Raw genomic sequence first — 144,179 nt, 5'->3', positions numbered from 1 at the left:
TTGCTCTGAGTCACGGCTGACCTGACTAATCAAAAGAGACATGAAAGTGTTGCTCCTTTTGAACCAGAGTCATTAGCAGCACCAACCTCAGGGACTCAGTGCCATTGCAAACAGTGCACTGTCTAATCAATGGGATAACGGCTGCATTTAACCAGAAGTCACACAAGGCTGACAGTTGTGTAAAGTTTTACAGTCAAGTTTCGATGCAGAGCTCTGTGGCTTATTGTTATCTCCAGTTGGATGTCTACCTCATATGTTGTTTCATATTGTAGAAGACGGAGAGTCTCTTTCAGTGGAAATTCCAACTTTCTACACCTCTATCTACACTGTAGAAGACCACTATTTAGCCTGCTGGTCTAGTATTAGCAAGAAAATTCAATCTAAAGTGGCGTACATACAGCTGATGTTAAATTAATCAAATGCCAGATTAAAATAATAATAAATAAAAGTCTAACAACAAAAAACGTAGTTCATAGTGGGCTTCAAGCAACATCATTCTGAATGAGCTGCAGCTAGGAGGTTTTTGTAGAAAGCCCGATGTCATAACTAGCTAAGCTAGCTGGCATGAACATGCAGATTTGATCTCTTAAACATGTATTCAGATTCCTCCTCACCTAAGTGTGTTGTTGAATCCCACTCATCTCCCATCTGGACCTTCCACAGCTTCCTCTAAAACAGGCTTCAATGCAGTCTGTTTTCAACCTCAACACATTTTTCAAATTTCATTCATCAAGCACACCATATTCACTGGAAGCTCACATGAGTTTCTTACTAACTGGGTGCTTACTTTATGGCTACTTTAATAACAATGAAAAATTGAGGTTATTTGCGTTATTTGACAGTGCAGAGAGAGACAAGGAAAATGAGGAGAAAGAGGGGTGTGACATGCAATATACATCCGCCACATGACAGTTGAACTGTGGACGCTGCAGTTACGCATGTGGGATGCGGCTTAAGTGGCCATCTATGACACCCTTTATTATAATTAGTCACATGCCCTTCATTTCCCAAAGATCACTTTTTTTCATCGACCATAAATTAGTGCAGACGTTTATTTTAGCGCAAATTCTATCCAATTAGTTACAGAGGGTCTGTATAATTCACCATTATTCCTCTTGCCTTCCACCTGTCATTGGTCTTTCAGATGGAAATCATTTCCTGACAATGTGATGACACACCATTTTCACCAGGTCAGATGTGTTACTGTAATTATGTAAATCATGGTTGTGTGAATTGGGACTTCAAGCTGGTCAGTAGGTTGGAGAGAGGGATCATGGATACAGCTGCAGTTCAAGGTACTGTCAATGCCAACATTTTGAGTATGCATGAATTATTATAAAAATCATATGCACATTTTGTCCCCAATACAGTTCTTTGCCACAGAAAACTTTTGTCAAATTAAACTGCAACTTTTTTTTCCAATGAAAAATGTCTGGCTTTTCTCTATGTACTGGCGCCCGTAACTCTGCCTGCAAGCGTTGACCCAATGATGCAAAATGGCGCATTTTTTATCATCAGGTCAACGCACTTTCGCAAGCGGGTGAGCAGGGAGGTACAACCACCGGTAACCAGTTTTGCTAACTTTGCGACTTTCTCACGAGATTTTGCACATTTTCCAAATCTTCCAATCCTCCGAGCAACTTCATTTCTCAGAGATATATCTGGGCCCTATTCTTTGTAGCTGGCTTACTGAGTTAGCGGGCTAATTTTCAGGATAAGATGACGTAGGTCAGGCTTTTCGGTTCCTCGATAGATTAGATTTTGCCATGAATATGGTATTGACTTCCTCATATGCGTTCATGATCATCTCCTGCTAATCAGTAGAGAAATACAAAGAGGTTCCTCTGAGTTTATTTGCCATTGCATTGTTAGAACATCGTGGTGTCAGTCCTCGATTGTTATCCCTTCTGAAGAGGAAAGGGCACGCGCATTTATCCAGATGACTGACGTCTGGTTAGAATTAACGAGACCATTTCAGCACAGATCTTCCGTGGAGAAACCAAGTTAACCTGACGTCAATGATTTCGCTAATTTAAGCTGTATAATAGGACATTTGCTCGACTTTGTTGAGCCAGGTATGAAGAATAGGGCCCATGTGACTTATTCAGACGGGGGGAATATAAATAAATATATTTATGAATATATTATTATGTAATTCAATCCTATTCATGATCCGAGTAATCGAAGCGCCGCTTGTCGCAGAAGTTCAGGTGCAGTGAGTTTATTTCATTACATTCTTGTAAATAGATTCATGGATGAATAGATAAATACATAGTTTCACTTAGATAATACATAATTGACTCTCAACATGCAAAATATAACTTCACATTTTCTCTTTCTCTTCTCTGATATGTAAGTTAATTTGAGCTTCTCTCTCACTCGTTCTCTCTTGACTTCTGGGTGCGGTTGTGGTTATAGCTTGTGAATATGGAAATAGTTAGTAGATTTTTTTTTACTTCAAATATACACTGTCCCTGCAATGAGTTTCATGCAGGTGAACATGCAATTTGTCTAAAAATGACAAAGTTGTTGACAATAATCTAAAAAGCTATATTGGACATTTTGTACACACTTTTATGATGGCCCCTACATCATTGTCACATTTATTAGCAAGCTGCTGGAGGTGGCAGGCTTCACTGCTGGATTGCTAGTTGAAAATAACCCCAGAGCTTCAGTCAAGCTTCATCCATACCTGCACTGCACAATAGTTCTGATGAAAAATAGGTTGAAATCCCATTTGTTAGTGTCAATCGGATGATGCTGATTGCATCATTCCAGAGTGCATTATCTGTTCATACCCAAATAATGAGTTCATATTCAGTTTCATCCCCACTGTATAAAACAAGAGTGCATATTCTCGATGGAAATTACCTGGAGCAATCAGAGAAACCTTCTAGCCTTCCTGAATATCTAGTGTGTATCCTTTTAGGGGGATTAATTGTCAGAAATGGAATATAATATTCATAGCTAGGTTTTCATTTGCAGAGAATGACCCGAAAATAAGAATTGTTGTTTATGTTAGCTTGGATAGAGCCATTTACATCTTGATGGAATCTGCCATGTTACACTGCCATTTTTCTACAGCTGCGTATAACGGAGCCTTTTGCTTTTTGTTACCTGCAAATAGGGATTGGTACATAAACCCGTAATTAAACAGGCCCAGTTGCACATTCTCTGTTTTGGGGCTGAGCTTCTCCAACACACACACACACACACACACACACACACACACACACACACACACACACACACACACACACACACACACACACACACACACACACACACACAGGCAGTGAATCAGCAGAGGGACAAGGACAGAGAACAGGAGGAATGATTGATACAGATTGATGTCTGTGGTCTTCATTATTTATAAACTTCACTCAGGAACGTTGTTCATTTCATTCTCATTTAAAACGTTTTTTCTGTGAAAATATAATGACTTTATATAGTCCCTTTGCTGTTGTAAACATTATTCTAAGTTCTGAATATAGGCTTGTGTTTGTCAGTGTTTATGCATACTTATGGAGGCATCACATTTTTGGGTTGTTTGTCAAGTTTTTGACATGAGGATTAACATTTGGTGATCAAAGGTCAAGGTCACTGTGACCTTATGCATTTACCCCCAAGGTAGTAACTACCCACAATTGTAACACTGAATCTGAAATCGAAATTTCTTTCAATTCAATTTCAATTTCAACATCCACTTTCATTCAAAAAAGATCTAATTACATGGTATATTTGGTGGACATAACTCAAGATGTTATATGCTTATTAAGATAATACCACACCCCGAAAATGGGATAAAAGTATGAAGTCATGACACTTGAGACAGCAGTTTGCAGAGGCAGACAACTCGCAGACAACTCGAGACGGCTATTATATTCTTCTCACTGTATTGCCCCAAACATCTCAAACCAATCAAAGGTACTAAATACAGTAAATAATACAGTTGTTAGTTAATTAGTAGTTGCACAACTTGGTCTGGATCAGCATTGATGGGTTATCAGACTGAAAATTGGCTTTACTGTAAGCACAGCTGCTCTGGTTTAAGTGAACGGCAGCCTCAATGAAGAGTAGAATACCACAAATCTGAGTGGTTTAGGATTTGTTCACCTTTGGACCAACCTGGAATAACGCTAAAAGGTTCCCTGTCTAAATGTCATAGAATATATGGGATCATATTTGATGGTTGTTGGACTTTGCACAGGATTGTCTGTTAAAGGATTTTTTTAACATGCAATTTTACATGCAGTCTCCCAGTCAGTGTTTAAAGTAACAATTCCATTTAGTTTAGTTAGTTTGATATTTTGCTTCACTTTCAGTCACCATGAAGTCTACATGGGAGCTTTGCAGCAAAACCCTTTCATTACACTTTCCTTTACCATACCGAGGACATTATAATACTTTTCTACACACATGCACATATTGTTCACATGAAAATACATGTACAATACATAGTCATTTTCCTTCCTCATTTCAACCTGAGACAGGTGAGATAATACAAACTGTTCATGATTGATTATTATAATTATTATCATCAAGAGCTGCTATGTAAATTACAGTATATAAAAAAATGATGTTTCTCACATTAGATAAGTGGTGAACTCCATGGATTTTATGAAAATTTTCAGATTTTTGAGGTGGCAGCTGGTTTATGTCCAATGGAGAAAGAAAAAGAAGAGAGGTGGGACAAAGGAAGCAGACTGAGGTGATGGAGGGGAGGAAATAATGTCCGCAGGGCATGAACAGAAAAGAGAAGAAAGGGAAGGAAGGGGAAAAAAGAAGATAGAGAGGAAGGGGGAGATACAGATGCAGGGAATAGATGAGTTGCGGGAGCAAGAAAACGAGGGACAGAATGAAAGGAGGGATGATGGATGGAAGGACAGAAATAGAGAGGGAGGGTAGTGTCCAATTGATGTTGGTAAGGATTTTTCCGTGTTAACAGAATACCTTGTCATGTCTTGCTTGAGGGCTGAAACCTATCAGATCTATAATCCTTCATCAGCTGCAGAAATGACAATCAATACGGCCTCAGCTGACGGCTGTGGCAGTAGTGAAACAGTTTGTGTGCCTGAAAGATGCCTTTTTTATTATATTTACAGGAGAAAATCTTCCACAGATCCAATAGTCATTATGAGAAAGGAGCTCAATATCTTATAGAAAACGAGATTCTTTCACACAGCTCTTCAAGACATTATTGAAACAGTACATCTGTTCCTAAAGGCCGCTGTTCACTGACAAAATCACAAAGGTTACCAGAAATTTGACATGTCAGCAAAAACTGATCACTAAAAAGCTATATAGAAGGTATTGCAGGCATTGCATTGCAGCGTGGTATGTGCAGGAATTACGGAAATATGACTTTAGTCAACACATCATGATTTATATCCATTGCCAACATGTACTGCCATTGCAGGAAGCAGTGTGCCCTTTATGCTTCATTATAAACCACAAACACAATATTTCCCTTGCCATAACTTACTTCCAATCTTTCCTATACCGTACCCTAGTTGCCGTGCACAGATATTGTATAAAGACAGATTTTAAATAATCTCATTCATCGCAATACAATGTTTTATACAAGGGTAATACAGGTTGTGTGTTGAACTGCCTTACATTGTAGAGAAGTACAGAATAGTATTCTGGTAACTCTTTTTGCTAAACCTGGAAATGAAGACCACTACCTAAACATACTCTTTGGTTTCATTTTCTTAAATCATGCCTTTCTTTTTAACAGTGTAATGTATGTCACATCCATTCACATTCCCTTTAATCAATTAATTGACATGACCCAGCTTCTACTGTGAGCAAAGGTGTGAGAGGCAGAGGTGTCTCTGTCCAGAGCGATATAGCAAACTTCTAAAAGCAGCTAATTAGATCCAAGATGAATGCCCAACAGGGAATGAGCCAAGGTTGGGCCACATCTGGCCCTGTTTCACACAGATAACGAATGCAATGGGCCTTCAGTCTCAACTAAAGATAGCGATGACCTATGCACGTGCCCCTATGATCAAGGCATTTTTTCCCATGACACACTATACAATTGATATATTTGGTGACGGTAGTTGTGTTTTGCTTAAATGCTGTGCAGGGGGCTTTGTTACAAGGTCATTTAAGGTCAGTGTGGCTCTTGTCTAGGATAACTGGCTTGCTCCTATATGCTCAAAGGAGCAACATACATTATAACAGTTTCAAGAATGAGTTCATGACTCTGTAAAAAGGTTGCATGTTTTTTATTATGGAACATAAAGAGACATATATAGACAACCAATACACATGTTAATATTCTAGACTGAGGACTTTACGCAATGTACTATATTGTTCTTGCATTTAAATTCCTCGTTCACAACAAAGAGCCTTGAGTATTACAGAGATTTAAGAAAGAGAAGACGCCTTTCATCGGAAATTACAGTAGATGCTCTATAAATACTGCCAGACTGGCCATTTGACTGGCAGCTGGAATAAAGGAGCACACAGAATCACTGAGACAGCATCCAAGTGACCGTGACAAATACGCAATCTGTAAAACAAGAACAGCGGAGGTTTTTATGGTGGGTGTTTGAACAGGGTGGGTGAAAACACATTTGTGTTTCTGCCAGCAGAGACTTGAGTTCTCATGCAGCCAGATGGCTGGTGCGGGCTTGATTTGTCTATCCCGGGCAGCTAAAATAGATAATTACACACCTTGGTGCCAGAAACTGGCTGCTACACATCAGTTGAAGTGGCGGAGTATTATATCAGTGGAGAACTAAATGACATATCTCGCTGAGTGTTTTCAAATAATGTCTTGCCTATTGCCAAATAACCATGACTACAATTGGGTTCATCATTATTTATAAGAAATATACAAATTATTCCAAATGTCAAGCGTTGATAAAAGCGCATAATAGTTAAAAAAAATTGTAAGATTGAAACAAGTTATTGTCAACATTTGAGGTGACGAATATTTCAAAGATGAAATCCACAATCTCTCAGCAACCAAATGTACACACTATTTTGTGTTATCTTTCAATATGCAGAGCAGCAGCAAAAACAACCTACTATACCTTCAATAGAATCACAGAGGCAAACATTGTGCAGTGCATTGCCTCAGGCAGAAGTACAAAATATTGAGCAGTCAGAGAGCACATTTTAAACCACTGCAGGGATAATCTTCAAATAAAAGTATTCATAAAAAGTCTACTAGAGAGAAAACACTGGTCCCACCTGTGTTTTTCTTCCTTTGACAACAGAATTATTTTCATATTTATCATTGTTACTTGAGCTCCAGTTTTTTACAACTGCAAACTGTTGGTGATTGTTATGCATGGACTGTAAAGTGAAATTAGGCTGCAGGTCAGAAAGGTGTTTCTCCAATGCTAATAATAAATGGTTGTCGAGATATGTGAACCGTCTTGTTTTGCCTCTAAGATTCCCAGGCTCTTTTTCAGAGCGGATCCCATCGAGCCAAAATGAGCTGCAGGTCAGGAGGTGTTTGGCGTACTTTCCCAGTGGGAGACTGAACAGAGCTTAATGAATGACTTGTTCGCCAGAGGAGGAATCTTATGAAAAGGAAAGGAGCGATGAAAAGCCCTAGAGTTCACCACAGTAATGTGTAAAGATCAGGAGGTCTCAGGAGATCTGTGGCTATCTCTCTCTTACTGTGGACAGCGAATAAATCAGCAACTACTGGGGAAAAAAAGAGAAATAGATCAGAGAACATCATATCATATCGGCCCACTGTATTTTACAGAAACAACAGGAAAATGAAACAAAGCTACACATGCAAAAAAACAATAGCACAGCATGGCAAGCCAAAAAGAGGACACATCAGTCATCAGGGCCTTATTCCTCATACTTGGCTCACTGAGTTAGCCAGGTAATTGTCAGGATAAGATGACGCAGGTCAGGCTTTTCGGGTCCATGAAGCAAGTTTGAAAAAATCACCATAGCAACACATCCAAATCCCTTAACCTGCTCCAGCGCAGGCTAACTGAAATTCACTGGATAGGTTGGCCACTCCCACCAGACAAAAATGCCAGCTCCCTTCCTCAGAGATGAAGGAGCGATATTAGTTATATTAGCTTTATAGGGAGAAAGTTCTTCGAGATCGCCAAGATCCGTTCGCACATCATGATGACTTCCTGTACGAGCGCTATCGATTCTGCTGACAAGAAATCATTTATTTACGAGACCTTCTCGAGCCATTGAACACCACACGGCGCAGCAGAGCATCGACCGTCTCACATACAGTATGCATAGCCTGGATCACAGCCTTGTGCTTTTTTGCGAGTGGTACATGTTTGTACAGTCGGCGATGCAGAGAACATCGGGAAAGCCGCTGCATGGCGTGCTGTTGGTAACGTTTATTTAGCGCTTAAGAAACTTATGGATGTGTCGAAAGCACTCATAATTATAATTATATACCATACATATCATTATTGTAGAAAATGATTAAGGTGGACTCATGATAAGAATACAGAGAATCATACACAATTTCTTTTCACTGCTTCAATTGAATGAATTTCTGAGTATGAATTATACATACACACTGGTCCACCCATACACATATTCAAACTCCTAGTTATATGGTAATCTACACATATATGTATATACACATATATAGTACATGATACATATGCACATACAGTACATATATTCTCATAAGTAAATATTAATTTGTATCAATTAGATACTCTTTGGGCTCGTTTTGATCTACATATTCTAAAAAAGCCTACTGCCAGCAATCACATTTAAATAAATATAAATCTGATTGATTGGGGTGATGACGCACTTAAAATTAGTCGATACATTTTCCCAACACTTACGCATGAACTTGTCTGATATTTTGCCATATTTTGCCCTCACACAGGTGGTGTTAAGCTGCGTTCACACTAAAAGCGTTGCAAAAGCGTTGTGAATATTCACAAAGCTTTTGGTGTGAACACAGCTTTAGACTTTGCCATGATTATGCTCTTGACTTCCTCATATGCATTCATGATCATCTCCTGCTCGTCAGCGGAGACGATTGTAGTGTTAGAAGATCATGGATTTAGTGCTCGACTATTTCCCCTTTTGAAGAGGAACGGGCGCGCGCAATTATCCAGATGACTGACGTCTGGTTCGAATTAACAAGACTGATTGAGAGCAGATTAGCCTTTGAGAAACTGAGTTAGCCTGACGTCAATCATCGGGGTAATTTAAGATGGATAATAGGACATTTGATCGACTAATGCCGTGTTCACACCAAAACAGTTGCGAATTTTCGCAACGCCACTTCGCCTATATCGTGCCGCAGGTGAAAAATTCGCTCTATGTGGTTAATCCGTTTTTTCGCAACCATCGCAACCATCGCTGGGGAAAGGGGGCGGGGCTAATCTCTGTGTCTTGAAAACATTTTCTATTTCCTTCATCCACCAGGTAAATAACCACTAGTTCTGCTTTATACTTGTTGAGGAAGTCCCACACACGTCGGAACATCAACCGCCCCGTGTCTGGGTTCATAATATCCGTAGTCATACACAGCTCCGACTCCTCCAGGACGAGTGTCTGAATGAAGCCGCTTCCAGCACTCCTTCAGCGGACCAGCAGTTTGATTCAGTAACGGCGGTGATGCCGGGCGGAGCTTCTCAACGTTGATTGGCTTTCGCAACTCCGCGTCATGCGAATTATTCGCTGGAGTTGAAATATTTGAACGGCGGCGAAAAAGCGGAGTTACGAATATTTGCAACGCCATTTCACCTCTATCACGACGCCTGGCGAAAAATCCGCTTTTTCGCAACCTAACGCGGCTGTGCATTGACTTAACATGTAATCTGGACGCGCGAATATTTCGCAACTGTTTTGGTGTGAACACGGCATTAGTTGAACCACGTACAAGGAATGGGGCCCTGCTCGACAGCCCAACAGGGCCTTGTTTCTCGTACCTGGCTAAACAAAGTCAAGCAATCCACCGGTTTCCGGCAGAGCACCATGGCCTCAGATTTGAAGGCGGTAACTCTCATCCCTGCCGCTTCACACTCGGCTGCAAAACACCCCAGTGAATGCTGGAGGTCACAGTCCGAGGAGGCAAAAGGAGCTTCAGGAGACCCCTGGACCAGCCAGGCCCGAAAGGCCTCCTTCTTCAGTTTGACGGCTTCCCTCACCCCCCGTGTCCACCACCGGGTTCTCGGGTTGCTGCCACGACAGGCACCGATGACCCATTCAAAAAGAATATATAACATAGCAACTTATAGCGTCCTATGAATTTTATGTGGTCTAATCACAAACTATAATGAAAATAAAAACCAAACAGTATATATATATATTCAAATGGTTACATAGAAAAAGAAAATGATTATACGATTATGATAGTTAGACCTTTTTACTTTCATCTTCTTCCTCGGACGCTCAACAATGCTTTCAACACATCCATAAGTTTCTGAAGCGCTAAATAAACTTAAGAACAGGGGCATGCAGCGGCTGATAGTCTGTGTCTGAGACGGGCGATCAGCTGCGCCTGTAGTGATCAATGTCCGCGGCTCGAGAAGCTCTCGTAAATAAATTATTCCTTGTCGGCAAAATCTATATCGCCGCGTACAGGAAGTCATGAGGATGTAAAGGATGGATCCTGACGATCTGAAAGAAGTCTCTCCCTATAAAACTAATATAACTAATATCGCTCCTTCATCAATGAGGAAGTGAGCTGCCTTTTTTGTCCGTGGGAGTGGCCAGTTTATCCAGTGAAGTTCAGTAAGCCTGCCCGGGAGCAGGTTTATATTTTTGGATGTGTTGCTATGGTGATTTATCTAAGCTTGCTTCGAGAAACCGAGAAAGCCTGACATACGTAATCTTATCCTGACAATTAGCCCGCTAACTCAGTAAGCCAGGTACGAGAAATAGGGCCCAGGTTGAAGTGTAGTTTCTCGCCCCCCTCTCAGTAAGGCAGCATCTGACATACCCCCATTGCTCCCTCTCAGCAGAAGAGGATGAAAGGCTTCCAGCCCTCTCTGGGTCATGTCTAGCCAGGTGTGGCTCATAATGCCTATTTATTTCATGCCTCAGAGGAAAAAACTCAGCTAATTCATAAGGCCTTGAAGTTCAAACACTTCTCAATGGGCAGTAAAGATGCATTTGAACCCATTAGAAATGTTGGATAATCCTGCTAACATGCTGTTAATTAAAGCCTGAGTCAGTGAATGTAAGGATGGTAAATTTGCGCATATGCCTGACCACAGGCATGTCTGACCATAGGCATATGCACAAATATGCACGTTAGAGTTTACATTTTTTATTAAAAATCTTCCAAAAACCCCAAATTATTATTATTATTGGAGTTCTGTATGAGCACTCACTGTGATTTAAGATACGACAGTACTGTAGATACAGTATACAGTATAATCCAGAATATGATAATATTGTTTAATATAGCCAGTGCTCTGTTACCCATCACTTCTTTATTCCAGGTTGATTCATACATTTGTAAGTACATTCAAACAATGCAATCATTTTCTCAACATTATTCAAGCAATGTTTTTTATTTTACGTTGAACTTATTTGTAAAAATAAAATAAAAAATCTGAATTTAAAGTCCACTCACTTATTTTTTTGCAGAGCTTTTAGCTGTACACTAACACAATTTTCAATATGATATACTTATTGTGGTGCTAAAAATATTAGTTAATTAATCTATTAGTTGATGTACAGATAAGAAATGTTCAACAATTTTGATAATTGATTAATCCCTTCAAATTACAAGGGTATGAAGGGTAATACAGGAATGCTCTATTTGTGTGACATCAGTTTATATTGATATTGTATTTTATTTATTTATTTTTGTATTGGCTGTTGATAGATGGTTATCCAGTTGTTCCCGTTACGGCTGACGGGAATCCACAGCCTGCTATAATGTGATATTATCACCCTCGAGGTAAAATTTGTTTTGTGGTGGAATGAATTTAGAGCCATGCTGCAGACTTGCTCTCCTTAGCCCAAACGTATTGGTGACATTTCTAATTCATGTACTTCGCCGAAGTCTCCCTGAGGACGTCTCACTTTCTCTCTTTTATTGATATTTATGGTGTGACGCTGTCTGAGTCCGGGGACTGTGACAGCTCACTCTCTAAAGCAGCACTTGGATTGTTTGCTGCTGTTTGCAAAGCAATAATGCATTTGTCACCCGCTGCCAAACGCCATACACTCCACCATTCATCTTTTTGTGTTCCATTTTCTGTATAACACAGCAAAAATATGTCTACTTTCTGATGGCAGGTACGGGAATATATAGGGGGTGGTATAAAATCAGATTTTTCGGGAAAAACTGCAAGCCATTATTACAGAAACAATTGGCTCAGTATGCTCCTGACCGAACAAGAACGGGACAGAGGGCTACGCACTACCGGGCGCGCAAAAGGATGCATAACACATAACAGCACCTGGGTTTTCTACTCCGATATAAACCAGCCACAGGAGAAAACAAATAATTTAAATTCTAGCAGCTAATATCAGGGATCTGTTTCTCTTACTGACTGACTGACTGAGTGGACTTTGAGAGGCGACCGATACTTTACACATTTTGTACTTTGTTACATTTACACTGTAACATAGACTCTATCCTTCCCCCTCTTCATGCATGGGCGTTGGTGTGAGCGTGCATATGCATGCAATATGTATGAGTGAGATGAATGTTGGTGCACAGTGAGCCAGCCTATACCTTTTGGTGACACAATTTATGTATTGTATGCTACACTAGGGGCTTATAATGATTTTGTGACTTGTATTTGATGCCGCAACAGTCGTAATTGCTTGGGGGAGTGGCGAAAGGTCTTGAAAAAGTCAGATCCCCAGGGCTCATGGTGCTTTAATGTGTAACTCCACCCCAAGGTCTGATGCTAAGTGCACCTAATGCATCATTTTGAAGAATGCTGGAGAAAAAGTAAAAGTGGGCAAATGGGGCTGAGAGATGAAACCACGGGCACTTCTGTACAACAACTGTAGCTAATTACCATAATTCTTATTGCTCGTCTTATACCTAATCTTCAAGCAGGTAAAAGCTAAATGTGACTGATGAGTGGACCGTGCTTCCCCAAACTCTGTTATCAGATAAATGTCTGAGCAACCCAAGGGAGCGCAATGTCGAGTGTTGTTTGGATGAGTGACTCTCGAGAAAACTGCATGCAGCAATAACAGAGGCCAAGACATCTGCATGTTAATATCAGTCACTGCAGTAGTCTGAAATAAATCTATTAAATCTTGGATAGATTAAGGAGAATGTTATTTATAGAGAGCTGTATAAAGGGGCTATTCTCTCTGTGACATGGTGCATTAGTCTCTAACAATAGTTGAAAGCAGTGGATTTGCTGGAGCAGAAAGATTGGAACTTCCTCCGTGATGACTTAAAATGGAGTCAGAGCCGAGACAATGATGTCACGGCAGCGACCCAGGCGTTCAGTTGGAGATCATAGGGTTGTGCCTTGTTAGAATATTTCTCCTGTAAAAATGACGCCCTGTCAACAGAAGTGCCTGGCTCATCTGCTTCCTCTTTAGGGTACAGACCTAATCACTGAATATATTAAATGTGATTGGCTGGATTTTGTGCAGATGCATCTAACCTCTATTACATCTCATTCCTGTAATGACTGAACCAATTTAATTGGATGGATGAAAGCGAGATCTCTGCCACAGTCAACTAAGCTATTATGTCCTATTTGTCACCCAGTAGCAGCATGAACGCATCACACATTGGAGGGGCCTGGGGTTGCTTAAAGGCTTCCTTTTTTCTGCTAGCTTCCTCTGTGAAATCACTAAATGGAATGAACATAATTGGTGAATCTGAGGGCTGAACTGTGTGCAACCGTGGAGGTCCAGACTTATCTATATTCAAATTGAAACACAATGCCATTTTAAATGTCTAAAGAACTGAGATTCAGTTTTGGTCCGAAATTACCAAAAAGATAGAAAACAACAAAAGCAGTTTGTCTGTTTATTTCATTTCTGTCAAACTGTTTAAAACATGAACAACTTAGACAGTTTGGATTTTTTAAATAACAAATCTGAAAGCACTCTTCTTTCCAACCAAATTAAACATGTTCCACTTTCAGTTCCAGGGATTCTGAGCGTGGGTCTTTTATGAAATATTTTACAGTCAGAAAATTGCATGGATTGCATGGAAAATGCTTTTTCACTGTTCTGCTATTTCATTCTTTCTTGGTAAAGGGATTTGACTGCCATCTCCAAGTAATCCTGTCGCGGCTCTCTGTCCTTGATTTCCTGTCCATATCAGAAAACACAGAGGATTTAACATTTGCAAATATGTCTTAGTGCTTGTTTTAACTGAAATGCAGAAGTATACACATTGCAGATTGGTGAAGGTTTTGATTGTCCAGCGTGATGAATGACACAAATCAAATACTACAGCATGTGCAAGCTAAGACAACAGGACATTTTCCCATATTATGCTAATCATATGTGCCAGGATAAAATAACAGTACAGAATACAAAAGGCTTCCTTTTAAAATATATACAAGCATTTCCTTTGTCATTACAGCTAGTCTGATACTTCCTCTAACTTCATTATAAAGTCGCTGCAAGGATGTCTATTACATTCAAAGAAGCTCAAGCGTAAGTTCAGTCAGGAATTCATTCATAAACTCAGTCTCTAAGTCTCACAGTGATTACTCCATCAGCTGATTGGGGGCGTGTGTGTTGAATGAACCAACCAGTCAAGTCGGTGCAGTTTCCGTAAGCCAATCAAAGCGTTGTTGTCAAACTTTTAAATACGTTCTCCTCTCTGCTGCTGTGAGTTCTCATTTCAGTTCAAACCGATGCAACCCTCCTCCACTCCAGGCACCTTCAGGATGGAGTCCAATTGCCAAAGACTTTACACTATTCAAATATATGCAATTGTAATACATTATTGTTAAACTCTGAAACAAGACTCTCCTGATTGAACTGTGGTAATATTAATTCCAATGACATAGAAATCAGAACTGAATGAAAGGCAATGCCCATTTTTATTCTGTTAGTGCCTCTGTGGAGATGAAACCAATTTACAGCTTGCAGACGGGATTCAGTAATGTATTGATAGATGGATGGTAGGACTGCATTACGGACAATAACGTAATATCCTTGGTATTCCCTTTTTCAAAATAAGTTTTGGCTTTGCATTTTTAAGTTTCACATAAAAGCCATTTTTAAGACAACTATATTTGTTTTAGATTCAGAACCATTCCAATTGACTGTGGCCAAGATACATACCTTGAGTCTCTAACGACCCTGTACTTATATAATGCAGATTAAGTCTTATCTTAAACACATATTGCTTGTAAACTTTTCAAAACATCTTATTAACAATAGCAAATACAATTCACAATTAGAAATAGCAAACAAAAGTGAATCATTACATCACTATTTATTAATACAGGCGCCTCTCAACATCTCTGAGACTACTTATGAAAAAAAATACTTATTGTAAATCTGGAAACTACTAAACACTGACCTGATTAAATGATCAGGTACCTTTGAACTATTTCATTGCTAATTGGTTTTCAGGGTTTTGCCTACCTTATTGTGACCTCAAAAGAAACAGGTTGCAATCTGCCATACAACGGAAAGGAGATTAAGCAACTATGCATGGATCAAGTAAGATGTACCATGGCATTTCCACCATAAATGGATGCAAATTCACCTGAATTTGTTTTATGCTCAAAATGCCTTGGGGGAAGACCCTTAAACCCCATACTCGATTTGTTGAAAGAAAGCCCTCAACCCTTACACTTTGCTTTGCTTTGCAGCTATAAAGTATAGCTTTTGAATGCAATATAGTAAAACAAGTTACTTGATGTGTGTTCACAATGGAAGAGCCAATACAGCATCATGATCTTACCTATTTCACTAGCAATACCATGGTTCCCTCTGGTCCTTAAATATCTTAATGCTTGGATTTAAGTCTTAGAAAAAGGTGACCTCATGCTGTGAGAGTAGATTTTGGATTTCACACTACTGTATTACAGGTTAGGGAACCTGTTTGACTAATGAGCTCTACGCATGAAGAAGTAACTCATTTGTCTGCTTGCACTTGTCTGCCCTGAGCTGCTGACCCTGCTTTGATGCTTGGGGATTTGAGCGTCTCTTAATCTCAACAGCACTCACCTTGCCAACCTAACACAGGTCCCTTTTGCTCTTTGCAGATCTACATTCAGCTGTCAGGCTTCATACATGATAATAACTGGGCTTCTATGTTGGCAGGCTCAAGTGTTCGCCACTATTAAAATAACAAGTGGCCTCCTTGGCAGCGGTTAACAGGTATCCACAAAAAGAAAAGGTTGTTTCCAGAATTGACTCGTCAGGCTCTCTCGACTACTTCTTTGTCGCTGTAACATGTTGGCTTTCAGGCTTCACACTTTGAGATAATTGTCTGGCCTTACATTTTATGTTGCTGTCACTGTGCCCAGGAGAAGAAAATAGTCCATATAGTTTTTAGGCTTTTAGTAATTTTTGTCAAAAAATGGGAGCTGTACAATGAGTAAGTAATGGATCAGGAAATACAAATAATGATTTTGGCAATTGCTGAAGGCAATTAGTGTCTTTACAGAACTGGAACTTTTGAAAAAAGCAGACATGGAAATGTGTAAACGCCAGATGCACATACTGTATGCATTGCTAGCAACATGGCATACCTACAGCAAGGCTGGCAATGCCATTTGGTCTGTCAGATGGTATGTCCGAAACCCTGGTGCCGGAGCAGTTGTCTTGACAACATGGACTTTGGTCTCAACAGATTGCTCTCAGAAAATGATTTCCCAAGATTTGGTGACCATCTGACCTTTAATTTAGCATGCCCATCTAATTCAATGTGCAGTTTGCTGTTAAATTAATGAGCATATCCATGTCCCATGGTACAAATTCAATTCTTTCAACACTTTACTATTTTGGGGAGGAATGGCCTCTCTATAGTTGAAGCTGTGTAAAATATTTTTTTCTTTACCGTTACAGTTGTTACTTTTTGTCTCACCAGTCAATCAAATATACAGTTTTCTTCCCCTTGTCATCAACTTTTTTCCCCAGCCTCTGTTTTCTATATCTCTTCTCTGAAAGTTATTGATTTGCCCATCAGTAGCCTGTACACTACAGGACTGCTCTCTTTATATTAGTGTCTATTGTTGTTGTTTTTCCACTGGCATTCTGAGTCTCTCAAAGATTGGTTCTTTTGGTGTATCTTCAGAAACAATGTCAACAACAATATCACAAGTGTGTAAACTAGAACAAGAATGATCTCCCAGTAGTTGGAAAATTATTAAATGTTGCACTTGACTTTATAAAGTTTAAATGATTTAAATCTCAAAAAAGTCTGTATGTTCATTTCCAAAATTGCCTTTTCAGCCCTCACAGGTGAATTGACTTGGACCTTTATTGTTCTGCATACATGAATGACCTCCCAACAGCTGACTAAGTGTCCAATCGATATGTTTGCAGATAGCACAGTTCCTTACACGTATTAGTTAGTATTACGTATTACTAAGAGAAGACTATACTTTAGTGTGATGCTGTATTTGATTTCCAGCCTGCCATGCATAGTACAGTTAATCACAGTGCTTGTATTAATGACCATCCCCTATTAATCCAGCAGAGTGTAACAGAAATAGTCACAGCCTTGTAGTGTAGCTAACACAGCCTGGTCACGACATGTACAACTAACACTAAATGTATTATATAATAATGCACATACACAGTAATGGCTTCACACACAGAAACACTAGTTTTCGCTCTTGCTGACTTAAGAGATATAATGATTTTGCATCAAGTTGATGAAGCATGTTAGATCGCATTCCCACTGGGCACTTTAATTAACACGTTAAATATTACAATGTGGTGTGCAACATTAATGCCCCCCACCTCCTTGATGGTCTATGCATAAAGGCTGACTATGTTTGTGTATTTATGCATTTATTGTATATAATATGTTTGTGTTTTGTAGACAAACTGCTTTTAAAGATGTATTTTATTGTTCAGATTAATGGGGTTGAAGTTACAGCTAACTGCCAAAAGCACAGCAGAAATGGTGGCTGGTTTTAGTTTTTTAATTAGTTTTGGCACTTGTGAATTTGGCATTCTGTCTTGGGCTGGTATAATAGAACACATTCTGTGGACTAACAAAGTGGTCCAATATCCAAGGCCTTCAAAGAACACTAATGACACGTTGTCCCGATTGAGCCGTCATGAGCTGATTGGCTTCGTTGATCCAGTATCAGCAGCGAAGATACCCAAGCTGTTGACAGTAGAGGCAGCCAAATATTGTGAGTCAACATATCTAAAAATACACCAGGTCAACAATGAGATAAAAATAGTGAGGTGGTAGGAAGATGAAGAACGAAGCACAGAGAGATTCATCAAGCACCCAAAGAAAACCTCCATCTATTTTCTCATCAATCGGCACATTCCATTTAGACAATGAGACCATCACTGCAGATACATTTAACATTTTCACATCTCACCCTATAATTAACACGTCAGTCTGAACAACAGCAGACTAATGGACTGGGGTTGCGACTCTTCAAACTGGAAATGGCCTTCCCTTCATTTGCAACAACACACTGTATAAACAGGCATAAAATGATCCTGATTACTTGAAAATCAGTTATGGGAAATGTTAGAATTTTACATTCACAGGTAAAGCATTTAAATTAATGCAAATGACCATCCACATCATAACATACAATGCCAGTGTTACTCTCATTACAGAATTAATGTTTTAAATTATGACTTTTAGACATTTTTATTTAAACATGTTATTAAAAGTTGCACATTATCATACATTTGACTGATACATTATGCAGTCTAGAGAGGCCGGCTGGAGCTCATAAGAATGAGTGGTCGTCCTGCAACCACAGGGTGGCTGGCTCAATCCCCCCCATAGTTCACATGTTGAAGTGTCCCTGAGCAAGACACTGAACCCTAAATTCCTCCCCGGGTGCTTCACTAGGGCTGCCCACTGCTCCTTAAAATACTAAGGATGGGTCAAATGCAGGGAGTACATTGTATGTATGTAAAAGTAGGTACTATGACAAATACAGTTTCTAAAAGAGTGTACCACTGAAATAATTACAGACCTTTTTAATGTTCAGTTGTATTCAGTCAATACATTGGTTAATTAAATGTTAATTTAAACAATGCATTAAAAAGAAAAGAAAAGAAAAACTTTAAAAAAGAATGTTGTATTTATTTTAGATTGATAAATTACTATAGCGTTATGGAATTTCTTTATTTAACATACATGCCTATCATACTTTATATAATTTATTTGCCTCTTTTAACATTCGCAGTAATTCAACAGTAAGCAATGTGTCGACTAAAAGTGCAATTTGCAACCTACAAGAATAGCAACAGGAGCGCGACAGTATTTGGCAAACTGTCATACATTGCTGTTATCTGTCTATTCTGTTCACTTCTGTTTCTTCTTTCTTTCCCCATGTGTTTCTCTGAGATATGTCCTTGTAGGATACAAGTGGTAGTGAGGGAGGACACACCCAATTTCAAAAAAATTTCTGAAATTATCACGGTCTTCAGCTACAGACTTACACAAGAGCATGTTACAGTCCGTAGTTAATCAGAGCTTAAAAAATCACTCATGAATATGTACTAAAGAAATTAATTCACATGTCAATCAATAAAAATGTCCCTAATGTTGGGGAATGTGGAATACCAGAGCTAATGAAACGGACAATAATAAACCTAAATCTTGTAGTGGACATAAAAGACATATTAAAGGCTCCCTGTGGAGTTTTCTTGTAAACAAACGCTGTATCATTTGCATTCGCTGTTTCGAACCAAAACGCATTGCAGCAGCATAAACATTGAATGCTTAACCTGATTCATTTAATATTTGGAAACCTGCTTTGTTTACATCCATGTTCTTCTTCCCTGCCTTTCGATGGTGCAGAGCAACTGCCATCGACTAAGAACAGTATGGAACCGACGGCAGCAATGGATTCACCATCGCCAGTTAGCTTGTGCGTTTATGTATAATTTTGTGCGTGTTAATAAAACAAGATATGCAATTAAAACAGGGAGTCCCTTGCCAGTGGTCAAGTCCAAAGTCTAACAGATATCACAATAGGCCGTCCCGTTGTATAGTTAAATATAATGTCAAAGGGATTTTAAAGTGAATTTTTAAAATAAATAAAATTGGTCTTTTGGGACATTTCTTGGCCTCTGGAGGGGCATGTTAATGTCCTTGTTTGATTGGCAGTGGAGCTGGCAGGCTGAGAAAGAAGAAAGCAAACTCTAGTTTACAAGCAATGGGAGTACAGTGTTTTTGTTAGTATTGGCACATCAGCATTTAACCTGACTGGAATAACAAGGTAATATTCTGCAGTTTATTAGCTATCTAGCATGCAGGCGTTATCAGTACACTTCCCTCTGGTGTTTAGACAGAAAGCCAAGGAGCAACTCAAAACATGTCTTTAAAAAAAATCTGAGATAAGAAAGAGGCTGGCCGTTGTTCATATTCAAAGTCTCTGGCTTTTATTTTATGTCTCAGACTCAGTGGCGGGCCGTGGATTTTCTACCTGCCCACCACTGCTCAGACTGTCAATACAAGTTACATGGACATTTTTGGAATTAATAACTAAATCCTTGGGATCACAATAGAAAATGTGATCTCATCTGAATATTTGTATTTAAAAATCAAACCTTTATACTAAACTTATAGTATAACTGTTTCTTTTTCATTTTTATTTCTGCTGCTTTTTAATCCAAGGCCACATGGAGCACCTATGCTCTTGTTATGCAAGAGAAGCACTTCAAAATTCAGACTAGACTATATTTGATAAAAAATCTGCAATTTGATTATGGTTACATTGTCTATGTTTAGTTCAGCATGTTTTTCTAAGAATAATTTGATTCTACATTTCAAAGTAATGTAGCTCAGCAGCTCTCAAACATCAAATCCTGTGTGATATAGCCCTTTGCTGATAGGACTTCTGCACTGTATATTAAAAAGCTTGCTGTATCTATTATGTGACTTTCACTGCACAGCAGGACCTCAACTAATGTTTGGCTCGGTTCAGTTCACAGAGAAAAAGAGAGAACGCAATAAATGTCCTTTTGCTAATCTTGTCAATGGGATAGTGTCTCCAGGACACAGCTAATGCAGGATCAGCCTATTGTGCACAAAGGCTTGTACCATTGTTCGCTCCACAATGGCTGGCAGCGTGCATCATTCAGCTGTGTTGTTGAGAAAATCATCCCGACGAGTGGCAACAATGGCGATACACACGGCTGATCTGATTGCAGTGCAGGAGCGCTCGCTTTCATCTGTAATGCTGGAAAACAGATCATGTTGCTGGAGTGCTTATCTCGGAGATGGATGCTGACAGCTAACGCAGGCTCTGTGCGCGTCCTGCTTTTTTTCATCTCTTATTTTCTCCTCAATCCCATTGCTGATGTTCTTCTGCTCCTTTCCTTCTTTACTCCTCCACCTGTCTCTACACCTGCATCGAGTTGTCTTTATGCTGCTTCTCTGCCTACAACGTGCCTTTTCTTATCCTCAATATGAGCGACTTATTTTTATTTCTTCCCTTTTCCTTTTCTCACTTTAATCTGTATTACATCCATCTGCCCGGCTTACTTTCCGTCAATCGTGTCCATCCTAACCTCTCCCTCCCTCTGCCCATTACCTCTGCCTCAGTTCCCTCCCTTTTCTCACCTTTAATCCTTATTTGATACATTTTCCTCTTTCAACACTCTTTTCTCACCTTTCCCTTACACCTCCATCCACACCCCACATCCATTAATTTCTTGTTTTATCAGTCTCTTCATTGCTGGCTCAGGACAGCTCTAAGAGCCACATGTAGCCCCATCATCTGATCTTGAGAAGCTAGCTGATCCCACTGATGCTATTTTAAGCCTGTCATACATACTCTCCCTCTTTGCTGCCACGGAGAGCTGGCAGCTACAAAGAGGACTTTAAACATGCATTCTTCCCTCACAACCAGACTTTCTCTTCCTGATTGTGACTTTGAAATCAGTATAATTAACTGTATTGTCAGGGGACGAGCCAGTCGGACAGAAATAGCTGATTTCTCTCCATCTGCTAATGCCAAAATTATAATTGAATTGTCTTGAAGTTTTGTCAAAGGACTTAGAGGCAAGTTTGTTATACTTAATGTGGACATTTTCAAAGTGTGTCTTCATTCCTGCTTATTTTGTTATCTTCGATTTCTAATTAGTCTCTGGTTCTAGTGGCCACCATGAGAACTGTACCCGTAAAGACTTCAGACATCATCTGCATGATCAGTGAAGGTGCTTTAAGTGGAAAAAGTTGCTTGTGACGATTGGGAGAACTTTAGGGAAATAATTATCTTCGGAAGAGGCCTGTCTCTGAATAGAACATAGCATGACTCACATTTTCTAAATGTAGTTATTATATATAAATTAATATTTAACATTCATCCTTCATTTCATAAAGGACCACATACACGTCTGTTACACACATTATCCTCTTGTACCTTGTTCTTGTCTGCTCTTTACATATTTTTTTTATGATTTCTGATTTCCCCTCTTATTGGATGCTGGGAATTTCTGCAGCTTTGTAGACTTACAGAACAAAGGGCTCACATTTGTCCCTATCCCATATTACAGGACACATTTTTACTTTTTTTCCCTCTTCTGGCTGATGTCTTGCTTATTTTCCTATACGTAGAAATAATAGCACTATTATTTATTGTATACTCATTCATAACACTTTGCTGTGTTGATGCAATGAGCGCTTTGCAATATGTGAATATAACGCGAGGCTGTAAGAAGCAGCTTGTGTTTGTGTGTACTGTATTCACATGTCATGCCCAACCCTGCATTTCGCAGTTACAGTAACTTTAGATCAATTTATCCAATCACTTGCCTGCACAGCTGTCTCTCATTTACTTATTAGCCTCTCAGTATAGTGCAGTTTTCACTTGTTGTTTGTCAGATTTTATAACCAGCCTCAGCACTTTAGCTGCTGATTTCTATCTCATTCTTCGCACTGTTGGTTTCTCGCTGACCGTAAGCTTGACCAGACCTTTGGGGCTCTTAACTGTCCCTGTTTCATCTCAACCGTCTGCTTGTGGACCCAAGTTCTGTCATACCGAGTGACAAAAATAAGCCCGCCAAGATCAATCAATGACATACATGTTATGTATAAAGAATACATAATAATGGGCTGTAAATATGGCTCCACTGCAGTGTCCAAAAACACTTTCTTGTTTACTAAACAAGTACTCTCAATAGTAAACATTCAGTAGTTTACATAGTGAACATTAAATTGAGATTGCAGGCACTTTAAATACAAATAAATAGTGAGCAAAATCTAGTGTTCATGCCATATATTCATGTCATATTCTCTATATATGCTGTAGGAATTTTCAGAATTTGGACACATATTGAGAGTAAATATAGTGCTATATAGTAAAGCATACAAATATAGCACTATACTAAATAAATAAAACATACTCTAATGATATATACATGTTCTTCTCTCATTTCAAGTAAAATAAGTGATTTCAACCAAAAAAGCAATGATATTATGTTCCTATCTTCTAAAATTAGAAATATGTGTGCATGGATTTTACATGGTTATTAAAACCACTTATTTCAGCTCTATTCTCCTCTCTGTTAACATCATTATTGGGTATTGAATTAATAGGATTATGATCATATTGGGCTCATAGATAATCTGGAGAATGCCATGTGAAATAACTTTTCTGACTCATGGACTTTTCCAACTACTCTGCCTCTCTCCCATCTCTCCCCTGTGTCTGAATATCTCACTAAAGCCGCCATGCTTATCAGAAAACACATATTTGATTGGCTGAGTAGCATCATGTGTTATGATTTATTTATTTGTGTTTCCTGGACCGCTGAACGAGTGCCGTAAAGGCTAAAAAGCTGCGCCAGTAACAATAGAAGCACTCTTTAAAAATGTAATAATTCTCAATTATCTATTGGTTGTAGGTCCACGTCCTGAAACAACAGGCCCGCCTATTAGTGACCCCTAGAGTTGAATCTAACCCAAAAGGCTGATGTTCTACAGACAGTGTCAAATAATATGACTATAAACATTAATTTTGAGACAATAGACAGTGTTTCAATGCAGTGGTTTGGTTTGAGCGTCACTTTGTTCTGCAACTGCAGTTGGAGCTGATTAGCTCATCTTCACTTCTGTGAAATACTTAATATAATATTAATAAATAAAAAAAAGATTGATTCACTATCTTTCTTGATAATGTGTGGACCCCACAGGATTATTGACCACCACAGCAAAGGCAGATGAGAATTGGAAATAAAGGCAAGTCGTAGGTCGTTGTACAGAATGTCTTGTTTATTGTTGTCGTCATACATTTTCAAAATTACTATATGCTTTGTAGCTAAAGACTCTGAGATAATCTGAACTCTAAAGGTAGACGTAGTAACACCTGGAATACAGGGTAAATCTCACCACAGATTTTTGGCTGTTAACGGAAAACAGTAATTTAGTTTCTGGACATTAATCTATGTGTAATTTGATAGGCATGTTTTCACAATTTCATAATTACCAAAATACTATGTCATATTGTCTGAAGGATTCATTGTGAAATGAGTATATCCATGAACTATTTCCATATGCCCAGGGTGAGAATAACTCTGTTTTGCAGGAGCTCAGTCACACTGCAGACTTTTTATTTAATAATCGTATACACCTGTGGAGGAACAGCAGACACTATCAACACATTTGTGCTTATCTTTTTTTTTTTTTTTTTTTTTTGGCAAGTTTTCTTTTTTTCTGTTAAATATCAGTTTTTGACATAATCTTTTTCACAAGAACAGACTAAGTTAAATCTGTTATATGTTTTGTATACCAACATGCTCACAATGTATCTGAACCATTTTTTCTTTTCCTTTTCAGTGTAAGAATAACATACATAAAAACAGACGCCCTTTTGTTTCAAACAGTATGTGCCAGGTGGTATCAGAAAAGATGATTTTGTTTGTAGATCACAGGCTTATCAAAGACAAGAGGAAAATAACAGGGCCTGCAGTCATGTACATCGGCTTCACTTGCAGGGCATGACCATAACTTCAGGAAAGAAAATATGTAGAAGGGCACTCCAAGAAAACATTAATTCACATACTTAACATCACTTCAGTCTCTCGTTTTCATACATAACATTTGACTTCAAACCAAATTGAAGTCATTATTTTTCAATACGTTTTACATCATCTTTTTTTTTTTTTTTTTTTTTCAGGCCCAAAGAACTGAATATCATCACATGTGCTCTGAAGGTGAAAACTGGGCAGCTTTCTCTCTCATGACAGACACAGGATTTGTGACTGTGTTGTGCATGTACGGTGATTATTGATCTATCTCTTTTTCAAATACTTGTTTGTGTTTCTGTATAACTTCATACATTGTGCAAAAACAGCTGTATTCTACTCTAGAAGGCCACCGGGTGTCTTGGTATGCATTTTCACTTTGTGTCTGTTCAACAGCATTTCTCATGTCTGAAGACAATTCTGTGTTTCAAAATGCTCTCAGATAGATTTCCGTGACCGACCGACCTTGATGTTGAATCATCTCAAAGTAAACAAACCCAATAACATTTTTAAAATGGCAGGCAGAGTCAAGCAAACACGGTCCCTAATATCACTTTGCTTAAGGTGGACAGAATAAAAGCAGCACAAGACTAACTACTCCAGATGTCCAAAATAATTTTATAAACAAAAATATGCAGAAAGTAATGCAACAATTCTCCCCTGACGTTCAGAGATGTTCATCTTTCATATGAATCATGTTTATTCAAACTGTTTACTTTGTTGGATCATTTGGCCAGATAATAGTTGTACCAGCAGCTGAAAACACATATTTTATAAGTAAACGAGGAAAAATCTTTATACAGTATCTTAAGTCAGCATGCTATTCTCAGAAAGCTTAAAGCAATAATCAACCAAAGGCAAACTATTGTCTGGCCTAATGCTCAAATCCAGCTATTTCCTCCTGTATTTACAAGCTGTTTGAAGACCAGAATACACTTTTGACTTTTAATCATAAGCCCTCATTGTTTGTAACTGGCCAGTGTGAACTTACTGTGCTGTATGCAAGTCAGCAACAAAAAACTTGTGCAAAAAGGGAAAATGTTTCCTTTGGTTCAGACCAGGAACCGAGAATACAACACCACTATATCGTGGTTGTATATAGTGCAGTTCATTGTGTTGTGGGTTGGCCCATAACTCCAGCTCATGAGATTATTTTGTTTAAGTTCTGATTCTCAGCTTTAACTAATTGGAAAATGTAGAAATGTTGCCGCCAAATTAAATTGTCTTATTCAATATGTGACTACTTTGCAATCAATGTCGCCCACTGTGCCAGGCCTATACTGCTGCTGGCTTTAGGATGGGTTAAATGCAGAGAATAATTTCCCCAAGGGGATTAATAAAGGATACTTTCTTTCTTTCTTCTTTCTTTTACTTTCTGCTGGTTTAGGGGCTTTGGCCTTCAGTCTGGTATTTAGCAGTAAAACAGATGATCAGTTGGATTGAGGTCAGGTGACTGATCTGGTCAGTGTTTGGTCAGAAAGACTCCTTGCTTGCCTTGACTGCATGTTTGGAAGTGTTGTCCTGTTTTATTGTCCTACAAATTGGGGGAAAAGTGCTGTGAATCTGACACTATTTAGTTTTTACCCAATGGGAAAGTAAACACCCCCAAACAGTTAGAAGCTGAACGTCAGCACTTTAACTTCATAGTTGTGGTTTCATTTCAAATCCAATGTCCTGGAGTACAGAGCCAAGACAACAACAAACAAACACAACACTTTCTGACTGCACTATAGACTAACAAACGCTTCAGGGATAGATTGTTTGTTTAAGGCATGAACATACATCTTCAGATTTATTGATTTCAATTCAGCATTGCTGAAATGTCTCAGTCACCAGTGACTGCTTCTGATGCGCTGTCAGACAAATGTGCTGACAAGCAGTTTATGACAATATTGTCTCGGAGAGCAAGTTGCTTATTATTTGTTATAGTGGTAAATATAGGCTATAAGATGTTATAGATGTGTATTATATTTCCCCCATTCCTGATGGGCCAATACTCTAAATGATGAAACAAGAATGGCTGTATTACATTAGCGTCAGTCTACTGCATCACTAAAAACAGTGCAGGAGCCACACCTCATGGATTTGTATGTTATATACAGATAGTATAATACATTATTCTGGTTAGGTATGATTTATGGTGTTTATTTACATATCTTGTGTCGTGAGCTTTAATATATCTCAGCTTCAGCTCATAAGATAAATGACTTCAAAATGAAAATGTAATATCCCAGTATTGTAGAAAAATATGTCATATTCATTGTATGGACATGAGGAAAATGGTTGGTTTGTATCTAGCACCTATTGCAACCATATTACTGTATACTATAATAAACCACACCAGACATATGGGCACCACTGAATATATACGGTATATATATATATATATATATATATATATATATATATATATATATATATATATATATATATATATATATATATATATATATACATATATTGTATATATAACTACAAATATCTGACTACCCATGAACCACTTCTCTCACAGGAAATACATTGTATGGGCAAAATAAGGGCATTGGATAATCTATTAATTGAAAGGCCTTTAGATAGAAAAATAAGTATAATAGAACATTTTTGATTTGGGGTGTTTTTAAATTAACTGATCTTTCAATAGCATATGCATATTTTATCTATGCATTAGTGTGTGTGTGTGTGTGTGTGTGTGTGTGTGTGTGTTTAATTTAACTTTAAACGTTGTGCTGTGCAAAAGCTATGATTGTTTGTAAAGCCCATTCCTCTACACTTTCATAAGATGCAATAACAACAAATATTAAGAACTTTAATTATGTTTATCCATGAAAGTGCTTTTCACTGTGTCCTCTTTTTTTTATTGTCCTACTACTACGACCAAGACGGCCTATCTGAACTTTCATCTGTACAAGTCAATTCATCAATATGTATAACTTTCTAATCCAAACTACATCTTTCATCATAGCTGTCTATCACACCATTCATAAATAACATGATGCTGGGACCAACAACAATGTAATTGAATGCAGTTGTTTACTAATCTTATCAGCTACTTCCTCCTATGGAAACTTAAATATCTGATCAAATTTCTCTCACACATTAGACATAGTGAGGTTATTGAAGCCTCCTTCCACAGTACTTTGGACATCATGCTATTTGTTTCCTTAGTACAATCTGTTGTACAATATACGTCTGATTATTTTTCTATATGTTCTCTCTTTTACATGCGTCTCTCCTAAAACAGAGATTGTAATGTCACTAACACTACCTGTTGAAATAAACAATTAACTATTTTGACAAGGATTGTTTTAAATGTGCTTTTGCCCTTTGCAATGGTCAACAACCTAAAAAATCAACCTACTGGGGAAATGTGTTCTTGAATTGTACTCTTTTAAAGATGTCTGCCATCTTTGTTGTTTTGTTTCTGTAATCACATCACAATACATCACACTAACTGAACCAGGAGAACATCAATGCATACATGAATAATGGCTAATTTTCACTAAATACATGAACAGCTTTTAAGTTACCCAAGAGCTTCTGTAATTACTGTAAACAAGAACCACATTTGTCAGCTCTTTCGAAATGAAAAAGTGTGCGTGTATAGTTGTGTTGAACTCTTGGTTTCTCCACTGTTTAAACCGTCAAATAATCCTTCATTCTTTCACACAGTTAACCTAGGAATTGCTCGACATCAGGGTAGTTTGAGTCACTTGGGGTACGTTTGCAAAACTGATATCAGAAGAAGAAAATGAATTGTGCTGCTGATGAAATTGTACCTCCCTCTGCCTCAAAAGTCCCCAAATGTTGCCTAAAAGTTAGGTAATTGACCCAGCTGTTTACGCTAGCCTGGCAGCGGAGCGCTCTAGCAGTATTTATAGTGAGAGCACTGTTGGGACATCATGAATTATTAATGGTTCCTGATGCAGATTTATGCATGACCTCTAGGCCACCTGGGTGCGAACACACACACACACACACACACACACACACACACACACACACACACAAAATCAGTCTGTCTTTGTGGACTAAAACTGTGGCTCCGGTGATGGTTTTCCATGGAAATTAAGACAGATGACAGTGTGTGTAGTCCAGTGACCCTCAGTAACCCCCATTGTAGCCATTAGCAAGCCTTGAGTTGGTTGATCAGTTCGTAGAGGTTGTCTTTCACCCACATGGATTGGTCCTCAGGGATAAAATAGTCAAGGCTCTGAAGCATTCAGCAAGTACAGCACATACTTACAGTACATACAGTAGGCCTAAACTACATACACACACATACGTACAATGCCAATCAAAGATCTGTTTTTTATGCTTTTTACTAGCTTCTGTGTAGACTTTCAACCTACTGGCATGAAGGTGACGTTTCCCTCCAGTAACTGCGTTCTAATGAGTTAAGTGTTATCTCCCTTTGTTGCAAAAGTCATGATCAAAAAACATGTAAACTGATCCTTGGCCTCATGTGTCTGCACCCTCTGTCCAATTTCCTGGCTCAGACGCGATGCTTTCTCAGTAAGTCGGCCTGCCACATGTACTTCCTCTCGGGGAACCTCTCTGGGATCTTGATCTTCTGGAAGTCTTGAATGCACTTTTCCAACTCCTCCTCGACCGTCGGCTTCTCTTTTGCCTGCCTTTTCTTGCACGTGCTGGTGTCGCGGGAGCTCGCAGTAAGTGTGCGCAACAAGTCACTCTTCCGTCGCTGTTCGGAGTGCTGGAGCATGGCGATGGGGCCCTTTTTCTGCGGCCTGTCCAGGGTTTGGACGTTGGCGCGGGGGTGGGACTGGCGGCTGACCGGGCCGCAGATGACCGTTCCCTGGGGAGAACTGGCTTCTGACTGGCTCTCAGAGCTGGAGGTGGAGAGCTCGTTAAATGAGGTGCCGCTCTCGCCCTCGCCGTCACCCTTGTGGTTCTTGCAGCAGCAGTCACATCCAGGGGAGGACCAACGTGATTGACCACCTGGAAAGACAGAGAACCAGATAGGAAGCTTACTTTAGAGTCCATGCAGAACAATGTATTTCTTTTATTTCTTTCTTTCTTTCTTTCTAGGCCAATCATCATGAAGAGAGAAACGAGACGGTCATACAAAGAGAGCTACAAATTAGTCAGACAGGAGAAGAAAGACAAAGTAAGAAGCACTGAAGACCTGACAAAAGGGAAGGTCAGCACCTGGAACAAAGTGATGTGCCATCAGAGACACCTGGCTTGCTTCCAGTCTAAACATGGAAATGAGCTGGTTGTCCTTGTGACAAGACTCATAGATCCATGCTGTCACATGAAACAAGTGAAAGAGCTGAAACCAATTGCAAACGCACCACGAATGTCCAGATGTGCATGCTATGAATGTATTTACAGTAAAACTCGAATGGCCATGGAATTTCAACTGAAAAAAAATATTTTGTATTAACTTTGCAAAGCTTACCTCTTAGCGTTCCTGTAAAATTCGCCTAAAACGCCTATCCAGGTATACCCAAGGTATATTGCAAGCTGTACTTGAACCATTTGGAGTAAATGCATGGTCTTTTTTGAAAGGTAACACTCTGAGGATTTTCCCCCTCAATAGTCAGAATCACTTTAAGTGCGGCTGACACTGAGTCATATAAGTTTGAACACACTAAAGTATAAGGTTTGTATTTCCGCCTGAACATTTCTTTGCAAATAGATGCCTGCAGATGACTATAAATGGGACTTATGAACTGGAAAACACAGTGGGACCATAGCATGAAGCCCTATCTAGTCTAAGTAAAAAGCAAATACCAATCCCACCGAAAATTTATATTTTACACATGCTTTTCTAATGTACGGAAGCGCATTGCATTCACTGGATAAAAAAAAATAGACCCCTTTTCTCGTAATTACGACATCGTAATTGAACAATCCTAACGCCTTGAGATGCCTGTGCAGTGTTGACATACTCAATTTAATACCATCCTCATTTTTTAGAAACATCAGTATTTCTCAGTGTCTCAAACCGAGAAGGTAATAATAGCAGATTAACTGCGATAGCCCCATCATTGCCACTGAGAGAGAATTTACAGACGTTTCCTTTTTCTTTTTCTTTTCTCGTAATTACGAGATCCTGATCTTGTAATTACGAGAAAAGATCTCGTAATTACAAGATCAGGATGTCGTAATTACGAGAAAAGGGGTCTATTATTTTTTATCCAGTGAATGCAATGTGCTTCCGTACTAACGAAATGTCTAGGCGTTTTGCCATTTTGAGACTGCAAAGGACCCAGAGTATGCATGATATACTGCATGATGATGATGACTGGTAGTACATATGAATAGTACCTCTATAAATGTGCAAGACTATAAGCCTTTTTAATAGTATATATATATATATATATATATATATATATATATATATATATATATATATATATATATATATATATATATGTATATATATATAGTATATATATATGTATATATATATACATACATATATATATGTATGTATATATATATATACTATTAAAAAGGCTTATAGTCTTGCACATTTATATATATATATATATATATATATATATATATATATATATATATGCAGTATATATACTATACTATACTATATAGTATATATACTATTAAAAAGGCTTATAGTCTTGCACTTGCTTATAGTCTTGCACATTTATAGAGGTACTATTCATATGTACTACCAGTATTGCTGACACAGAGTAAATGAAGTATACATGCATTTTTGTGCTTATTCACTGACAAACTGCTGGATCTGCAGCAGCAATTTGTTCATCATGAAGTCTGTCCCTGTTCTGCCTATACCCACACCCTCATATTAGGATCGTTTGTTAGAGCTGCGCCTCGCCTGGAATTCTGACGAGAGCAGGCGTCTGCTGCAGGAGGCGTTGTCAATACACTGCGATCAAGTCAGACAGTTTTCAGCTGCCCTCAAAGTACACACAGGAAGTCACAGAAAAAATGACTTCCTGTTAGTTCCGAACTTTTGTCTACTTGTAGTTTACAGATCACGTTTGGATTTATTCATGTGTTTGTAAACATAATTATGGAGAAATGTGTGTGTAGCTGCATCCTTTGTTCTGCCTGTGAAATACATTACGACTGCTTTTGATGTGTGTTATATAAATACGATTTTGTATTAACAACCACACAAGATGTGTTTTAAGATTAAACACGAGAAGAATAGTCAACAATCCAGTGTTAAGTATTACAACTACACATAAAATAAGGATTTTCTCCAACATGTGGTGTTTGCTGTCAGATCTAAGAGCCAATCAGCTCTCTGATGTGGCGACAGCCAGGCGTTTCCCATCATGCACTGGGCCAGGCAGTTGGGGGAGAGCTACTGTGGCACCTGGCTCTGAAATCGACGGCCGGATTGCTCTCGTGGGTTTATCGTTGACCACGTGTGCATGACGTCAGAGCAAGTCGGGACCAAGTCGGACACAAATCTAACCGGCATGCCTTGCGTGCCGGCGATCGATTCTGCGCAGAACTGGCTCATCTCGAACGAGCCTACTGTGTCATATCTGGCAGCTGATATGAAATGATGCAACACCAGTTCGCGGATATTTATGGATGTAATCACGTGTTTTGGACTAAATCTTTCATGGTTTTTTTTTTATTTAACCTTTTTACGACGTAACAACATCATTGTTGTTGGAGTGTTATCATGGATCAATATGAGGCGTCATCGGTGAGCAATTTTGATATTGCTTGTTTGTTTGATGTTGACTGACATTAACATTAACTGTAGCTGCTGTGGTGGTCCGATCTTGAAATGGTTTTGATGGTTAGCATTGGTTAGAACTGTAGCATTCTAACACACTGCCACACTCATATCGAACTATAAATAAAGATTGTCTCAAGTGTCGCTGTACAATGCACGTGCAGTGTACGTGCACGAACCACGAGCGGGCCAGCGGAATACTAAGTTAACTGCACATGAATATATTGTAGCAATAATGGCAGAGACAACGTAGAATATAATAATAATAGAGATATTGTATATGCAAACACTAATTACTTTCCAATCCACATGACTGTAATAATTTAATTAGACCAATAATAGATGTTGAATTGAACACAAACTCAAATAAAAAAACTGTGAGATTTGATGTAATATTTTTGTTAAGAGATGTTGAGGTGACAGTTTCAGAAGCATTCCAATTATATGTTTCCAATGTATTAAAGGTCGTAACTACATGCTGTAGTTTAAGTACCGTTGAAACGTTTAACTCATGGATGGCCTTGCAACCATTTCTTTGTAAGAATCTCCTGGCGTATTCCTTCACCCTCTTATTATTTTTATTTTTAAAATGTTGTGCAAAGCTTGGAATTGAAGTGGTACAGGTCAGAGGAGAGTTTATATTAGTCTGATTAGCTCTCAAACATACCATCATTACACTTGAGTACCACCACTGTTTTCACCTGACCTGGAACTTTCAGTTAGTCAAACAAGTCTAGATGTATCTCCCTGTTGCTGAGTTTGAGGCAGATGCCTGGAAGTTGTGGTCTTGACCAATACCCATACAAATGCAGTGATCCACGATGAAATAAATCTATTGCCCAGCCCATCCTCTGTGTGAGTGTGCAGTGAAAGGCCGAACGACTTACTGGAACCAGAGCAGCAACCTGCCTCTCACTGCAGGAAGGAGACATTTATGTTTCATGCTAACCTCCTGAATAATTGAAGGGTATCTGCTGCTGATGGACTGCACTCTGTTTAGAGAGGAGAGAGATCAAAACCCCGAGGCAAACACACACACATGCAACACCCCTCCATTCTGATTTTGAGCCCCGCCCCTCACACATAAGTGCAGGCTTCCGCTTTTGATGCATCCTGCACTCATCAAGTGCAATAGCACTGTTGTTTCTTTTCATGTGCTGCTGAGCATTTCACGTCTAACGAGATAGAACAAGACTATAAATAATGCTGCTTAAAATAAATGTCCCCCTGCTTTTACTTTCTGTCCTCAGGAACATATTTGGCTTGTTTATAGCGAGGCAGCGGAACAGAAATCAATTCATCCAACCAATATTTGTTCCTCCGAGTACCTCTCATAAAACAGTTACCACATATTGTAACTATTTATGGGAGTATAAATAGAATACATATTTATTGGACAACTTTGACTTACACCAACTGAACTGCAGGATGACACACATTCAGTACAGAAATATATATATATATAATGCTACTAGCCAAATCATAAACCTGAAATCAAGTCTTCACCCTAAAATGTAATGATTTATGTCATTTTTTTCCCATAAGGAAAGTAGATTTATGTCCCCATAAGATGGGGAAAACACACACACACACACATAGGCACACACTGCTGCCTGCTGTGAAATATGAAATAAACATCACCCACCCAAGCCAGTGACAGAAATGCAACGCTACACCCTTTGTCAGCCATAGCACTAAACTATAGTAGTGTGATTTAACGGTATAAATGAGTAATGTATCAGCCTCAGAAAAAAGATGTGTTCGTTATATAGTTGCAGTATAGAGTACGTAACCCCCATTATTGGTGCAATTACGTCTCCCCCCAAACCTTTGTTTAGGGGCACGTGAGTTCATTTATGTCACTCTGAGTGAATAGCTAGCTCTCTGATCGATGAGATACAAACTCGTAATTGGTGTTTTGAAAAATGGCCCCAGACTCTGGTGAATTGTTAAGTCTGCCAGTAGCCAGTCTGCCCATCCAAATTACATTAACACGATGAGACGGCTAAAGCGGCTGTAACAAATGTCCTAAAGAGCCTTCTGTGTGTGTGTGTGTGTGTGTGTGTGTGTGTGTGTGTGTGTGTGTGTGTGTGTGTGTGTGTGTGTGTGTGTGTGGCCTTGCATCTGTACATTATATTAGATTTGGATTAAAGCTCTGCGTTGCTCTTGACACAGTTAGTCTTAATAGCGACACGCTGCTTTAATTTACAGGCATTGTGTACAGCTACTGTATTAGCCTCGCTAACACTAAAGACTACCAGGGAGGGGTCTGATTGATCACTTTAGACTTTCTGTCAAACCTTAAGCTCCGTGACAAATTGTCCAACAAATAATTAAATTGAGAACACCACATACAGGAACTTTAGAATCTCATCCCTGATAACTGAGATTTGTAAAAAAGAAAAAAGAAAAAAAAGTCATTGAGTGGTGTTGTCTCTCAGCTACACAGTGATACTTTAATTAGGTTCCCAAGAGGATTTATCAGTGTACAGTGTTGATGCGTTGTAGCACACTGAGTCATGTTAGTGGTAAAACCAATTTCCCCTGCTAATTGAAATTAAAAGTGTCAATGTGAAGACCTGCATTTTCTCACTGGTATTTACACTGCCTGGTTATAATATCTTGCTAATTAAGGTGAAAATTTAACCACTTTATGTTATGTTTATTCAGGTTTTTTCTCTCATTTTCTGCATAGTTGAACTCATTTCTATTTTTCTTTATTGCTTCTTCCAGTCGAATCACTGAAGTTAGGTGCAATTCACTGCATCACACAGTAACACGGTAATTTTAAGAATCCACAAAGGAAACTAGCTAGTTAAATAGCTTGATCCCGATCCAATGCAAGGGTCCTAAAGTTCAGGGTACTTAGTCTAACTGTAAATGAATGATGCATTTTGACAGTGTGCTCTGGAGATTCAAAATTTACACTGATGGAGGTGCCATAATTAAAGGTCAAGGTTTCAGAGTCTGAAGGCAATAGCTGCCACACAAACTGATGAATTTAAATTATACTGGCAAGGAACGATGCATCTTGTTACTTGTGACTGGCCCAAAGGAACATTTGTAATTGAAAGTTAGCTTCTTCTTCAGCTCTTTTTGTACATCTTGTGAAAAAAAGCATCCATGATTTTTAGAAAATAACCAATTTCCTGTCTAGTCATTGTCAAAGAAGAGGAATTGCAGCACTCAAAATGTCAGGATTTTGGCAGTTTCTCACGATGACAGGTTTGCGACCTTACTGAATGATCCACTCACTCAAAAAATAACCTACGGTTCATATCAGTCAGGAGATATCTCGGGAAGAGCGCCTTCCCACTTCCTGTCAATCACACCCACGTGCATGTCAGCACTTTTTGGAAAGATGCAGAATCAATTACAGGAGTCGAGGAGGAGGCGCAGCTACTGTAGCAAGAATGTGTCTGAATTCTGACTGCATATTAATGTTTAATTTTGTAACTCATGGCGCCTTGTGCATTTCTCTAGATAGAATGTATTTATTGTCAAATTAGTTTTATTTCATGTTTTGTTTTTAAAAGTGTGTAATTTACAAAAGGATTTCGCAAAATAGAAAAGAAAACAATGTAGGTCCACTCACAGCACAGGAAAACATATTCACACCAAATCAGAAGAAGATCATTTATTTCTCAAATACTCCAAATTGTCTTACACGTCTTACTATGTGACTCATATCAATGTTCACTCTCACTCTTGTTTGTTAATTACTGTTACTATACATTATTCAGAGTGTTAATATAGAAGCACAAAGGTTATGATATTGCAACCGTACTTGCCCTCTACCAGTGGCTGAATGTGTGATCAGACGAACTCCAACAAGGGTCAAAGATGTTGACCGTTAGTGGAGCTGAGACCGGCCCAGGTGACACCCTGTTTTGCACTGTAAGCACTGTTAGCTGTGAGCTGCCGGCTCAGCCATCACCATGCTGAGAGCTGTGTGGAGGCACCAGATATGGGCTGAATTTCATAATGAGCATTTTCAAAGCAGAGTTTTTATGTCACAAAAGAGTTGTTTGTCACAACTGTTTCTCAACCATGAAATGGCCCATCTGCCTAACCAATATGACTTAAAATAATAATATATTGTTTAATCCACCAAATAAAAAAACATGTGTGCTGGTTAAATGACTGGTTACACGATTATAAAAAATTTAATTTTCCCCCAACCATCGCAAGATCCGCAGGTCTTGTGATGACATCATGCAACCTCAGATAATAGCCATCTATTCAAACTTGCCTGTACATACTGTAGCTACATTCTGTCCAATAGATCTCTTGCGTTGCTAAATGTAAAAACAGAAAAACAACGCAAAAGTAAGATAAGTGAACTCATGGCTGGAAGGCAGCCAGCTCGAACCTGGATCCTCAGGCTAAAACTGGGCAAGAAAGTTCACCAGGAGCACTCGCCTTGGGTCTTGAGCATGGCACCTAATCCCCAAACCGCGACGGGTACCAACAGAAAATACTTTTCGTTTGTACTGACTGAGCTGCTCCTGTTTTACTGTTCACATTTATGCCAGGGCATCTTTGCTCAACAAATCTAGTGATTTTGTGTCACAAAAGGTCACATATGTAGAATGCATTAATAATGTGCTTATGACATGAACACTATTGAAATAAGTTGATTTGTGTGGTTCTGAACATACTTCTGCGTGTGTGTGTGTGTGTGTGTGTGTGTGTGTGTGTGTGTGTGTGTGTGTGTGTGTGTGTGTATGTGTATGTAAATGTTATTCACAGTATGTGAAGGCCTAATGTAGTACATGTGACATGCTGTGCTCTCATGTGAGAGTAAGGTCACACTTTCCTTCAGGGTTGAGTGCATGACGTTGTGGGTGTGTGTGTGTAAATGCACATAGGAATCCATATGTGTACGGTGACTGTCACAGTACAGGCACATATATATATATATATATATATATATATATATATATATATATATGTGTGTAACATGTGACATATGATGCACCATAGGCAAGAGCCCTGTGTATGTTTGTTTGAGTCTTTCACTGGCGCCTCTCTTCCTCTATATAAGCTACATCATACATATTGTAGTACGGCAAGAAGTGTGTGTGTGTGTGTGTGTGTGTGTGTGTGTGTGTGTGTGTGTGTGTGTAAAGTCAGCACGCCTGTGGTCAACCCTCAGTGTGTAAGTGACATTGGCCTTGGAACTATTATCTCTATGCCGTTGGGCAGTGAAAGGGAGGCTGATGTCAGGCAGGGTTCCCATTCGTGTCATCAGAGGTGTCAGACTGTCGGCCGTGCCTCTGGCCAGCTTCACTCAACGCACACACTCTGTGTGTGTCTGTGCCTTGTGTTGTACTGTATAAGCAGCCGTTCATTCACATGCTCTCATGTTCTATCTTTTCCAGGAGGTCTGACTGAAATCTCAGGACTGTCACAAGCTATGACAAACACACACACACGCACGCACACACACACACACACGCACGCACACACGCACGCACACACACACACACGCACGCACACACACACACACACACACACACACACACACACACACATGCGCACACACTTACAAACACACAGAATGCTTCCTGACAGGTGCTCCGGGCTCTGATGTATTGATCTCAGCAGGGACCTTCACAACTTGTGTTAGCTTTGGCTAGTAAAAAGACCTGGCTGACTCACACTGTGCTCTCAATTGAATATAATGAACATATGCTCACACAATGCACACTAAGCATATCTCACACACTCAAACACACTCGCTACAAACCTACTTTTCTATCCACATATATCATTCATCATCTGTCATTTCTTTGAAATTTCCTTGAAATTAATATATTTCATGTTATTTTGTCAACGTATTCAACCGCTGACCTAGATATCGCCACACTATCTATTAACCTGAACATTATACATACAGCTATTTGACTTGTGATGCTTGTCAACATCAGTACACACTCTATAATATATGAAGTATAAATGGCTTTTCACTAACACTTGAATGGGCATACACACATGCATACCATGCAAGTAGGTCGTCTCTTCTCTTTTTTCTATTTTAATTAATTTTCTACTTTTTGTCTGCACTCTTCAGCTTCCTCTCTTCCTCTCCCCATGTGTCTCTCCCGTACCCTTCCCCTCATAATGTCTGTTTCGATGGGTTGGGGCATCACGGGAAGTGTTTGGGAGATTGCCCTCTGATTGATTTCTGTCATACAGCCTCTCAGCACTGGGAGGCTGTTCACCTGAGATAAATTATGTTGACACAACAAAAGCAAATAAACCTCTTCTATTCATCACTTCCTCTCCGTCAGTTTCTTTTTTCTGCTTCCCACCTCAACTCTGCCGTCTTTGCCTCTCTCTCTCTGTGCGCCTTCTCTTCCTGTCTCTCCCTCAGTCCCTCCCAGTTCGTTTTGCCTTTTTCACTCAGATTGAGGTTTTCACCTTTTTCTTATCCATCAGTCACTTTCCATCTTCCTCTCTGGTCAAGGATTTTTTTTATTTTGTATTCTCTCTTGCTAACTAAGGCCCAACACCAATAACTGTGTATGCACAACTTTTGCAACTCCTTGCCTTTAAAAATAAAAAAATACAAAATAATGATTTAATTTATTTTCTGCATAAATATGATCAAAAGAGTCTGAGCAAAAAATGACTCCTCGATTGCTCCCGAGTTTTTTAATTGTATTGTTCGGTGCCTTTCCATCATCCCCCAGAGTAATACTGCACATCTTTAGAAAGATTAAGACCTAAAGCATCTAAATCAGCAATGCACAATGAACACAAGCATTGAAGTGTTATGAAGCATATACTGTCCAAAAAACGTCTTTTTCGGTTCAGAAATTGAAAAATTACCTACTTTGACCTGAATCTTGCTTGCACCATGACACACTTGGTATGTAACTGACCGTCTCTTTCCGCATGTGTCATCTGACGTGCTCAGATCAGTCTGAGGACCAATGAGATCGCAGGACCTCGAAACGACCCCCCACCATCCCCCCAAAAAAACTGTCCAGTTTGCAGTTCCGATGCTGATTGGACCTAGTTTGGTTGAATGATATCAATAATCTCTTTGTAAAGATAATGTTCAATGAGAATAGATATTTCTATGGTGCTATAACGACATATAAAGCACAAGCGTTTCTGTATAAGCCTCAAATCATACATTCTACCAGTGGTGGGCCGTCAGGCCTAAACATTTTATAATTACAGGTTATATCTATTTTATAATTTAATTGTTTTTCACACGCGCCCAGCTGTTAAACAGTTGATCCACTGAATGCGCTTGTAGAAAATCCACGGCCCGTCACTGCATTCTACTGTATTTTAGTGATTATTAATGAACTCAACTCTCGTATGGTTTTACTACAATCCCAAGGAAAGTTGTGATTATATGAGAGTGCTTAGTCCACCCGAACGACAGCAGTGAAAGAACAGAGAGAAAGAGTTTGTTCATCCCTTGAGCATCAGACCGATGTGTAGCGCCATAGAGAAATCAATCAGTAAAGAAGAAAAATCAGGCGCTGGCTGTACCCTGTGTGGTTTTTCTGAGAATGATAATCTAATTTCTGGTTGAGAGCAAATATCACTGCTATGAAATGGATAATATGTTGGTTCAAAAGCTCAAACAAATGCTCTTTGGGTCCACATAAGTTCGTCTCATTGTATTGTTAACAGAACAGCGCCCGGCGCTAAAGTAAAACCTGATGCCATCACAGGTTAAATGTAGTAAAAATGTGATAATGTGTTTATCCCTACAAGGAGATTAAATTGTACTTAACTAAATCTACAGGGCAAAGAGAGGTCATTATAACAGCAACTAAAGTTGGCAGTAATTCAGAGTCTTGCCCAAGGACACTTCTGCATGACAGATGCTGGTCAAGTCTGAACCTGTAGGAGGGAGGCTGCTTTACATCTCAGCTGTCTGGCTTTTAGCTTTAGGGAGAAGCTCAGTTGGTCAGATATTGATTGAACTGTCCCTGCGAATGAGTGCTGGACAAAGACATCTGCTGCCAAATTAAAATTCTGCATATATTCAGAATGCAAAAGGCGTGTGTTTCTAAGCAGATTGTTTGTTCGAGCTATATTTGCAATGAGAATAAAGCATTTCTCATCACTCCCTCTTCCCTCTCTCTTCTTATCCTCTTGATGCAGCATAATTAGTCCCTTGCAAAACAGCGTGAAATGATGCGTTTGACTGTTCAGCTTCTTAGACCAGCCACTTCTTTTATGTCGACATGTTTTCACCTCTGTATTTAAGGGTCGTATGCCACGGAGAGTGCGCCTCTGCACTCACATTGTTTTGTTTTGTGTGTCTGCTGAGTAAAAATTCCTCGCTTCTGTACAAGCAGGTGTTACATTTCACTTCTAAAGAGTGACACTGCTTGGTGGCAGGAGTTTCTATTTCTAGCAGCACATTTATTTCCCTCTTGCTCTCCCTCATTCTTTCTATCTATTGATTTCCTCCAGCCCTGGGGTCTTTACTATAAATAAAATATAGCCACAGTAATCGTCTAAAAATATATGTAGCACATGCCTCTGCATGTATAATTCACCACATGTTTCAGAAGCACAGTGGCAGGTTCAATGTGTGGAAGGAAATATTAGTAGTAGCGGGGGTTGGGAAAAGAACGATGAAAAGAAGCCGCACAATGGTTTGAAGTTCCAGTTGGTTTGAACATTACCCATTAATGTCTAACATAGACCAGCAGTGCCCTAATTGTAACTTGGGTGGTTCAAAACACTTCTGAGCAGCAGGCACAGAGACATTTTCATCGTAAAGTACAATCCTACTGATTACTAATCAAGCCTCCTCTCCAAATGTTAGAGGGTTTTTTGACAGGCACCAGCTTCCGTTAACATTCATTAATAATACTTGCAAATTATCCCTTTCAGCCCACCGTATCAGGCTGCTCTCTTAAACATTCATCGTGACGCAAATTAATGATCCTTCTCTGATCTGGTCCGTCTCTCATAGCTCACACTGTATATGGTATTTACAACTTTTTTTTAATTAGAGGAGAAATTAGAAATGTTCAAAGTAAAAAAAAAAGATGGAGCATTTCTTCCATAAGTTTTAGAGATGAAACATTATCTTCATGCGTTTCCATGTTTTGGTCATTCAGAATACATAAAGATCACACAGAGTGATATCACAGCCATTGGACAGTTATTATTGCATGAAAATACAATGCATTAACCAGCCATATATAATACATATATTGAATTTCCCGCCTGTAATATTATCTCCAGGTCTACTTACAGCCATCAATCAATCCACATTCAATCCTCCGTCTACTATTTCTCCATTATTTCTTTACCTTAGATCCATTTATTAATTATCCATCCCTTGTATGTCTATGAACTAAAACAGCATAAATCAATGTTACTTAAAACGTAAATGATAAAATATCAACACAACATCTATGCAAAGGGTAAAAGTGGCCCTCAGAATAACAACATGCTGGTAGAATAAAAAATGAGATTGAGAAAAATTAATAGCATAATCTCCACCTACAGTTTACCAGTCTAGTTCCTTAGTGATGATTTCAAACATTCACATGTGAACGTGACTATGTCCCCAGTGGGCAAACATTGTTGATTAATGGGAGACTACAACCAGGTGATTCTTTACAGTGAGAAACATTGAGTGTTTTTTAATCTAAAAGCAACCGAGCGAGCAGCCTGAAGAAGCAGGAAATGTTGGCACTGTGCAGCCATCAGAAATTCAGACCGCACATAGAGTGCTGCAATATTAATAAATAGTACAGCTAAACAATAATTTGACCAAAACCCCCTGAAGAAAAACGTTGATTTCTGTGGCTAGGTGTTTCGGAGCATACACACTGTGAACATGTGAAAAATCGGTGAAGACGTGGTATTAAAAGTGCACACTGCCAAAGCATTAGTGCTTGTCAGGAGCTACATACGCAGTGATTAATTATCTATGATCAACTAATTGTAATCAAAGACTGTAATCGCCAAACAATCGCACACGTATTATCACTGCCCAGCAGAGCTCTCACCACTATCTCTGTCACACACGTTCACTCATTATCTGTTACACACACACACACACACACACACACACACACACACACACACACACACACACACACACACACACACACACACACACACACATGCACACACAAGGTTGGGAAGGTTACTTTCTTTCACAAATGTAATTGCTTACAGATTACTGCATGTGTCCTCATGACTGTAGTAATCCTGACACTGTGCTGACTCTGTGGTGTTTCAGTCATATCGTGGATGGCTTTGCTTGCGATCTCTGGAATCTGAGGTTAAATGGCGGTTCATTTCATTTTAATGACACCATTATCGACATCTGAAAAATGTTGATAAATGTTTCATCTTTTATAAAAAAAAAATGTTTTGCCATCATAAGCAACATGATGCTGGGCCTTATTGTCTGTCATTTTCTCCTTTTCTCTCCAGTGACTGACTATCAGTCATTTTTGTTCAGTTTCCATCCACTTGTTTCATAAATTCTCAGTCAATCTCCTCCCTTTGTCTCCCCAATCTGTCATCTGACCCCTCTTACCCCTTTCTGCCAACATAATGGAGTGCCATTGCATACTTTTCTCTCTCTCTTTCTCTTCTATAGTCTGCAGTCTCACTTTTTAGTGATGTTTCCAGTCATTTGCTCTAAGTCTACAGATTGTAGCGCCATCCTTGATGGGAACTGACGATTGCGCTTCGTTATTGCTCTTTCTGTAGTCTCCTATGGCCCGACTTCTCTCCACAGTGTTATGTGAGTCATCAGTTTTGGTCAGCACTTAGCCCAGGATGCAGTCACGGTGCCCTTGCAAAGTAAATAGCGCACAGTGAATTGGGAGGAGAATGCAGGCTTGAATAGCTGGCCAATGGCATGCTTGCACTCTATGCATCCAGCCGTTTTGGGTGTCCCTAATAGTGAGTGTTAGCCTTGACCTGCCCCTTAGATCCATGAACCAGTACCCAACGTAGTCTGTAAATGATGCTAGACTAACCCACCCGATTGGTCCCTCTTTTTCTTGCAGACACTCTCGAATTGTTTGAGGTTTGGATTCAACAGAGTGCTGGACATTTTCAAAAAGAATCAACACTTCCCCTTCTCACGTGTATCATCCTTTGTATGTTTCCATCACAAGACCGCCACTGACTGTGTTTTGGTTTATTGTCAATCTTGGGAGGCGAAAGACGCTGTAGCGCAGGAAAATCTTGCATGCTTGCTGTTTCAGAGCGGTAATGACAATTCCATATTCCGTTAATTAAGTCACATATCTTGACCGTAGTAATGTAGCTGGAGTGCTTAACGCTGTCTGTATTAGTGACTGCATGACTAAGCTGTTCGTATGTACATGGAGGTGGAAATTAAGCGGCCGCTTGGAGTATTAACTCACTGAAATTATGAAATACATTTATCCCTCAAAGCATTTTGTATACAACTATGACTTGCATACTAGAAAAGTGTGCATTAACTAATTGAAATAATGGATAGTGATTAAGGACTATATGGTTTATCTATGTTTCGATTCATCTCAGAAGGGAAGCTTCCCTGCCAGTCATTCCTTGTCCTGCTCATTTACAGATAGAGATATCATATTTTGCATCATTATTTCATGTCAGAACACATGTTTGACCTGTTAGATGGCCAAGATGAATTGAAGCATCGGTAAACCATGCTCCTTAATCAGGATCCACAAATGAGAAAATTATGGGGAAAAAGAGGCTGCTAAATATGTTGTAGAGAGATGCAAAACGTAAGCAGCATGTATAGATTTACAGTAGGGTAAGTTAAAATATATCACTTACCCTCAAGGAACATCCTATCCCTTTTGGTTAACCCTCTAATTTATCACCAGGCCTTGGCATGTAGCTGACATTATCAGTTAAGGGATTGGACATTCCTTTACCCCAGATGGGGTTTTTCCGTATTTATTAGACCTTAGTCTGTGCTGCCAGTGGCATCTTTGTCACATTCATACACGTCATATAAAGGCATACAATACACAGACAAATGTATTTTTGCTATGCTTTCTTTTGGTGGATACAGCTCTGCAGGAGTTCATGAACAGTCAACACACAGCCCCATGTGACCACTTGCATTTAACAATTCATAGGACTGGCACTGATTTCCCCCGAGGAGTCTGCAGCGAGACATCTCAAGTGCCTGGGAAGTAAACGCGTTGTCCATTTTGTGGCCTGGAATGTGACATGTGTATGACTGAGGTGACTGCGAGAAGTGGTGGACTGTCAGAACCAATCCGGGCAGAATGAAATATAACAGATACAGAAAATAATGAGTTCAGAAAACAAACTGCAAAGAGATTTGTACTACACCAACAAAAAGCACACATTTCAAAGACCAAATAAGAGTTAAAACCAACATCAGCAATTCTGGATTCAAAGAGAATCAGTGTGGATGTTCGGTATGGATGGTTGGAGTGCTGAAAAAATTGGCTGAAAAGTAAATGAATCAAAAGATTAAGAAAGGCTGTTGTTGATTTTGAAAGGTATAGAGGCTGAAAGCCGTCTGATCAATACAACCTTATCGTGGTGTTAAATTCTCTCACGTCCTGGCAGGACTCTCTGTACTTGGCCTCCTTATCTCTGATACCATCATGCTTTTCTTTTTTTTCACTCGATCTGTTTTACTCTTTAAGCGGGCGGCCACATGCTCCAGAATTGCTTTTCTTTATTGTGTGTGTGTGTGTGAGAGATAGAGAGAGAGAGAGAGAGAGAGAGAGAGAGAGAGAGAGAGAGAGAGAGAGAGAGAGAGAGAGAGAGAGAGAGAGAGAAAACAGATGCGATGAGCTCTGGAGAGATTTGCTCTGAGGCCAGCAAGGATAATTTTCATTTTAGGCAGGGCTTTACAACAACACCATCTTCTGGTGTCGTGAATCTCCCTCTTTAATGCTTTCTCTCCGTGCAGGTGGCTGTGAGAGTGCATGCTTATGAATTCTCCCAAAAACAAAACAGTATGTGAACTTGAGAACTGCTTTTCCCTCTTTACACTCCGCTCAAGTGCAGTCTGGAGTATCATCTGAAAAAGGCTCATCACAGTTGTCCCATTTTAACTGGAGTATTCCCAGCAGGGAGGGTTTAAAGAAAACAGCACAGGACACGATGTTGAGAAAAAAGCATGGTTGGTGAACCAAAAGGAATAGGATATTCCCTGAGGGGAAGTGACATTCTTTAACTTAACCTACTGTAAAGCTCTACATGTTGCTGCTCTCTTTTTCTATGTCTCTCTACAGGACATTTAAAGCTTTTTTCCCCCTTCATCTTCTCATTTGCTTTGCAGCTTTTGGTTTTCTGCTTCCCTGTCAGTCATCCATTGTGTTGCCCATTTGCAGGCATTTTGTTAAAACTAGAGACATTATTTCTCTCTCTGTGTGATCGTTCTGTTTTAAGTCATCACTGATTCTCCCAGTGCTGAGTGCTGCTCGCGATGCGATGACTGAAAAATGGAAGAGAAATGAAGGGAAAAAATGAACAAGAAGCAGCTTGGGCAAACAAAATCCTCGTCATGCAAGTGGCTCTGAGGCTATTTTTGTACGAGTGTTAGCTTGCCCGTCTTGGCAGTTTTTCAGTTTTTGAAAATTTCGAACAAATGGGTGTTCAACATTATTTCAAACATCATCATATTGGCCAGATCTGAAGGTGATACGGTCAGCAAGGAAGGACAATGATAAAGCTGGACTGCTGCTTACCAAAAATGGCAGTTCAAAGGCTGCGCTGCCTTGAAGAGAACAGCTTTGAAATAGAATTGGAACAGGAGCAGTTTTGGAGAACCACAAGCCCTGGACAGCTTCCCAGGGGCCTCATTAGGGACTATGCATGGTGGGTAGATTGAGGAAGTGGGGCACAGTCACCAAACACAGACAAACACAAAATCACGCATGTTATCTCACACACACACATATGCCGTTTTCTGTCTCTCTCTCTCTCTCTCTCTCTCTCTCTCTCTCTCTCTCTCTCTCTCTCTCTCTCTCTCCCACACACATTCATACATGCAGACACATAGCAGGGGGAGGGCGAGCCTTAGAGCATGACAGGGTGTAAAAATAATTGGCAGCAAAGTGATTTGTCAGGACTGTTGTGTTTACCAAGTAGCATGCAAATGCTAGCAACAAGTCCGTACAGATGTGAAGCAACAAAATAAAATGTAGTTACAGCAAAAGCCAAAGGAGCTAGTTTCAACCCCAGTGTTGTGTATGCTACATTGTTGTTTTGTCAGTTTAGTTCATTAATTGCATGTGTTTTTGTGCATGTTCATGTGTGTGCACGTGTGCACGTCTGTGTGTGTGCGAGTCGGGTAAAGCTTCAACAGCTTTGGCTCATTGTGACTTTTAGGGCGTCTTCAGAGTTGATCTCATGCGAAGTGTCATTAAGCCGCTCGTCTTTTTACGCAGCTGGTGAGCATTAGGGTGTATACTTCTCAGTGTGTGTGTGTGTGTGTGTGTGTGCGCGCACGCGCGCGCATGTACAGCGAGCAGGCTGTCTTTCGACACCCAACATTTAGCTCTTGTACAGCCCACTGACAGAGCTCCGTATGGTGTCTCTCAGTTACCTCATACACCCTTCACAATGTGTGATTCATGTTTTTTTAATAGGCAGGTCCACATACATACACATACAGACAGGAGGACGCACACGGATGTAGTAAAAAAAACTACATTTTCCCTTAGAAGTCAATATTTCCGTTGGAGGTATTGTCTAAAAAAATCGGCAAATGACCACATGTACATCTATGACTTTCACAACTGGTGAGGAAGTCAACAAAGTACGAAAGTACCTGTGTGTACTTTCGTACCACACTTTTGTGTAGTTTTCTCTAATAAATTACATGAAGTTCTTTTGGCTCAGCAAGCTGAAGCATGAGTGTGCTGTACCATTTGCTCACTTGTCAAAGATGAAATCCAACCCACATAATCATCTGCTCTCCCTCACACATAATCCTTGTCACTCTTTGCTAAAAGACAGATACTGTAGAAATGGCATGTGTAATTATATTTAATAAATGAAAATACTCACTCAAAGATTGTATTCATTGTTTTCTATTCATTTTAGGGATTTTAACTTGAGTTATTGATTTTTTATGCAGTTAGATGGCATCATCATACACCAACAAAAATGTCCTTTTTTCGAGAAAAATTCTTTCAAAAGACAACCCTTAGATAAAGACAAAACTGTCCAAAAACTAAGTATCCACTGTGGCTGAATATGTCAATTAAAAATGCACATGATGGTTAATGGCTTACAATAATCGTTTACCTAAGCAGCTGCAGTGAGAAAAAAGCCGCTCAGGGGTATTTTATGCCTTGAAGCTGCTTCATGCCAGGTGGCATCCAATCAGATCTGCAGTGTGAAAAAGACACACACATATGCTGAATGTGCAAATGCACTCTACAGTATATACAAACTAGTTACTTCTGATATACAGATGTATACACTCAGTTAGGCTTGTATGTCCGTATCTCACAGTTTCCCATCAGCTCCTACTGCTACAGTTCAATAACATTTAGCCGTTGTCTTGTAATGAGCCCTGATGGCACAGTAGGAGGGGGCTGTATTCCTCTCCTCCTCACCAGGGGTAAAGCATTTACACTACACCGTACGACCCCTAGCAGCAGCATCATGTTCTTAGGGAGGCAGACAAGCAAAACAGTGTTTTGCTGTTACCAAAAGTAAATTTAAACTAATTATCTGAAGGTGTTCAATGACATGCGTTTGGCAGACATTAAGGGCTTTTTCCATTGAAGGCTTTTTGACTCCACAGGTTTAAATAATGGTACACAAGGTGGTAACGTTATTGTATCGATTGCAGTTGAAGAAAACATTCTATCTGTGTGGAACGAGACTGTAACTTTCCTGACATTAATACATGATTCAAAGATAAATGCCACATTTCCATCATGTTTTCATAATTCTCTTTTGTATTTTGGCATAAACATCAGTTTTCTTGCACTGATCAATTTTGAGATGTTCAGCTATTTTGCATATACATATATGCATATACATATCTTCTTTCAGATAAGTGGAAAGAAAACACACATTTAGGTGTTTATTTTACTACTTTATCTATTTTGCATCTTTAGATTTCTCATGGATTCACCAAAAGCTAGCATTAGATTATGACTCATTTGAATATTTAAACATAACATTTCAGAAATTGTAATCCTAAAACATATTGTTTTAATGTGGGAAATCAATTGTGGATTTTTTCATAGTGGCATCTATTTGTTTACATATTTACCATATGCCCCTTTAGTGTCTTGCAAAATGTATGAATTACAATGTATCATCTTCTCAAAAAAAAAGAAAATGCTCATAATCTGAGCCAGAAAACTACACTTTAGAAGCACTTACATTCAAACTTTCCGGTTTCAATTTGAAGGTTTTTACAGAGGGATTGGTTCATATATCATTCATAGTCTGATTAATATTGATGTATTTCATTCCTAAAAACATGGCAAAAAAATTCAAAAAAAATATGTTGTATTGCTGCTGACAGTTTTTCTGATTTATAGAGTAATACAAAGTGATACCCAAAGTTCCCTCGGTAAAAATATTTGACTAAATGCCAACAAAATTAAATAAGAATTTTGAACATGGCTTTATCCGATGTTTCGATTTATTTTACGGAAATGTATGTAAATGTAATTATGTCCTCTTCGCCTGTAGTGGTTTAATGGCACTCAACTGAAGAATCAGCACCACCAACCGTTTAACTCAATGCCCCCAAATCTTAATATTAATTTCTTTTTACTTTTTTTCTGTGTGAATCGTGGATCTATTGATGGAAAAACTACCCCTGCTAAATCTAAAAAGCGGCAGGTGTTGGTGGCAGTGTTTGCATGTGTGCTTGATGGATTTTATGTGCCAGATGTCAGCTCCCTTTAGCAATACTTGTGACTCAGCAGGACAACAAGGGAATGAACATCTCTCTGAATCGCTCCGGTCTACATCTTTCTCTGTTATGCTCTGTTAACCATATGTTGCTTTCCATGTCCGATTGGATTTTGAGGACTCTTACCGGTCTTGACTCCAAACCTAGCTCTCCCTCTACCCTGCCACTCTCCAGCCATCAAGCTGTCATTGGGAAATACACCACATCCCCAATCTTCTAATTGGTATAGTCTCAGCCATTACCTGAGCAATGACAGGGTGGAATCGATAAGAGGCACAATGCTAAACGATGTGTCCCGCTGTTTCGCTCTTTTTTTCTATTACTCTCTGTCTTATTCCCCGTCTCTGCCCATTTTGCTCTCTCTATCATCCTCTGTGTTTAAATTCATGGTATCCAAGGCAACAGTCATTCAATCTCAACACCATGGGGACATGAACAGTCCTTTAATTGGTCTTTATTACTGCCCCGTTGTTCTTTTCTTCTTCTTCTTCGTTCCATATTTTATACGCATTATATATGAAATTGTGGGCAAGGTTTGCAAAAATGGTCTCTTCGTGCTCCATCAGCTTCGAGGTAATCAATTGGAAACTGGTTCTCAATCACTGCCAGTAATTTACCCCCAGCACCCCCGACAGTCTCAAATGATGCATTATTCACTGCATGTCACTGCATGACATGGTGCGGCCTGTTTGATGAACAACCCTTTAATGGACATTGATGACAGATGTACATATAGGACAGAGAGAGAAGAGATGATTGGAAAAGAGAGAGAGAGAGAGAGAGAGAGAGAGAGAGAGAGAGAGAGAGAGAGAGAGAGAGAGAGAGAGGTCAGATAGCACATGCATTTATGACAAAATGAGGAGGACACATTTTACAGCCAGCAGAGTTGGAGACAAGCTGACAAAAAGAGAGATGAAGAAAGAAAAAAAAAAGCTGATTTCGGAGTTGCTCATCAATCCTACTTTATACTCATTCCTTAATTATCATCATCACAAACAGCATCGTCATCATCATACGGTTTACATTCAATTAAATGTTCTTTTGTGTAGCGCCTCATTGTGAGTAAACATTTATCCGTATTTCTTTGCAATTCGACTCTTTATACAGTAGCAATGCATAAAGGCTCCTTCATTCCAAGCCATGAAGTGAATAGACTGCACTTCTTGGACCATTGTCATGTCTGAGCTTCTCGAATATGTGCACGCACACAGAGAAGAAAATGAATAAATTCCCTTTAGTAGAATTATGTATGGCTGAAAATCTTATTTGAAGCCTGCAGTGAGCGGCCCCGCCAGATTAGTCACCTAAGCCGAGCCAGGAAATGGTGACAATCAGTGATTTCTAGAGCAGAGCAGAGCGTCATAAAGCTCTGTCATGGTCCACCAAATTCCAGTAAACAAAAAAAAAAGATGATGGATGAGAGTGAGTTAGAAATTTATAAAGTTTATGAAAATGGTTTTATCTTATGGTCAATATCTGTCAATGTCAATGGGTTTTACATGTCTGTGACAACAGTGTGCATGTGGTCTGAAAACAAAATACATAGTAGAATATAGTCTTTGGTTTATCTTTTGTTTAATTACATCTGGATATTAACTCATGTCGTTAAAATGTCAGAAATAATATGAAAATAAAAAATGTGAGACAAACCACACTGCTTTGCCACAGTATAAAGATTTACTTTTTCTTCTCCCACTTATTATCATGAGATTTTTGTCAGTCTCCTGGTAGGAACAGCACCAATCCTTCATTACAGATTGCACTACATATGCTGACAAAACAAACAAGCCAGAAGTGAAAACATTTGCACAGTTCCCTGTTTGTGAAACATTATGACAAATAGACAGCAAGATCTGGCTGTAAAATATGCAGGTTTATCCAATGTTGCCTTTTTTTTACTACCAGAATTACATTTGAACCTTGCATAATAGCTGTGCAGGCTAAGAATAGTAGCTCCTTTATTTGGAACAGGCTGCTGAAACTCCTGCTTGCATGTTGTCTTTTAATTAGGACATTGTCTGAGTTTCAGCCTGGTAATCTGTGAATATTCCTGAAAAGCTCTTGCTGTTCTCCAGACCAATTAAAATACAGCGTGCAAAACGGCCTCGAAGGGCCCCTTAGGTAGTCTCGCCTTGTGCTCGACAGGCTCTCTGTCAAAACTTATCTGGCGGAGCAGAAGATATTTACATATTAAGCACGGAAACAGATATCATTATATTGATATTGAGCCAGTACTTCTGTTTTGAGGATGGAGGCTAATCACAGCAGCGGGATCAGGCCAGACTCACTCTGTTGCACTTGTAACCTACAAAAGCCCTTACTTCATTTTCAAAGCAATGTCACTTTTAGACAGCGGTACACAGGGGATTTTTGTAGCAGGAGCCTTTCAGATTTTTTATTAGCACATGCTGACAGAATGTGATGTTCAGTCATTAACTTGTGTTAATTGAGCTCTAATCACTTTGTCAAAACGTAACAGTGAGTAAATGTTGAGCTGGGTGGTGAGTTGTCACGTGAGTTGTACTGCAGATTTGAACTTTGTATTTCATACATTTGCAGTTAGGATTTGGTTGTCTAAATTATCTTCATTCTACTTTTTGGATGCCCACGACATAGATAGAAAGGTGTCATTCATATATCATATTGGCAAACATACATGTGCAGTTATTCTGAGAGTGATATGTGTCATTGTCTTTACGTACGGCATTACGTACCGAGCTGCAGTCAGGGAACGTTTAGCCTAGCTTAGCATAAAGACTGGAAACAAGGGGACACAGCTAGCCTGGCTCTAACTACACCTTACAAAATTACTGATTACTTTGATTTCATTGTTTGTTCAACTTGTACAGAAAGAGAAATGTTAGGAAGAGTCACATGTTATTTCTTGGGGGACACCATCCATGGGTGCAGTGACCGTGCACACTGCAGAGTTTCCTCAAAGTCTTGTTGGTTGCCAGGTTTGGTAGCATTATACCTGTACCAAAACCTGTGCTCCCCAAGGCTATCTGTTATGGCTTGAGATGCTGCACAGAGCTAGTTGGTGGATGGATAAAGATATAGCTCCAACCAATTTAGTTTAACCACAATCTAAAATATTCTTATTATGGAATTGGGCAGTGTCGCTAATATTTCATCAATAATAGCATCCGTAGCATTTACCATAAAAGCCCTAATCTAGACTAGGTATTAGAGAAAGGGATTTGAGTGTCTCGATGTAAAATAGGTAAACGGGCAGGGACTGCGTCGACACACAGCCAGGCCTTCCAGGCTGATGGATGAAATGGTTTACAGAGGACACAAGCGCTGTGACATTGATGGACAGTCTGATATTGCCTCCCTAATCTTGCCTCCACTCAGTCTCATACACACTCACACATACACACACATTTATCTGTCCCTCTCACTCCTCCATCACCCTCTTTCTTTCTGTTTTTTTTTTCAGCTCTGCTCTGACTCATGCGTTTTTTTTTGTCTCAGCTCTTTCTCATTTCTCTTTTCTTCCTTCATTATCTCTCACTTGCTCATCGTGTCTTGTCCCGTCCTTCAGGGGTCTTATGATGCCTCACGTCTTTGTTTTCTGACTGTTCTGCACCTCCATCACACTCTTTTGCTCTGCCTCTCCCCTCAACTGTGCTGCTCTCACTGTCCTTGTTTGCACACACCAATGTGCTCACGAACACGTAGATTCCTATAATCATTTCACAAGATCAAACAACCGCTACTTTGTGTGAAGAACACAGGGGAAAGACAGGAAACTACAAATATTTAAACAAACACGTAAAAAGTTGCATTTTGTGCAATATATACTTCAGGACCATAAGACTTGTGTCTCCACAGTTGTCTGCATGCATTTCAAGGTACCGTATCTCACCTGTCTCTATTCTTTCTGGCTGTCTGTCTCCATTCGCTTTTGGACTAGTCTGTTTTGCTACATGTCAGTTACAGAGACATTAACGAGCCATTACAGCTGCATTGATCAAAATGTTATACTTTGTGAAAATAATGTATTTAGTCTGGTCGAATGGCTACATGCAATGTCAGAAGTGTTGTCTGTAGTGACAAACCCACCGATAACGCTCTCCCACTACTGTATATGCTACCTGCCCAGCACCAAAGGACTGACAACAGTGCTAGCGACTAGCTGGTGAACAAAGTGGAGCGTTTAGCAGCTAAAAAACTGGTTATTTCTTTCTGGAGTTGATGGAGAATACAACAGAGAAGTCACTGTTAGACCACGTCATCAGCTACAAAGAAGCAGGACTCCAAATCAATGTTAATGTTACTCCATGATGTGTCAGTATACTCGCTGTGAGTTTGTCAGAGCAACGTACAGTAATACGTTGATACTATGTCAGGCAACCCTGTCCCAAAATGACATCCAAATTGCATTCTCAATTACGTTTAGAAGGTCTTTTCTTCCGGATTGCGGTCATAGTTTGAAATAGTTTGATACGTGGTTAATTTTGAAGTTTGATACCAAACAAAACAAAAACAAAAATACTAGGATACTGTTTAGACAAAACAAACTGACTGAAGCCCACAGACTTCAGTCACCTCGGCCGGACCTGGGAGAGCGATGCACCCTCCTGGAGCCAGACCCCTGGAGGGGAGCTCTCCAGCGAGCGTCTGGTGGCCGGGCCTTCGCCCCTGGGGCCCGGTGGAATCCGAGTGGACCATGATCAAAGCCTCTATTGAGGACACGGCCGCTAGGAGTTGTGGTTTGAACAGTTTTTTTCAATCTATCCATTACTCCAACCTCCATACGTGGACTTAATTTGAAACTAATTTGTGATGCGTCAAAAGCAAACGTAATCCATATCAAAATACACATTTTATCCCAAAACGTAATTCACAATACAGTTGCATTGTATGAGAAAGTACATTTTATGGGACAGGGCTATGTCATGTAAGTTTCTTTTCATCCTGTTTTCTGCCCCAATGGCAAAAGAAAAGAATGGAGAGAAAAATTTGCAATTGTAATCCTCAAGATAAAATTCTTTGAATTGGTGCATTTCAGCAACAAAAGAAAATAATTGTGGCAATGGTTACCAAAATACAATACAAATCAATGTCTGTGTGTGTTGTGTGCTTCAGCATTCAGGACACAATACCACAATATTGTTGTAATCTACATGCAGTATCCCGACTTTTTATTGTTAGCTTTAATTTATTACTAGTTTGTTTCATATAACATGAGGATACCATATACTGCTTTGTTTTTTTGTCTTTGAGCTTCCTTTTACTGATACGCTAACTTTCCCACCTCAGCCAAGTGTAATAAATAAATAAAAAAATTTGGTGGAATGTTCATTAGGCTTTGCATTGACTTTTATGGATTGTGTAAGAAAGCGGGTGGATGAGCTCATGGCTCTCGCTTTATGGCACCTACCATCAAGTGACAAGAGTACAACAACTGATGTGTGAAGTTTCGTTATTTTGACTCCGGTCTTGTTTACTTGCCTCTTTGTATTAGATACGAGTTGCATCACAGATCAGGCAAAAACTGTCCCAAAGCTGCATGAGTCTAACCTGAGCCCGAAGGTCTGCATGCTGAATGTAGCCTGTCTGTCTCTGCTGTGAAGCACCTCGTCTGCTCTGACTTCCTGTCTGTTGCCTGTCTGCCAGCTTGTCTCGCTGCCAGCCGATTAACCTGCGTGCATTTACTGTCACTTGTCTCTCCTCATGCCACGAATGAACATTTTCTCTCTTTCAAAGAAGAAATATATTGCATTATGTGATGGAATAAATAAACAGACAGTGAGGCCTCTTCACAGTTTACCTTTTCTTTCCCCACTGTGTTTTTTTCTCTACCACCCACATAGACTCTGTCACAATATACGTGTGTGACTCTTTTACTACAGGGAATGTTTTTTTTTTTTTCCACGGTGATTCTTTTGTGTTTTCCTTTTGTTTCCCCGCTTACCTGTGACCTCATTCACTCTGTGACCTGCTTGTGCAGAAAATGGGAGTATTCCTCCCAGCATGGGCTGGAGAAGTGGAAAATAGCACGGCACTCTTATACGACCTGGCTAAAGTCCGCTGTTTGATTACAGCAATCAATCGAGAGAGAGATAGTGTGTGTGTGTGTGTGTGTGTGTGTGTGTGTGTGTGTGTGTGTGTGTGTGTGTGTGTGTGTGTGTGTGTGTGTCCGTGTGTTCACATGGGGGATTGTAGGTCAGACAAAACAGAACAGACAATCACAGAGGACTCTCAAACACACTCTTCACTCCACTCTTCTGCTCATCTGAAGGACATGTGGGACGAATATAAAAGAGAACACTGGATTCTCCTGAAGGGGAGATAAAAGGACAACAACAAATTATATCACTACTGGACCACAGTTTGTTTCCCTGACTTTCTTTTCTGCCTTGTACTGGGTCTGTCGGTGTGGAGGGTTACCATGCTCCGGTGCTCTGTGTGGACATATCGTTGGTTCCCAGTGATGTAATACTGCTCCACTCCAATAACAGCTTGAATGTGGAACATTCAGGAATTAAAATCACATCCAGTACTGGTTGAGCATGAATGACTAATTCAGAATACAAATAAGTCCTATCAGCCTGTCACATCTCTGCCACAACAGGGCTGCATATCAGTTTGGATATTACACAGCACTTCTTCCAAAGGCTATGCTTATATATCTGCACGACCAGACTCATTTGAAAGGCACTAATCTGACCAAATTACTTTGTGAAGCATAATGATGCAACTGAAGTTGCAGAGGTGAGATGAGTTACACACGGCAGTTAGCAATAGTCTCCCTGGAAGCAGCAACAGCATCAGAATGACTGGATAATGATCTCAGGGACAGATAGATTGATCCAGTCTTCCATCACTATAATGAGAGACTATAAGACACCCAAACCACTCCGATTGGGCTCCCTGAAGAAGTGGCAGCAAATGTTGGATAATTTCTCCATCTGAGTCTAACAGAGACATTAAGGGTCACAGGAGGGACTTTGCAAAGGGATGGGGGACCCCATTAAACGACAACTCCTTACATCATTTCTGGAACTTCTATTCAAAAGGTGCACACCGGTGTTGATGAGGCAAGGGGTAGACAGCTGGATCCACAGGGATATAGATTTAGCCTCTAACCACAAATGTCGATACATGTTTGCTCATGATAATTAGAATAATTTAGTTGGACTATAACAATTGCAAAATGATGAACTTCATCTGGACACAAGATCTGTCAATTGATTTGGCAATACACATCCTTCTGCTTACTGAATACAAATGTGAATATAATTTTGTTTACACAGCTGACAAGCTTTAAAGTAACTGACATAATTATCCCCTATGTAACGTTATGAACTGACCCAGAATAGTTTAGTTTTTTGATTGTTGTCGAAAAAGTGCGTTGCCCTTGTATTTCCCATACTTTAGCTCTCTCATCATCATGTTACTGGTTACCGACCAAGGGAGATTCCAGGGAGTCACTGGTCCCAGCCAAGAAACACTTTAGAACAGTTGAACAACAAATCAACCATCGATGCAATTCTGATACATTCCGATACATAGTTACCTACCGAAGAATACCTTGAAGAAATATGTGCTCTACGGTTCACCATGAATTTAGTTTTAGCTTGAAATTTAGTTTTGGGATAATTAATGTACTTGCCACACATATCCAGCTGGCCGATAAGAAAAAACCCACAAAAAAACCCCTACTGTTTCACATTCTCTAATCGAGCAGAACCCTTAGGAACATTGTGAATTAAAGCTATCTGGGTTTCTCGAGCATTCAGACACAAGTTATATGAATTATTCTGAATTAGTGTGATGAAAAACTCCTTCCAGGACGTAATAAGCAAGGTAACAGCATCACTTTTAAACTGAATAATTAATCTGTTACAGAACTTCTGTTTGGAATTAGGGGTTGCATCTCATTTATGAAAAAGAGACGTTTTATTTGCAGTAGAAATCACTGTCAAATTCAAAGGCTCAAATTGGCATCAAAATCATGGCCATAGTGCTCATTGAGCAAGATGAAGATGCATGTTGCAGCTTTGCATTTATTTCAATCATAATCATTATATTTTCACTAGATACTAAGCATCACAAAAAGTAAGTGGCATCTTCCGCAGTTGTATCATCCTCTATTCACTGCTGTAGCTTCTGCTGCCATCACCTTCACCGTAGCAACCTTTGAACTAGCCAGATGCCCACATGAGTCTCATTTGCATAATTGCTTTGCAAACACCGTTGTAACATGCATAATTGATGCACATCGTCCAAACAACTGCACCTTCCCAGTGGAAATGAATGGACGCATCATGCATGTCAGCACCAGTCCTTTTAATATATTTATGTGGAACTAAAAACAGCTTGTGTATGTGTTTTAGTTGAGTACTTCATGACAAACACATTTACTTTTGGGTTGTGTACGACCACCAATCGTCCTACTGTATGTTTTTTCACTACTACACACTTTTAAGGCTGCATAGTTATTTTTTTAACCAAACATGTGAATAACATAATGTTTCCTATTAATTATATAAGAGGGGTGTATATTATTGGATAGCATTGCTTTCAACACTCACTGTGTGCTTTGTTACTCACTGCTTAATATCACATGATCATGTTCATCACTTTATTCACAACCTTGCTCATTACTGCCTTACATTCCATCTGCTGAGGCTGAAGGAAATGCAGAAAAACTGTTGATGATTAAGGAAAAAGTCCAGAGGCATGTTCATTTTAACTTAAAATGTTGTGCATTGTGAAGGAAAACCAATCGAAAGCCTACTAAAAGCAATCCAAGACAGTATTGTTGATTCAGAATTGAATGCATAAGTCACCGGCTAATAGAGAAACAGCTTTTAAAAAGTGAACCAACAACCTCATTGAGTGTCCCTCTTCTCTTTTCTGCTTATCTTAACTTTCATCACCCCCTCTCTCATCTTCTATACTGCCCCATCCCCTTTCCTCCCCATTACTCTTTTAAGCCTATGCATCACCCATTCCTGATTCCCCAGTACTACAATGGATTATTTATTCAGGAAGAACTCTATAAATAATGTCAACCTGACTAGCATGTGATGCCAACTGAAGGAGAGAAAGAGAGAGAGAGAGAGAGAGAGAGAGAGAGAGAGAGAGAGAGAGAGAGAGAGAGAGAGAGAGAGAGAGAAATGTGAACATATGTGTGTGTGTGCAGAAAGAATTTGCCTTCCCTAGTACATTGAGACACCCGTGCTGTTGGTGTTAGTGTTGAGCTGGCATCTTCCTCCAGAGAAAAACCTGAATGTTGAACATCGTAAGAAGGACAAGCATGAAAGTTTCATAGTTTACACTTACAGAAACTAGGCCAATGTAAAGAGCACACAGTGTTATAAAACAGTAATGAGTGCAGAGGTGTCTTGACATGAACCGTTTCAAATATTTAAACTGCACGTCAATAATTACTATGATGAAGAGGATTATCGAAAAGGAAGAAGAAAGCTAAGGCAAGCTGAGAAATCAAAGTTGCACAAGGTATGATAAAATATAAAGTTTTAGTAGAAATCCAAAATACAAGTATGAACCTGAGAATGAGTCCTTTAAGGTGACCTTTCTATTTCATTTTGAAATACAATTTCCTCTCATAATAGGACATGATTGTACCAAACAGCATGATTCTGGTGAATGTATAGCATTTCACTTAGATGGTAGTTTTTATTTCTTTAAAACATGTGTAATCTGTGTAGTTTTGAAGACCAACTCCTCGGAAATGTAACAAAACCTTTCTCAAAATGGCTGTGAAAATGTGAAAATCTTTAAGTCTCCGGAGAGTACTTTTTTAAAACTTCAGAACAAGCGCACTGAAGATGTCAAAGAGTGCGTCGGGTGACGGTTGATGACAGTGCAGCTCCAGCTGCTTGCTGTCACGCAATCTGGGATTTCTGTCATTGCAACGGCACTGTGGATTTAGATAGGTTAGCAGAACTGAGACAACTTCGAGCCCTCTCTCCTCACCTGTCTGCACATACACGGATGGTGAAATAGACTAAGAGAGATGTAGAGAAAGTGGGAAATGGGAAAAAGGGATAGAGGCAGATCAGGTGGCTGTCTTTCAAAGTGAGGTAAAGCCAAAGGGAGATAGACAGAGAGAGATGGAAAAGGCAGGGACTTTGTGAGCCAAATGAGAACACGGCCATTTATATAATTGTGGCCATTACCATCATTAGTCTTATACTCAGATTCACTTGGCTCACACTCTGCCCGCACTCTTGCCAGCCTGCAAAATGCCCCTAAAATAGCCCTGTGTTTTAAATTATGCATGGAGATAGAAAGAGACAAATTGCAGCATGACAATTCCCGTCCTTTTCACGAGCATATTGCCGCTTTAGAAAGTTGGAAAATAACAAAGAAAGGAACAGTTTTCTTTCTCAGGAAGAATTACACTCAAAACAAAAGTCAATGAAACAATATGTTATTTCACATTTGGCGCATTATAAGACCCTCATGCATAACATTGTTGAGTGGATACACTCTACATTTGATTTATTACAGGTAGAGGAGGTCAAGGCTTCCTTCCTGGTTGGATGGGCTTCAGGAAATGGAGTGAAAAAATAATTTGTGCAGGAGATTGATGATAACATGTGAGACTGTTTGATATACCCCATCTTGCCAGTAGTATTTAAATGTTTGATGGTTGTAATTTGTCTACAGAACAACCTCAATTGTGTCATTACAACTGAAGAGTATACATGCATACACTATTCAGTTTGTAAATAATTGCCAATCAGGGCAGGTATGTAACCCACAAAAGAGAAGTTGTTGGAACTTAGTTGTGTGTGGGTTTCGAGAACATCTTCACTACAACAGCTACCTGCTCCCTAGTAACAATGTAAAGAGAGAGTTGAGAGTGAAGCAAAAAAGGGAAGCCGCGGGCCGTAAAACTAAAACAATGATTTGATTAAGATGCAAAATGACAGTACAGCTTGGCGGAGTGTTCATCACTTCGAGGGACGCCTTCACTCATTTGAACCATTGTTAACATACAAGAACAGATTGTTTTTTCTTCAAATTCTGTTCAAAAGGTTTTGTATTTCATCATGAATACAACTATTCTACATGTTTTATTTGCATACATCTAATGCTTACCCCCTTGAACCAATTCAATAAGTTGCTATAGCATTTTCAAATAAAGACCAAGTGAAAATTGGGTTCCAGAGCACCAATTTAAAATATATTAACTTTATGTATCTCACTATCTCTAAAATGCCTGGACATGGACACGTATAAAAGCCTATAACATGGACACTGAATGCTCTATGCAAACAAAACTGCTTGAGAAGATGTAAAATAGGTTAAATTTCATTTCTGTAATCTCAATAGCTGTGGTCATGTTCATTTTCAATTGTTTAGAAGAGAAATATGATGAAAATTTAAATACGTTTCTTTACTTTTTAATTGTTACACAGTGTTTTGAGTCTTTATAACATATAATAATGACAAAAATACTTGCCAGGTTTTGAAAGTTACATTTCTCCTGAAAAAAGGAGCAAAATAATTTTGCCAAAAGGACATTTTTTTACATTTATTGATGAATACGTTTCCCTAAACCCTTGATAAGTACCCCTTACAAGGTCAGATTTCACTAACAGACACATCCCCGTAACCGTATGGGCTTGTGGGAGTCTTTTTTCGGCAAGCGTTTATGAGTCCTGAGGCCTCCTTACTCCGCCCACGTTTCTAAGACCGCGTCCGAGAGCACATGTGGAAGCTGCTAAACATTTCAACATGGGGAACAATAGGTACAGATAATATAACGCTATATATAATAATATATATAGCGTTAATGTCGATTGAATTTTGTTTTATTCTTCATTGTGCATAGTGTTGCATCTTGCTGTCCTTTATTATGATTTTGAAACAGTTAAGCCTGCCTTTAGCTGCTACAATACCCATTAAATGTTTAAAAAATAATATAAAAAAATGTAGGAAATATAGTTTTCCAAAAAATTGTATACAGGGATTTCACGAGGGCTTAACATGCACCATGTCTAAAATAATCCTGTAAAATAAGCTCAGAAAGGAGCTGGCATTACAAAACAGAAATCTTAGAATGTTGTTCACCTCTCAGAGTGGTGGATGTTGTCTACTGTTGCGTATGACTCACACTGTTTTCTAGGCTTGAAAACTGAGTTTCCCCCAGGACAAAGTGAACATTTTGCATCTTGTAAGCCAGTGGTGTCATACGTCAAGCCTCTGCAGCTCTGTTTGTCACAGACGGGTAAATTCACAAAGAATGGATTGTGGTTGCTATCTGCCCCGCCTCAAGGTCTAGTTCACAAAATATATAGTGCTAATGATATTACAGCGCAAACGTCCACAAGCTGCAGGTCCTGCCTGACCAATGATGTGTAGAGTCGAAACTTTTGACAGAGACATCTGGGATTCAATATGCCACGATCACTGGAAAGTCTGAATGTGACATCCCTTATGAATGCACTGCACTAGACGCCAAGTCACTGTCGATGCTAATAATGTCTGCATTCATTTTTTTTAAATGATTGAAAAACATTTGCAATGATTAATTGAAAAAATAGCATCTTGGCACTGCCCCTGCCCTGGGTGACTCATCAGAGAGGACTTTTCTAAAAGAGCAGGCTATGTATTTTTTGGGAGTGTACAGCACAGTTCCTTATTAAGAATGGAAATTATGCTCAGTTCACTGAAAGCACAGGCCTGAAAGCAGGAGGGAGGGATGAGGAAGAAGGGTTTTCATATTCATTCAAAACTGAATGTGTGAGGGAGGAGAAAGTGAGTGGACAAGAGAAAATGGAAACAAAAAATGAGCACATGAGATGAAAAAAATATATAAAAAGGAAATGGGAAAAAGGAAGTGGGGCAGAGCTCCCCACACAGACTTGAACACACCATTGAACTTGTTTACAGTGGAAATGGCTTAGAGGCAGCGAATAGATAGTGTTTTGGTGGCAGTGGCATTAGTTTAAAAGGCTCAAGGTATTTTACATTTAGATGTAGGCCTTCTGTAAATTGATGTGCTTCACCCAGTTCTTAGTTCTGCAATTCGAGCCACGTTTCACTCTACTGTGTGGTGCAGTATCTTCAATACAATGCACATTTATTATTATTATTACATTATATATTATTGTTAGTATTGTATTCCTACTGATTTCCACACATCAGTAGTATTAGCCGATGTTAGTGGCATCCCATTTTTCAGAGGCATTTTTTTCATCTTACCACATCAGCCAGATCAAACTGACTGTTGCACAATAGCTCAGCAATGTGTGAGCCAGGAGTATGGTTAGAGTCATCTATTTTTCCTTTTGTATTTCTGCATACTGCATAATTAAAGTCCCTCTGCGGAAAATCCTTGTCATTTAATGCATGTACATTTGTGATGTCTAGGAGACTGTCAAGTATTTCATCATTCTCACATGGCCTCAGTCTCTTATGGAATTGCAACTCCTGTTGCTCGAGGCATGTTGTATTAATTTACATTCATCCATCTATTTTGTATACCTCCTCCTTTTCTTTTCAAGGTTGCAGGGAGCAAGAGTCTTGGGTTTTACTCAAAGTTTAGACCCTGAGCAGCGCACCGATTTATGTTGTTAATACGAATGACTGAAAACCTTGATTGTCTGAAGGTCCCAGTGATCGCCTGCCAATGAACTCAAGTCACAATATGTAAAGAAACTAATCAATATTCTAGCTAAAGGTGGCATTTAACAAACTGACCTACAACAATGTTGGCAAATTATCTCATCAGCATGAGTAAAGAAGCCAAACACAATCCAAAAACACTTCAGATGGAGGTTCCTAATTTGTTCCTTGAGAGTTGAAAGCGGACGGAAAAAAAAGTATTGTAAACTGACCTTGAATTAGGATTTTCTGTAAATTGCTGTAAATTGGATCTACTACTGGCAATGAAGCTTCTAATTTAAGTTCAGGCAGGAAGGGAACTACCAATCTTATTTTCTCATCACACTGCTCTCTACCTCTCAATTATTATCTAGTAAATTCACTGGGTAATGCGTAGTGTGTATCACTAACCAATCTTACTTACATAAACTACTTTACCTTTTACGTCTTGCTGTCAACAAAGCAGTACATTTTTCTGACTGAACTGCTGTTGGTAGAATGTATCGGAAGTGTAGCATTACGGCATCATTCAATCTTGTAGACAGTAGACTAATTATGAAAACGATCAGCAGTCTTTATAAACCTCGACACTGCTTCTTTCCAGTGCCACTGGATTTCACAGGAAACCTTTTGCAGCAGGTTTACAGTTTACAGTGCTTTACCCTTTAAAGACGTTTCATTCTTAGAAACAAAAGAATGGTATTTCTTTATTTATAGTTAATGCTGAATACATGGTAAGTATGCTTGCCAGTGTGTGTGCGTGCGTGCGTGCGTGCGTGCGTGCGTGTGTGTGTGTGTGTGTGTGTGCGTGTGTGCGTGCTTAGGCCATTATGCCATTTATCATAAAGTAGACAAGACCCAGAACAATGATGAGAACATCTGGGAAAAGGAATGAGCTATTTCTTCAACGAGAAAATTAATTCTTGTGTTCTTGTGAGGCAACTACTGCTGGTTATTATGATGTTTTCACTGCATGAAAGATGTACAGAAAGTGTGTGTTTGTGTGCGTGTGTCTGAATATAGCGGTGTGAGGGAGGCCATCGACTGGCTGCATACGACTGAGTAAACCTGCCAGTGTGATCCTGTCTCGCCTTCGTCATCTTCTTGCTTACCTCTCCACAGCCCTGCCGAGAGCCAGGCACTGAGCTCATCTCTAGCCCGGCACACCTGGAGTACAGCCTCAGACACGGCCTCCTCCACTGCTGGTACAACATCCTCCTTGACCCCAATATGCTGCTCTCAAGAAGCTATCAGCAGACCTGGAGAAGCGAGGTTGCAGTGATAATGCTAAGCGTTCAGATGTCACACCTGCAGGTTTGCTGAGGGCGACTCGATGAGCCATGTGGCTGTTTTTTTTCACATTTGTGTCTCCCTCTGTTTTACTCAACGTTCACCCAGTTTTAGCTCACTGTCTGTCTTCCTGGCTTCGTCTTTCCTTCCCAGCTCTCCTATCCCATATTTCTTAATTTGTTTCCTTCCCTATACCCTTGCTCCTTCACTTTCACCAGGCCATGCTTACTCCTTGTGAACAACTTACCAATAAGAGAGGAGGACTTTTAAGGGTTATTTTAGGGGTCCTTGTTAATTTCCTACTTTTTGAGGGATGTAATTAGTGACGAGAGAAATGAAGAAACAGCAAAGGCGTAGCGAGAACCCCATTCAACTAGCTGCCAGTGCAAAGCTAGTGTTTATGTAATTGGAACAGTGCGCCTTTGTAATTGGCTTGCTTCTCCATATATTACAGGGAATGAGAATTCTGACTAAAATACAAAGAGAAAGCAATGGGACTGTTCATAGTGATTATATTTATGTATCATGCACAGTGGCACACATCCATGCATTCAGATGCCTCTGCATGGATGTTTATTGCACACAAACACAGCATTCATTTACTGTGGGGCTCATAGCAAGCAGTATGTGAAATGCAGGATGTCCCGGAAAGTCCAAGACCCCTTGATCAACACTTTTGGGGAAATCTTAAAATAAATGTTTTGTCACTTGCAATTGTCACAAGAAATATGTTTATAAAGCTTAATTTGTCCAGCTGTATTCATTATTCAAACTACAAAACATTTATTTACAACTATTAATACAGAAAGATGTGTGTGAGTGGCCTTATTGTTAACAATATCAGTCTCGGTAATGGGTGTGTGAAGCATTTAGAGAGCCTAGTTGATTGCCTTGGCTTGCATCCAGGAAATATTGTAGGCTTATAACGTGCATTGCGTCTGTGTAATACGTCAGCATAACACCGGAGCACTAGGGGGACCCCCCGATCGCCACTCTGTATTGTGTACACTGCAAACAAGCCAAACGCTTAGATATTGTTCACAGTGTATAAGCAGACATGAATGGGTCAAAGAGCAGTTGAAAGATGTGTCGAAAATAAGCAACACCACCTGAAGTTATGCCCTGTGTTGTTCTAGACGCCTCAGCTCACCTTCAGTGCTTCATCTCTTCTCTCCATAGATGAAAGGAGCTGCTGACTCCTTTGGCATACATTAGAATTCAGACACCCACCTTCCACCTTATCTGCTGTCAAAACAGCCACCTCTAACTTCTACAAAGAAACACTTTGACCACACATCAATGACAAGCCTCCTCATCAGCCTCCTTATCATTGGCCTAAAAAAGCTTGGTGCATGTCAAAACCGAAGACAGCGAGAGACCGGGAGTTGGAAAAAATGCGTGGGGAATGTGCCTCTGCAGAAAGAGCCGGAGAAACACACACACACACACACACACACACACACACACAGCAAGACAGCAAGTGGGAGGGAGGGAGGGAGAGAGAGAGAGAGAGAGAGAGAGAGAGAGAGAGAGAGAGAGAGAGAGAGAGAGAGAACAGTGAGTGTCTGGACATTTCTAGCTTTGGTATTTTGCTATATGAGGAGACCTAGAGGGAATGGAATTGAAAAAGCCTATATTCCTCTTCCATCCCCCCCCAACACACACACACGTTCCTCTCTAACATTTGGGGAATCTTTGCATTGGCTTGTCGGGACCAATAAAGCATGCAGGGGGATGAGGACTTGTCATAGAGTGGCTCAGAAGCACAGAGCAAGAAAGCGAGACAAAGAAACGTTGCAAGACAGAGGGGAGAGAGTGAGAGACAGTATGAGACAGAGAGACAGCTCAAGTGATGGCAGAACAATTGCGAGGGTCTAAGAGCTTGTCATCATGATGAGGTACATATCTTGGCTGTGGAATTTGCATACCTGCTCTTGGTGGACACACTGTGTAGGGTACATGAGAAGTACTCTGGACATGTGCTAGTGCAACATGCCCAACCAGAGAAAGTGGTCCTGTCTTTCAATATCCCATGTTTGACCACTGCAGTTTCACAGACTGTGACATCTGGTCGAGATGTTAAAAACAGAGAAAATCTAGCTCTACACAAGACAAATTTGCACCTCCTGTTTTTGTTGAGATGCTCTGTATTATGGATACAATAACTCAAATAGCTTGATGATTGTTTTCACAGTATCGGGTAGTATTGCAGCAAGTAGGATTGCACTTTCATTAAGTTGAAGGACTCTTTAGAGACAGATTAAAGAAGAGTGGTTGATACAACAGAGGCTGAGATATCAAGACTATTAGTCTCTGGTGGGGTCAGGCTCTAAAAACAATGGATCCTATGCATAATGCAGCCTAAGAATATATTTTTGTTAGATGGTTAAAGGACACATCTTTCAAACTTCATACCCCCAGTTAGCACCAATTACTTTAGTTTGTTCATTTTTAAATTGCCCAGACAACCCTGGTGATATTCTCTGACTTATAAATCGCCCTCCAGAGCCACAAAAATACATGATACAACATTTTCACACGCTGAGTACTATGAAGCATGATGAGTAAACAGATTTAATGTGTAAAATCAGCAGAATTCTCCCTAAGGAAACCAGACAAGTTGTTCATAGAAACTGTAGGTAATTTCAGGCACGATTCCCTCGTTTCATTGCAGCAGAAAGTTTCTATGAGAAAAAAAAAAACTTGATTTATTACATCAGTTCACATTGTAAATATGAGTGTATGGTCCCAATCGTGAGTTTCAAGCCTTTTAAATACTTCATGATGTTCAGTAAATTATGGTCCCATTTAGAGTAAAATAGACAATAAAACAGGGCCTCAGGGCATGGCTACCTTGTGATTGACAGGATGCTACCATGGCGAAGGTCGAAATGTACGTGAGGCTTCCAAAAGGCAGTCCCTAAACTAATGGGTGATGTCACAATGGCTACATCTACTTCTTATAAACCAGACAAACCAGACAAACACAGGAATTTTAATATACAGTATATCAACTAACAACAGGGTAACGAAATACAAAGCAAATAACGAAGATCCTGTGAATGCAGAATTTATGCTGATAAACCTATCTTGGTTTTCTTTCAGTTGATGCTTAGCTCTCTGACTCTATTATCTCAGCAAACAGCTGACAGTGATCAATGGGTGCAGCGTGAACTGGCCCTATAGCTTATAAACCCTCGCCTCTGAAGTTGCCACCTTCTCTTCCTTTCTACCCTGCCTCCCGCTCTGCCTATGTGTTGTATCAGCAGAGTAAATATGCCGGTGGTGATTGAGAGTTTAAAGGTCATCCACAGTCCTTGCAGAGACGAGCTGGAGGTGGGGGCGGAGGGCTAAATGTCATTCAAGTCTGGGCAGTGTAGCCAGTGCATGGCCAGAAGCGAGGTCACAAGGTCTGATGAAAACAAATCCATCACTTTGCAGCCCGGGTAACAGGCCTGTGTGTGTGTGTGTGTGTGTGTGTGTGTGTGTGTGTGTGTGTGTGTGTGTGTGTGTGTGTGTGTGTGTGTGTGTGTGTGTGTGTGTGTGTGTGTGTGTGTGTGTGTTGAATGATGCTTAGTAAGGCTGAGCTGGCCAGAGAAGGCAGCAGGCTGAGGATGTTTAAAGTCAGGAATGAAAAGGGATGGAGATTATCACAGCCGGGCCACCCGCTTCTGCTTGTGATCAGAGTTCTCTATAATCCATAATCTGGGATAACAAGGCCAAAGCCATAGCAATGATTAAACACACATCACACACATTGTATCGTTGAGCAAAACAAATTATCAAAGTGTATGCCACACATTTGCACATTGCTTTTACACATTAATGATCAATAGGCGTTTTCGGATGGAAGGAACTATGTAATGGTTCCCTCTTTTTATTGTTGAACTAGGAACAATTATACTTCATAGAACGCCATTTTGAGGGCTTCTTTCGCTACTTTTTCAGGGTATATGTAATCTCCCAGCACAAGAGGTGAGTGACGTAAGTGGATGGCGATTGATTAAAAACATGAGCCAATGCCGCACCAGCAGCTGACATTTGCAAAAAACCTGCTCAATTGTAAACGACGAAGAACACAAAACACACACAACAGCACGTAATAAAATATATAGAAGTAAAAACGGACATATTGATTAAAACTGAAGTCCAGAAGTAAACCTGCTTATGAGCACACAATAAACAGGTGTTGTGGCAAACCAGGAGGAAAGGAGGAGCAGACAGAGCGCAGGGGGCGGATCCCCAAGCTCAGGTTGGGGGAGGTGGTCGGGGGAATGTACTTCCCAGTGCAGGTGCTGCAGCCAATCGGCACATGGCATTGGACCCACCTGCAGCTAATCAGAGGGAGCATCTATTCTCAGAGCTGGGAGGAAGAAGGGGGAAACTGGACAGGAGGCTATGAGGATCCCCTGAACCGCTGGAGAGGAGCCGCACGGACACCAGATAAACCGTATCCTAAACCTCTCTCCTCTGATCTGCCCTCACAGAACAAAGGACGCTGCTTGTGAGACCGAAGACCCCGACCGGGAGGAATCTTTTGTTGAGTTTAACCCCATCCCTCCTTCACCCCAAACCTATTTATTAAAGGACACTTTTTGTTGTTGTACTAATGTCTCTGAGTCTCCTATTTTATTGTTGAATCTTGCCTCCAAGTCCCCCGGGTTGCCACAGTGTGTTTTCTGTGTCTCTGTGTTCTCCTAACTGAGAACTCTGCAGTGTGTATGTTTTATGTGTATAACAGTGCTGTTTAGATGTCCTTGAGCATGACAATAAACTCTTACAGTTGTCTACAAGCTACATCTCTTCAGCCATAGCGCTCTAGAATACCCAGAGCCCTGACTTTGCTGGAGGGCGACTTGCGAAAAGAGAACTTCCCAATAGCAATCACCAAGGTATCACGTGATCAGGAATGTGACTCATTCAATTTACCTTTATTTGTTCATTCCACTAACTCCACTGCTCCCTTCTGCATATTGCTAGATGAAGCAGAAATGCTTTACAAAGCATAATTATGAAATGTGTGTTAGCGACAAAAGAAGGGATGTTGTGCAACTCATGCAGTAGGCACAATAATTAATATAATACAGATAACAGGCACATAAAACACTGATTGTGTCTCACGCACCTCACCTTTGAGTGTGGTTTTGCAGCAGTGCATTTGAGAATTAGATTAAGAGTGGCACCATTTTGCTCTGTATTTCTTCAGACAATGCATCTTGTTTTGTTAAAAACAACAAATTGAACCTGCATAATCTTGGCGGCAGACCTACACTTTCACTTTAGAACGCAGGAAGAGCCACCACCAAATGCTTAGTCACTCTGGGAGGGTGGAAAACGGCTTCATCCCGATATCTGATTGGTCAAGAGTGCTGACTCCATCAAGAAGTTTAGCCAGACAGTGTAATTGCTAATCGCTCAAGCTTGAGACACACCTAACAAGGCGTGTCGGGCCCTGTGCCTTGAGTACATGGCATTCTCTCTGGCTATAGTGAAAGTGATATGCTGTCCCCTGTGACCAGAATAATGTACGTCTTGCTGCAGCCTCTAATGGGCTAATGGGGTGGGTAAGGAAAAGAGTGGAGAACAGCCTCCACTCTGACTCAGTGGAGTATAAAGAGAAAACCCAGATAGACTATGCTGGTGGTGGTGAGAGAAAAATGATGAAAGTGAGGGGGATGAAAATTGGAGAAAGAAAGAAATGGAGTGAGGGTGAAAGACAATGTGAGCGAGATGAAGTGACAAGGGTAAGAAATTGAAAGACTTTGAAGGAAGTGAGAAGCGCATCAGTATTAGAGACAGTATAGCAGAAGTAAAAGAGGGATAAGAAGAAAAAAAGGGAGTGCGATAGAGAGGCGAACGGTAATTATAAAGATAGAAGTCGGGGGAGGGAGACAGAGAAAAAGAGAGATGGTGAAAAGAACTGAGATAGGCTGTTTGGGGAGAGAGAAACTGTGAGAGCTCTAAGAGGTTGAGCAGAAAAGCCATTTAGAGCTCTAATCAGATTGCTATTGAATGTGCAGGAATTAGATTTGGCCCCAAAGCCATCTTGGCTACAACCAGACACACTTAGCATCCAACACCCAAGTACAGTTGGATCTGTGTCAGCCAGACAACACGGTAGCTAAGAACACCCCAAAAAACTGTTTGTGTGTGTGTGTGTGTGTGTGTGTGTGTGTGTGTGTGTGTGTGTGTGTGTGTGTGTGTGTGTGTGTGTGTGTGTGTGTGTGTGTGTGTGTGTGTGTGTGTCGGGTGAATCAATCCCGTTTATGTGTGAGTTTATGCTTGTGAGCCTCTGTTTTTGTATTTGTGTATGTGTTGTGCGATCAGAACACTGCCTTGGGGATATTAGCGAATTATCTAAATTAGTTTTGTGTATTCGTAATGCTTGTGTTGGAAAAGAGATAAGATGCTAGTTGTGGAGTGCATTGTTCCTAAATGGGCCGGAAACAGCTATAGTAACATGAAATTGAATGTATTCATTGCTCAGTGTTGTAATTATAACAAGAAGGAGTCTTGCGCTGTATGTATTTTTGTAAAGGACGAAATGAAAGCAAAATCAATGAGATTAACAGAGCAGACATCAAGTCATTTTGCATTTTGTACTAATTTCTTTATTGTAGCTATGTCTGCACTCAATATTGTGTTAATTACATTTGGCCATAATCTCTTAAAATAAAAAATAAAGTTCGATGAACAGGCTATTGAACATAACATGTTCTGTTACTAGAATGTCTGACACTCTCCTTCGCTCATACATGTCTCAGGCCTCAACATATCATTCATTAGCCTTTATAGACTTCATGTTTCTTTTTTAAAGACAATGCCTGACTTGTTCAAACATCAGTTGCTCCTTAGTCCTGCATTGCAGCTACAAGCAAACGACAAGTTGTCAGAAGTCACTCATTTGATTTACTCATTTGATTTGAATGTTCAGTTGATTGCTGGTTATGTGATTGGCCACCGCAGAAAAATGATGTCTTGTGTCCTCCCAAAGTTGATTATGTTCCTACTTACGCTGCAGAATGCGTTATTTAATTTCTTTGGCCTCCCTGTTGCCCACACCGCTGCAGCCTAAATACTCTACTCAGCCTGATCTGGTGGGAATGCATCCTTATTCATAAGCTCTTTTAAAACGCTCTATTGGTATGAGTAAAACCCATGGACAGATGTAAAGGGTGACCAATAGAATTGATTTATGACAAAAACTGAAATGACAAAATATGGAGATTGGAGGTTTCTGCCCAACAGCGACGTAATTTCTTCATGTACAGTTGTTAAATTAACTAAGCATACTTGTTTCCATACAGTACAGTATATATGTTTTTCCTGTTCTGTACTAGTAGCTTGAAGTGTTATAATTTTGTATGTGTCCTTTACTGGCTCTGTGTTTTCCCTGGCCGCACAATTTCTAGGCTGAGACGTCCCTGCCCATCGTGTCCTATCTGTCTGAACCCCGGCCCAGGACGGGCCGCTCAGTAATGGAAATTATTTTCGACACAATTCACTGTCAGGGCAAATTGGGGCAATGGGCTGAACTTGAGCATCATAGGTGATGGAGAAGGAGAAAGGATAATGAGGAGACGGACACGGTGTGAGAGATGGGCAGAGAAGGATAGAAAGAAAGCATTATGGGGAAATAGAGAGCTGGAAAGAGGGTGCTGCTGTAGATATGGACAGAAAACAAACTGACATGAAGACAAAAGTGGACCAAAGATAGGAGTGGCAGTGAAGAGGAAAAGAGGGAGATTGATAAATGGGAGGTGAAAAGAGAAATGTTTACAGAGGTGTGAAAACAAATGACAAACAACCACAAGTGAGTAAGCAGCTTTGTTGATTTGTGTTACTTATTAATCCTGAATCACTGAAGACAGTTGGAGATGGTAACTCAGCTATACTTTATTTCCAGACTACAGCCGTTGGAAATGTTGGTACATGTGTAAATATCGATCTATCTATGTGTGTGTGTGTGCGCATGTGTGTGTGTGCATGTGTGTGTGTGCATGTGTGTGTGATCAGTGGAGGAGTGGATGGTGGAGGAGGTGGTGTGCCGTTCCTCAGCATGTGAGCGAATGTGGGAACAGAAATACATCCAACTCATGAGATCTGCAGTTCTACGTTCTCTTGCTTCCTCTCTTTCTCTGTGTTCTCTCTTTCTCTCTCCCTTTCTCTCTCTTCTTCTATCTGGTGTAACCTGACTTCTTTGATGTGCGTGAGGCTCTGAGGAAAAAAACTTCCGCTCTTTCCAAAGGCCCCAAACAGGGGAAGAAACGTTTGAAGGGAGAAGGCGAACTTGCCTAATGGTGTGTGGGTGAGTGGAAAGCCCAGATATTGGCTACAAAAGAGAAATGATTTCTATTCTGCAATATAAATGCAGTGAAAATCATGATATAATTGTATAGTTTTAATTTAACATGAATTTAATTTTTAATTGTAACATTAAGTGTCTCATTATATATGTCTGTACCCTCATGTATCTCCCAATGCACACATTCTGACACATAAAGATAGAGAAAGAAACATTTGAATGTTTAGACACCACGATGAAAGACATCGTTTGAATGTTTCAGCACTGGGGAGAGAGACGGTTTGAATATTTCAGCACCATGGAGAGAGACAGAGAAAGAGAGAGTGAGAAAGAGAGAGAGACAGATGAAGAAGCTGTACCCAAATTCCAAACCACAATGCAATTTCAAATGGTGTTTAGAGTACGTACTGCATTCACAATGATTCAAAATGATAACATGATGTCAGCAATGTCATCGATGACATTCCACTGCTTCCCATTATAAAGTCTGAAAGTAGGATGAAACCAGCGAAAAGATGGCAACATTTTTAATGACTTACTACTTTCAAAAGTAGCTAACTTGTTTAAAGTTTTTTCTCACAGACAAGTGTCTTGAAGGAAACTAACACATGGAGAAAATAATTAGGCAGTACAATAATATCAAACATACTAATTTGTCTCCTGCTTGGGGGCTTCATAATACATCAGATTTCAAGTATTGACATGTATATCTATTGTAAGTGGTACCTGTCAAATTAACTTGTAAATAAAATAAAAAGTTGATGAAGGATCAGAAGCTCTAACTTCAGTATCACTGATACTGCGATGAACAGTATACTGAGATGAACTGATACTGAGATGAACAGTATCACCGTTCTCTGGTCTAGCGTAGTCTGTTAATATTTGGACTGACACATATATAAAAAAAGGCTATTATTAGGACACACTGACAGCACTTCATGCAGGAAATGTCATTGACTAAAAAACATCTATAGACACGTCTGCGCAGAAGTGTGCTCTTATTACCAACAATAACAATCTGCAGTACCCAAACAATAGCTGTTATTCATCATCTAATGAAGCAATGGAGCATCGTCATCTTTATCAGAGCTTGAGTCTCATTGTTTTCTACTATGGCTCAGAAATAAATAAACAAGAAAGATAGTAAGGATCGCTCTGTCTGGATTCCTTCTCTCCACTTGGCCGGTTGTTAAATATTTCCAGTTATTTAGTGCAGTCTGTCCCTCTGAAGTACACATGAGCCGGTGGTAACTTTAAGTTTCATGTTATGCCAGGTCGCATATGTCGGAGTTCATTATGCTGTCATCCTACAGAGGGAACAAGTCAAGGTGCTTGTCCCTCTGGGGAGTGAGTGCACTCTTCTTCTGTTTTGGTCAGTTTGTATATTGCATGTCATCCTCCTGTCCCCTTTGCCTTACTGGACTTGTGCTTGGAGGCAGCATCCCAAAGAACACTGAACTGTCACTGAAGAATGCTCTCCAAATGTCCATCCCTGTCGATCAAAATGTGACTCTGGGCCCTTTCAACCCACTCCGGTAACTCACCTTGGCAAAGTACCACACCAACTTATCCCAGAAACTAACTGTGGCCTAAAAAAGGTTGAAATCAATTGGCATCATAGTGACTTAAGATCCATAAACATTACATGGGGGCCATAACAAAAAAAATCCTGAGGAGGCTTTCTTTATGTGTTTATTTATTTCAGGAACAATCTTGTCAAGGATACATACAACAACATTTGCTCAAACATGGTAAACTTTGTCATCCGCCATTTGCTCCTGGACCTAAAAGGGCTACATTCATATTGCAAAGTACGGCTGACAGAGCTAACAGTGTTTACCTGTGGGGGGACCGGAGGGTGGGTGCTACCCATCCATGACGACGCTGTCGGTCAGGACAGAATTATCAGCCTTAACCGCTGTATGAGTGCAGTGCAGAGTGGCAGCCTTGAGCTAGCAAGTGGGGCATGTTAATGTGCACGAACATGCACCAAAAGCACACGCGTCCGGCATGGCATTATCAAAGCAAAGAGAAGCTTTGATAACAACAAAGAGGGAGAGCGACTACGTCTCTGCTCAAGACTCCACTATATCTTTACATAGCAAATATTTGTTTGCTGCTATTAATGTTCAGAATGTTAAATACAGCTCCTTTAAGAGTGAGACGAACAAATTCCAAAACAGGCTATATCAAATTAAGCCTCAAAGCCTCAAACAGTCTTTCAAGTCCAAGTCTTTGAAGTTGCATGATTATTTTATAAATAAGAGTGGAAAACAACCCCAAAAAAAAGCTGAGAGAGAATGGCGGTTTTGCACTGCAGGACAGAATCTCAGCATATGTCAATGAACAGCAAAGGACAAGGACATTTCTATTATTTGCAAGTTTTTTATTTCTCCATTTGGTCATTGTTCCTTTTAAACCTTTCCTTAATCACACCCACCCGTTTGGTATTTATAGTGTGTTTTAACTGGAGGTGTAGCCTAAAGGTTAAATGGGCGTATGCACTCAAGGAGCAAGGCACATAGCCTAAAATTGCTCCAGAGGTGGTGCTCAGTAACGAGTTGTTGTTCTGGAACAACTCCCCGAGGTGATGATATGAATATAAAGAGTGTTGCTGTACAGAGGATGCTTGAGGAGGAAAATTAAGATTAATTTCCTGGATAAATGAATCTTGCTGATTATAAAAGGGACAACAGCTTTGCTTCACTCTTCACTGTTCTAGAGAGAGGATTCACCCCCCAGTCACAAAGGCTATCAGGGGCATTTTGTTTAAAATGCATTTAAACTCTGCCTTTGGAAGTCTCTTTCTCCTTCTTGTTGAGAGCGGTGTCTAATTAATTAATAGCATGCAACTGTAAAATTGCTTCTACCCAGAGTTCTCTATTGTGTGCGATGCCAAGTCTCTGTAGCAATTATAATTTCTGTGGTATTGTCAGAGAAATGATTGAGCATTAGCTTCATAGTTCTGACATGAGCTACTTTCTTTTGTGCATCATAATTCTTGCTCAAATGCATCTTCATAGCTTAAATATTAAGTGAGTGAGTGTGTGTGTGTGTGTGTGTGTGTGTGTGTGTGTGTGTGTGTGTGTGTGTGTGTGTGTGTGTGTGTGTGTGTGTGTGTGTGTGTATGCACATGTTTGTATGGGAATATACAATTAAACCTGTTATTTGAACCTCCAATAATTGATTTTTGAACCTCCAATAACACTGCATTGAAGTTGATACGGTGAATATGTTGCTTATTGCAGCAGATATAGAGTGACATGTATTTATTTGGAGTGGTACATTTGTCCACCTGATGTATGTAAGTCATAAATCCTCTTCCTTTTAACACTGTTTTAGTCTCTACTTGCTCAGCTACTGAGGGACATGTTCAACCCTTAAGCTGCTAACTGTTCCACTATATTCACCAGCTAGTTGCTAATTTTGCTTCTCTGCAGTTTAGTGCTGTAACACTGGATTAAGAAGTTGTTTTTCTGAAAACAGCTGCTGACAGAAAGCTGTGACGAGAGCAGTGGCGGGCCGTGGATTTGGTACCTACGCATCCTGCTGTTTAACAGCCTGCTGCCAGCCAGCCTGTAAGAAAAACAACAGAGGAACACAGGAGCTGTGCAATGAGAAAATAAGATAATAGGGAAAAAAGGGTATAATACATGTAGTGTATTTGTGAAAAAGAATTAAATTATAAAATTTATATAACTTTTAATTATATTTTTAAAAAGCAGCTCCTGCCACTGGATGAGAGATTGCATATTTTCTTTGTGTGATCTGAAGGTGATGCATAGCATAAGGGCACCAGCAAAAAGGGCGTTTGTATTTGATATCGTGGGAGTATATACAGTGTGTGTGTGTGTGTGTGTGTGTGTGTGTGTGTGTGTGTGTGTGTGTGTATATATATATATATATATATATATATATATATATATATATATATATATATATATAAAATGTTGACTAAGAGTTGATTGAATCAGCAGGCTGACTCAGTTTTAGCCAAATCAAGTACTGTTGTTTTCCATGTCTGGGTTGCTTATGTCTTTAATGCATTGCCATTGCAAATGCATCAACCCTCTTGGAGGGTTGATGCATTTGCAATTAAATCGTTTAATACTAGGAAAGAAAAGTTATTTGACCAGGTGGCTGTAGTCATATTCCTTTAGAGCGCTCAAAATTGACTAATGCCAGACAATCTTTCAGATATGATCATTGATTTATGTAACAGGCCTGAAAGCTTTAAAGGGCCACTGTCTGTGATCTTTTGAGACAATGCATGACAATCTGGTCAAGTTCTCCATCATTTGGTCATTTGAAAGGAAAGGAAGGAAAAGAGGGGAAGTACATAAAGTGTCCTTGTGCATGATAGAAATCATGCACAGGGTCAAATTAAATGCAGAATATATGAATTATAAACTTGCAAATGTCCTGCTTCTTTGACTCTGTGGTGGCATCAGACATATTTTATGGAGTGGTCTGATGGGACAGCAGCGTCCTGACGGCTGACGGGAAGAGTCTAAACAAACTCATCAAGAAGGCCAGCACTGTGCTGCTCCTTCAGCCACTTGCTGCTTCACCCCCAGTGCGTGAACGAGAGGTACCGCAAGTCCTTCCTCCCTGCTGCTGTCAGGCTGCACAACCAGCTATGCTCCCAGTAGACTACAAAACACTTAAAACCTAATATATAAATGCACTGTGCAATAAGCTATTCTGTCTGTATATATCATATTTCAGTTATTGTGGATTCTTTACTGTTTTTTTTAAATTATTTTAAAATTTCTTATTTTTATATACTTGTTTTTTTCATTTGTACAATGTCTCTTGTTTGCACTTTACCCTCTGCTTCTGTAATCCTGTAAATTTCCCCACTGCGGGACTAACAAAGGATTATCTTATTGTATTGTAATATAGCTTTGACATAGCTGTTGTGAGACATTGCCACTTTCTTCCTTAAATCCCAGTGACAGGGTGACAGCATGGTTAGACAGCCCTTTAAGAGAAAGCCTCACAATCTGTCCAACTAGCCTTCATCAAGCGTCCCTAAAAGATATACTCTCTCTTAAGAGAGCACTCTGGACAAGATCGTCCAGCAATTACACAAAATGTCACAACCGTGTCTTTCCGTGGCACTATAGACTTAAACTGTGGGCTAACATTCATCAACTGATCATCCAGTCACTCACTGACCGTCAGTGCATATCCAATCATGTACTTACATGCAAATCAGTTTGACCGTGACTTGTGTAATTGTGCTTTTATGCAAATCAAGTTCACATGAAATTCATTTGTTCAACCAACCTTTTAGATCATCACACATTACAAATATCACTAACTGCAGAGGTGAGAGCACATACAGTAATTACAGCTTACATTTGTTCTTGATGGCATAAACTGACTGAGGCAATAGGCTAACAGCAAACAGAACACAAGGTTCACTGTGCGACTTAAAAAACAGTACTGACTCTTTAATTAATGAGACAAGCAGTGCATTAATGGCCTACTTAATCAGTTGACAATTCCATATGAAGAAATATGTTGAAAGAATTGAAATATATTTAAGAGCAGTCAGACCACATAGCTTTCCGTTTCACCTTAATATTTTGCTGATTACAGTTGTATGTTTTAGGATGAAGTATTGCACTATTTCTAAAGGAATATCACATAACACATCCACTCTCAAGCCAATATCAGCCCCTCCCTGAATCTCTATCTCCCTCTCTTTCCTTACAGAACACCTTGGAATTGATTACACAAAACAGTTCACTGAATTAATAAGAGCAGAACAAGATTTTGTTCTCAGATAAATAATGGACACAGCACTATTTGGGGTGACAGTTATGTAATGTTTGCTGGTGCGTATTTGCTTTTACTGCAAAAGACATTGTATGTAACAATAAATCTGAATTATTTGAAAAAAATGTCTTAGAACAATAGTATTCAACTTTCAGAGAAGCAGCGTTAATACGCTTTGAAATATGACTTGTAATAACATTCTCAACTTATAGAAGGACTGCTAACCAGCTACTTTACCTCTATTTAGAATGCGTCAACACAATAAAGGCAGTTTTGATGTTTCAAAGGCATCTGCGTCTTTCCTGACATTTGATTTATGAACGATCAGCATAATTCCCTGCTGTTACCTCCTGCAGCAGATGTTCACATTGGCATCAAGAATCTGTTAACTTTGAACATGTGCAAGTGTGACTGAAGCTCATTTCCCACGTCCTTTATATTTGTTTTATTTTTATGTCATCTTGTCTTTACTTTTTTATATACTAAAGCTAAACGAGGGGGACAAAAGCATCACAATTAACATGCAGGGTATTAAAAATATCAAAAAGCAGCTAACCCCAACCCGGATGCAGCAATATCAGGATAAATCATCCGTACTATATATCTCTTTCACTTTATGCTATGAAACTATAGAGGTCCCTAAAGCACGGCGAGACACACATAAATTGAATTCAATACAGAATTCCATTTGGGACCAGACATTTCCTGGAGCCATCAGCCCTGGCATCATAATGTACAAAAGACATGACGTACGTTTTAGCCAGAACAATCCCGACTTCAAAGCCCCCACCCTGAAAGCGGCTGTGAAAAATCATTTTCAGGCAAACCTCAAGGTCATGTCTCTCTGAAAGGTTCTGTATGGAAGAGTTTTTTGTGGATGCTTTCAGGCTGCCTTAAAATGAACACTGGTGAAAACAAGACTCATCATTTTCACAATGGCCTACTGGATCCCGGGTGTAGCCTCTGGCACCAAGAAGTGAAGGTAGATTTTAAATCTTCAAGCGACCTTTGAGGGCAGTGCATTGAAGAAGTTGTACTTTTCACACTTGCACAGACTCAACTGTGAATCTGCCACACACAAAAGGGAGGCAGCATGAATTAAATTTATTTATATATCCACAATAATACAAAATCACAATTTTTTTTGTGTGAGGACATAAAATATGAAGACAGACATGTAAAGCTTTACTTGAAAATTCAATTGAAACTTTGATTGAAAAAAAGACAATCGGGGCATCCCTAAAAACAGCCCAAAACAATGAAAATGTTACTGTGGTCACTTCTTTTTTTTCCATCTGTTGCTTCTCTCAAACCAGAGTTGATAATTGTTGAACAGTGGAAAGACCAGCCATAACCACTACGCTTATATGTACATTATATAGAAATGGACAAAGAGTCTGTGTCTGTGTGTGTACAGTATGTGTGCCAGTGTGAGCTGTGGTGGAGTCTCCAGATGCACTGCCAGCCAATAGCTTTCCTGTCAGAGTGCTGCCTTATCTGATGATCCATGAGCGCATGAAGCAGCAGTGAAAGCCAGCGCATGGAGTGAAAATATCACTTGATAATTCCAGATCAGATCCCCTCTTTCATAACACATGACCTTGCAGTTTATGGTTCATTTAATGCTGTGGATGCATGGGGGAAATTTCAAGGAGAGACAGAGATTATATAAATTGTCTTGGCCAGATGTTTGTGTGAACTGGAAATTAATGAGTAATTCTCTCTGTGAGCTGCTAAGTGAAAGTCCTAAAAGGTTATTAGCCAAGAGGCTAGCAGTTGCTCAGTGGTCATTTAATTCACTGAATGACAGTAGCTCAAACGTTCTCCACCGCTAAGCAGTTACAACCACTTCCAAAACATGAAATGTACAATGAATCCATTTTGGAGATCTACCATGACCTGAAATTGAATTTGCACAACAATTTTCCCCTTAAATGTACCTAGTGGTTTCGAAATAAGTATGGTATAGTTGAATCCCTGTATGTTTTACTTTGCTTAAGTTTAAAATACTTACAAATGACTAAAGTGAATGGGCACCAGACACATGCAACAGCTTGAATAACATAACAACAGCTCAGCCAATCAGATCTAAGCTTATACCTGAACCATTGTTCTAATGAAAAAACAGATAAAACAAGTGACTTTTTAATACTCCAGACATGTCATAATGAAGTCCAAACAGTTGAAATTAAATGAGCACCTGCACCCAGTCTGTCAGTTTTGAAGTTGTTTGAACTCAATAAAAAATAAATCATATCCGGCCGGCTGCCACAGAGGCTTCAAGCGCCACGCCTCCCCAAAATGAAGTTGTATTGACTCGCATTCATCACACCGTAACCAAGTTGATCAAAGGAAGTCCTCCGCTCAGCGCGAATGCACAAAGTCATCACTTCAGTTGGCTGGTAGCTGCATGCAGTATATGAGAGGCATCCATTCACATTAGCACCCCACACACTCATACCACATCACTCACACTCTCTGGTCTACTCCATATTGATAATGGATTCCTGTCTTACCGTAAGCATTAGGGTGTGTGTGTGTGTGTGTGTGTGTGTGTGTGTGTGTGTGTGCGCGCGCGCGTGCGAGCGTGTGTGTGTGCGTGTGTGTGTGTAAATATCCGGCCTCTTTTTCTGGATGTTTGGATTGTAGTGTTAACTAGTCAACATCATGAGAATGTCACCCAGACTCCCTCTGTGGTCACTCAGTATCGGACTCAGATGAACATATCCATGAATGCATGCACGCACAGCCCGAAAACATAAACTACAGTCGTAGTAAATACAAACAGACAGGCCTGTAACATAACTGTCTGTAGCATACACTAAATAACTGACCGGAGATTGTGTCAAACGCATGCAAGTATATGGGCTAACAGTTTCACCCTGAGATTGAAAGGTTAAAGTAGGAGACATTTATCTCTGTGTTAGGGGGAAGACGAGATACATCACTGCCACAGAGACAATATAGAAGAAACAGCAACACAGAGTGCAACAAAAATCCTAAACATGCATTCAAAAGGCATAATGTGGAAGCAGTACTATAACAAAATCCACAAAGCAAACCAACAAATATCTAAAGAAGAAACAAAGTGACAGGATATTAAAAGATAACATTGGGATGTTGCTCCACACCATCCAATGCCGATTAAGACCATTTTAGGCAACCAAAAATGTTACAATTCAATTTCATGAACTGAAAACATACTGTGACAGGGTAAAAGGGTGTACTGTGTATCAATCTAGTTTTGTTTTGCTGTGAGTTATCTTTGATTGCCAATATCAGCCATTTACTTTTATAATGAACTGTCGCTTTAAAGATGAAAACCAGACCGTACAACACCATTGTAGCGACCTGTCAATCATAAGGTAGCCACACCTAAAGCATACCCTGCTTTATTGAGGCAAATCATCCGACTTTCCACACCTCCCTCTGGAGCCACTGGAGTTATGCATTTTAATATATATATATATATATATATATATATATATATATAATTATTTTTTACATTTGCAAGTTTGCTCTCCAAGACCTGTAAATAAACATAGTGTGTACATTGAGCACACTTTCTCTTCAAGGAGCAACACCGTTGCTTGGGAGGCTACATACATATGTAGGGTCTGCAGCTTACACCGTAGCTAATGTGTATCTCCTCAGAAATGTAGCTATACATTGGATTTCAGTTGTAAATATTAATAAACAACACCAAGAGGGTTGAAGAAAATTTCAGTAATCTTTTTCTCAGGAAGACATATTGTGTTGCCTAGCAAGGCCCCAAAGTCACCCTTTAAAAATGTTAACAGTTATTTTGGGGCATAGCTATAATTCACAGGTATATAACAGGGTGAGGAGCTCAGTCATCCAAAAGTAGCTTGGAGTTGGGCTCCTACTCCTTTGCATTAAAAGGAATCAGTTCAAATAGTTATATCTGATTGGGTTACCTCCATGTAGAGATATTCTGGGCACGTCCAACTGATAGGAGACCCCGGAGCAGACCTGGAACTTGCTGGAGGGATTACATATCCCATCTGGCCTGGAATCACCTCATGATCTCCTACAAATGGCTGCAGAAAGTGGGTGGGGAAAAGGACGTCTAGGCTACATGCATAGTTTGCTTCAGCTACTGGATGGATCTATTGAGATTTTAGGTATTCTTGTTATTAATTCTGCAAGGTGCGTGTGTATGAAGGACAGAGTATACATGTGCATCTATGCTTGCATGTGCAATGTCTTTCTCACCAAAAACATTGAAGCCAATAGGGACTCAAAATGCCTTAGGGCCTCATTATCTCTGCCATGTCAAAGGTTGAAGGTTAGGGAAAAACAGGGGTCTTGTAGGGATTGCTTTGTGTATCAGAAACTCCACAGGGGGAATATTTCTCCCCCTCTGTTTTCATGTGGGCAAGATGTACACCAGCTATTGGACAATAGAGGCGCAGAGCTCACATTGAGGCACCAGATTATAAAGACAGATTTCTCTCGACCAAAACAATAGTTTAATGTAGTAGAAACCAAAGCTGATGATGTTATTTTGCAGTGGGAGTTGTCATATATTGCAAATAAATTAAAATATAATAACATACATTTTAACAGTTGCCAGAGGGATTTAAGAAATTGTACAAAATGTGACCTTTTCCCCCCAACTTTTGTCTTTTCACACTTGGGTAGCAACGCCTCCTAATTGAGTATTGAATACATCTAACAAGGAACCCAGCCCCACTTACAAATGACTCCAAGTCCCACTCATCCTTCTTGTGCTGACCTTTAGAGGTTTATTTTACGGTCCCTTGGACTACTGAATTGAATGGTCAATTAGGTTGAGTATTTATGTTATATAGTTTTGATATTAGAGCACCACATACCCTAGACCAGGGGTGTCAAACATACGGCCCGCAGGCCGGATGCGGCCCGTCAGGGTGTCCAGTCCGGCCCGCAGGATAATTGTTAAAATTGCTGGAAAAAATAAGTAAAAAATAGCTGAGCCGAGGCTCAAACCACTAATCCTCTGATTGTAAGATGGGCATGCTAACTATTGAGCAACAGTCACAATTGATTTGAGTACTGACATTACTAAAGATATTGCCCAACTGCGAGGGCATCTGCAGAGGAGAGCTCAGGCAGATAAACAGTGGGTTGATGTCTGAATTTTTGTTCTTTAAGTTTCTAGACCTTAAAATAGGGTTTATCATCCAAAAAGCTTCACCAATGATTTAAACATAGAGAAATATTGTCGCTATGTATACGTTATTATGCTGTGATTTTACTGGTCCGGCCCACTTGAGATCAAAATGGGCAGTATGTGACCCCTTCACTAAAATGAGTTTGACACCCCTGCCCTAGACGTACATCTCCTGTGCTGAGGATAACTCTATTTCCATTGCTCTTACTTGCTGTGAGTCTCCCCTTCTCTTTCCATGATAAGATATGAGGTATCTCGTCAAGAAACAACACAAGAACTGGAGCCAATAGTGTTGAATGAAAGGAACAGAATATAAAATGAAACAGAATGAAAAGAATCAGTCCTGTTGTTTTGTCTGCTGTTGATTTTACTCCTCGGGCGCTTGGAGAGAAAAAGAGATACAGACACAAACCAAATAAAGAGAAAGAGAAAGATTAAGATTAAGACATTGAAAGCAATTTACTGGTACACAAAATGAGAGCCAAATCACAGTAAACTCAAGCTCTTGCAGGAAGAAAAAAATCAGAGAATAAGTGTATACTGAAAGAAGGAAAGACAGTAAGAGACAAAGGCCTGTAGTAAAATAAATGATATATATATATAATAATATAATATAATATGAAACACAGCTGTACGAGCAGTGACAGCAAAGGCAGTCAAAAACATCTGCCAGCAGCCTCAGTGCGTGATGTTTGTGCACTCCAGGAGAGATGTTTGAAATAAGCAAAACACCAGCCAGAGTTTGTTTACGGAAGTCACAAGGCTGAGCTCCATGTACAACACCTTGATGCTTCAAATGCTCCAGAGAAAGCCGAAAAATATCCGATCTACCCAACTGGCAGAGAATCAAATGCTAGAAGCAGCATCAGATACAGAACAGGAAGGTGGGACACAAGAAGAAGAAAATATCAGAAAAAACACGCTTGTGGCATACATACTTGACGCCCACTTGTAGATTTCAATCCAAAACATATTTCTAGGTTGCCAGTGAGCCAAAATGTGAGAGTCTATTTGTATTTTTACAAACCTGTTTGTTATCCATGATGGATTTTTTTCACACAGGGCTGTCTACACTGAACATTTTTTAAACAGCTTTTAAAATGAAGAATTAAGAAGTTTGCAATGCCAACAGGCAGAGATACACTGATGCCATCACCAGAGATTAAGCTGCACCACATTCTACGGTATGTGTGCATGTGTGTGTGTGTGTGTGTGTGTGTGTGTGTGTGTGTGTGTGTGTGTGTGTGTGTGTGTGTGTGTGTGTGTGTGTGTGTTTGTGTGAGTGTTTGTGTCTGTGTCTGTGTCTATGTCTGTGTGTTCACCATAAGTTCCTGTTCTTCTTTCTGCTCTCATAAATGTTCCCTCACTCCTAGTGTATAATGCCATGTGCCCCTTGGTGTCATCTAATATATTACACGCTGTATGCGGGACACTTTCTTTACAAAAATCCAAAAGGCCCATGTGGTGAATGAAACAGCACAGAATTGTGATGCTCTAAGTGTACTTGTGCGAGAACACAAACCACCTGATCAGTAAAACGGGCTCATAAACCAAACACGGCAAAGCCCTCAAATGCCCATGAGGAGTTAAAGGTATTAACAGATGAGCCCAAAAAAAACTTTAAAAAGATTTGGATTTCCAAAGTCAACTTTCCTCAACCAACATCTTGAATATTGATTCTGAATCTTCTGTTCGGCTCATTGGTAACTTAATATGAGTCGATTTTGAGGTTGTTTGCTTGCACAATCTGGCACATCTTTTGACAAATCTTTTACTCTTAAATTTTTTTTATTATGTATTGATGAGGGGAATTTAAACTGGAGGGACATGTGTGAAAGAGAAGTGAAGTAGAAGGATATAATAACCTTTCCAAAGGGAGAGTTAAAGGCAAAGTGACATTTGTTATTGGGTGTTGCATGAAAACAGGAGCGTGCAATCTTAAAATGTCCTCTATTCCACCTGATACACACTCAATAACACGCACATGCAACACACACATAGTTTTAATCATGATGAATGAGCTTTGCTCCTCAACGAGAACACGTCATTACATTATGAGAGAACAACATTATTGCTCTAATCCCTGTGTGAAGTGTAGTATGTGTGCTTGTATGTATGTGCGTGAAGGAGAGAACCTAATGATTGCACCTAAATGTCAGCCGGTAACAAATTTAATTGACTTAATTAGTTTCTAAAGGTGATGGATGTTGACAATTGTCTTGCTCCATTTGCTTGTTTCTCGTCCCAGCACAGACGAGCATGTACAAATGAGGCGTGCCACGCTCCAGAGATCAGATCGAGACTCTCTGTGTATGGTACGACCATGTGGTTTGCACACACAAATACAGCGCTGGTTTGTGTTGATACATTGGTTGTTTTGCTGTAGACAGACACATACTGCTTACTAATCCCTTTAAAGCTTTAGCCAGGTTAATCTTGTGGTAAACAATGTGTCTCTAGGCTAGACTGTGCAGTCTGATTTTATGTGCATAATATATGTGTGTGTGTGTGTGTGTGTGTGTGTGTGTGTGTGTGTGTGTGTGTGTGTGTGTGTGTGTGTCCTGTCGAGTGTTCACACCCTGATGCGCTTGCTGTTGTCCTGCAATACCAATTTACTAACAAACCTCCTGTCTGCAGACCATAATCACACAGTTTCACAGCCAGCAAATCATTATCTACACACAGTTAATACAGGCGTGTGTGGTTAGGAGACTATAATACAGGTAGTACGTGTACATAGGACCCCAGGTAGCAACACATTACTTTTGCAAACAAACAGCCGGGCCCTCTGTGTGGCTGCCACAGTGACTGTGCAGTCCTCTGTGAACAGTACTCATTTATTCATCACACCGTGAATAGTAAACAGGAGCGCGGGCGAGATGGGATGATAGCGGACATTCATTTTCTATAAATCGAAACAGAACACAGCAATTATATAGCCGCTAACTCTTTAAATCTCCCTGTGTGTTTCATAAAGCACATCCAGATGACACCAACCAATCTGATTCTGGTGTTTCCTCCTTTATTTGTTACAATCTCAATTCATGTCATAAACAAGGACTCATTCTTCCCTTGTTTTATTCATACAGGCTTTCTTTGCCGTGGATCTGTTGAATTGATTTTATTCAGTGCGCATTAAAAAAAAAGTGGTCATGGTGTGAAAATCTGTTATACAATGTCTCCATGTTATGAATTATAACGACAGGTTCATTTCCAAAACTCTCCAAGTTTTAGTCCAGCCAACTCCCAATGACTGCTGGCATACATCTTGCAAATTTGCAAGATGTGAAATCTGTTTTCAGACTCAGTTTTTCCTGATCCGATGTGAAGTCCCAGGACAGGGATGTCGTATGTGTACGATTGTAAAGCTCTCCGAGGCACATTTTTAATTTGTGATTTTGGGCTAAATATGAGGCTATTTCCTGACTTTGGTAAATTCGAGCTTCTCACAGTGACATCAGTGAATTGAAAGGTTAAGTGAGGCAGCTAAAGGAGGCACCTTAAAGGATCAGTACAATGTCAACATAGTTTAGGACTGTCGTCACTGCCTTCTTGCGTTGTGCATGAACCCAGTGAGCCAAATGGTGTGCATTCAATTGATTGATTACATGTTGGTAATAATTCATTCAAACTTGATTTTTGACAGCCATGGTTCTGACTCGGGTTTGTCCCCATTAAGCGTCATCCAATATGGGATACTCTATGCTCCACAAATCTATCGTCAAAACACCCTCCAACACATCCGCCATGTTATTGTTGCATAAAGCTTTTTGTTGCTTCAGAGAGAGCAGCGCAAAATCTGACAAGTGACTCGAGGCAACGTCAGTTGGTGTTGAACACTACAGGATTGAAAATGAAAGAAAATTGGTGCAGAGAGTTGGAAAGCAGTGAGCTCCCCAGACCTCTGTAGACCTCTCTTCCCCTCTGCCTACAGATCTTTTCTGTCCTTTCTTTGAAAACAGTCTACATTATTCTGTCATTGTTGTAGGAGTACAGGGATCAGTGGAGTACTCTTTTTAACCAAGCTTGGTTTCCGATGTAGTGATGCGTCTCATAGGTACCATGTGGTGTATTAATTAATATAATCGAATAATGTGTGCTCGGTGTGAATCCAGAAGAATTAAACAAAATCCAAGTCAAAATGGGTCGTAAGATTTAAAACTTTCTGTCCTTGCTTTATATTAATAGGTAGAAGTGATTCCACAGAAAAGTCAGAGATATTGCTGATATATATGCACACAGATAGTGTGTCTACAGATCGAGAATATTTTTTGTGTGTGCTTTAATGGACAGGGAGCTTCACAGCCACTTAGAAATGAAATGGTGATGACAGTGTGCTCTAGCAAGCAGCTGAGTACTTGTAAATGACACCGAGGGATTACTAATGAGGCACAGTATTGGAGTTTTGAATAATCCTCTGCCGTGGAATAACTTCAGGTACTGCCTGGTGCAGTGGTGTATAGTAGAAACAAAGTAGAAGTACTTCGTTATTGTACTTAAGTCATCTTTACTTTATTTATATTTCTGTTGCCTTTAACTTTTACTTCACTACATTTTGCAAAGAAAACTGATATTTTTACTTTGATACATTTCCCCTGAAACCTTCGTTACTCGCTGAAAATAAAATCTATCTTTAGAAGAAAAAAAACATCGGGACTGTGGTGGAACACAGACTCACAATATTATGCATTTGCCCTTTACATCCTGTAGTCCAGCGCTCCCAAACCTTTTTTGCACCACGAACCAGTTACGTGAAGACAATATTTTCACATCTCGGGGTGACGGGAGACAACGACACCCGACGTGTGTTCTTTATGTCCAGTCGACTCCGTAACTTAGACCTTTATGTCCTGTCTACTCCTTAACTCATAACCCGCTTCAAAAAGACAGGATGTTGAAGTGGAAGCAGATTTTCAGAGCTTTTTTGGCGATTTTAGGATACTCTGCCTTGGCTTTAATCCAGAACACCGGCAGAGTTGAAACAGACTTTTAAGATTAATTTTTAGGGTAACGTATCATGTAACCTCTTGACATGTGTCAAGATGTTCCATCTGAGGTTACGCACAGATGAATGTAGCCGGTCAATTCAAAATAAAACATCTTTCTGGCCTTGATTATTATAATTTTTTCATTCATTCTTTCTGTGCAGCCTGGGACCCAGGGCCGAATGAGCATACTTATAAACACACTGTTACAACTCCTTCATATAATTTAATTGTTTTTCACAAATATACTACATGTATTATAATTATCTTTCCCTATTATCTTATTTTCTCATAGACCAGCTCATGTCTTGTCTGTTCCTCCTGCCTGGTCTGTCTGCTTCTGTCTGCTCGCAGGCAGCTGCTTAAGCGCTCTGCTTAACGCTCTTATCCAATCAGATTCCACCTCTGTTTCTCTCTATGCCGGTTAAACACATGGTGACGGTCAGCTAGGATGTGCGCCGAACAGCTGATCCACTGAAGGCGTAGGGAGAAAACCAATGGCCCGCCACTGTTTTCCAGTAAGGTATCTTTACTTTTACTCAAGTACGTCTTTTGGGTACTTTATACACCACTTGCCTGGTGTCATGCTAAAGACTATAAAACAATTGAAAATTCATCATCGTATACAGTCCTATGTGATAATCAACATTTGTTATAAATTGTTTTAACTGTAATCTGGAAGGGAGCCTGTGTTGAAAAATTCAAAATTCAAATTTCTATGAAACATCAGGACTAGGCTTTTACCACATGTTACCATTGGTGGTTTCAGTGATTTCCTTTGGAGTTAATTTCCTCTGGAGTTGTGATATTTGTGCCTCTCGCTTTCTTAATAGACATTAGGACTTCATTGCCACTTACAAATGAAATGCCAGAGACATTCTGCCCTAGGAAGCTATAAAGCACTGTGGAACGAAATTACAGCAGTATGACCATATGCTCGATCAAGCTGGGGACCACTGCTGTGTGAGTGACAGTGTGTGATTCTAATGAGGCACAGTGGAATACAGAACGATCAAAAACACGATCAAAATGTGAAAAAAAATACTAATAGTCTGAATATTGACAGTTTCATCAGTCACACTATCTTTAGACTGATGAAGATGAATGAAGGTCCCGGTAGAAGTAAATGAGGCACTGAACTAACTGAGAGAACAAGAAGAAAGAAAACCACAAACTAGTGAAGCAAAGACTCCACAGAAAAAGTTTCTCCAATGGAAACTTCCTACTTTGTTGGCCTGTCATGATATCTCAAAACAATACCGCAATCAGAAGTTAGGTGTTTGAACTGATATTATTCTCAGGATATAGGTCCTCTTTTGCATGAGATCTGCTGTTTGGGAAATTTACAACAAACTTAATAAATGCCAGCAAGCTTTAATCTGAACTGTGACATGCACTCCCACGGTGGACAGCCTCTGGTTTGATTAGGTGATGCAATTACTGATGTGATGGGAATTCTGTGCTTCCTTAACACGGAGTTTCCAGACAATCTTGGCTCGCGCATAGCGGGACTATTAAAGCATTGATGCATTGCAGCAGCCAGCCGGTGGGTTGAGCGAGGAGCCTCTCCAGCTGCAGTTTCTGTCATTATGGCAACGCTCCACACCTCGTCGCACCGCAGAGCACTTATTCCAACACAACAGGGGAAAAGCATCAGCATTATATCAACTGTGCCTGCCACCGCAGAGAGAATAGAGTGTCAAGAGTCACAGAGGAGGAGAAAATGGGCTGATAGACGGCAAGGAGAAGAGGGAGTCGCTGAGGGGAGCTTGTTGTCGACGCTCCGGTGTTCACTCTATTTTCTTTTTCTCTTTCTCTTCCTCTCTCCATCTCTCTCTATCTCATTCTCTCTCCCAGAGCCCTGTAGTTCACCATATCCTCCAGAGGCCGGGGATTATGGGAATCTACGCTTTGTAACTACACTAATCTTCTAAGGGAGAAGGTCAATGGGATGCTAGACAAACAGGAAGTCTGTCTTCTTTCCATACGACCCACTTGCCCATTATCCATTATTTCTTCTTTACTGTCCTCCACTTTCATACAACCCAACCCACACCTCCCAGTATGAGCTCTTATGCAAAATCACAAATATATTGTTTTAAGATATGGTAATTTTAGGTTTATTTCCCTGAAAGGACTCACTTTTCATCCCTTATCAGTCACCTGCTTTAATGTTACTGTATTCAGTGTAGTTTCTTCTATTTGAAGAATATTCCCAGTGGAAAGCAGTTTTGAATGTTTCGGTGAGGAGGAGATAGGGTCATCCGTTCTTTTGTTTCCCTTCAACCTTCTGCATTTCTGACTCAGTCAAAATGCTCTTTCTCCCCTGAAGCTTGTAAAAAACGCTGCAGCTCTGATTCTTACTGGACAAAAAGAGAAGCTCGCGGAAGTATTATCTAACTCTCCAAAGCAGCGTATTATATGAAAGGCAGCAACATAATGAAAGGAACTACTTGACTACTTACCAATCCGTAAAGCATCACCCAGATTGCGTACACAATCAGCACACCCGTAAAAAGCCTAGATATGGATCATCTTTTCAAATAACATTTTTTTAGAGGTATTCCTGTAATGTAAATAATTACCAGCCGCTACAGTGACGCTGGTATTTTTTTCATCTTGTGACTGTATGAGTGAGCCATCAAAATGTTCTCCTGGAGTCACCTACTGTAGCGTGAGCTACCACAGAGGCGGTTTTGAGTACTTTCTGTTTGTCTCTCTCTCTCTCTCTCTCTACAGGCGTGGAGTTAGGTCTTATTTACACAAAATGTAAAGGTGTGAGGTGAAATCTTTAACAACACAAAGTAGTGTGCTGTAGAGACACATGTGCTTGTATTAGCAGTACTGATGTTAAAGTAATGGCACTGTAATATTGGCAGCACTTTGAGCAATCTAGTGTTTCTAGGAGTATTAAAAATAGCAGTACTTAGGTGAACAAAGCACCACTGGTTGTAGTGGAATTGTAATGGCCGTGGTATCAAAGAAGTAGCATCACCAGTAGTCATAGTAACAGAAGCAGCCGTAAAAAGAATAGCAGTATTTTTTTCTTCTTTCATAAATCAAACAGTGTTGTCTAACGGCTCCTCTCTCCTTCCTTTTTGTCTCAGCCTGAGTAATGCATGGTTGAGGTGTGTGGTGGTGGTGGTCTCCCCAGTGGAGCTGAGGCCAGGGTAGCAGCTGTCCCTATCAAGACTCTCCTCAGAGCTGTCACGGCCTGTCTGCTTCTCGGCTAATCACTTCCTACAGGCCTGCAGCATGGGACCACCGCTGCTAATGTCGCGTCACCGACGGGGCCGAGAACATCTCGCAGAATGAGTGTGATGTAGTTTCATATGGTGAGGAGTGTGCGTGCGTGTGTCTGAAAGTGGTGTGTGTGTGTGTGTGTGTGTGTGTGTGTGTGTGTGTGTGTGTGTGTGTGTGTGTGTGTGTGTGTGTGTGTGTGTGTGTGTGTGTGTGTGTGTGTGAGGGGTTGTTTGGTGTGCAGGTGTGTTTAGCCAGCGGCTCAACGGGTGTGCAAATGCCTCAGGTATTGCAACATGGGTCACGCGTTAACACACACACAAACACACACACACACACACACACACACACACACACACACACACACACACAAATACATTACTATAACCACGGCCCCTTGTTTCCCACCTGCCAAAACACATTTGCTACACAAGGAGTTACCCATCTGCGTGTAACAAGCTAATGGCACAGTGTGTCGCACAGTGTGTCACACACCAGCACACATGGTCGTATGAAAATGACCATTTGTAATGACACACACTTCACTCTGGCATGTTCGACTGAGGTATGAAAAAATAAAGCCTGGGAAAATACATCCTCAGCCAAAATAAAATAGAGATTTTTCTATCCTTTCAGCAAAGATATCTTGTTTTTGCCACACAGATGCTGTTCAATGGCTCTGTTGCAGTAGGTTCTGTCTGGCTCTGGGGCGAATACCAGAACCAACTGTCAACAGTGATGATTCATTATCAGTCACTCGAGCCATGCCCGGAGCTTTTTTTTACTGATTTTTCGAAAATGAGGAAGTGAGTTTTAAAAAACTCAAACACTTCTAGATTATCAACCACAGGTCCGATCTAATAAATTTAAACGGCTAAAGTATTGTAAACCTTGTGAGAAGAGAAACGATGGACTACATTTAAAAACAATTATCAAAGTATCACGTATGTAACCGTAGAGACTGTACGAATCTTCCAGTAGTAGGACTTTACTGTTTATAAAGTATTGCGAGAAAGCAACGGCTATTTTTTCTTGAATTTTTCTCTGTGCTTTGAGGTCCTGCAGTCTCGTTGTCCCTCAAACGCATCTGAAAGCGCGTCAGATGATGATGATTATTTAGAAATCATGGACAATAGGGGCTGGTCATCATATCAAGGTCATATTAGCTGTAGAACACCTGTAGAAGCTGATGAGGTTAATAACTATATTTCCCCTCTGAGATCATAGAGGCTATCCTGAATTTGAATATTGATGGGTGTAATAACAGTAGTGTAAGATCCAGGGAAATAGACAACAAGCAAAAAGAGGATTTAAAGAGATAAAGGTGGTTCAGGCTTCTGGCAATAAAACACATGAAATGTGTCAGTCAAATTGGAAATGAAAGTGAGTTACTGTTGTTGTGCACTTTACTCTAAACATGTATGGCTTCATTATAGAGGCCACATGAAGGCCTAAATTGTGTCTTAAATGTATAATAATGAGACACCTGAAAACATAGATTGCTGTGACCTAAACAAACAGCAAGGTTTTGGTCATATTCGCTTGCTAACTGTCAAGCAGGCAAAAGCAGAGTTAATGTTAATGGCAGATGATTGGCTACCACTAACAACCATCAGCATTAGTAAATGCTGATGACAGCTTCTTGTCGATGATGTTATACTTTTCAGCACATCAAATATATCAAAAGTGTGTGAACAGATGCGCATTACACCCATGTGTGGTTGTTGCACATCTCATTCCAAAATAATGGGCACCAACACCAAACAGCCTCCACCCCTTTTGGAAGGCATTCCACAAGATGTGGGAGTCTAGCTGCAAGGATTAGCTTCCTTTCAGCCACAAAAGCATTAGTGTGGTTGGCCACCGATGTTGGGATAAGGCATTGCTCACAGCTGACGTTCCAATTAATCCTAAAATGATCAGTGAGGTTAAGGTCAAGGCAAGATGGGAAAATCATATCTTCAGGGATCTCTCTTTGTACGCAGGGGCATTGTCAAGTTGGATAGAAAAGAGCTTCCCTAATCTTGACGAAAAGCTCAGTGTTGTCTAAAACCTGCCCAAGGCCTTAAGATGTTGAATATGGCCAATAGACTGCAAATGAGAAAACAAATGAGAAAGACAGACTCGTTGACATATGTACAATAAGGAGAGGCGCAAACACAAAGAGGCAGACAAAAGGTTAAAATGTAGAATGAGACCGACGAAGACGAGGGTAAACAAACAATCATGGAGATGGACAGGCTGAGATATGAATAAGAAGCGAGACAGGAGGCGTGACGGAGCAGCGAGGCATGTAAAGGCAACTGGTGCCGCCGCGCTGCTCCTTTGCCCCTGCAGCGCATGGAGCAAAATAAAGCTGGAAAGAGGGAGGCTGGGGACCGAGACGAGAGAGGAAAGCCGGGTATGATTGACTAGAGCAAAATGAGAAGACATGAAAGGAGAAGGAGAGACGAGAGAAGGAAGGCGAGGAAGAGGGAGGATGGGGAGAAGGGAGAGGCTCGCCAAAAATGTGCCAGATAAACAAGAGAATGTCAGTGACTACATTTAATCCACTGCGTGACTGCAGCATTTAACAAAGTCCCTGCACGATTTTGTTTGTGTGTGCGCACGCCAAACCTGTGTTCATGTGTGTGCACCTCTGTGATTGTGCCTGGGTTCCTAAAGCTTCTGTGTGCACTTTTGCTTCTGTGTGAGTGCATATAGACTTTTGTGTGGCCGCATATATTGAGATATAGGCCCAACACATCTGCCACTGTGCCCTCGCCTTCGAGAGTGCGCCCTCTAACAAGCTGAACATTTGTCAACAAAGCCAGGAAGCAGTTGTTGTTTGCCAGCAAGAAAGGAGAAGCCTGCAGCGGCAGCCTACAGACACACTGCCAGATATTGCATAAGCAAGGTGCGTGCGTGCGTGTGTGCGTGCGTGCATGTGTACGTGTGGTGTGTGTCAGTAGCCCCACCACCACTTGATTTGGCTTGTTAGTGCTACTTCTGGGGGTTATAAGAGCCATCCAGTCATTGTAGCAGATTCATGCAGGCCATTAATGCAGAGCTCATTTAAAATGGAGCCAGCTCAGCGGACCGCTCTCGTATGTTTTTCTTTTTTACTCATGTTTGCTCTGTGGCCATGTGATCTTTTGACTTATGTGATTTATGGGGCTGGCATTGGTTTTTCCTAAAGTGGTGGTGACTGCATGGCTTAGTGGTTTCTAACCAGTGGTCCTGGCCCCCATCCCAGTCATTTCAAAAACATTTTGGAACAAAATGAATAACAAGTATTATTTGGGGGATGTACAGATAACACTATAACGTCATGAACATAACTATTCTTACATGACAAACTACAAAATTATCATTTTAAGGATATGTGCAACATAATGGAATTTACTTGCCAAACATCTGGAAGCTTGGGCACTGAATTCATGCAGCAAAGCCAGTAGTAAAAACAAAAAAAGGGTTAGATGTGTGGAAAAAATGTTTCCACTGCATCAATACAAAAAAACAAACTACAGTATTGCATTCAAATAACACTGCAACTCACACCTACTGAGTCCCACATATTTCAGTGAAACAAGTATTACTAGAGAAAAGTATGTAATATTTTTTTCAAATCGCGATATTTTAAGGGAAAATAAGCCATGTTTTTAAAAACAGTATCTTTGAGAGAAACTATTACTCTACGCTATTAAGACATATCATGGTAGCTGCCTTGACACATTGATCTCTGCACTGTTGGCAGCCTCTCAGGTTTTATTGGCAGCTACTGTATCTCAGTTATGTAATGAGACTTCATTTAATGTTTGGACATTTTTAAATAAAAAAAACATCACAAAACACAACACATTTTTGTGAAAAAAAGACATTTACAGAAAAACAAAGAGCTGCAACTATCTTGGAAAGCCAAAAGAGGTTTAATTTATTGCAGCACTTCAATACAGTTAAGTAAGTGTCCGATTGATTGATGAATTGATTACTTATGGTTAGTTTTGTATTTGCTATAGCATCCAAGTGGTGCACAGGTAGAGCTAAGCACATATAGTGTATATTTTATGGCAGTGTCTATTTTATAGCAGCAATCAAATTTGGGATAGATTATATCAGAGAATATGGATTATTCTGTCGCTTCATAAAATCTTATGCAAACTAATTTAAAAAAGTCCCAAACTCTTCCTCACTACTGATCTTTCCAGATTCCTACCAGTCAGTGAGCAAAGATGAAGAAACAAAATGAATCAAAAAAGCCAGAAGGAAATGCAAGAAGTTGAAAGGATGGGATGGATGAAAGGAGACAGGAGGTGGAGTAGAAAATTGCACCAAGATGAGAAATGGCAAGCATTGACAAATGATTGCTCTGACTATTGCCGTGTCTCAGATGGAAGGCAAATTATCAAAATCTAGTTAAATCTTATGAAACATAAACTAGCCTGTGAGAGAGTACAAAATACTGCAACATGCTGTAATAGATTTGAACACACAGTGATCAGAACATGAAGTATAGTCCTTCATTTATGCGTTTGCTGATAAGGTTGCATCGCTTCCAGAGAGAGATAGCGCCACCTTGGCTTAACCCCAATTACCAGGAGTGATCTCTAATTAGTTTTGTCCAACAAGGCTCAGACAAAACGTATTCCGCTTATTCGGCATGTGTAAGTTTGACTCTGCGTTTGTGTTTGCATGGAAATGTAGCATATGCTTCTTTTAAAAAGTTAACAAAAGTTACAACAATTCAGAAACTGTAGGTCAAATAAACAGCTGGAAGCAGCTTTGATCCCACTATCTCCAGCAGCCACCACACTGAAGTGTTCAGTACACCCACATCATTCAAAATAGGGGATGTCCTGTGCTAGAAACGCCCATTCAGCCTTATCACGAAATGTCTCTCTCACACACAGGACCAGCAAAACAAGTGCGCCTCCTAGCGGTGACTAACTTTGTGTGCCCGTGCACGTGAACGCTGACCCACTGTGATAATTAAAGCCAAGGTGTCACTTACGGTAGAAGACGTATTCTGTGTAGCTTGACCAGATCTTGTCCTCTGTGTGCTGGTTGACAAACGAGGCTGTGACTGACGAGTTGCAGGCCACCATTTGGAAACCACACTCCGACAGCATGTCAAAAGACCTCTCCAGGTGCTTGAACTTGAGGTAAAACCTGGAGGTGTACCGATCCGGGGTCCTGTCCGGATCCCGACTCTCGTTCAGGGTCTCCCCGAAAACTTCTTTGGCGAGGGCCACCCGACCGCATATCAGTATCCGAGGCACCCTCCTAAACTTGGCGTCCGTCTGGGTCTCTCGGCCCATGGTGCACGACCCCCGGTACCCCACCGTAATGAAGCCGCTCTTTCTGTCCGCGGGGACAAGAGAGGAGGGCGGACACTGTCGGTGATCACTGCCCTGGGACCCATCTTCATAGTCGCTGTGGAAGTAGTCGTCCGGGCTGTGCTTGATATCGTCAGGGGTCAGGAGCTTCACTAAGTCGGGCAATTGGAAATATTCCGCCTCTTTCCTGAGCCTCCCTTTCTCCGGGAAGTGGTCCGGGAGAACGACTTGCCTGTCTCGGAGGTAGTCCAACACATACCGGAATAGAAAACCGTCTCGGTCGATGAAATAACGGCCCTTGGGGTCTCGCGCCAAGTCATTAGATGCATCTTTTTTAGAAGAGAATAGCTTGCCGAGTAATGAATTCGGCGTCCCCACCAAAGTTGAGTGACGCGTGTAATAAACCTGGCCCCCGACGTTTAATTCAACAACATCTGGGAAACTGTTCTGAACCGACGCTTGCTCTTTGGTGTTAGTCCTACAGTTCCCACTCAGCGCCATCGTTTCCGTCATGAATAGCTCGAAACAGGCTACACACCCAATACAGCAAGTATCAAAAAAGGAGCCGCAAAAAAAAACCGATGGCTCAGGATGTTAAAAGTTCCTCAGCTATGTCCTCGGTTATTTTGTGTTGATTCGGGGCCTCCAACTTCACCCTACAACAATCTGAATATACATTCTTCATCGATCCATAGCCATTATCACCTACCGGTCTTTTGCAGTTGTCGAAAATTAGAGGGTCGGGGTGGCAGTCCAGGGCGTCCCCCTGTGAATGTTAAATTAAAAGAAGGCTGAGATAGATGAGAAAGAGAGAGGAAATGTATCCGGGCGCATCAAAGCCTTGCTTCAGAGGCAAATGTAAAAGCATTACAGGGTGGGGGGTCGGGGTGGACCGGTGGAGGCTGTAACGCCTTAGCACCGAATGAAGAAGTCCTACTTAATAGACAAATATAAATGCTTCTGCACACACACACACACACACACACACACACACGCACACACACGCACACACACACACGCACACACACACAGCCAGAGCAGAAGAACTGGGCAAACGAGAAAAGTCCAAGAACTTAGGACATGATCCACACTGGAGAAGGTGCTGATGTGCTGTCACTTTTCTCTTCAACTTCCCTCGATCACCAGCTGTTTATTCCGGGCTTTGCAGACGAGCGGGAGGAGGCAGAATCCCGTTCAGTGGCAGAAACTTCGCAGGGATTGCACACGCAACAATCGGGAGTCTTGTAATGGTTTAGTCTGTAGCCTGTCACTACAAATGTGTCGTCTGATCCGGACTGAATTGAATTAAGTCCCCTCCTCGAGAAAACGTATCGTATTTGCTGTCTTTAAGAGGTGTTAAAAAAAGAAGAAAATAAATCTCTTTTTTCTTTCTTTCTCCACAGCAGCGGAGAGGACCGACCCGCTGCTGGCTGCCTTTACCCGGAGCTGTCCGCGGTGCTGAAACAAGCATCCCGCCCCCCCCACACATCACCCTCCCATACTACCCTCCCCTCCCCTACAGAGCTGGGTGGTGTCTTCACGGCTGCTCACACACACACACACACACACACACACACACACACACACACACACACAGATACACACGCACACACGCACGCACACACACACAGATACACACGCACACACGCACGCACACACACACACACATACACACATACACACACACACAAGCTTCTAAAGGCTTATGGAGCGATGCGAGGTGGCTGGGTGGGAAAAACAAAAGTCTCTAAATCATCGCAAAGAACCACTGAACAGAAAAGCAGTTATATTATCAGAAAAGACCTACATCACACGCAGGTATACACATGTACACTGTTTAATTTTGCCCCTCACTACCTACATTTGTTGAATGATCCTGTTTAAAAAACTAAGTTTTAGGCAATAACAGCGATATCTGTGCATAGTCGTGGAAGCGCTGCATCAATCTTGGTGCCAAATAAGCTAAATGCCCACAGTGCTGTAATTTGACCCCCAGCTGGAATCTATTTGCATAACATTTAGTCTGAATACCTAAATACAGGACATATTTTGATTTCCACGGTACACACATTTTTTTTACTGTTCCCAGTTTTCCATTTTGATTGCAACATGTTCGTAGTTTCAATTTTTGAGCCCTTTTACACATTAAAATACTATCTTCAAGACCCAGATAAATGGCTGTAACTGGCAGTGAGCTGAAACATTATGTGATGACTTTGTCTTGGCTTTGTAAGGTGAGCAACAGTGCCTCCCTCTGTTTGCGTTGCGACAAAGTCAGGCTTCCTTTTTCAGCACCACAGACACATCCTCAGACAGAAAAGTGACGTAATTAGTGCATGATAGCATAAATATATTTGTGTGACTATAGATTGCTATTTTCCTGCTACGTCATGCTTCACATCCACACAACAAGTAAAGAAACAATACAAACACACATCGAGGACATGAGACAAAAGAGACCAGAATATCTTTATTTAACTGGTACAGGACACTCTGAATTCGATTTTTACATAATTCAGTTTGTAATCAATCAAAAACAAGACAACTAGCTCAGTAATAGTGTAATCTGTGGTCTCATAAACATACACCATCTGCTCCAACTGCAGGGCAAAATCAGGGCTTGTAAAATAGTATGTCAAAATATAAAATATATACGAAGTCTTCTACCTGTGTGCTGCTTTTATTTTCCTTTGGTGTCCACTTTAACCAACCTTGCCTTGAGCAAAACTGATTTTTTTTTGCCATTCCTTCACTAAATGTGTTCTACCTCCGAGGAAATTAATTTTTCTTTCTATTTTAAATTCAGATTTTAGTCTGTTTACCTTTCTGTGCACTGTAGTTTACAAAAGCAGAGCCACTTTGTTGTTCTTGCTCAGAGGCACTTCAGCAATATTGGGCACCACTTGGGGGAAATCAGCAAGCAAGACCTCAACTACAAGCAGCCCTCCCTGTATGTAACCAGAATTATAAACAACATTTTGTCACGGTTCAGCGCCACACTTTTCTTTAAGTTATTTTCATCCTGTCTGCCTGTCTGTGTACTAACTGTCCTGTCATTTCAGATCCTGCTGCACGCCCCCTTCATCAGTCACTCCCTCCTCGTCAGCCCTCATTCCTTGCACCTGGCCCATCGCTGTCTCACCTGTAGCACATCCCCTCATTAGTCTTCACTACTTAGGTCCCCTCACTTGCACTTGTCCCCTGCCAGATTGTCTTGTGATTTTGAACCTGGCTCTCCCTGTGTGTTACCGGTTCAGTAAAATAATTATATTCTTATCTCTGTCTTCCGGAGTCGTGCTTTTGGGTCCTTGCGTAATCGGACCGTTACACATTTTCCCTCTGAGCCAACATGTGTTCACAATGTTTCTGATCACACTGGACACATGTTTAGAAAATACCAGCTATTTTAAAAAGCCAAACATGCCTTCTGAAATCCCTGACTTTTCAATTTGAAGTTGATTCATTTATTTAACATTGGCCATGCACAACGCCAGCATAAGTTGTATAGCTAATTTGCATTTGTGGTCCTCGGGCATTGACACTCTGATTCTAAATGCAATAATTAATAGTAAATGGGGGAACTACTGATGCCTGTACCTGCTATGTGGTGTCATGGTGTTCAAAGGAATGTGAAAAGGCAGGAAAAACAACGTGTGGTGATTCAGAAGTTTCAGCTCAGTAGGAGACCCATCAACACATCATTAAAAACAATATGTAGCATATCTGTTGTATAATATTATATATTAGTGATATAAAGGTGGTAGGGTCAGCCAGTATATTAATATTGATAGTATTTCTTGGCTCAAATTCCATTACAATTTGAGACAATTAACCTCTGAACACCCAAATCAATTGTTGACTAGACAGAGAGAGAGCATTTACCCGGAAGCACAAGGTTATGTATTGCCATTGTACAACAGGGTTGTGCCATACAAAAAGCAGAACATCACTATATGTGGAGGGTGGATCTGTTGCCTCATGTGCTAACTGGTAAGGGTCCAGGCTGGCTGCGATGTTGTTGTTTTCTGATGTGCTGGAGACCTAGTTTCTCAAAGCACTTCAACATGAAAGGGGTTGTGGGGGTCACAGGGCTGACAGACTGACAGTGGTCAGTTCTTTGGAGGCGGGAAGACTTCACAACGCACTCTTTGTTGAGGAGATCAAAGTGAGCACAAAAGGTGTTCGGCTCATCTGGCAACTTGGCCTCACAAATGATGGGGCGCTCCAGCTTTTGTAGCCTGTGACATTCTGGATCTCCTGCCACATATCTTGAATGTTGGTATCTTCATCATGAATACATGTAGCCACTATACAACGCTCCCAGATGCGCTGCTATTTACATCCCATATGACTGACCACCTTTAAGGACTTAGACCTGTTTTGCCCGACACATTTCATTCTTACTCCACTTTCTCAGTCCCCAGACGCGCTCTTAGTTTAATGGTAGCAAAGCTTTCAAAGAAGAAAAGGCAACACACCCAGCAGGGCCATCACCAAAGACAAAGACATATTCCTCCATGGGTTTTGTTCTCTGCATGCATTTCAACATTGACAAAGTAAATGGTTATTTGTAAAGACATTTTAGAAAATCTGAGTTCCCATTTGTTCAGTCAGTGAATAGAATCCCAGCGCCATTTACATCAAAAAGGCTGTGACGTTTATTTTAGTTTCTTGTTGTTTGAAAAACATTTCACTTCCAGATTAGCCAATCAAAATATAGGATGAAATATTTACTCCACGAGCACAGCGGGAACATTAATATTGTATCAGGGGTTTTTTCCCAAGAGAGAGATGCAATATCAGAGAGATTTTTAATTTTAATTTGCAAAATAAATCTACTTCTTCCACTGCAAGTAAAAGCACGAGCCCTTGGCTTCCTTGACACAGATCAAATCGCAACATATTCATTTTCTTCCTGTGCAGGGGAGAGAAAACTAGTAAAGGGAATTTTCAGGCTGGTCACAGATGGTTGAAATAAACAGAATACTACTGCCACTTCCATCTCTCATTACAGCCACACTGAATTATGCCAGGCCTAGATGGGAAATCTGCTAGTACAGCAGGCAGACATTCAATGCATAAATTCAGTTGACTCAGAGAGTATTTACTAAAAGGACTTAGCTATCCCTCAAACTTGGATGTTTGTTGTTTCTTATTTAAACTTGGTAAGCTGTTTATGATTTTCAAAACTTTCAACAGGTAGCAACTTTAAATGTCAGTTTAGAATTTTGTTTAAAAAAAAAAGTATACAGGGGAAAAGTCTGTTGAAAATGAGAGAATCCACCAAACCAATCAGAGGAGAGGGGGACTAAGGCTGAATATGGTGTTTGTCAGCTGGCATATAGTATTTGGGGAAAGTGATTATAGATGTCATGGAAACGTTGCTCAGAGCAATATGTCAACATGTGTATGTTTAATTCCTCAGTGCGTGTGTGCGTACATGGGAGAGAGAGAGAGAGACAACATCAACACACGTACACACACACACACAACATCAAAACACACTTCCACCGTCTCTCACAAACACACACACAGAGAAAGGGTTAGTTGTTAATTGTTTTCTGCTCTTTTCTTGAATTTATGAATTGCACCTTTCTCTATTGTCTCATTATTACTTCACAAAAGCATATACACAATAAAGCAATATTTTTTTTTTTTTTTTTTAAATACCATGGCATCAAACCTAGCAGTCATCAGTTATACATGTATGCTATTTATTTTACTTTACACATATTTTCTTTTAGGAGACACTCCTTGGTTTTGTATGGTGTGAGCTAAACACAAGAAAAAGGTCAGTGGGGGCCTGAAGGTTAGAAGTAGAATGCCAGGCTGTGAGTTCCTTCTATTGAGCAATGTTCTCAACCCCTCCTACCCGAGTCAACCCTGTCTCCTAAAAATTACGTTCCCCGAGAACTAATACGCATTCCCAATTACGTTTGATCAGAAACGTATCTCCTCCCTGATTATGTTTGTGTTTGACGTATTACACATACGTTGATTATACACGTATAGGTTTATTAAACACATATGTTGATTATACACGTATTTTTGTTTTATTGTTTTTATGTTTGTGTTAGACGTATTACAAATACGTTTACAATCGTGTGTTTGTGTTATTGTTTTCTTGCTTTATTTAAGCATATTTTAATTTTTAAACTCTGCGGAGAAAAAAGAAAAGAGGGGCGGGGTGAGGCCAGTGACAGCCGGCCGGTTCTCACTGGCCGGCTGGGGCTGGGCGCCGGCCGCACCGGGAGGCGAAGACTGTTTGCCCGCCGTTGTTAGGCCGGTCCAGGCATCTTAACTGTAACAGTACGTTGTGTTTGACATATTACAATATTTCTGTAAGACCAGTACAGTTAAGATGTTTGGATGTGGTCAGAAATGTTCTGAACACATTCATATCAGTTAGTATTTTGAAAACCGGATGTTGGGTCCCGTGACTCCTTCCGCCCGTTTGAATATTTTTTTCTTCTGCACTTCTTCTGTACTTGATGTGACCACAGAGATCCGAGTGTCTGCTGATGATCGCAGTGGTTTACTGCACTAGATGGAGTTTATCACACACTTTGGGCTGCATTCACAAACAACCCGACTCAGAGAAGACCGGAGCCGGCGCGAAGGAGGCTGTTACCGACGGCCTGACGGCGACGCCAAACGTCTGAAGACCGAGCCCCGGTGCAAGCAGTCTGAAGACCGGCCTAACAACGGCGGGCAAACGGTCTTCGCCTCCTGGTGCGGCCGACTCTCGGGCTCCCGGTGTGGCCAGCGCCCGGCCCGGGCCGGCCGGCTCTCACTGGCCGGCTGTCACTGGCCTCACCCCGCCCCTGTTTTCTTTTTTCTCCACAGAGTTTAAAAATTAAAATATGCTTAAATAAAGCAAGAAAACAATGACACAAACACACGATTATAAACATAGTTGTAATACGTCAAACACAGACATAAAAACAATAAAACAAAAATATGTGTATAATCAACATACCTGTTTAATCAACGTATGTGTAATACGTCAAACACAAACATAATCAGGGAGGAGATACGTTTCTGATCAAACGTAATTGGGAATGCGTATTAGTTCTGGGGGAACGTAATTTTTAGGAGACAGGGTTGCCCGAGTGGAGCGTTCAAATCAGACTGGAGTTGTACTGGGCAGCTTACAGATGCGAATGTACATTAGTGTGACAGGTAGATACTTTCCACATAGCTTTTAGTGAGTCAGCGCTTTGTATTTCAAAGCAGATACAGTTCAGCAAATCTGTGGTAATAATTTAGGAAGTCCATGAGTGAACATGACATGACGTCTTTCTTTAAAACCTTTTTTTCATCATTTATTCATTCATTAATTTTTGGCGTGAAACAAAAAATACCCTTCTGATGCTCATTCACCCTGAGATCACCTTAGCAGGCTGGTGACTGGACTGAACCCCGACTGAGCAGGTACACTACAACACCTCCGGCTACTAATGCAATGAGTCATCAACCTCAAATGTGTTTTCAAAGACTGCTCAGCAAGGTTTTCAGCTTATTATAGAAGTCTGCCAATGAACTCATAATTATTAAGAAACTTTTTGTCTCTGCAGAGTTCATCTTCAAACATAAACTCCATAAAGTCCTTGTGGGAATCAGCAACAAGTCCCAATGCCCCAGATTTGGTATCAAAACAAGATATTTTTAGCTGATTCAAGCAAACAGTGCAGCTTTTTACCCCTTTCACTCAGATGTGCTACATGAATCGGTTGAACTGATGAAGTAGATTTAGTTGCTACACTTCATCAAATCTCAAATGATGGCAGTGAATATTATGATTGACAAACAGTTTCTTGTCGAAAGTTATTTCTTCTGTGGCTCAAAACACGATCTAAACGTCAAGCAGCGCGACACACTCTGGGCCTATGTATTGTGTTGTTACAGTGCGATGTTTTCTTGGGTAGAGTAGTAAAATTACAATATCTCTGGATTTCTGCCCAAACCAGCAGTTCAAAAAAAATAGTTTCTTCTTGCTTTGTGTAGCTTTGCTGGCCCTCAATCTCCTCCTCATTCACTTTCTGCACAGGCCAAGGCAGCTTTCTCTGGTAAACTAGGTCCACTGCTCTCCCTGGAGACAAGGCTATTTAACAGAAAGCCCACGAAACATTAAGGGTTTTGGCAGCCAGAGCAGAGAAGAGTGGTGAGGGACGGACAAGCGACTCCTGGAGCCAGGATAAGTATAAGCCTGTAAGACACCACAGAGATCCGGGAGTTGAACGTCTCAGCTTGTCTTCTGGCCAGCAACACAGCAGCAGAGCTGTCATCCCACTCACTAACACTGACTCTTCAGGTGTGTGTGTGTGTGTGTATGTGTGTGTGTGTGTGTGTGAGTGTGTGTGTGTGTGTGTGTGTGTGTGTGTGTGTGTGTGTGTGTGTGTGTGTGTGTGTTGTTGCGTACTGGGTAAAGCATCAAGACACAGGGTTTATCTTTGGAGTCTATAGTCTACACAGGGAAAGCAGGGAAATGTTGATCCAAAGCTATTTTGGATGCATCCAGCTGAGCTGGGAGTTACCCTTGTGTTTATATGTGACTTTTAGCATGTGGAGCTGACAGCCAAGGCGACGTTATATGATGATGCTAAATTAAGCCCAGGCCATTTCTCTCATGCTTTTGATTTGTTATGGGCTGAGACCCGATTGATGACTGAAATTGACTTTCGGTGTTTACATATTTTCTTGGAGGACAGTAGAAACAAATGTTGTTCATCTTTGAATTAAGTATTGTGTCCAGTGTGTTACTCAGATAAATAATTATGTTCTTTTGTTTACACATTGCTTGATTTAAATGTTCTATTTGGTTATTCTTGTTTTGTGGTGCTATATATATAGTGGACTTGTTTACTGATAGACAATTATACTACAAGATCCCTAAAAAGCGACCGATAATGTATCCATCCACCAAATATCTAAACCTCCTGTCCTGTCAAGTGTTGCAAGGGCCAGGAGCCTTACGCCTCGGTTTTACTCCCAGAATGCACTGGGTCAAAGGCTGGGTAACTTCAGGTCTATACTGTGTCACAGGCACAACTGATAAAGCTGTGAAGTAAAGTCCCTTTACTTCATGCTTTTTATTTATCAGGCACATAGTCAGTATCAGTCAGTGTGTGTGGGCTCACAGCTCTTGAGTCACAAGTAATTGTGTGAAATGATTGCAATGCCCATGGCTCATGGATTGTAAGGCAACAATCAGTTATTTGGAGTTTAGGGGTTAGTGTATCAGACCGATTTATACTTCCCTCTGCAACTTGCGATTTAAGTAAAAAGACAAACGTGGATTTTAGAAATAAAATAGAACTGGTCAATAAGCAAACAAAATCTTTATTTCCACATGGAGACAAACAATAATGTATCTCAAAAGTGATAACTGCCAGACTGAAAGTTCCTCTCCACTTTTGCTAGAAGGAAAATAGCTTATTTGCACACAGAGATGATCAAATTGGTACGCAGTGTTAAAACCAGTAGGTTTGGTGTGTATCTTAGTACAGTAGCTGGCGTTTGATTCAATTTGCACCATGTGGGACTCAGAAAGCAGTTGGCCAGGATCAAGTTGTGGGTGTAGTGAAAGGATGGGAGGGGGCGGAGGAACTGACAATTTCACAGTGGAGGGGAAAAAATCTCTGTTCGCTTGTTAAAAAAAAAGACATCCATTTAAGAGTGTGTAAGTACTGACTCATATGTGGATTGTATCAGACCCAGATAAGCCTTGATTAGCATGCACAGAGTAACCATTCAGTCAGATCCATGTCAGATCGTATAAACTCACTGGACAATAAACCCGGAAGGTGAAATGTCATTTGCAGCATTTTGTGGTTTTCAGTAATGTGTCACCAAACCGTATTGAAATATAACACCGTGTACATGCTTTCATTTTAATATAGAGCTGCAGGATTCATTTAACAGCATGAAAACACAATAACTTGAACTTGTTTGTGTTGCAAATGTGGTGAGGGCGTTAATTTGACGTGTTGCCGGTATCTGTCATTCAGCCTTGATTTGGGGATGTAAACAATCTCTGTGTATGGGAGACACAGACTGCTCTCTGTTTATGCTTAAACATTTGAAAATAAGTCAACCAGCTTGTAATACATCTCAAATGGTTTCAAATTTGTATTATTTCATATTAGAAATCTACCTTCATAATCTAAATTTTGACCTAAACAAAACTTGAAACAGATGAATAGATCACCTCCCATCGGCAGCCCTTTTCCTGTTGAGGAAGAATTAGACGTTAAAAGATAAAGAGTAAGATTAAGAAACCTAAGGCCACTCCTTGGTGGTGCACAGCGCAGCGGAGTTATTCAAGCCTAAAGGGATCTTGACCCTGTTGATTTGGCAAACCATGCAGATGAGATGTTGCTAAGCATCTTCTCTCCCTCTGCCAGCGTAAAGGCCATGTGGGAACACTGTGGAGGGGTAGATAGCTCTGCTATTTACTGCCACAGTCAGCTCTCCTTCCGTGTGTTTTTCTCTCTCTCTCTCTCTCTCTCCCTCTCTCTCTCTCTCTCTCTCTGCCTCTCTCTCTCTCTAGTATTTTTCCATGCTTCACTCTCTGCCTCTTGGGATTAAAGGGTGACTTCCATAGGTCCTCAAAGTGTGAAAAATCTCTCGATGGAGACAAATCTCTAAAAGCCCTTAGAACTGTAAACCCCCTTTAAAGGTGTAGTGTCCAACTTTACTCTTCAGCTAATACCATCAGCCATTTGCTGTTAATGCTTTAAGGGTGTTCAAATGCAAATGTGTTGCTGAAGTACAGGAAATACATATACTCTCCTTACATATACTCATAGAATGTAAATGCACACCTCTCTCCATCATCCTTCTATCTTCGACAGCATTCTCATACTGAGATGCAATCGAGTATAAAGGGTGAAGACTGAAGTGCGCAATCAAGAACAGCATGGAGCGCTCTGCACACACAGGGAGATGAATAATTTCTGTCAGTATGGAGAAAGTGAAGGCGACAGATAGTGAGTAGGCCTAGAGGATGTATAATTGAATGTGTGGTGGGTCTCTGTTCTCTCCTGTCATCAGTAATTTCATCAGGATAGCAGGACATCCAGTGGGGAGTCGCCCCAAACAAAGTATGACAGGAATTACAATCCTTGGCTAAGGCTGCAGCTACATTTGCAGTTTGACATATAACTCACTAACTGTGCATGTCACGAGTTGCTGAACAGTTTTGTATGCATTGTTTTTACCCAACGTTAAAGGGCAGACCACCCCAAATATTGTAATAATCAATTATTTTCAAGGTTCTTTGCATTTGTAGGCGTATTTCCTTGTTATATCTAATTCTCGTTGATAATGTGACATCTTGGATATTGCCAATACAGCTCGTGTTTATTGGCAGGATATTTTCCAGCCATCTACAACAAAAATGGTTAACTTTAGGTTTTGTGTCGGTTCCACAGAATCAGAATGACTTCAGAGTGGCGTTCAACAGTTATATAGAAAGAAATCCATCAATACAGGACATTTATTTATTTCTACATTGACACTCGCTTCAATAATGCAACAATGCAACAGAGCCTCGTGAAACACTGGTATTAATTCTCTACTGATAAGAGAAGAAAAGACAGCTGAAGGCAATAAGATCATACCTGTTCTCAAAGGATTGTCAAAGGTAATTCCGGGAAATATAGGATGAAGCAGAAATGGAGAAGGCAGTTTGAGGGGAAGTGGGTCTATAAACACAAAAGAAATTGCCACACTTCATCATAACTTCTGAAACTTCTGAAATGTGTTAAGCATCATAAAGTGATAACATAAAACCATGTGAGAGCATCTGAGGGAGGATGTGTTGGCACTTAGTGGCCAGACTGATGATCAGATAATGTAAGTTGGCAATTCCACTGGAGTCCCAAAAGAAATATCTGCCTCTTAGTCTTGGACCCACTCTTACCTCTGTCATGCCATTAGTTTCAGTTTGACGGTAAAGAATACACTTGAGGACGAGAGGTGAGCTTTTCGATGGAGAGTTTTACAAGTAGACGGACAATATTGGCCTTTTGTCAGCCTGTTTAGAGTGATTCAGCATTCATTTATGTAATTGAGTGTGCGTGAACATGTGATATTATTATCCCTATTATTATTTATAGCAATAGTAGTACTCTACAGTAGATGCACTTGTGAATTTTGGAGTATTTTCAATCATTATGAATATTAAACACTTTGAAAACTGGGGGTTTGAATATATTAATATATTGGAACAAAATATTGCTTCTTAGCAGCTCTTCAAAATCAGGAATCAAAGCAATCTGTCTCGCATTACTCTAACTAGACAAAAGTGCATACTATAGATTATAAAACTGTTTCACATACTGTAAATGTTTTGCTTCTGAGTCTATATTTTATTCAAATAAACACATGCACCAATAAATATGTGTCAGTTCTAATATTGACACAAACGTGATGCTTTATGATGGAGGGTACTGTGGAGTTTTGCCATCCTTCTTCTTCTTATCTGCCTCTGGTTGGCATTAGGGACAGCACCAGTCAACCCACGAGTGTTCTACATGTCAAAACAGATTTAGAGGCTTCTAAATAAGTCTCATATAAACAGTAGCGTGGCCTTGGCTCTCCTTCTTCTTCCATCCCACCCTAACAGCCACTCTGCCAAGTTTCCAGTTCCCTTAACTTTTGTTACAAAGTCTGGCTGTACTCATTCTATTCCCTGCAAGATAAGTCATGCCGGACATAAATTGGCTTTGGCCCAGTGGGTCAATGCTACAGTATTTTGTTATTGCAGATCAAATGAAAGAAATTCAATAGGTTTTTCCCACTTGACAGCATCTAGGGGGTTGTTATTTATAGCTTTTCAAAAGCGCAGAATCAACATTTTACAATTATAATCTCTTGTCATTAAAGTTCTTGACGCAAATATCAATTGAGATTGATGTTAGCATCAAGGTTGATGACAGGATCAATTTGTTTGGATAGAGAACAAGTGTTTCCTGATTTCTTACCAAAATAGTCTTAAATTCAAGCAATTGCACCCTAATATGTTCAAATGCTTTAGTATCACCAGTATAGTCGTTGGATACGAGAATGAGATGTATTTTCATATTGACTATAATATTGTTAGAAACTGTTAAATCTTGAGTGGGTGGAAAGCTCCTTTTGGAGCAAACAAACTTCACAAACTCTTCATCTGCTGATTGTTATTTTAGTTCTCATGTAGCTCACTCACACAGAGACAAGAAAGCTGCTTCAGAGAAAGGACCCTGCAAGCACCAGACTTGCCTACTAATGTATGATCTGTGCAGCTGTCATATCAATGGGGTGGCAGGAAATTGAATTAGATGAATTAAAGGATTTATTGTATCTTATAAATGTCCTGAGGAAATGTGTGCATCCATTTCTGCTAAACATAGACGTGTGTGTGCGTGTATTGGTTTTGCGTTCATTCACATGTTCAGTATGTTGTGTGAACAAGGAGAAGAAGGATCTCCCATCTGCATCATGTTTTTGTCCAGAAGAACGTATGATGAAATAGCTTGATCCCTTGCTTTTCCCCCTCTCCTATAGTCATGAGAGGCGAAAAGAAAAATCTTAATTGAGGGTACAGTAAGTGGTTGGAGACAAGGGGTGGCTGCAGTGTAGGAAAATCAGTATTTTAATCCACCGAGGCAGTTACAGCAGGATTACAGCAGGGACTTTATAAAAGAAGCCAATTATGACAGTATACGGCAATACACTGCCTAATTTCAATTACCCTCTCTGCCACTTTTTAATTTCCGTTCATTAAGTGGATTAAGTAGAAATACATGTTCTTCTAGTTTATAAATGATTAAAAGTCTTAAGGAAGATGAGAGGCAATGGAGGGGAGGAGACTAATTTCTGCGTATGATTAATCATGGGTGTTTTCTGTAGGAGTTCATGTTTTGTGCATCAAATTGATTTTGTTCATCATGAGGCAGAGGAATGATCCATATCGGGCCTGCACAGCTGAAAGGTTTGTTAATGACATTTTGTTTTTTATTGAGTTTGTTTGTTATTGTTTTTTCCCACCCACCCTAACTTTTCATGTGTTGTGTGTTGTATTTGCCTGTCCTTCAGCTTGAAAAGACGCCTGTAATAAAACTGTCTTGGAGCACAATTTGACAGATGGTCACAAAGTTTTCTGGCGAAAAAATGTCCTCGAAAATCATGCAGTCTTGCTGAGGCAACTCCTTTATTCAGCACTGACCAAAAGGTGTATCTATATATTGTGGCCCTGAGACTGATAACTCTTTCAGAGTTTCTCTGTCAAAGAGGCTCAATATGTCTCCTCTGAATAATGACAATGTTTTCTGCCATGGCTTTTTCCACTGCATTATTATTCCCATTTCTCATTCTGTAAATACTTCTGTAACTCCAAGCAGGGAGCAGAGACAAGTCTGTATTATTTAGATCCTTTCCACACTGCACCAGTTAATTCCTTTAATATGCTTAAAAGTCAAACATTTAATTGTAACGGTTGCCAGAGGTGTTTTTGTTTCAGCACTAAGGTGGAAATAAATTATTTTTAATAAGCCATGTGTAGGACGCCAGGATAGTATTTTTTACTGATGTGACAGAAGGATATTTGTATGAGAATTTTCCAATTGTGTTGTTGCTTTTGACTACTTCTCTTTTTTTTTGAGTATTGGAGGATTAGAGGGGAACTGTGTTTTTATTTTTTCAATGATTCCATTCATTAAATGTCAAACCATCAGAGATGCTGTCTGCCTCTCTTTTTCCCTCCCGTGCCTATTTCCTCTGACCAGAGATCATCAGCCTATTATTTTACATTATCTGTCATCATCAAAGAGGATGGATCCACCTGCAGTACATGGTAGCGGTGCAGTGTGCCTGCACTGGCAGAGTGATTGATCTGATCCTCCGCATCCTGATGAAAGAGACTGTCTTTGTTCTTGCCAGGGGCCCAGCACTTGCCCTGTTAAATCATCTTGTACCACCTGTCTCTATTTGTTACCATTAGACCCTGGTTTTCTCAAACTATAGCTTTAGACCCAGTAGGGTCTCACCTGTGGTGGGAAAAAAACAGGAAATAGTGTGAGATGTCTCACCATATCCCTTTGTGAATTCAACTTCTTTTTCAATGCATGTGTTGATAAGAAGAAGCGTTTCTGCACACAGTTGCGGTAAACAAGTAGTTTGACCTTCCATGATGTTCCCTTATTTTCTGTATTAAAAAAAACATTTCAAAATCAGGCAAGAGGATATAGAATGTTTTAAGCAAAGGTTATAATACTCAGTACAGTACTGCAGTATTTCAACCATGAAACTATAATGGTATGTATTATTTGTACATACTTCTATACACTTCATATACACTGCATATACTTTGCACTTTTGCACTTTTTTATTGTATTAACTGTAATAGACTCTGCTGTTTTGTTGTATATTGAGTATTTGTCATACCTAATATGTTTGTGTCTTCTATGTAACTTTGCTTGCTGCTGCCACAAATAAATGTCCCCTTGGGGATGAATAAAGTATATCTATCTATCTAATAATGTAATATGACCAGTCGCCTGAAGATGGCGCCCCATTTTCGTGCAAAGGGCAATTTGGCAATGCCCCTCACGGTTTCCGGTCTGCGCCGTACCATACCGGAAGATGTACCTTTATCCTGACACGTAGCAACCACAACCAAGTTGGTAGTGCTCTGTGTACATTTGTCAAACATCACGGGTAAGTGTAACCATTCGCGATGCTTTAAGGATATAAACTGTGTAAGAAGAGATAATTGGAATATGAAAGCTACTCACTGACATAATGAGTGAGATATGCATCGCGCCAGGTCTCCACAACTGTTACAACTAACAACTAGCATCAGTCAACCAACGAGCAGCAGGTAACGGTGCGTTAGCCACCCAAAGATTACGAGCTTGTTGTGTATTGTTTTATAAGATTTGCTAAAATATCCTTTGAGGTGGTTGTTACTGTCTAGCAATATGGTAGTTGATACGAACATTTGACTCACAATAGACTAATGACATCTAATGTTGTCTTATTTTATTGTGTGGTTTGCTGAGCTAGCTACCTTAGCTCACAGTTATATTAACGCTAGCAGAGATAACGTTACCATTAATGCTACTAGGTTAAATAACAGGACAACAGTTATTTTGTATCACGTACGCTCGTCAACGTTAGATAAGCTGTTCCAATTTAAGATAATAATAATAATAAGACTATTATTTCGGTTTATCAAGCGACCACGTTACATGGAAACTCTCAGCCGAATGCGTCTGTTGACAGGTGTTGATAAAAGAGATCAAGTAGCTGTCCTCGTCAATGCCCCTTTGTTTAGTTTTTCATAACAGTGACAGTGTCGAAACCTTCTCGTATGGTTTCTGGACAAAACATACCGGATTAGTTACACGTTGTAGAGTCTCTTTTGAGGAAACGAGTTCACTCGTGTTGAAACGTGTTTGTACACACACAAGTATATTAAATATGTCATGAGGTGACAACATAAATGGATTATTCATTTTAAAAACTAATCCATGTTATTCTGCCTCCAAACGCTTTGTGTAAATTATTTGCAATGTTTACCCCTACAGTGTGTCTGCCATGTTGTGAGGCTATCTGAAACAAATTCAATGTGATTTATATATTTTACTTATTAAACTCTAATTAACTCAATTGTTTCACATCTCTGTATTCTTGTCTGGTTGCATTTGGTCTGGAAAACAGCATTTTGTCATTGTAAAATGACAACATCACACACCTCTTTCTCATTGATTTGTGGCGCTTTAATGCTGTTTTGAAATAACAGATTTCAAACAGCCTCCTATTTGTGTTGGAAACTAGCAAAACTCCACACTGCAACGAAGTACACAGACGCCGGGGCGGTCACGAGTTGATCTGGCTGCCTTCTGCTTTCAAGAGCGACTGCTGACTGTGTGTTGCACATATTGTTATCCTATGTCTCTAACTGATATCAACGTTTTGGACGTAGAATATGTCTGTATTTAATAGCATTATTATTTTAGAGGAACCACCTCCCTGGAGAACAACTTAATCAACCTAACTGATATGTCGTGTTCCTGTTGCTGTCTCTGTGTTTCCAACAGAGTGAGAGATGTCGGGGTTTGACAATTTCAACACAGACTTTTACCAGTCCAGCTACAGTGTCGATGACCAAAACCAAGGCTACGCGAACACTGAAAACCCACCCAACAAGTAAGAAAGCCGAAAGCCCTTAACTGAGCCTAACTCTCTCTTTTATGTGCCGCTTCTTTTATGTGCTCCTAAAGACTTTCCTACCTAACACTTTTTTTCTTGGCTCAATACTTTATTTTACATCTTTTAAGTGCATTTATGATGGGCAAGTTTAGTTAATGCTGTATAATTGAAACGACACCTGTGGAAAGCAAACTTGCCATTTTAAGTAGAAATAAGCAGTGTTAAAAGCCATTTAAAAGCCTTTCAGTCAAAGAGAGCTATTTGTTCTGTTAAGTTGTTCATTCTGTACACATGACATCTATTGCAAATCTGTCCAGCCGGGGAGAGGGATCCTTCTCTGTTGCTTTCCCTAACGTTTTGTCCCTTTTTTCTCCCCGTAAATGTTTTTTGGGGTGGGTTCTGTGCTGATGTAAGGTCCCAGGACAGAGGATGTTGTTTGTGTACAGATTGTAAAGCCCTCTGAGGCAAATTTGTGATTTTGGGCTTTACAAAATACATTTAATTGAACTATTGAGCATTATTTTTATCATGTGTTTCTTAGGCAATACGATGGTCAGTACGACTACTCCCAGCCCATGGGATACTCTCCCCCAGGGATGATGCAGCCCCAGCAACCCTACACGGGACAAATCTTCCAGCCCACACAGACCTACACCCCATCCCCGTCACAATCCATGTATAGTAGCAGCTTTGATGACGAGCCGCCGCTGCTGGAAGGTAAGCAAACCACAACCTGTCGTCTATGACTTCTATTTGCCTCTTCTCGTTCAGGAGTGTAGAAATGTTGCAATAGAACTGTCTAGTACAGCACATTTGACAATCAACAATGCGATCAGGACTTTTCCCCATGTGTATATCGTTAACTGTGCTAATATTAGTCGTTTGTCATTTACCTGTCACCTGATTGTTTATGCTAGTGTCATAAGTGATAAAACATGTGCTAAAACATTTCAGTCAAACTGCAAATTGAATACCGTTGTTAGACTATTTTGTGTGAAGATAGTCATGCTGTTGAACGTGGTCTGCATTATCACTTCTTGGACATGGACCGTAGGGCGTGAAATTAAAGTTCCATTCGACTGTTGCAGTCGCTTGCCGAGTTAGAGAATTTTCATGGAATAGAAATGACTGACCGATCAAAGGCTGGCTACCTGTCAAAGTGACTGCAAAATGGGCAGTATTTTCCTTCTAGTTACACACATTAACCACTTTTCGTTGGCATACATGCTGACACTGAGTAACACCGAGCTATTATTATGCTGGCCTTAATCTTTGGACCGAGCCTTCCAGGGTTCATGACCGATACTTGCACTTCCTTTTTCAGATTAATTTATTAATGTATTTTCTTTGATAAAACTGATCACACTTTGGCAATAGTGGTCAGTCTCCATTGCCATCATTGTGTCAATTCCTGGGCTTGTGTTAATTTGTGGCTGTGTCTCAATGTCAGCTTGAGACCAGGAAAATGTAAATGTTGACTGTCGCTGAAACCTAATTAAAACTATTTAGACTAAAATTAGTTTGACCTATAAAGGTTATTCTGAGAAGAAATCACACTTTGTCACACACGGGTCCTTTCTGTCTACATACTCATGCAAAGTAAAACCTCTGAGCATTAGTGGAAAGAGAGGTGTTTCTTTGTTTGTAACTGTCATAGCAAACCAGTTACTCTAAGCCAATTATTATGTCAATATCTGTTTTAAAGATCCTATACAACTCCTTCCTTATTTGTGTCATATTTTATCACAAACTATGTTTGATCATATTTTCAGTATCCAATGTTTCCTATGTGTGTTTTCTCTGTTTTTAGAATTAGGAATCAACTTTGACCACATCTGGCAGAAGACTCTGACGGTGCTCCATCCAATGAAAGTAGCCGACGGCAGCATCATGAATGAGACAGACCTGGCTGGGCCCATGGTCTTCTGTTTGGCCTTCGGGGCGACGCTTCTCCTGGTAAATCATTTGGTTAACGTTGGTGAATAATACAGCTTATGTTAAACTTCTTATATTATATTAGTAAAACACTCACAATCACTGACATCCCTGCAACACCGTATGGTGCAAACGATAGATGCACTTATACCTGTATTATTATTTAGATCCATACTGTGATCTGTTTGTATCAGGAAAATACACAGTTGAGTGTTACAATGTCATCAACAGCATCATGTTGTATATTTAATTAGTTAAAGTGAGAAATGTCCAATGAAAATAAAAGATGTGTTCAAATTCATTGTTAGAACTGTAATAGTAATATTAAGTTCTCGTATTGGTACTTTGTATCTAAATATAAGTGCATGTTTACATTTAAAAAAAAAAAAGTGGTTTCTGTGCATCCCTAGTTTGCATGTCTATATCTGACTGTGTGGATATATGATTTTTTTTTCCCTCTCTTATAACAGTCAGGTAAGATCCAGTTTGGCTATGTGTACGGTATCAGTGCAATTGGCTGCCTCGGCATGTACTGCCTACTCAACCTGATGAGTATGACGGGTGTCTCCTTCGGCTGTGTGGCCAGCGTGCTGGGATACTGCCTCCTCCCTATGATCCTCCTCTCCAGCTTTGGAGTCCTCCTCTCTTTACAGTGAGTACACATGAAAAGACTACAGCTGATGAATGTTGATATAACTTGTTAAAATAGCAAAGGCTTTTCTTCGTCCATAGGTGCCACCTTTGTCTTCCATTAGACAGCGTCTAGTAGTTTACATTTCCCAGTTAGGGTTTTGTTGTATTGTGCAACTTAAAAATGATCATTGGTTGCTCAATAATTTCAGTTTAAGTGTAATATGAAGTTGTTTATGGGATGATGTAACCTTTTTGGAATGTTTGATAGGAGTTTCACAAGTAGTTTTACATTTAAATTTAACTGTTTACATGCAGTGAAAGGTAACCTCCTGCTTCCTTCTTGTCCTCTTTAGGGGCATGGTGGGAATTATACTAACGACAGCAATCATTGGCTGGTGCAGTCTTTCAGCCTCAAAGATCTTCATCTCGGCATTGGCCATGGATGGGCAGCAGCTGTTGGTTGCTTACCCATGCGGTCTCTTATATGGGGTCTTTGCACTCATTTCTGTCTTCTAAAAAATCTTTATGTAACCGTTGGAAAAAAAACGCTCCCTTAAACAGCACCAAGATATTTCGCCTTTTTTTTTTTTTTTACACCTCCAGCTCTCACTACATTCCGACTTGACCATCTGCAGGCCGGAGTGTATCGCCTGACTCTCCACTTTGTTCCCCTCATACACCTGAAAGGAGAGGACCGTCAAATAAACTTAAATGACTCCTGGGGACCATGTTGAGCCTTCAACGGCCCAGTACAGTCCTATGATTTTAAGGACATGATGGCTCAAGGAAGCTAGCAATTTTAGTTAATAGTTTGCACATGGGAAACCCAAGGAGACAATTTAATTTGGACAGGGATGGGAGAAGGATCTCACTTACCAAGGACTGATAACCAACCCTCAGCAAACCCTGCAGACTGATTTGAAGCCAGTCGAAACAACCAGATTTCTGCAAAAGCTGTTTAATGTGAGCCGGCAAACTCCAACAGATTCTAAACCGGCAACACTAAGGGAAACGTCCACTTTCCTTCTGTACAATACTTTCGATAGCTAATTGAACTACACCACCCAGAAAAGGTGGAGGAAAAGGTGGAATCTCCTCGTCTGTATCTTCTTCTCTCCAGGACTGAGCGAGTCAGTAATCTCATCATTGGCGCGTCACCGCCGTGATCTGATCTTTGCTGTAAAATCATCAGCCCTGCTATATCTTCTCGTGTATTGTTTCATGATATTCTCCTTAGATTCATTTGACTTTTGATACCCTTCAAGAAGAAAACACAGTTTGCAGAAAACCAAACCAATTTGATTAGGCATTGAGAATTTGAATTCAGAGACATACTGTATATTTCTAGGTAGTACACACATATAGAGGTTGTTGCTATAGTTTGCATCCTTTTACATTTCTCGAATCTTGATTTGAGAGTTGACTCACTCTATGCGTTGATGTTTTCTCTGTTGTTCATGTCTTCTCATGCACATTAAAGTTGTCTTTGAAATTGATCTTCCTTGTGATATTAAAAGCATACATTGCATGGTCAACTGTAAGAAGTGGTATAACCTCTTTTAAAGAGGGACTGAGACAGGCTTTAGCTGTGTGTTAGAATTAAGGCAGACGTGCACTGGAACAAGTCGGTGCATAATGAAGGATTTGGTCACAGCTGGTTAGTAGATCACAGAAAAAAAATTCTGCATGCTCCTGCTTCTTAGGTCTGGAAGACCTTCAGGGTTTGAAATGAGATTTGTAATTGAAAAGTGAATGCAGACATTTCCCTGTGGACATTAGCCTCCAGTATTAGAGTTTGGTCAGGTGAGAGCAACATTATCCACACATCATCTCTCCTGCTTCTCCCTGAAGAACATTTTCAGATCTTAAATCCACAGTTTCAAGTACTCTTAAAGGCTTTCTACCTCTAATCTGTTCAGGATGGGTTGGTTTTAGTTATTTGATGATTTAAACATTTTCAGCTGAGCAATTCATGGCAAGCTTTGTTTTATTATTGTTCCTGTATCTTTCCATCAACTAGGCAGTAGTTATTGACAAGTGCAGCATGCTTTTTCAGTAAAACATCAATGTCCTTACACCCTTGCACTTGGTGCAGGAGCTACACGATCACAGGCTACCTAAAAAATACTGACACTTTACAACTAGATGGCCGGATTTTCCCCTTGTGGTGTTATGATGCAGCACCACCGAATGTACTTATGGTTTACTCCAGTGTGTTGACCTTTTGACCATAACACCAGAGGATCTTTTAAGCAAAACCCACAATAGAATATCATTTAATGTTGCAGACCAGATTGTTGATGGATGCTAGTCTAATTTAGTCATAAGGACGTGTGAAACTGCTTGCCCTTAAGGTCAGTTGTGTTTGGTAGAAGAGAAACCACAACTCCAACGGGTGGTGTGTGTGGAGGAGATGGTAAAAAATGTGACTGACTATTATGAGTAAAGCTTTATAATGCAATAACTCTCATATGGTAAACAGGGTTGACGAGAGAAAATGTATAGAATGCCATGGTTAGAACACAACTTTTTTTCTTCTCCCTTCTGGGTTTTCTTTGCCCTGACATACACAAAACATACACACAAAGGGGCTTCTCAAATGGACGATAACCCACTTAGGAGGTATGAATAATTCAAAAATTAAAGTGCTTTTCGTTTTCCAACAAACCCAACATCAAAGAGGATACTTTGCATTTCAAACAAACCTAACGGGCGCAGCCTGCTCTCACAGACCGCTTTCTCATATGACCAAGTGTTTATATATCTTCTATATGTAAGATCTGTTTAGTTTGTGGCTTTAAAAAGTAGGTAAAATCGACCAATTTCGTGTCAATTAGATTCTCAATGTATAAAAGGGTTCAGTGTCGCACCTTCATGGGGATTATTTTTTAAGTTCCTCTCTAAACTGAACATTGCTTGTATGTGTCATAAATTGCTTTTTCCAAGTTATTTCATGCACAAACACACACTGGTGCGGGTCTCGAGTGCAACACATTATTCTGCAGTTTTGCATCTTTTCAGCTTTGGGGATCTTTGAAACAGCTGAAGATGCTGTGGGTTTAAATGAAGTGAGCAGGATGTTGACATTCACACACCCTTCGTGTATGCAGCGTTCGGTTTCAGCCAGTGTGCAGTCAGGTTTCGATGTCTTGCATCTGGATTCAGTCGTGGGTATCTCACATTTTCCCTCTTGGGCCTAGAGAAGGAATTCATTCCAAAAGTCCATGTTTACCCTTAATCAAGTCCCACATTTATTTTTTTCCTCAGCTAATAGGATATGTGTGCAAGCAGCAAACTGTTTTTTCAGACAACCGTTGCATTCATGTAAATCATAAATCTACTGCTTGCACTCGGATACAAATCTATAAAGAGAGCAGAAAATGGCTTCCTGGTTATGTGCAGAGACCTGATTTCAAACCCCTTTTAGTAACACTTAAAGTTGGAACACCATTCATTCAAATTAATGATGCATTCAAAATTATGCTGCACTTTTTTAGGTCCACTGACTTGGCCTAAGCATAATTTACAGAAATCCCTACATTAATGTCTGCATGTGAAGAAAAGTGCAATAAATAGGATTAGCAAATATGTGTCACTGTCGATAGAGAACTTTGATTACGCATGTTTGCACCTGTTGGCCTATTTTAGTATTTTATCATTCCATGAGAATTTGCTGAATGTGCTGCTGTGAGCCAGGCTTTGACAGCTGCAGGACTTCCTATCTATAATGTTTTGACAATATTACCACTGAAACTTGGATTATTTACATTCGACGTAGCTGGATTCAACCGAGTTGATGGTGCATACCCATCTGTTTAGATCAGGTGATGAGCCAACGATTCACTGTGTTCAAAACACAGTGGATGCAGAATAGAAGCTCGAAGCCAGAAAAGTTAACCTCATACAAGTCAACTGTTTGGGATGTTCATGGAGTATTTACAGCAGGTGATGGACATCTTGATAGGAGCCCCAGATGGCTGTTGAAAACCGCGAGAGAATCGTGACTTCCTGTTTTTCATCACCTCCTGAAACATTTACACGCAAGTGCCTCCAGGTGACAGTGTTGAGTTACAGTCTGTCCTCTTGGCTGATTGAATGTTGTTATTGCTGTGCTCATTGGCTCTAGTCTGCTGACATCTCCCCTGGAGAAATAGCTACATCCCCACATAATTTTTTAAACTTCCTTCGTCCTTATAATCAGGAAATGTATGGCTTGTATCAAATCAGTTTTATGAGGGGCTTCATTCTATCCCAACCAGCTAACTACACAGACTGTATTGTAGGTCTTTTGTCTACACATTTGTTTTGATCCGTCTGTAAAATAATCTAATTTGACAAAACATAGTGGAACATGCCATTTGGTGATCACATTTTATTTAAGTGCGTTAAGTATCCTGAATACCCATAGTGTACTTTGACCATGGTTGGGCCCTGAGAAATCCCAAACAGCCCCTAGTGCACAATATAACGCCAGCACTGTTATCATACCTAAATGATTTAAGTTAGATTAATGGGGGAAATATTGCTTAATAGTATAAGGCTTTTTAATTTGAAGTCCCGGAAAGAAAGTTGTATTAATATTAGCCATCACTGGAATAAATGTATCTAATTAACATGCAATAAAGCTTCTCCTGCTACCTCTGCTCCTCCCATCTCTACTTCTTAAAAATGTTGCTGCGCCCTTGCCTACAAGCTGTTTAAGGTATAGCTCACGAGTTGACTGTTGCTTGTCTCCGGGGAATGAGGGCCATCATACCATTATGTTATCTAATGGAGGATAATCTCACCTCCATCTGGCAGGCCTGAGCCACAGTCTGCTCTGCCCAGCATACTGGCCCAGCTGACTGGTGAGTTATAGCAGCTCATGATGCAAGCGTCTCCTACTCCTGCTAGAAAGAAATGCATGTGAAACTAGCTGTAGGGGTGGAGGCGAAGAGAAAGAGAGGAGGGAAACAGATGGGTTGTACTAAATAAATTAAAAAAAACGGGATAAAATGATTTTTTTGCAAATGAGTTGTAAATCTGGCATGTTTTCTCACCAATTCAACTTCACAGCATGAATTATAAATATATGTTGATGCCCCCTAGATTTTGGATACATGAAATCTTAGATTGCAACTGGAAGCTGTATAATACATTTTTTTATGACATTGTATATATGAGCATAAAGGAGAACTACGTCTATTTTCAAAATTCAAACATGTCGCTCCTATGGTCTAGGACAGTCCAAACTCTCCCAAAACTAGAGCGCTAAAACAAAAATGTTATGATGTAATCAAGTATAAAGTCTGAAACTAATCCATAAACAATGACTTGTGAAATATGTTATAGATGATAGTGAGAACACCCGGGGGAATGTTTTGAGTATGTATGAGCACATTTTCTGAGACCTGAGAACTTCACAGTATTATACAACTTGGAGAGAAAAAACCCTGCATGTCCTTTTGGAACAAACATATTGCTTGACTTTCTACTCATGGTGAAGGCTTCAATATGTTAGAGCTGCACAGAATTCCGTATTTGTTAATTGAAAATGTATATAATCACTATGTGTTATGTTAAATAAATATCACCCAACTCTGCATTGTCCCACAGCAAAACAAAGCTTTTATGTCCCAATAAGCATTTGGTTTTTAGGCCCAGACACTCCTCATCAATCATTTTTTCCCGCCAGATGTTGTGTTTTTAAGCTTGTTTCTTTGGCCAAAAACAGAAGGAAAAAGAATACAACCCTTTGTTTAGAATAAACAGAAGAACTAGTATTTTGGTGAGCATGTGCTGCAATATTCTCTTTGCATAAAAAATCTTTTACTGAATGACTTCTGACAATAAATGCATCAGCTCATCTAAGCCTATCATACATAAAATGTACTATTTAATAATTGTGACTTTGGTAACTCCTAGTGATAGTATAATATATATTTAAAAAATACAACTTGAAGACAATAATGTGAAAAATACAATAGAAATTTTCATTGGAATTGTTTATTTTTTACACACATGAAATCTGAATAATTTTAAATGTGCTATAACCTTTTAAAGGTGAGATGGTGATTCTGTTTTTAAATGTCGGACAGCGGCAGATGTATCTGAATGGTATAATAAATGTGGCATGTGTATGTGATGCGCTCCAAAAAGCCTCACAGCAATGAGGCTGGTTAGGATGTTATCTTCACAGAGAGAGCAGACAAGCCACAGGTGGAAATGTAGCGATTGGTATTCAGCAACGCAGCGCCGCCTTTTAATGTATCAGCAAAGCCAACAGCACATGAATATTCACTAAGCAATTGTTAGCATAGCACTGAGTGTGATTTTCTCCTGCACTTCATTAGGCTAATTGTCCCCCCTCATTGCACTGCGGCCTCTTCTACAGTTGATTCAGAACTCAATGAACCAACACAAACACTGCAAGGGACGATCAGTCGAGTCCAGCTGAGGGTGTGTGTGTGTGTGTGTGTGTGTGTGTGTGTGTGTGTGTGTGTGTGTGTGTGTGTGTGTGTGTGTGTGTGTGTGTGTGTGTGTGTGTGTGTGTGTGTGTGTGTGTGTGTGCGCGCGCGCATGAATGCTTAATCCTGTGTATTCATGGGAGGGTGTGTATGTACTGCGTGTGTTGCCCATACTAAACATGTTAGAGGTCACAAATACACACAAAGATACATAAATGCAGAATTGTTAGACGTAAGCTCCCAGTGACTTTCCACATGAGTATGACAGAAACAGATGAATATACAGAAGCATGTGCAGAAACACACACATAAAATGATCGACAGTAGATTGTATTTCTGAAACGACAGTGAAGAAGTGGGGCATATTGTTTCCACATTCTTTTCATGTAGATTAAAGGGACATCTCATTTTCAGGCTTATACTTGTATTTTGAGTTTCTACTTGAATATGTGTACATGCTTTAATGTTTAAAAAAGCATGTTGTTTTTCTCATACTGTCTGTCTAAATATATAAATACCTGTATTCACACTCCGTCGGATACACTCTGCTCAAGCGCCTGTCTCTTTAAGCGCCTGTCTCTTTAAGACCCCCTCCTGAAAATAGCCCAGTCTGCTCTGATTAGGTTGTTGTAATGAGTCTGCATGTGATATAGAAGGTGGAGCCAAATCTGAATGGCTCGTTGAATCACATGTTTTCTAAATTTCGCCACCTCACAATTTCATAGTTTGATATGTCCCCTTTAACTCATCGGCCTTTAGAACGAACAGAACAAAGACATTGTGGTGTTTCATAACAGTAAAAAAGAGACATAACTGATCATTATATTAAATGCCAACATTCAGTTGAGAAGTTCCATGGCTTTGGCAATGCATTATGCATGAAAACTCGAAATGTGTCCTAGACACGGTATCAACAACACTTTCTTACTTATTGATTGTTTCAGCATCAACGTGGAGAAAGAATCAGAGAAAGTTTTGTTAAATGTTTGACCAAGCAAGCCACAACAATATGATGAAACTGGGCTGAGGAAATCTAGCTTTTACGAGACAACTATATAGTGAGGAAATGTTTCAGGTAGCACACAACATTGGTTATTGATCACATTATTATTGATTTGCCACAATTTAAGGAAAAAAAAACAATTATAAACACTGTGACTGTGGCTCAGAGGTAGAGTGGGTTGTCTTTCAATCAGAAGATGGAGTTTCATCCCCGGCTCTTCCAGTCCATGTTGAATTTTTGCCGCAAGGTGGCACCTTGCATGTCAGCCTCTGCCATCAGTGGAGGAATGTGTTAAGGAATGGGTACAACTTCTGACAAAATGTTTCATAAGGAACTTTACAGGTGTGTTGATGGGCGCATTGTCACCCCCTTTGAGAAAATGCTCTCTTCTCCACCAAAGATGTTTTTTAATGTGACAAAGAAAAGTGAAAAAAAGAAATAGAAAAGCAAATTAAAAATAGAGCACCTGATGAGTGAGCCAAGCAGTGTGAATGACAAATAAATAGTTTAAGCGCAGTACTAAATAATAGTTCACATAATATCGCTGTTTTATCATGGAATATGTTTTTTATCACAACAATTTTGCTTTGATGCGAAGAATTCCATATAAATGACAATAATTCTCCCGTCATTTCAGACCATTTGTCAGTATTCTCTGTGTTTAGCGTCCTGTTAATCTGCATGAGTGATAGGATGTTATTGTTCATGCTGGCCAGTGAAACTGTGTGCAGCCCCAGATTACAGCAGCAAAAAAGACTGGAAACCCATCTGGTTCTTACTGGGGGCGTTCTTATTCAATATGCATGACATAAGCATAATAATTCCGAACATCAGCATACCACAGCAACTCAGCTGACATCATTCCATATTTGTGCTTTCATTAGTAGAAATGTGACTCATTATTTATATTCCATTCTTGTGTTTCCCTCTAACTTTTATGGTAACCGTACCGGTTTGAAAATTAGTGCTGCACATAAAAATGCACTCTATATATATTGTCTATATTGTATTTGTGCATAATAGACTATTATTAGAAAACAATGCTCATCCATATTTTAAGTTTATGAACCACAAATGTTAGCATTGTTTATGCTGGTGTCTCTTTTTACTTGCAGTACCCGTCTAATGAAACATAAATATTAATCATTTTGACTTTTATTTATTAATGAAAGCTATTGCTATATATATAGAAGTCTCTGCAGTAAATACCTTTTAAAAGTCTGGATGAATGACTTTTGCTCCATGGGGTAAAATGTAACTAATTGTTTTTTATATCACTTTTTATTATTATTTATGCCTCAGCCTAACCGTCATATAGCAGTTTGATTTATTCTATACTGCTCAGTGAGGTAAGGATAACATCATGATTATTTCAGGAGTCGTCAGCTCAACAGTAAAAGTAGCACAAGGCAGCAGCAGTAGTTTGAACCACTCCCTCCTTCCCTCCTTTCCTCCTTTCCTCTAGGACCCTGGAAGTAATTGGCAACATGCCGGAGGGCTGCAGAGGGATCTATGGACCTTATTGAACCGGAGCGGAGCAGAAGAAAAATATCCTGACAGGGCCTTGTATCTCTTTATGCCTTTAACTATTCATAACATGGCCAGTGAAGAACATAATTTGGGTTTGACAAGCTGGACCAAGACACATACACTGAAGAAAAAGATATAATTGAGATTTTTAGAAGCTGATACATCGTCGGCCTCGATAGTTTTGAGTCAACCAATGTCCAGCTCTCATTGGATTGACCTCCCATGCTGTATTTTGTCATTTCAAGTGCAGTTAGAACATTCCTCTGCTGGCACCAAACATCCATTTAATGCATCAAAATGGAGAAGATACAGGGACGCTTTAGTGGAGGTGGTATAATCTGCTGCAACTCTAATTGCAGATACCCAAAGTCCAGAGTCTAGTAAGTTCTGTTGGCATTTTATGCAATCAGAACCCCTTTGCACCCCATTATGCATGTCTCATATCCAGATTGTTGCAGATATAATACAACCAAATAACCTGCTCACCTACCATGGTTACATATCCTTTTTAGAATTTAACAAAACCACTGTTTAGTTTTTTCTAATTACAGGAAAACTCACAGTAGAATATAAATAGCTAACAAGCTAGTGGTAGCAGTTTGTTTCCTGTATGGCTCGGGGCATTCAGCGTTAGACTTTGACAACCAATCAAAGCTTGTGCTCTGTGGCGCAGCAGATACTGAACAATGAATGGAAAGTTTCCAGGCTGTACTGGAAACAGCTCACTGAACCAGAAAGTTGGCATTGGTATCAGATGATTAGTTTGTGAATGGATTTATTATATTTAATCTGTTGAGTGTTCTGATGAAATGACAAGTATGTGTCGCTGCACAAGACATTTATATGTATTAATATACTGTACATGCACACACAGATCTGCTCTCCATTGTTCATGTGTGTTTTTCACTACATACTCATGAACACTCAATGGTTATTTCAATGATACATGTAAAAACACTGATATCAAGCAAATTGCACTGCTTTTGCTCAACAATGAGTTATTCTTCTCCTTGCATTCCACTCAAACCTGTGAGAGACTGTGCAAGGTCGCTAATTATTGTGAAGAGACAGTGCTGAATTGATCCCAGCATTCATATGTTAGTTATATTATGTACTAAAATACAAACTAATACCTTTTGTGCATGCTTGTCAGGTTCATGGCAAGTAATGCGTCAATAGTTTTGTTTTGTTTAATATTTTAAACCTTTTACTAATATGACAAATACCTAATCTGTCAAATGGTATGTTTACCGTAAACATAACAGTTTTTATGAAAACAGAAGTTAGGATAACAGTAAAAATGCGTGTGAAGTCAACACGGCCAAATACCTACAGTATATAACCAGATAGTGAAGTAAATGCGTTTACGAGCACCAAATTGTACCTTATAGTAACAACCATCAAAAATGTTACAATCTTCAAAATAATATTTGCAAAAATTGTAAGCGTTTTAGTTCTGAAGTTGTTCTTGATATTAATTATGAATCATACATACAATTATGGGAATCATTTGACTGTTTCACTTCCTTGTCATTATCCCCGTCTCTCTCCTTGCTCTCTCCTCACAGTACTGTACAGGCAGTGCCTCTCTCTGTCTTCAGCCATGCATGCATAATGCACAGCTTAATATCAAATGAGATCATTGTGCTCTGTTTGTTAGGGCACTAATTACACAGAGCAGAGAGCTACTGCTCTTCGAGCAAAGTACTATTACATGTGTAATAGTACCAGGGGGATGGACAGTAGGCCACATGATGTACTAAAAAACAGTAAATGTTGATCTACGTTCAACCACTTTTATGGGCTTTTTAATATTGGACACTTGTCAAATGTCTTCTCTCTCTTTGAAACTCTTCTAAAGACTGTTTTTGTATTACCTCTCCTTAGTATTAAAGCATATTATTATAATGCTGTATAATGGCTTAATAGTAACGTAAACATGATTGCACACGGCCCATTCGTACACTGTAATTTTGCCTTTGTGGGAAACTTGTTTGGCTTTTGTCACACATAATAGATCAGATTCACACTCCATGTGACATTAAAATCCATAAGGAGAGACGGTCCGCTACAACACATGATTGTGTGAGAAGAGAAAGTTGCTATGTCATGCCCTACGAGGAGATACAGTAGTTTGTATGTTCCCTCCCATTGTTGCAGGTGCTTTGTTGGGGACTGGCCACACGATAGCTGGTGATCAGCCACCGTGTGGCACATGTCATGAAGCTGAAGTGAGGCTCTGTATTGAATGTGTATCTCGATACAATTTATTATTTGCATTAACTGAATGTTTGCAGTTATTATGTTATCCTCTATTCACACATAATACATTCAAAACCTCTGTTAATATTTGGACTAAGCACTACGATATCCTCTCGGTCCACACAACACTCAGATTAGTAGCATTCATCCTTCTATCTTTGGGCAAATTGTGCAACATATCCTTCATAATAACAGTGTCCAACCTGGAGTAGGCATGGGAACATTCTCTCTGGCTGCATCCTAATGGCAGATTAAAACACGATGGGTCTAATTAAAGCTAATCAACACAACTAATTACTCCTAGATAAACAAGCTTCTCATTAGTGCAGCAATTAGCCAGGTAATGAAACCCTTGTTTTGGATGACTTCTCAATGTCATAAATGATAAGGGGGAGGGACAGATCAAGATAAAATACTTAGAAAACAGGGACATCTCCGAACAAAGGGTGCATGAAGAAAATGTCTTGACTGTGTTAGGAACTGTTTGTTGATTTGTTTGCTTGCGTGAGGTTTTTCACACGACTAGCAGCCTTAATTACAAAGTAATAGTCCTTATTCACACCAAAGTCCATCTTCAAATAAGCTAACTTCGCCTACTATTTTGTTGGATTGTCCGGAGAGGGTCTCAGATACCACAAATAAAGCAAATAGAGTCCACAGTCATATCAGCAAGAGTTTGCTCATTTGGTGCAAAAATTACTTGACTGCTGGTTATGCATGCTTAGGCATCTAGTATGCTGTGACTGACCTCTCCTTGTTAGATAAATCATACTATGTGTTCTGTAGTTATTAGGTATGTTTAAAACAGACTTTTCCGATGTCAAATAAATTATCTATTATCTATATTTAAGTTTGCCATACATTGCGTTATGTCTATAACAGCATTTTTGACAATAAATATTAAAAAATGTAATTGATTGAGGTGCGTTGGGTAATGGTGACTTATCATAGGAAGGGCACCACAGAGAAATGTGTGACATATGTTATCACTGAGAGACAGTTACAATCTGGTCTGACCCTTTGTTTCCATTCAACTGTTATGACCACCACCAGCGAGCCAGCTAGCTAGGTAGTTAACCTGAACTCTCTTCGCTGGTTTTCCTCCAAGTCCGACGTTCAACAGCACCCTGCAGCCACGTGCTGAGCGCGCGACATGGAGAGACTAGCAGCAGGTAGCAGCTAGCCACCATCGGGCAGCAGAAGCAGCTAGCCACCAGGCCAGTCCGAGGAGCAGCCAGCCACACACCGGGCAGCAGCCAGCCTGCACCAGGTAGAAGAAGCAGCTAGCCACTAGGCCAGCCACCACTGGGAAGCAGCCACCACCACCAGGCAGCCAGCTACCCACCACCAGGTAACACCAGCGAGTTAGAAGCAACTAGCCACTAGGACAGACCCAGGAGCAGCCATCTACCAACAGGCAGCAACCAGCTTTCACCAGGGAGCGGCAAGAAGCTTGGGAAGATGGCTGGAGGAATAAGAAAGAAGCAGAGCAAGAACAACAAGAGTGATGAACATGCCAGTGACCACGAGGGAGGGGCCGCCTCTCCGGCTGATGAGGAGGCTGAGCTGGTCACCATGGTCTCTGTCAGACAGCTGATCAACCAAATGCTGACACAGCAGAAAGTCCACTATGTGGAGATGCTGGACAGACAACTTTAATAAGTTTGTCCGGGTGATTCTGGACTCCACCAACGAGCATCTTGACTCTATGAACAGGAATTACACCCAGCGAGAAGTAGATGAGATTAAAACTAATGTATCCAAAGTCTCTGGTGACCACAACACCATTGAAAATGGTTTGCGCGCCATTTGTGACAGTCTTGATTGAGGAATCAGCACGGGAGAGCTGGGTTGATACTGAAGGTAAAGGCCGCAACTTAATCTCTGAAAAATTAAAGCTCTATGCTGGAGCTATGCTTTTTGAAAGGGCTCACCGCAGTGGAAAGCCAGATCACAGAGCTGACATGAAGCGTCCCATTGTAGTCAAGTTCTTAAACTGCAAGGACAGAGAGCTAATCTTGAACAGAAAGGAGCTGAAGAAGACCGCCCCTGGGATTTACATCAATGAGGATTTTTCCAAGGCTGTACGGCAGAAACGAAGTGATCTTCTGCCTAAACTAGGGAGGCATGGGATAGAGGGGACATTGCCTATTTAAGATATGATCGCCTTGTGACCCACCCACCTAGGGAGTGAGGGGCTGTGTCGCCCCAGCATCTGTCCTCCACCACATCCTGAATGAAGAGTGGTATGTAGGACTCAGAGATGAGGACCTTCTGTTTTTTTTATCTTTATCTTAATTCTTCAAATGTCTATTAAACTACCGAAAAAAGATTTGAGGTTTGCTCACTTAAACGTCTGTAGTTTAAATAACAAGGTTCAAGAGCTATGCACTATTTTACACGAAAATGATATTCATATTATGGCTGTATCAGAGACTCACTTGAAAGAAGCTGTTACGCCCCGTGGTGGCTCGGCGTGGGACGCAACATAAAAAACAGATCCGGACCAGAGCGGGTGCAGTCACACGTTTATTCACAAAAAAAATGGCAACACAGGGAACAAGGACTTTCAGTGGCACCAAAGAAAATAACTTAACAAACCCCATCCCCCCCCTATGGACAGGTGCTTCGCACCCAAAAAGTACAGGGGGTGGTGCTCACTCTAACCTAGGGTATTAACAACAAGTAAACCTACGTGAGTGCAAGATGTAAACCCCAGGGTATCTTACCTGTCCTCATCGACCCTGTGCGCACAACCAAAGGAAGTAACAAAGACAATGAAAAAAACAAAGTAGGATGCTAACAAAAAGTAGTTTACACAAAAGGTGGGGTCGCTAACGACAAAACATAAACAAGTAACCAAACAAGCACGCACTAACAAAACCTCAGAGACCCGAGTGCAGCATGCAGGGGGCAGAGAGAGACGTGACAAAACGGAGGACTATTAACAGGGGGACTGGTTGATTGGAGAACTGGAACAGGTGGTTTGATTGGATGACTGGAACCAGGTGTGTACATCTGTGAAGTGGGAGAAAGACAACAGGAGGGGGAGACAAAACAACAACAAAGCAACACAAAACAAGCACAACACATGTGCGCATACCAGACCAGACACCGTCCGTAACAGAAGCCATAAAGGATGCAGCTGTTTCAATTCAAGGTTACAATATATTTAGATTGGACAGAGACAGGTATGGGGGAGGTACTGCTTTCTACATTCAAAATCATATTCCAGCTAAAATGAGGAAAGATCTAGGTATGGTTGGAGTAGAAGCCTTATGGCTCCAAGTTCATATCCCACATCTGAAACCTATATTGACATGCTGTTGTTATAGGCCACCACGCTCTAATGCTGAATATCTGAATAACATATGCATGATGCTGGAGAATGCAACTGATAATGCCAATGATATTTACATTCTTGGTGATATGAATATAGACTGGTTGTCCAGTAATTGTACATTGAAAAGGAAGTTGAGCAATGCAGCCACATTATGCAACTTATCTCAAGTCATAGGTGTACCCACAACAATTAATGTCAATAGGGACGGAATGGTCACGTCAACGTGCATTGATCACTTTTTTACAAATTGTTCAGGAAAATGTTCTAAAGCTGTGTCGGTATCTGTGGGCTTCAGTGACCACAATATTATCACTTTAACTGTGAAAACAAAGGTTCCTAAAGCAGGTCCTAAAGTAATTCATAAAAGAACATATAAAACCTTTTTAGAAAATTATTTTATTGCTGATGTAGAACATATTGAGTGGGATACTGTGCTTGAGAAGATGCATGCAAATGATGCACTGGACTATTTTATGAATTTATTTTGTGCAGTGTGTGATAAACATGCTCCAATTTAAAAAATCACTGTTAGATCACTTAAAGCACCTTGGCTGGATGAGGAATTGAGAAACATAATGACAGAAAGGGACCTACTGAAAAGATCTGCCATCATGTCAGGTAATGTAGCAGATTGGCAAGCTTACCGCTCACTAAGAAATATAATAACTAAATTAAATAGACAAAAGAAAAAATATTACTATCATTCTAAATTTGAGGAATGCCATGGAGACAGTAAAAAACTTTGGAGAGTACTTAATGATGCTTTGGGTAGAATTAAAGTAGCCAAAACACCTTCATTTATTGAACTGAATGGAGAATTCATCACTAAACCATCTGATATAGCAAACTACTTTAATAATTCCTCAGTAAAGTGAACACACTAAGAAACCAAATGCTGCCTGTGAGTGGTGGGCTGTCCAAAGCTATAATAAAAAATCATATGTGTGGTAAGGATTGTGTGTTTGATTTCAAGCCAATCAGTGCTGATTCTATGGTTAAGATCCTTCACACAAGTAAGTGTAAATAAACCTTGTGGGTTTGATAATATTGATGGCAGACTGCTTCAGTTATCAGCTAAATCAATTGCTAAACCTGTAGGCCATATTTTCAATTTATGTTTTAAGGAATGTGCTTATCCTGATTTGTAGAAAATCGCAAAGGTTACTCCTCTGTCTAAAAACAGTAGGGAGCCATTTACAGGTCCAAACAGTAGGCCTATCAGCATTTTACCTGTCTTGAGTAAACTTTTGGAGGGAATTATATTTAAGCAGATCCAGCAATACTTTGCAGAAAACAACATTAACACAGATCTACAGCATGCATACAAAGCAGGTAACTCTACAAGCACTGCACTGACATGTCTTACTGACGAGTGGTTCAAACAGATTGACATGAAGTCAGTTGTTGGGGTGGTGCTCTTGGATTTCAGTGCAGCCTTTGACATCATAGATCATGAGCTACTACTCATGAAACTATCGGTGTATGGATTCAAAGATTCTGCTATTGATTTATTGAAGGGCTATTTAGTGAACAGGCAACACTGTGTTATGTTCATTGGCTCCCTTTCAAATATTGAGATTCTTCAGTGTGGAATTCCTCAGGGAAGCTGCATTGGCCCCCTTCTCTATTCTATTTTTGTAAATGACATGCCATATGTATTAAAAAATGCAGGAATGGGGATTTATGCGGATGACACGACTATGTATGTATCGTCAGACAGCATTGAACATGTTAATGAGGTGCTTCAACAAGAGTTAAAGCTGGTTTCTGAATGGATCATGAAAAATAAGATGAAGTTGAATGTCTTAAAAACTAAATGCATGGTAATAGGTTCTAAATATGTTCTCAGGACAGATCAGAAAGTAAGCCTCTCTTTAGAGGGTACTACTATGGAACAGGTTAAGGAAGTCAAACTGCTGGGTGTCACTATTGACGAAACACTGTCATGGTCCACTCCAGATTAATAATACAGTGGTGAGAATGATTAATGGTATCCATGCCATTATGAGTGCTCATCTGCTAACTAACACAACAATTAGACTAGTCATACAATCTCTAGTTCTGTCAAATCTGGACTACTGTCCTGTTATCTGGTCTAGTGCATCAAAGCAAGAAATTAGTAAACTTCAGCTTGCTCAGAACAGAGCGGCAAGACTAGCACTTCACTGCTCTGTCAGGAGTAGTGTGGATGCTATGCATGCTAGGCTGTCATGGATGATGGCGGATGAAAGACTGGCATGCAGACTTATTCTGTTTTTAAATAATGTGTATTCCTCACAGAAACCCGTCAGTTTGTCTTTACAGCTATCACATGCAAATGAGAGGCATGGTTATAATGCCAGACAGGCACTAAGGGGTAACTTTACTCTTCCTCTACCCAAAACCAATGCACTTAAGAAAACAGTAATGAACAGAGCCATCGCATACTGGAATGTGCTCCCCTCATATCTGACTAACAAGAAATAAATGTGATTTTAAAAGGAAATTTAAGGCAGCAATAATCAGAAAGGAAATTAGTGTAGATTAGGTTACTTTAGGTATTTAGGCATTTTTATTATTTTTCTTGAATGTAAATGTTGTTCCTAAGTCTGTGTTTTTGTTCACCAACATTGATCAGGCTGTACTACATTTTATGATTTGTATTGTAATGCTTTTGCCTGGACCCCAGGAAGAATAGTCGCCACTACGGTGTAGACTAATGGGGATCCTTAATAAACAAACAAACACACTGTTTACTGTTTTCAAGTTATGTCTGAATGCACAGTGCATACTTAAGATATACTGTAGTGATGTCAGCAACAAAAGCAATGTTTTTTGTTCATTGAAATCATGATTTCACTTATATTTCTTAATATGCACAGACAAAACCAAACATGTGTTTTGTACATGTTTTGAGCCCATCAATTGTATGACTACATACTCAATGTTTAAAGTAAAAAAATACTTTCTCGGATCGGAGTATTATGAGACTGTGTCTTCGTATGTCTCTGTAGTTGAGTTGTGTCTCTTTGTGGTCTTTTTCTCGTCATTTTGCATTTCTTTATAGTTGTTTTATTTTTTGTTGTGGCAATTTGGAGTATATTCCTGGCTGGTAACTCTCTCTTTGATTGATATTTTAGAGGCCTGCGGGGGCATGACACTTTGGGCCCCTGGGCCTGTGTCCGTTAGGTCTTCTCAGTAATCCATCCATGGGCCTACAGGACAATCATTTGTTATACAAGTAGTTTGGCTGTAAAATGGTATTCACAGTTGATTGTCTCTTTATTTCTGTATCTTCGGTGGCTTTTATTTTGAAAAGAAAAAATTAAGGTATTGAAGTAAAACAGCAAATTAAGTTGTGAAGGCTTTGTTTGTAATCAATGTATATAAACACTGTCTAAGCTGCATGGATTTAGCGCACAGCATGTTTATTAGAGCTGATCCATTGTAACTATTTGAATAAACAGACCAATGCATTATAACACAGAAGCTCACTGATTTGCCACCACAGATTTAACCAACACAATCATCTTCATTTGTGCTTATTGTTGTCGTTGTATCAAAATACTTGTGCCGGATTGTTCAGTGAAGCAATTTGCATTTCACTGAATGTATTTTTTAACTATGTATCTCTCTTCGCTGAAGACTGTAGCAGGGTGTAGTGTGAAAGCGTCTAGAGCAGGGGTCGGCAACCTGCGGCTCCTTAGCCCGTCTGTTGCGGCTCCCTGAGGCTTTGACAAAAAAAAAAAAAAAGAGAAAGACAACTTTTTTTTTCTTCTTTTTTTTTGCCCAGTGGAAAAACTTTTAAAGGGAAGTCCTCTTATCTTGGAGTTTTAGGTGATATTCTGTCACTGAAAATAAAAATAAATGTTTAAATATTTCTTTCACTAAAATGTGCGTCACGTCGCTGTTAAGCCTCCGCCCCTGCAGCTGCTACTCGTGATTCAGAGCCCCGCCCTCGCGCGCAGATGAGTGCAGAAGAGCGATTCCTCAACTGCTGCAGCAAACCGAGTAAAGTAGATATACTTTCAGGAAGTGGATCACGTCTCCAAACTCCACTACTGCTGCTGGTTCTGTGTCAGCTCATGAGACACTGAGGCGTCCGTTAGTAAAAACGGATCCGTCCTCCGTTTGCGGTGCTCTAGTGAGGAGGACGCTCAGTGTAAACGTAGCAAAAAGTATGCGTTTAAAATGTAAAACTCACTGAAGAAGACAGGTATTGAACCTGCTACCTTGCAGTTACAGGGCAAACACTCTACCACATGAGCCACAAATATAGATAGACCTTAAAGTCTGTATAGTTGTGTTTTTAATTAACCTTAATGTAGCTGACACATGACTATTTTTTGTTTGATAGTTATAAACAGGTAAAATAGCAATACAATATAAAAAAAAGTCTTTATTCTTGTTCTATAATTTCATAAATACAACAAACTATAGTTTTTTGTATATATAGTATGACTATATATAAAACTTCAGAAGCTGTGATATCAAATAATTTTTGCGGCTCCAGACAAATTTTTTTTGGTGGAAAAAGGTCAAAATGGCTCTTTGGATATGAAAGGTTGCTGACCCCTGGTCTAGAGGAAAAGAGATAGAAAGAGCTCTAGTTCCTTATTTGTTTTGAGGCTGAACTATTAACATATGCAAACACACTCCATACTTACAGTTATTATGTATATTGCTATGTAAATAGCTTGTAGCTAACCTCTATGCAGTTGTTGTAATGGCTGTTTGTGGCGAACAAACAAACAAACAAACAAAAAGAAAGAAATTCCAGCAGTTAAACGAGAAAAAAACAAATACTTAATTTTGAAGACCTATTTTAAGAGGGCACAAATAGCAGTGATGTGATCATTACTTTTGATCCACAGCATCAGATGAAAAGAATGTTTGAACGTGTTAGAACTGGTGGAGTTGAGAAGCAGTTTGGCCGATGATGGAAATTGTGGTGTGAAGTTTCAGTCGGGGTGGTTTTTCGCTGTGTCATCCCATCACATCGCCATCATCCCAGAATACCTTTTTTCCCATTTGGGTGTGTGTGTATGTGTGGGTCTGCCTATTCGTGAGATCTGCACATTCATAATGTAGCAGATAGCATGGACAGAGAGGGCAGAAAAAACCCTGACATACTCCAAACGTCATTGACCTTGTATCCTTAAACAAGTGATTATGCATTATGAGTTCATGAAGTTGCATTTGGATCACTATGAATACGAATACTTTTGAAACCCACTCCAAGACCACAATCCAATAATATAAATGTAACAGGAAGGTATGTTTGCATATTGAATAACAAAATAAGTGATTGACTTAACCTTCAGTTTTTCAAGCTTTTTCTCTTTCAACATTTGCTAAGAACGAGGCTGACTCATTATTACCCCTTCGAAGCGATAAACTCCATGTAAACACCCACCTAATTTCTTTCAGTTGATCCTTCAATTGCACTAAACTCATTCAATTGCCTCTTATCCTCCTAGCATTATATTTAAGCAGTGTTGTATTCTAGAATACAGCAACATCTAATAAAAACAACATAATTACAGTAGTATAATGTCCTCTTAGCTTTGTTTTGGTCTCCACCGACTTCTGAGGGAAATATTTGGCTTTTCAGTATGTTGCTTGCAGGCCATGACACACCGCGTGATGATCCCGTGTGGGTGCATCACTACCGAAGAACCCTTTCACATAACACTCATTTGATCCATTGTTAAGAAAAGTATGATAATAATTATAATAATTTCCAAGTTTTTCATTTAAAAACAATTCTATAAAGTAAATATCCATCGGCGAACAAGGTAACACAATGGTGACTGGGCTTGGGCCCACTGATGAAAGCCCTTGCATTTGCAGTAGTGCAAACTGTTTGTGGCAACATCATAGGGAGAAAAAAGTGGCACACATTGTTTGGATCTCGAGGAAATGAGATCCGAAAACACACCCGCAATTATTGCTTATTTCCATAAGTGCCGCCATAGAGAAAGAAACAACGATCTTTGAGATTATAACTTTAACATATCCTTTTTAGCAGAAAAGCAGAAAAGTCCTTGCATGTGAGGATATGGAAGGGTCTGAAACATTTGGCATCCCTAATTGATAAATTACTAATTGATTATCAACATTTTGTTGTGGATTGTTTTTCTGTAAATCGACAAATCAATGCATTGACTAATGATCATTACCATTATTTTAGTGCAACTGCCAGTCTGATATGACTAACCATTAGTTAAATCAGGAATTTTGTCCTCAAGTGCATCCATGCCTTGTCTCCACAGTCCACAGACATTTTTCTTTTAGGTTCTTTTTTTGGGGTTCTTGTGGCAAGAATGATTCAGAGAGTGAAGACAAGTGCCACCGGCTGACTGTAGATGGCTCAGATACTTTGCTCGGTTTTTCACGTAATTTTGCGAGAAATCTGTTACAACTGGAAACATTTTTAAATACGAGGATCAGGGGCTGAACCAGGCCTCTTAAACATTCAGGGCTCAGCCCAAGCCTTGGAGGGTCCGAGGGCATCATACCCGAGGGAGATTATTTTCCCCCATTCATGGCAGCTACAGCATATGCACAAACCATTTAATATAAAAATTCCTAAAAATCTGTACATCATTATGGAAAAACATAATAGTTGCCAAGGAAATAGTAATCCTGTAGAGTCTACATCATATTTTGTATCTGATTTCATCATTGTGAAACATAATGCAACAAATGTTGAGGATGCCTATTTTCACTCCTGCAACTTAAAAACAGGGAAAGATGTTGTTATATTCACGTTTTACGTAAAAAAATTATAAATTATAACGTATTCAACAGCATAACTGATCCTGAAACTGCTACATTTGAAATGCCATAATAATCTGGTCTGCTCTACATGCAAGTAACAGTGCAAAGTGAATGTGGTCTTCAATTCTCTGAATTGAGTATTTACTCAACTATATAACTTTTGTTCAGCAAAAGCATAGTAGCAGTACCATATAGCACAGCGCCCCATGACAATGTTACGGCACTAATTCTCCACTAATAGGTCTGAGACTGAGGGGACATGACACAGAGTTAAAGTTTTTGAAAAATCTAAAGATTCACACACCCTCCACCCTTGTGCTCAGGTGTATGTGTTCCTTTGGGTTAACACAACTCTACACTAAGCCGTGTCCTCAGTGCTTAGTTTACACCAACCACTTAGCACATGATAGGTTGACCCCCAAAGGTCACAACACAGAATGTAACCATGGTGACAGCTTAGCCTGTAGAAAAACGAGCCGGGATGAGAACTGGAAACTGAACTAAATTGGCACCCAAAATCTATGTGTGCAACCAAATAAACACACAAGCATATGCACACACATTGCTGTCAGGATGATGTTGGAAAAGAAGGAGGAGAATTATATAATATTATATAATAATTATTATTATAAAGTAGACTGTGAGATGGAGGAAGGATGAGGAAAAAGGTGGTTCTAACTGAAGACCCTGCTGAGATCCTCTTTTCATTCTTCCCTTTTGTCCTCACCGAGCTGTCCAGAATAGACAGCCTTCATATCCACAAGTTTATTTGTTTTTATCAACTTTGGTAATATTTGTCAAATGCCCCCCCCCCCCCAAAAAAAACCTCTTAATCTGAAATAGTTTTACTGATGCTACCAAACGGTGAATCATAAACAAGACAACATATTGCACATATGTTGTCTTGTTTATGATTCACCGTTTGGCCTTCACGGTTCCAGTCCTTACTCCAAACATACATTACAGGAAAAGTGGAGCCTTATTAAAATTGTATAGGTTGCATAAAGATTTGTCTTCACTTCCCATGAGTTTTATTTCTTTATTTACAGATAATTAACAGTTGAATCATAGCACACCAGTTGTCAACACTTTAACACCAGACCCTGCTCTCCTCACTGTATATAGATCATAATTAATCCCTATTCCCTGGAGGAGATTGCCTCTGTTTCAGCCATGTTGAGAAAACACTGACAAGTGTGTTCTATCAATAAAGAAGCTCACACAGGAAATACTTTATTTCATGCCAACAAAATCATCCATCCACAAGGGCAAAACATTGCAGATGAAGTGAAGTAATAGTGTTTAGAAAGACACACAGTTATCAGTATGAGTTGCTATGTACTTCATTAAACAGAGAATCAGTTTCTTATTTATTTTTATTTTATTTACTTTGAACTGCACACAAGCTCTCCTCCTTATCAGACCATAACATAGTATGTAAAATGGTGCATCTGCAGTGTACGGTGTCTCTTCCACATCATTTTTTGAGGTAGGTGTTTTGAAAGGTTCGTCTTTTTTTAGATTGCAGTGGCTGTGGAACCTCTATAATCCATTTACATCGAACTGAGGATTTGTCACCCGATCCCTGTTTCATTCTTTTTCTCTCTTGCATAAAAGAAGAAGAGAGTAGGCTCTCTCTCTCTCTCTCTCTCTCTCTCTCTCTCTCTCTCTCTCTCTCTATCTCTCTCGCTCTGTCTCTCTGATTGCCAGGAGAATGAGTCACCCTGTTAAATAGAACATCTGTGTTCCACATATCAGCCGTGAAAACAACAGCTGGCTAAATCATAAAAACAAAATAATTAAATAACTTAACGAGGGTTACACAAATAAGACAAGATCATCAAAATTATCAACAAAGAGTGTTCACTTCTGATCATATATTCACAGGTGGCTAGTTTTACTCATCAAAACCGCTCTCGTAATAGAAAACTTGGCTTATTAAACAACATCTCAAATAAATGTACATGGCTCCTGTCTGTGCTGTTTTGACAGAAAACGAATCATTCATTACTTATACTCATTACTAATTTATTTTGGATGTCAGTTTGTTTACTAGCAAACCATCTAATAGCCATTACCTTGGCTTGAATTATTCAAAGATGCAAATAAAAATGGTACTGGGCATCCATGTGGCCAGTTCCCACAATGTCGAAAATCCAACTGTGAGTTTTGTTTTCATTTATTGTTTTAATAATGCAGGCACTGTAAAGCATGTTGAGACTGTAACTGCTTTAAAAGACAGTAAACCTGACTTTGTTGAGGTAAATATGGCCTTAACTGTCTGTAGACTGAGATGTTGTGCATACCTTGATAACACAAGCTATGGTTGCTGTGGGATTTGTGATTAAAAAAAAAAAATGTTTCTTTAGATTCCCATCTCTCTGGGTGACTGAAGGGATTTTTTTAATTTGTTTTAAATTTAGACCATATGAGAAGCATTATTTATTTTTTTACCAGTGAGAGCAGGTGATTCTAAAACTACCTTATCACTTCCATTCACTTACTCTTCGATAGATTGAAAGCGCAATTATTAATCAGACGTGGGTTTTTTAGAGAAGTATTTCAGAGATCTCAGATAACATGAGTGCCTTTTGAGAGTGTTTTAATATCAATTAGATGAGATCATTCACAGTTAAAAGAAAAGGAGAACAGAGATGACGAAAGGATGCAAAGGAAATATAACAACTGCTCCTCTTGATGGTCGGCTTGCCCTGGATGTGTCAGAGCAAGTGAAGGCAAGCTTTTAGAGTCCACTATGGGATTGTAGTGTTAGATTGTAGTAAGAGTCTGTTTACATGTGTTGGGGAGTAATGCTGCATAAAAAAATAAGTGTTGTACAAAGCCTCTTGTGGCTCCAGAGGGAGCTGTGTGAACTCTGATAAATTGCCTCAAGTTATGTCAGCTGAGATGACATCGGTTTGGGGCCGAAGACTACAAGTTTAAAAAAGACATACATCTTTCCGAAGCTAGCTGCTACTAGCACAACATACCTGAATATCTTTTTTTTTAAACTGTGTTTTGCACAACCCTGTCTCCTAAAAATTACGTTCCCCCAGAACTAATACGCATTCCCAATTACGTTTGATCAGAAACGTATCTCCTCCCTGATTATGTTTGTGTTTGACGTATTACACATACGTTGATTATACACGTATGTTGATTATACACGTATTTTTGTTTTATTGTTTTTATGTTTGTGTTACTAATACGTTTATAATCGTGTGTTTGTGTTATTGTTTTCTTGCTTTATTTAAGCATATTTTAATTTTAAACTATGCGGAGAAAAAAGAAAAGAGGGGCGGGGTGAGGCCAGTGACAGTCGGCCAGTGACAGCCGGCCGCACCGGGAGCCCGAGAGTCGGCCGCACTGGGAGGCGAAGACCGTTTGCCCGCCGTTGTTAGGCCGGTCTTCAGGCCGCTTGCACCGGGGCTCGGTCTTCAGACGCTTGGCCGCTGCCGTCAGGCCGTCGGTAACGGCCTCCTTCGTGCCGGCTCCGGTCTTCTCTGAGTCGGGTTGTTTGTGAATGCAGCCCAAAGTGTGTGATAAACTCCATCTAGTGCAGTAAACCACTGCGATCATCAGCAGACACTCGGATCTCTGTGGTCACATCAAGTGCAGAATCTGACATGAAAAATATTCAAACGGGCGGGACCCAACATCCGGTTTTCAAAATACTATCTGATATGAATGTGTTCAGAACATTTCTGACCACATCCAAACATATTAACTGTACTGGCCTTACATAAATGTTGTAATATGTCAAACACAATGTACTGTTACAGTAAAGATCAACGTATGTGCAATACGTCAAACACAAACATAATCAGGGAGGAGATACGTTTCTGATCAAACGTAATTGGGAATGCGTATTAGTTCTGGAGGAACGTAATTTTTAGGAGACAGGATTGGTTTTGCAGCAGCGGCAGTTGACTGTTTTCTGACTGCAGATGTTTAGAATAAGACAGTGAGCACACCACACTCATTCCTATCTTTTACGTCTTTATCTGCCCGCATTTACTGTTCAAATGTATGTATGTGTGTGAGTGTGTGTGTTAGATTAAAATTGAGGCGCCACACAATTGGGTGGATGCAGGCGAGAACCGGTGCAACTATAAAAGTTGTTTCAGGTTGCCAGAGTTTACTGTTTAGAATGTGAGGATGGTGCACAATCACCATTTCCATTCTAACATCAGATATCCATAAATCCAAGTAGAGTTTTTCTGGTTTAGGAACAGAATATGAAGAACAATCTGTTCTGAGCTTGCATTTTATACAACCCTTAAAAGCTTGCTTCCTGTGCTTTGTCATCAGTTGAGTTTTTACTGGGAATGTAAGTAATTTGCTTCCCTTCTTAATCACTAACTGTCACTGGAATTATAAAGTAGATGTGACACTCATGGTATACTGGGAGGGAAACCTGCCTCTCTGTCCCTCTTTTGAACCTTCAGTCACTTTCTCTGTTTTGGGCTGTCCAGTATATCTGGTTAAATGTTACACTTCCAGTGAATTCCACAGTTTGCTTATGGGGAATGCAGGGCTTTCACGTTTTTAAAACAGGTAAGAGGGGTTTGGGGTGCAGGGAGCACCCCTGAAGACCTTCTTTGACTCTATGGTGGCATCAGCCATCTTTTATGGAGTGGTCTTCTAGAGCAGCAGCATCACTGCAGCTGACAGGAGGAGACTGGACAAACTGGTAAAGAAGGCCAGCAGCCAGTGTTGGGGGTAACGAGTTACAAAGTAACGCATTACAGTAACGATATTACTATTATAGGTAACGAAGTAAAGTAACGCATTACACTCAAAATATTGGTAACTACACTACTTTACTAGACCTCAGGAACGCGCTTTCCTGCGTTACCCAAGCCATTTTTACCAGTCCGAAAAGTTCTCTTTTAGTGGCGCGCGAGTCACACGACACTTCCTGCATGAACAATAGCAGTAGCGCTGCTGCTGCTACTGCCCGCGACCCCTCTGCCCAAGTCGGGTGTCGAGCCTGGTCCCGCTACCTTCGGTGGTTTTCGGTGAGCTAGCGGAAGTTAACGGAGAGCTAGCGGAAGTTAGCGGGGAAGTGACGGAGCGCTAGCAGGAGCCCCAGCTGGCTACAGCAGGGAGCTAACGGGGACTCTGACCGAAGGTAGTAGCGGCTCGTAACCCGACGTTTACGGTACATTGTTCATGCAGAAAGTGTCGTGTAACTCGCGCAATTATTATTATTGGAAATTATTTTAATTAATAATAATAAATTATTATTGAAAATTGAAAATAAAGTGATGAAAGGGCCATGATGTTTGTCCATGTATCTTTGCAGTTAATTTGGACATTTGCTTAAAAAAATGGAAAGTAAAGTAGTAGTGAAGTTACTTTTCAAATGCAGTAACTAGTAAAGTAATCTAGTTACAATTTTCAGAAGTAACTAGTCACGTGTAACTAGTTACTTTTTCTGAGTAACTACTCCAACACTGCCAGCAGCGTACTGGTGGAGGTGGTGGGGGACAGGAGGATGATGACTAAGATCTTGTCCATGATGAGCCACGCCTCCCACCCCATGCAGGACACTCGGCAGCTCTGCACAGCTACTTCAGTCACCGGCTGATTCATCCCCAGTGTCTGAGGGAGAGGTACCGCAAGTCTTTTCTTCCCGCTGCGGTCAGGCTCCATAACACACAGAGCTCCCAGTAGACCACTTTGACAATCGA

The 144,179-nt window shown here is 40.0% G+C and overlaps 2 protein-coding genes across 2 annotated transcripts; one reads left to right on the top strand and one right to left on the bottom strand.

The window, feature by feature from the left end:
* Positions 1-29,560: 29,560 nt before the first annotated feature.
* Positions 29,561-97,883, bottom strand: kctd16b (potassium channel tetramerization domain containing 16b; the record flags this gene model as incomplete). Its single annotated transcript, XM_079214484.1, has 2 exons — positions 29,561-30,024; positions 97,046-97,883. The coding sequence occupies 2 exons, from the start codon at positions 97,881-97,883 to the stop codon at positions 29,561-29,563; spliced, it is 1,302 nt and encodes a 433-aa protein (XP_079070610.1).
* Positions 97,884-112,999: 15,116 nt separating this feature from the next.
* Positions 113,000-118,633, top strand: yipf5 (Yip1 domain family, member 5). The gene is made up of 6 exons (XM_079214047.1): positions 113,000-113,072; positions 114,458-114,566; positions 115,111-115,286; positions 116,380-116,525; positions 116,975-117,156; positions 117,491-118,633. The coding sequence occupies exons 2-6, from the start codon at positions 114,466-114,468 to the stop codon at positions 117,651-117,653; spliced, it is 768 nt and encodes a 255-aa protein (XP_079070173.1). The 5' UTR covers positions 113,000-113,072; positions 114,458-114,465; the 3' UTR covers positions 117,654-118,633.
* Positions 118,634-144,179: the final 25,546 nt, after the last annotated feature.

This window comes from Taurulus bubalis, assembly GCF_910589615.1.
Source record: "Taurulus bubalis genome assembly, chromosome: 2".
NCBI lineage: Eukaryota > Metazoa > Chordata > Actinopteri > Perciformes > Cottidae > Taurulus > Taurulus bubalis.
This window is presented reverse-complemented; position numbering and strand designations above follow the sequence as displayed.

Coding starts and splice junctions, on each gene's coding strand:
- yipf5 (XM_079214047.1), top strand. CDS start 114,466: ATGTCGGGGTTTGACAATTTCAACACAGACTTTTACCAGTCCAGCTAC. Junction 114,567..115,110: donor ACTGAAAACCCACCCAACAA/GTAAGAAAGCCG, acceptor TGTGTTTCTTAG/GCAATACGATGGTCAGTACG. Junction 116,526..116,974: donor TCGGGGCGACGCTTCTCCTG/GTAAATCATTTG, acceptor CTCTTATAACAG/TCAGGTAAGATCCAGTTTGG.